This window comes from Brienomyrus brachyistius, chromosome 16 (genome assembly GCF_023856365.1).
Source record: "Brienomyrus brachyistius isolate T26 chromosome 16, BBRACH_0.4, whole genome shotgun sequence".
NCBI classification, from domain to species: domain Eukaryota; kingdom Metazoa; phylum Chordata; class Actinopteri; order Osteoglossiformes; family Mormyridae; genus Brienomyrus; species Brienomyrus brachyistius.
Window position 1 is genome coordinate 8,945,669 of NC_064548.1, and position 144,179 is coordinate 9,089,847.

Consider the following 144,179-nt stretch of genomic DNA (forward strand, 5'->3'; position numbering starts at 1 on the left):
CTGTACAACTTTCTGCAAAGCGGGCATGGTGCTTTCAACATATTTAAGCACTGCGACTGATTACACTAAAGAGCGGCTAAAATACACTTTATATGCAGTTAATAGATTATGATTTAATACATAGAGTGGTGGTTATTTATTTTCATGGAACTGTGTAATTATACCCTACTCATATCAAGGTTTAGTTTTAATGCATTTTTCTCCAAAAATCAAAGGTATATTTGTTTTATAATATTTTTATTACCTCTTACTCTTTCTTTAATATGGGCTCAGACGTGAAGCAGGGCTGGGACTTTCCAGAGAAGCAAATCTCGAGAGAAACCTCACACATTCACAAGATAATTTAACTCCCAATTTAGCAAGAAAAAAATATAGTCACTGACAATACACCCACGCCTATAGTAACCAGATTTAAAGAAATAATGGCAGACAAAAGAGGACTAACAGATGATCTTTCAGGGCAATGCTTCATTGTACATTCAGAAAAAAATAAAGACATTTAAAAGTATATCCTGATTAACAGACTTGTAAAAGGTATTAATACTAATGACTTACATAATGAATAAGTGACTGCTAATAGCATCAAAGTGAATCGGTTAAATAATAAGGATTGTGCTGTTTTAACATATTATGTTATAACATATATGCAAGTTTATTTCAGATTTAGTGATAAAAGAGGGGAGTTATGGTTAAATTCAAACTTCATGTGTCAGCAGCCCTTGACCTGGAAAAAGGTCTATGCATAGAATTACATTTTGAGTGAGATTAGGTTCAATCTTCTACCTACTGTAGGTCACCTGTGCTTTTGGTACTTTCAAACTCCACCATTTTAACACTCTAGCTCAGCACGTCTGCTCTCAGTAATGGCTTCAACTTGGAGGTATTGTGGCGTGACACGGGAAAATCCTATTAGCGGGTTCGGCTGTTGGACCTCTCCGGTGCGTAAGCGGCACCACACCAGCGCGTTCTCTCGCAAGTCAGCGAAACTGTGGCCCCTGACAGTAATCGCTCTAACAAGAGCGGGCTCTGCTTTGGGGCCAGGATCCAGCACTGCGGGAGCCACAAGTCAGGCTGCCATTTACAACACATCCCACCCGTTTTCTCCTATTCCAGATGGGAAGTCAGACTCAATAACCTTAACGGTGACACTTCACTTTGACCAAAGGACAGTCATCTCAGGCAAAGGTTTTACAATAGTCACAATAGTCTTTTGGTTCGGGCTTCTGAGTATCCAAAAAAACCAACCGGTCACGAGAGAAATTGCCAACAGAGGAATGCACTAAGTGTCAGCAATTAACTACAATTACTTTAATTATGTGTTATTTTTTTCATGTATTATAGTCCTATTTCCATTTTCACCTGATAGAGGTCTGTGTGTTGGATTGCATTAAAGCATCATATATTCTTTATCCATAAAGGCTTGTCAGACCAGGTTGAAGACACTGATGTGCAACATATCATAATCAATGGATCACAATCAATAGAAGGTGAGTCCTCATGTTTTAATCAGCCTCCTCTCACACTATCAGTACCCATCACTAAAGAATGTCACTATCAATTATTTCATAGGTACAAATTTTCAGAGAACGAACATTCACTAGGGCGTCATTGTACAGTTAATCTCTTCGTGAATTGCATTAATTTGTACTGGATCGAGATAATCCCAGCTGTCTCTTATAACACCCATAATCTAGTGTAAAGCCCCTGTATAATTACCAGGTCTTGTAATGCTAAGATCTTATTTAATTATATAACCAGATCTTTATTTATTTGGAATTAGAGTGTATTTACAACCTCCATATAAACGACATTGTAAACAGACACGTTTTCTAAATTATAACTTATTCATATATCAATGATATATGAATATTTGTTTTTGTGTATTTACAAGAGAAATGTTTCACATGAACTGAGTAGCCACTTTATTATAGTAAGTACATCTACTTAGTACCAGGTAGGACCCACTTTTGCCATCAGAACAGCTTTAAGGGTTGATGAGTTGTTCATTCAGAGAAGCCTTTCCACACATCGCTGTTGTACTGAGCTCTTACTTTTGCACTGTTAGCTGTTAGCTTTTACAGTAACTTCTGCAAGCTTTAATGAATCTGGTCATTTTCTCCTGACCCCTTTCATTAACAAGGTGTTCTCACCCAAGGAACTAGATTTTTTTTGTTAACTGTGCCATCCCCTGTAAACTCTAGACACTGCATTGTGTGACCATAACAGGAGGCTGGCTGTTTCCGACATGCTGGAACCATCAGGCTTGGCACCAACAATCGCACGGCTTTCGAAATCTGTTAGATCAGGTATCTTCACTATTCTGCTGCTTATCCAAATAGAAACTGACTCTTTTGACCCTGTCTGTCTGCTGTATGTATGTATTCTGTTGCAGCCACGTGATTCACTGTTTGGATGAACAGTCTGCTTGCATTAATACCTAATAAAGTGGCCACTGAGTATAAATATATATATATATATATATATATATATATATATATATATATATATAACAAATATGAGCTAGTAAGCTATAGGGATAGCTACGTTTTATTACGCTATGGCATTTAATATTGGCAATTGAATAGATATTCGATTATGTAACTGTATTCTAGCTACATAGTTGCAATTGTCAATATAAAGCTTCTTAAACAACACAAGACGACTACAAACTTTATGTATCATTTTCCTTAAAAACGGCACTCTGCAGACCGATACTGAATTTAGAGTTCAGTGATCATTGTTGACACACCACAGCGAAATGCGTACCCTGCATTTAAGCCATATGTGAAATAGCAGGGAGCAGCTAATTCAGCACCCGGGGAGCAGTGCTTGGGGGCGGGACCTTGCTCAGGGTACCTCAGTGGTGCCTTGCTGGTCGGGGATTCAAACCTGCAATCTTAAAATTACAAGGGCGTTTCCTTAACCATTAAGACACCACTGCCCACAACTGATAATGACATCTGCCAAAAAATATATAATGATAATTAAATTGTGCTCTGGGTTTTACTGAGGCTCTGTGGGTTGCACTCTATGCCTACAGGTGTGTGTGTGTTTCCATGATCAAGTAAACCATGAAATTTTGACAGCGAATGTACTTTTTTCCTATCTTTGAGTGCTGGTAAGGGTGTTCAGTGTAAATCTGTCCTTTCCTTAGCCCTGTGAGAGGAGTCAGCAGGCAAGCTTTCCGACTGACTGCTCTATCTGGACCTCAGCTTGAGTCGACTGGCATGTAGCTATGTGCACTCAAGCATGGCGTCCAAGCCACACTGTAATGCTAACTAACGGCAATAATGATAAAAAAAAAAAAACTCTGACACACTCATGTCCTGCACAATTCCAAAAGGGGAGAAGCACTGTGCACAAAAATAGTATATAAAAATGAAGAGCAAAGTACGCAGGTTAATGCGTTTCAGGTCAACTTTGAAAAACAGGTCTATGGTGTATTAGACATAGCCTACGTTATTTTCTCATTTGTTCAAAGCACCGACAATGACGAGTCATGAAGACACTGTATGTGTGCTTCAGTAATGTCATCACCAAAGACCAAACTCTGTGTCCTCTATAGAAATGCCCCCCCCCGGCAGAAAACGCAATTAGCTTACGCTCCCTGTGTCCCCGTCTTCTGTAAATTACACATAATAGTCCTGCATACAGTTTCTAATGCAGCCCACCTGTTCTTGACCACTGAGTTTGCCTGACCTGGTACATCAGACTGCCCAGTTATCTGCTTTACACTCATATGCAATACGCACATTTTTTTGCATTATGTGTTTACACTGCACTGTATTTGCGTATCTCGTTGTAATTGTACTCATATTTATTGTTTTATTGACTTACTGTTTAATTGTACTCTGCTTTTAGCATCTTAATTTGATTGAGTGTCTAATTTGCGTTTTCTCTTGGTCAGAAGGTCATAGAGACAATGATTTTAATTGTATAATGGAACTGACTGTCCACTGTGTGTCTGACAATAAACTCTTGACTTAACTTGTGAAATGTATCCCACAGTCCAAAAAAAGTGAAAGATGAAGGGAAATTCATGTAGCGTGAGCTGTGAAGCTGGCAGGCCGTTCACGGAGAGCTCCCTGGTATCGCTGCCATCTCTCACCCCCTTACTGCATCTGGCTGCTTCTGGGCGATTCTCTTGTTTGACCTCAATTTCGAGGTCAGCAGACCCACAAAACAACAACTGACGGTACATCGTATATATTTTTTCATTTTTAAATGAAAACCGTGCTACTGTTTCCAAAATGTTTTGCTTTGCCTCATACAATGCTTTGAATGCTATAACGGATAATTTATGCCATAGTGCTTCTTTTCATTTTTATTTTTTATCAGACCTAATGCATTTATTTACATTAAAAAAGCTAAAATACGAAAATATGTTTGTTACTATAGCAGTGCATTTGATGTTTCGATGTTTTTTTCATAATATTTGCATAATGTAATAGAATAAACGTATGTTAATGAATTGGTTTTTACAGACTTTTTTTATTATTAATAATTACTAATGAGCATAGCTACATTGAATTGACGGTGAAATGTTCTTACTGGGGGGGGTACACCTGTACTATGGTCGCGCATCAATGACTGGGATAATAGTGGGGCACGTCGTTGCGGAAAACTAATGGCCAGATCATCTATTTCATATGCACTAATGTGTAACAATTCTCTATATTTTAGAAAATAAACGTGTTAAAATGTTTCAAGTGACGCGTAAACGGTGATATTATATAACGGTATGCCAAAACAAACGGTGAACTTGATTTTTTATTTTCTTAGTTTTTCTAGTAAGCACTCTAGAAAAACAATATTAAAATGTTCAGTGCATGGGAAATACGGAATTTTATTATCTGAAAGATGAACACACTCGGTAAAAAAAAAAAAAAAACAGTTCAAAAATACTTTGTTGTTCCGTTGAACTAATTTTTGATAGGCCAACCGAACATGAAAAATATTTTTTATACTGTTACTATTAAATACGGAATAAAAAAAATATGAATGCAAAAATGAATTAATTGATGCAGATTTAAAATGAACTGTCTCTATTTCCTGACGCGCACTTTCCCATTTGTTCGTTTTTCTGTGTCATTACATCACAGAGGCCTTCAATCGGAAATCCAATAGGCATCGTTATGCATTATGTGTAGCATATTTAATTTGGTCGTAAAGACACGACTGCTTTTTTAAAAAAAAAAGAAAAAGAAAAAAAAAGAAATAAGTGTTAAAGGAATATTGGGAGAGAAATGAAAGCGGACGGGGAGCTGTCCATTGCCGTGGTCCTGTAACTGCAGCGATGAGTTATACTGCCATTCAACTAGTTATGATTGCAGTTTAAACATGATAATTGGATAGAAAGCATTACATTTTCCAATTAATATACATTACGCAAAAACTGCTGCCGGGGCTGTTATGCGAGAGAGAGAGAGAGAGAGAGAGAGAGAGACAGAGAGAGAGAGAGAGAGAGAGAGAGAGAGAGAGAGAGAGCCGTTCCCGGGGTCCGCAAGCGCGTCGCGGTAGGAGCGTCTTTAAGGGTCTGCGGGGGAGACGCTTTGCTATATTATCACCGGCAACCCTGGCTGCAGGGTTCGGCTGCGGAAGCTTCTCTGGAGCATTACTGGATGCAAGGCGCATTGGAGATATTTGGCCGAGAACTTAGGATACAAGGCGGTGTGGATTCTGGCTGCTGAAGATGGGATCGCAGAATCCGTCTTGGTGCTTCAGCATCACCGTGTTGAGCGTCTTCAGTTCAGCGTTGGCTGCCAGTAGCTGTAAGTTAAATATGTAAAACAAGCCTGTTTAAACTGTCAAAATCATACTGGACCGTCTGCATACACTGAAAGCTTGTGAAAGTACATGTTTACATTTGTTTTATTTGTATTAATTCTGGAGTTTGGGGGATCTCGTTCTGTGTAATAGGCATAGATGGGGTTGGAATTAGCCTGGAACTAGTTGGCGGTGTTTGCTGGTGGGTAACACACACTGTGATCAACACTGCGCTCAGTACAGCTGTTTTCAGGTTGACAACACATTTCCTGCGATCGCATAGAATCTAGCTTGTTTTAGCTGGAGGATTTGCTCTGTATTTCCACGAAAAAGATGTATACTGATCGTGATTGAACCTCTATCCATGTATATATGTTATTTTATCTTACATGCATAGCCTGGATAATTGCATAATTATTGCTTGCACTGATGCTTACCCCTAGGATGAGAGGTAGACTTATCTGAATGCAGTACAGACCTTGCCATGCAGGAGCACGTTTTGACTTCAGTACTCTTGGTTTATGTTCTGACTGAGCGTGTTGCGCAGATATTTAAGCCTCCTTGTAATTCAACAGCGCCTGGCTTTCGCATCTTTTAACGCGCTGAAGTTGGAGAAATCCTGTTTTTTTTTCTGCATGTGCGGATTTTGCAAACTTCTTTCCCCTGGCGCTTCACTAACTTTAACAGAACATGCACGAAATATACATTATTCCTAATGTGCCACGACAACGTATAATAGCGACAAATGGATATTTAAACATATGATGGTCGTCAGGATAGACTGTCTTGTCAAAAATATCTGGTTTTGTGATGCATCCCAAACTTATGTTTCGGAGCCTAATCCTAAAATCCCATACTTTAAATGTATTTGGTGTTTTGATTCTGTTATCACTAGAGGTCGCTGCTTCTTCGTTTTCCCCCCAGTCACAGTAACTGATAACAGTGGAAATTACCAGCGCAAACAAACAAATCCGTAAATTCGAATACGATTTTGCATATCGTGCCTGTTCTTCCTCGCAATTATTCCCTTAATCCCATAGAAGTGTGCACGTGAAATAGTATTCATTTATAAATGTCGTTCTTACAGCCTAATATATTCGCATAGATGAATGCCGACAATATATCGCTGTTGTAAGGTGTTACATTAAAAACAATATAATGGCATATTGTTTTAAAAACATGGACGTTGTCGTTAGAGATATTGCATTTTAAATAGTTTCAGTTGCTGATGTACATTATTATTATTATTATTATTATCATCATCATCATTATTAGTATTATTAGTATTAAGTACAATTCTTTCAAATATGATAATCCCTTTATTATAATGATGATTGTATGATTATGATCATTACTAATGGTTTTTGTTTTCCCTGTATTCGGCGCGTGCCCATGCAGTCCCTGAATTGGCGCGCAGTCAGTACTGAAAACACGGCTGTTCTTCTCCACTGGTTTCCTGAATAGTCAGCATCTGTTCTGTCAGTGTAGTTTCGGGTTATTTGCCTATAAATCTAGTTTATTCTGCATTTGACAGGTGTTCAAGGACTGCCCCATGGGCAGTGATAATATGCACACTACATTTACTTCGGGCCTGGTATCCAGTGATTCACAAGGAATTTGAACATATTTAAGGAATATCTGAGATTCTTTCAAGTACTTCTTACATTTTTTTCTTCCGAACTGTACAGAGTAAATTGTACTGATTAGTTCAGAATTTTTTTTAAGAGTTTCCGCACAAAGTAAAAAGACAAATATGTGACAAGAACTACTGAAGCACTCATTTAACACATCAAAGCAAAGGAAGTCTACGTTACTCTCCCCATTGTGTTTGCTTGGCAGCACTTATCTGAAAACCAGATACGGATTTTTTGCCCAGAATAGTTTACGCTATTTCTGCTTCTCCATTGCGGATCTGAGACGTCTAATATAACAATATTGGTTCCAAATTGTATTATTGTTGCATTGTTTAAATACAAGAAAAAATATTAATTTGTTTGCAGTTTGATGATCTAAATGAACATACTGACTGGACAGTACTAGTGATAATGTGTAACTAACAATTTTTGAAATAAGAAAATAAAATAAAAAATGTTTACCCCGGCAAGATTAAATAATCAGGAGTTTCTTTATTTGTGTATTTACTGTTTATTCATTTGCTTGTTTAGCTACTGAGGTAGTATGTCATTAAGCAGCATTTTATACACTTTAATGGAGGGGAACTTCAATGTACAGTATTTCTGCTTTTTTCATCCTTGCAAAGTATAAAATAGAATAGACTATATATTGTCATTATATAATGTACAATGAAGTCATACGCTGAAGAATGGTGAATTCGTTTGTCTTATTTTGGATGACTCCATGCCAGGACAGTTTTAATACCGCACCGTAAATGCGCTTGTCGAGCAGAGGCCTGGGATGCTGGACGTACTGGATCGTTTAACAGTTTATAATGAACACAGTAAGCAGTGAAATAGCACCACTTATTTATTCGTTGTTGTTTGTGTTGTTGTCTTAAACTAAATGCAGTCAAATTACCAGGGACCAGCAAGTGAAAAATTCTGTTTACTAATATATGCTTGTGATTGATGCGAATATCAGCATCTGTCTGCCCAAGGATGACCGTACTGCAAATGTTTGTTTATTTTACTCTTCACAGATCATATGAGTCAAGGTAATATTTTAGTCTGGCCATTAACTGAAATGTGTTGGCAGTTTACGTTTAGATGTCTCAGTTGTTTAATGTATACAGACAAAAATACTATTAAAAAATAACATGCATTTAAAAAAAAAAAAAGCTCAGTGGAGCAACTTTATCAACAGACAGACTCTGGAAATAAACTCAGACTTATATTTTACATATATATTTTTTATTTGCCTTGCGCTCGTATCTTCAGGGATAAGCTCTGCCCCCCCCCCCCCCCCATCCCTGAATAGGACAAGCAGTTACAGAAAATGGAGGGATTTGTTTTTTATTTGCTCTGTGACATTTGCTAAATATGCGCTGACTGTTTGTAGTTCTACTCAACTGACCGAGTGGGTCATGCAGTATCATGCGGTATCATTAGTTTTCCCAATTCCTTCGGTTGTAGCAAAGCACCCGATTGGCAGTTAAGGCTGCATTCTACAGTCCCGATTTCTAGATTGCACCCAGTAATCAAGGATGACATGCTGGTACTGATGAAGTAGGCAGATTCTTTTGGAGGACAAGCGAGACAAAAGGCAGGACGAGGAATCGGCCGTGGTGGGAACGCGCCGTCTGTGTCAGGTGACAGAGAGAACGCTTCCCTTCTGAGAAGAATATCCATGCACTTGCTCTATCTCTCAGAGAGAGATAACGAAGGGTGTCCTTCTGTCTTTGGTTTCCCAAGCAAGTAACTTTATCTGACTTTGGTGCGGTTTATCAGATTCAGAAAATTTCCCCACAAAGGAATTTTTGACCATTGTTTAGGAAAACAGAGGGTTTGTATGTGGACGCACAACGTCCATTAAGATGCACTATGAAACGTTTCATGCATACTGAGATATCAACCCAAACAGAATCACGATCAGTAACAGAATACGGATGGTATTCATGAACTATATTCCCTGAGAACAGCAGGTGCACAGGGGCGACTGCATATTACGATAAGCAGATTTCCGAGGTAGCTGTACATTGTCCTTAACCAATATATTTGTTTTTAATTTGATAGCACTATCCTGCTATATCGAATAATTTTCCAGTCCAGCCAGCTCAGTCAACTTTCTAACCTAAAACGGAGCACTATAATCCATTTCCTCTATCTCTGCCTGTATTTATAAGGTCAAATTTATAGGTCTCTGAAAGGAAGATACCCCACGGTGGATGAAAGTATAAAGACAGACTTGGGGGAGGGACAGCAGAAACTCTTATTGCAGGACTCCGCTTTCCGAGTGGAGCCTCTGATGTTCCGTTGCACGGCACCCTGGACCTGCAGAGCACGTCCACAAATCCAAGAGAAATCCAATTAATTTAAGGTCAGAGCAGAATCAGATCATTAGAGCAGACAGCACGCTAAGGAATAAATCTATATCACATTATGAGAAATTGCTTATTTAAAGGATAAATAAATAAGTCTAGAAATAAACGCAAAAAAAAAAAAAAAAGCGACTGGCTGAGGCATGTTTGCTGCATATAATTAGAAACGTCGCAATGAAATTTATCAAAGTGCATTTTATGGAACCACAGAAGTCAACAGCTGTTTCACAAAGTTCCCCCTGGGATCAATGAAGTTAATCTCATCTTATCTTATTGATTTTCTACGTTCATCTACATTAACATTTGTTCATTTCACTGAGTGTTACGCAGTGGATACTTTTTTTGAGGTGATAGAGTCGATGTGGAGAAAGATTTATAAATTTAGCAAATGCACCTCGCAGGAATTTAATGAGAGTTAATCCTGGAACCGAACAGTCTACTTCCATTAATCCTGAGTCTCAGTTTTGCTGCATTCGTGTCGGATTTTGCAAGTATGAGGCAAAGGTATATTTACAAAGAGGAAGAGAGAGCAAGGAAAAGGGGGAGAAACAGAGGAGAAGGACACCAAAGATGACAGAATAGCCTCCAGTAAAGTTAAAACATGCTCATGCAAGGTGTCACAGGGTCATGGTCATCTGGGAAAATGTAGCATATGATGTGTGCAAGACAAATGATGCTTTTCAACGAAAACCCTTGATATCATCCTAAAGCCTGATTCATTAAAACAAGTTTGGCACATTCTTTTCCCATTTCATTTCTGATATCTGACCTCTATTCAGTCTGTAACAAGTAGCTGTATGTGTAAAAAATGGATCTTCCCTTTACGACCTCCTCCTTTTTGTGAAGAGCTATGCTTTGAAGATACCTCATTAAAAGTAGAACTGTTTGCTGAATATAATTTATTGAAATGTATTGGATATATTTACAATATCTCTTATTAAACTGTGCAAATAAATGATATTCTGTATATATATATATATATATATATATATATATCCATCCATCCATTTTCCAAACCGCTTATCCTATTGGGTCGTGGGGGGTCCGGAGCCTATCCCGGAAGCAATGGGCACGAGGCAGGGAACAACCCAGGATGGGGGGCCAGCCCATCGCAGGGCACACGCACACACCAGTCACTCTCACATGCACACCTATGGGCAATTCAGTGACGCCAATCAGCCTCAGCATGTTTTTGGACTGTGGGGGGAAACCGGAGTACCCGGAGGAAACCCCACGACGACATGGAAAGAACATGCAAACTCCACACACATGTGACCCAGGCGGAGACTCGAACCCGGGTCCCAGAGGTGTGAGGCAGCAGTGCTAACCACTGCACCACCATGCCGCCCCATATATATATATATATATATATATATATATATATATATATATATATATATATATATATATATATATATATATATATATATATATATATATATATATATATATATATATATATATATATATATATGGAAAAAAGTGAGAACATGAACGACAAAATGGTAAATGAGTCAGATAAATGGTGAGGCAGTTAGATTGCCATGGTGGCTTTGGAAGAGCAATGAGCAGGCAGCCTTATGGGATGGATGCCACAGCAGGTCATCGGTTGGCATCCAGTCTAATCATTCACGCAGTGGCAGCACTCATAACATGGCCCATCTACAACCCATCCCCATCAATCCTTTAAATAGCCAGTGTCTTCCTGTCTCTGCCCATTGGCTGCTGAAGCGTCCAGAAGTGTTTGGACGGTTAAATACCAGGCTTGTCGGAATAAGTAGAGATCGGGATTGATATTATCCCCAGAAATTGATATTTTCCAAAATGAATTATATCATTTAAAAACGAAGCAGCTGAAAATGCATTTCTTCTAAGGTGTGTAACTTCGAGGGTGACCTCCAGCATGGCTTTAAACAGGAGGGCATGTGTCCAAAAAGGTGGACTAAGGCTTAAAGGGAGGCTACCTGTGTCAAAATAGGAGGAGTAATACTTAAAAGAAGGGTACCTGAGTCCAAATAGGAGGAGTAATACTTAAAAGGAGGGTACCTGAGTTCAAATAGGAGGAGTAATACTTCAAAGGAGGGTACCTGTGTCCAAATAGGAGGAGTAATACTTCAAAGGAGGGTACCTGTGTCCAAATAGGAGGAGTAATACTTCAAAGGAGGGTACCTGAGTCCAAATAGGAGGAGTAATACTTCAAAGGAGGGTACCTGTGTCCAAAAAGGTGGACTAAGGCTTAAAAGGAGGGTACCTGAGTCCAAATAGGAGGAGTAATACTTCAAAGGAGGGTACCTGAGTCCAAATAGGAGGAGCAATACTTCAAAGGAGGGTACCTGTGTCCAAATAGGAGGAGTAATACTTCAAAGGAGGGTACCTGAGTCCAAATAGGAGGAGTAATACTTCAAAGGAGGGTACCTGTGTCCAAAAAGGTGGACTAAGGCTTAAAAGGAGGGTACCTGTGTCCAAATAGGAGGAGTAATACTTAAACGGAGGGTACCTGTGTCCAAATAGGAGGAGTAATACTTAAAAGGAGGGTACCTGAGTCCAAATAGGAGGAATAATAATTCAAAGGAGGGTACCTGTGTCCAAAAAGGTGGACTAAGGCTTAAAAGGAGGGTACCTGTGTCCAAATAGGAGGAGTAATACTTAAACGGAGGGTACCTGTGTCCAAATAGGAGGAGTAATACTTAAAAGGAGGGTACCTGAGTCCAAATAGGAGGAATAATAATTCAAAGGAGGGTACCTGTGTCCAAATAGGAGGAGTAAGATTAAAAAAGGAAGCAACCTGTGTCCAGAAAGGAGGACCAAGGTTGAAAAAGGAATGCACCTATCGCTGTGGGAGGGGGGTCTTTAATATATACATTCTATGGATGCTGTCGTGATTATCTCGAGATAACAGCCTAAAGTGTAATTGCAATCACTTCCACTCTTGGCTTCCGTAGTATGTGTGTGCATGGAACACGTTTTTCGTGTGATGGGGGGGTTGAAGAATACTGCTAGTTTTTGATGGGGAGAAGGCTGGGGGGGAGGACAATGGGGCTAAAAGGAGGACACCCAACCGCAGTCTGGACAGACGCTGGAAAACTGGACTCTCCAGACGAGTGGTCACCCTACTGACTTTCCATAGCATGTTCTTCTAAACATTCTGTCAACTATGTCTATTTGTTACTTTAGAACATATATTCATGTGGCTTGGTGGGTTGCTCAGTGCCCTAACACTTCCAATGGTATGACTTTGTGCCATTGTTACCACCAGAAGTTCAAAGAAATGCACTTTAGGTGGATCAGTGTGGAGCACCGTGCTGGATGTACCCGGTACCACATCAACTGGGACTGAGTTCATCTGATTTAGCTGGAATAGCTGGAGAGCAAGATATAGGGCACTTTGTCTGCACCTTTGGGTCCAGGTCCACACCGTAAATGAATAATTTATCAGGTTCCCAACAAGAAACAGAGGCTCTCCAACCAATGATCAGCCACAAACACACTCTCATGCACACACACACACACACACACACACACACACACAAACTGTTACCTGTTGGGTTGTTGTAAAAGATATAATAGAATAGGCCAGGACTGCACAGTAAACATTTTGTATGAACATATTTTATCGCCAGTTTCAAATACCAATTTCCAACAATAGTGATATGTCAAGTCATGTCATCTCATTCCAGATTGGCCTTGGAATTGGAAAAAAAAATGATCCGATAAAAGCTTCCAAGTATCAATATTTGCCAAAATGACCTATGACAATAAACAGGCCATACGTTATATTTACCATCCATAATAGGATTGTTGCTCGGCAGTGAAAGATGCTCACATTGAAGTTTTCCTCAAACAATGCCCCAGTGACCTTGAACATTAGATAGATAGATAGATAGATAGATAGATAGATAGATAGATAGATAGATAGATAGATAGATAGATAGATAGATAGATAGATAGATAGATAGACAAACATCCATTAATTATTCCTAAACAATTCTGAATTATTAGAAGTTAAACAACTTGGCAATATTCAGCAACCTAAACTGTATTTCGCCTTACAGGAATAGGAGCCTCCCTAACCCTAACCCTCTAAATGCAACATGTGGTGTTTCAGTTGCCTTTAACAAATGATAGCTGTCATGTCAATCCTTAAGTTGAATCATGATTTTGACTGTTCTGACTCAGTGGACGTCAAAGCAGATGCATCATGCAGAATGAGTCATGATGCATCTCCCATGGCGTTGGACTGTGAGACATGCCGCTGCAGGTAGGTGGCTGGACCGCTTGGCTCAACCATCTGTGTCTCTTGGGCTGTAGGATAGTAGCCTACCATACTTATGCCAACCATCGTGCTCATCATTGGAAGATGAGCTCTGGCTTTTTTTTTACAGCACACAATGCTGTTTCCCAATCCAGTCCACATTTTTACTGGTTAGGAGCTGGTATGGAGCAAAAATGAGGAATTCCTGACAGGGAGCTCAGAGGGAGCAAAAACATGGACCGACTGTGGGTCCCTTGAGGACTGGATTGGGAAACACTGGCATATTATGTTGATCTCTGTCGCTTTTCATCATGTTCCTGATTCCTCTGGGTTAACTTCTTGATCAAACAAGCGAGCTCAGCTCCACAGTTGTTAGTGAATAGTCAATTCTTAATTTGTTACTTTTTAAAATGTTTTAATTTCTTTTTTTAAATAAATTTTATATTATTGATATCAATTATATTATTATTTTATATTTTTATTGACGTGCAAAGAACTAGACAAAAAAATCTGTGATTACTGAAGGCCCTCTTTTCTTGTTCTAAGGAAGAGTAACATCGCTGAAATATGCCATGAATTTCATATCACTCTTTAGCAGTCGGATAGTTCAGGTCCAGAAAGTAAAAATCCAGACTAAGATTTTCTTTCAACCAGCCAGTTCAGTATAAAGAGTCAGTCACAGAGTAACTCAACTGGTTGGTTGAAACAAAATCTTAGTCTGTATTTTTAGTTTCTGGACCTGAACTATCCACCTCTGCTATTTAGGAAGTGACATTGACTGGGAAAGTAAAAAGGTTAATTTTGTGTTTAAATATAAATGCAAAGAGAGATTTGTAGACCAAATCAAGTCCAACTTGTAGGCTTGGTTGATCATGCCCACTAATAATATTTTTTGAAATGTAAGACATATATATTGTTTGGATATTCTTAATCATTCCATGCTGGCTGACTGCCTGATGCAGGGTAAGCTTCAGGCTCACCTGGACCCTGAATACATGGATGGATTTTTATCTGGAGGATAAAAATAAAATGATTTAGCAAGTATAATATCGAGTCCCATCTTTGCGTGGTATTTGGTCTTTGGACACGCTGCCTCATATCCAATCATCGTGTATGGCTGTCTACGACCAAATCATCCGTGTCAATGTGCAGTTAATGTAAATAATGTTCTAATGTGAAATTATTCAGTTCTGTACTTTGCAGTGGATTCCAGCTGTCAAAACATACAGTCCATTTAGCAGTATTACTTCCTGTCAGAGATAAGGTGCAAATCACTGCCGTTTTTACAACCACTCAAACCATGCATTTGCTTGGAGTCCCCAGTGTTTGGGGGCCCTATTAAAGATAAACAGTCACTACACTTAATATTAAATAAACATGTTCCTTATTTAGGAGATGCTGAAACAGCATGTTCTGCTAACCAGCTAACTAGCTATTTATTTAGTGTTTGAAACATCTGAGTAGGGGGGCCCAGAGTGACATTTGAGTGGGGCCCCAGAGTGACATTTGAGTGGGGCCCCAGAATGACATCTGAGTAGGGGGGCCCAGAGTGACATTTGAGTGGGGCCCCAGAGTGACATTTGAGTGGGGCCCCAGAATGACATCTGAGTAGGGGGGCCCAGAGTGACATTTGAGTGGGGCCCCAGAGTGATATTTGAGTGGGGCCCCAGAATGACATCTGAGTAGGGGGGCCCAGAGTGATATTTGAGTAGGGCCCCAGAATGACATCTGAGTGGGGCCCCAGAATGATATTTGAGTGGGGCCCCAGTATGAAATTTGAGTAGGGAGCCTCAGAGTGACATTTGAATGGGGCCTCAAAGTGACATCTGAGTAGGGGGCCCTAGAGTGACATTTGCGTGAGCCCCCAGAAATAATAAACCCATGACTGTCTAATAGGAGCTACTTCAGCATTTCTGTAGGCTTTACTCTCTTCCACATTGAGCTAAATGCCAATGTTCTTCTACGCAAGAAAAACTGTTAAAGTAGTTCCCATATCGTTTGAATAGTGCACCACTTTCACGTATCGCATGCGACTCATAAAAAGACTGTGCAAGGATTTGGTGGCTGGTGAATGATATGGAATATTTCTGGGTTTGGGGGAGAAGGTCCATGTGCTGTACAGAAAGTCTGGGAAGCTGTAGTGTATTTTAATAAGGCTCTTCTCTTTTGGATCATAGTTCTTCATACATCACATGTTCTGAGTGGCACCTTGACCCTGACTGCTGCCCCAACAAATGTCGGGTTTTTTTTTTTTCTGTCATATATTATCTGCTGTGTTTTTTTGTCCCCTCCATGTTGATTTGATAAAGGAGAGACTCGCGTCCTCTGGGTCTCGAGGTTGTCACAGTGGCCTTCGTTTTTGCAGCTAATCTGCCGCGAACGTGACGGCGATGGGCAAAGCCACACTGATAAGAACACGCATTACCAGTCCGAACTCTGTATTGTTTCCTATATTTGCTTTCAGAGTTAAACGGGGCTTTGTTGTGTCCCCTAATCATAACATCAATACACACTTCCTGGAGATCAATCCTTCCAGGTTGCTAATTGGCTTGCAGAGCTCTGACCGTCGGTTGGGATGAACCGTTTCATGCCAGAGGTGCTTAATCTGTGCAGCATATCAGTTTCTGTCTATTGATTCCTCCAAGGGCAAAAGATGATCCTGAGATGCATGATTCCCCCGTATCGCTCCCATCAATACACCAGCATGGCCAAAGCAGGCGAGGGGCTGTCAGACACTGTGTCCTGTGCTCTCCCAGCAATCTATATGAGTCTGTTTTCCATTGGAGGGTCTGTATCGTTTCAATAGAGGGATGGTGCTGTGTACTTTTTCTCTCAAGAATAATATGATCTGCATGAATAACATGTAAGTAGGCATTGAGAATAGCAGCATTTAATGAATAATAACATACATTTATTTATATAGCAGACGGTCTTATCCAAAGCGATGTACAATTGAGCAAGTCATTCAGTCACTGCGGCAATCGGGGTTCAAGGCCTTGGTCCATTGCCCAAAGGTGACACACTCTGCTGACCTGGGTGCTTCAACCAGCCACCTTCCATCCATGAGCACAGTGTCCCAAGCTGGCTATGTTTAATTTATAGCACTGTGATATTATAAGGGACATACAGATAAGACTGGACTTAAATCCAACCAATCATATGAGTCCCATAGATTAAACCTGAGCCAAATCCGTAGCGATTTTAAGATGAAAATCAGCGCTGGTCTTTGCTAAAAGTCATTTGTGAAAGTGAACGCTTTCATTTTCATCAGAAAGCAAACATATATTCCTGCTGATTGGTTTCCTTGAAACATTGAATAAGAGTGTTAAAATATTAGTGTTCTGCGATCGGTTGGCTCCCCATCCTGGGTTGTTCCCTGTCTTGTGACCATAGCCTCCAGGATAGGCTCCAGAGCCCCCGCAATGTGAGATACAATGTATCGCTAAATTTGACGCTAAAGATCAGATTAAAATGTTCTTTCACATCACTTTGTAAATAAAACAGAACCACAGCTATCCATGCAATGTGAATAACTGATCATTTGTTGCTGAGTGAGATTAGCCATCCGGTTGGATTATGACGTCTTTCATGCCGTGTCAACACAGAAGGAAGAAAGGAGTACCAATTTTATAAGGCAAACCATTCTTTTTTTTATTATTTTCAAACCACACAGCTTGCGGTATATACGATTTTAGAAGTCATTTAAGAGCTTCGGATCCAGCCTGCTTTTTTTCTTAAAAAAAAAAGGTCAGTGTTAGCGAAATGTAATTATGCTTCCTGTGGCAGCCTCTAAATTGACTCACCGTGGCAACCCGTGACCTTGGGCTGGAGGTCAGCGGTTAGAATCAATGGGTGATTTTACAGCCATGTTTCTACTTTAGCGGCAGGTAAATGATCTACTTACCTCATGTAAACACTGACAAATATTTCAACGGAGCAGTTAAAATCAAGGAAATGATTCAAGCTAATAATAAAGCACTACATACACACAGAATGTCATATATATATATATAGTGTGTCCTGGTGCGTCAATGTGAAAGGAAGAGTATGTTGTACAGTACATAGATGAGTAGAGCAAGCTTTCCGAATAACTGCTGTGTTGCGCTTTACCAGCTACATGATTCTCCTTTACTCCAGCATATGGGCGTTAGGGTGGAATGATTTCCAGACGCAAGAATGTTTGTAATCCTCAGCAATGACAATGAAGAGTGCCTACTAAAGCCTCTCCCATTTACTTCAGTTTATACTGGATATTAAGCAGCAAATGAATATTTCCCATTTGCACGAATGCATTTTGTTTTAGAAGCCATTGAATTTTCAAACTCCTATACCTGTCAAGTTAATACGTGATTTTTGAAAATCTATGCAATAAAATAATACATTTACATTTTGTTCCTGGACAAAGGCTTTTTATTGGTTTGTTTGTTGATTCTGTTGGCTAGGCAGTCACAGAGTGATAAAACGACACCATTGAATGTGTGAAACAGTAAACATTGAATGTTTTTTACATTTCTGGGAAGTTTTTTTGTTGTTTTTCTTGTATGAAGGAACATTTGTACGGTTATGCTGCTTAGCCATATGCTGCTGTTTACAGTAATCACTCAATCCACTTGATCTCACCAATCCAAATATCTGCCGTTAAATGAGTAGAGTGGCAGGAAGATTGGCTCAGAAAAAATGTTTGGTATACAGTCCAGCTAGCCTTGTACGATGCAGCACATGCAGTTAAGGAGTCGTCCGAGGTATTGCATTTCTGTATCACATCTACCTGTACAGTACTCATGAGAAAATCCAGCTGTTTCTGGGTCAGAACTGACAGGAGTTCTTTTAGGGCTAAATGCTTAAAAAAAGACAGACCCAGAATAACAGTTATTGCACTATGATGAGTCGGGTCTGTACAGCAGGAACATCAATGGAAACAGGCAATCATTGGGACTTTCAGCTGCTGATCGGACACACAGCACATTCCGGATCAATGTGCACAGGAAGTGTTTGTGAGTGTTGATGGAGTCCGAGGGAACCTGGAGAAGAAGAGTTGAAGGAGAAAACAAAGAAATGAATTACAGAACCAGAACCCAGATTTCATATATAGGAATCAGACCCCAACAAACATAAAAACAGATCTCTGAATGTGGGGATGAGAATGTTAAAAAAAAACAACTTTAAACTTCCGGTTTCAATTAAAATATAAGTAGCACCTACATCATCTCTGGATTAGACAAGGGACACAGGTGCACCGAAGGGGCTGTTAACTCCGGCTCGGTCTGGGGAATGCATCAAAAAAACATCTGCCTGGAAGCCATTAAACCGCAGCTACCGGTTTTTGTCTGTCAAGGCCGCTGTTATTAATATCAATGAGGGAGACAACCCTGGCAGACCCGGGCAATTAGAGTAACAGACTGCCTGAGATGCTGCCGTAGCGGGGGTCTGAGCAGTAAGCTGAGAATCCCAGGGTGCAGAAGGTCACCATCACTCCACAGGCCAACGGTCAGCCTTGTCAATGGACTGATGATGTCTGTTTGTTCCGTCGATATAACAGTTGCGTCCTGTAACACTCAGTTTAACGTTTATTTTCGACCATGTAAATGTGAAACACAATTTAACAGTTAATACTTTAGGATATATATTTATTTTATTTATTTTGTTTGTTTATTTGTTGGTTGCTTTTCTTAAAGTCTAAAACTTGCATTATTAGGTGTTAATTAAAATTTTATGTAATAATTACAAATTTGGTTATAAAGAACAACATGAGAAATAATCACCAGCGCTGTATCAGATAAAGCTTTGGAGCTAGGATACCCCAAAGGCACTTGAAATCTATCAAAATTTCACTAAATGCTTGTGCCACATTGTGGTCTGTTCTGTTCTTTCATTGTACCCTTTCCTAACATGCGTTATCTGGTGCTGCTTACGCATGCAGCTAAGCGGAAGGACGTTATTTACATTTACGACCAAGCTGGCTTTTTCAGAGAACTCTCACAGAGGTAATTTGCTCAGCCAATTTGACAGAATTACTCTGAAGGCCGTATTGATCTGCTTTAATTACCCATGTATTTCACTTATGACCATTATAAAAATTCCTGCCTCTACATCCGCTGCAATACTCTGTATTTCTTTTTAAACATATATTTAAAAACAGAATGGTTTTTAAATTTATTTATATAATGAGAACAAACTGTTAAGGTAATTGAGTTAACGGCAATCATGGTTCGTTAGATTTCAAATGTTTTCTATTTACACCCCTTGTTTAAATGCCAACTATCATTTTCAAGCAGTGTTGAACTAAGCAAGAATTTTCATGTCAGTTTAACAGGTGAAAATGAGGACTATGGGCAGATTCCAGCTATGGAAAACAAAAGCATTTCATTTTGGGTTTATGTATATAACTATATTGGGATTAATGTTGTTTGAATGATGTTTATATTTGTGCTTCACACAAAATCAAATAATAAAATAATACATGCAAAAAATAACAATTTCTATGCCTGTAGGTCTGACAAAAACTCCAAAAACTGTTTTAGATTTGATAGAGTTTCACTTATATTTAACTTTTTGATGATATATTCTAGTATGTGTGTGTGTCCCCGATGTGCAGATGAAGATAATAATAATAATAATAATAATAATAATAATAATGTAAATTAACACTTCGAAGCTTTAGTTCAGTCAATATCAATTAAAAATAAAAATTGCCAAAAAGGCTAATTTGCCTTTGTTAATGTTATTAGTTTGGGGGTGATAACCATTGCGGAAATAACTGTAATGTGAGGAAAAAAATCTAATTTACATATATAATGGCTCATAATTTTAAATTAATTTCTGAACACAGACAAATGACACAACAGCTAATAATCAGTAATGATGTGCCACATTGCATAGTTTGTTTTGAGAAATCACTGGAAAAATTTTTGTCGTGCTTAAACGTTTTACATCAGGACTTAAGAGAAATAGGTGGATGGACTCTGTTGTTAATTATGTTCTTTAGGACACTTTCCGAAAGAACAAAATGTCACTAATGTTAGAGACCTACTGTAACTGAGGGACGTCCGAAGCCTGTGAGCGCTGGGAGTCCCTTATCGAGCATTACCAGCTTTTTAGGATTTCAGGAGAATTTTGCCATTTACTTAATAATTGTCCGGCGGTACATAGAGTCAGGGAGCTTATGTGAGTTACCCCCATGTCACTGGCCCCGGTGGACTCCTGGCATGCTGTACTCCTCCTGCTGTGCAGAGCTTTAGGCAATGACTAGTATAAAAGAACAAGGTTACCACCACACCGGCCCAAAATAACTGGTGAAGTCTCCACCGTCCCCTTCTCTGGGACCTTGAACGAGAGCCACAGCCGGACGGGGGCCCTGCTTCTTAAAAATAGCCCTGATGCTGCTGGCCCCTCCCTCTGAGATAGCAAAACCTCTTGGGCAGGAAGCCTGCTTGTTCGTCTTTACGGGCTGGCGTCCGTCAGCACACCTCGCCTTCCGCACCGGCTGGGCCTGTTTACGCTGTTTTTACCGCTGACTCCATCCCTTCTCCCCTTATGCGGGGCCGCCCCGCCCCAGCCTCGTGCCACAGCAGCTGAAGTCCAAATTCTGTCATTAATCCACTTGACATTTACCTGAAGCAGATGCCATACTCAAAGGAATAGACGACAGACTTTCAGCGCTGCTACGTTGTTGATTCAGATACAGCCAGCTGCACATTCTATTTAAAATTGAATTCAACCGATAGACAATGTTTTAAACACATTTATTAAGTCTGCAAGATGCCTGGGGGGGTCCTTTAAATTGCCCATGAAGTTACGGACTAAATTATGCAAACGGCAGATGTGATAACATTTATTCCTGTCTGACGTGAAGAAAGAGCCTACGCTGTGAAAATGGAACCACAAAAATGACGAACATCCTCCCTCGAAAGGCTAACTGACTGAGGTTGGCTCAGTCATCCCCTTATAAATACTGAATGTGCGAGAGCCATCGCAGTCATCGCATTATCTGCGGTGGCTCAGATGTGTCCTGCATTGCGACGTCAGGGAGCCCGGGCTCTTTCCCCTGGACTCGCAGGTAACGGCAGAGATGCCATTTATGTAATATACCTAAAACTCAATGGGTCATCCATCATTGTGGATATTTCCTTCTTTTTTAGGTCACGGTGCTACATATTTAAGTCTACATGTAATAATAATAATGATGATGATGATGAAGATGATGATGAAGATGATGATGTGGATGACTCCTGAGTAGTGCTGTTGCCTCACACCTCCAGGGTTGGGGGTCGAATTGTACCCCATTTGGTGCATTTGGAATTAGTGTGATTTCCTTATGTGGCGCTTGTGTAACCCTACTACTTTGCTATGAATAATACTCCCCCAAGTCTCCAGAGCTGTGGATAAAAGGAGGCAGGTGACAGCTGATGAGAAGGAACTTCAAACAGCTCTGCTCTGTTTGCTCTTACACCTTTTGTTCAACACCAAAATTACATTCTTTTACATACAGAACACATTACGCGTCATACGAAACGCAAACACAAATGCTTCACATGTGAGCATAGCAAGATATACTCAGTGACAAAAAAAGTTAAGCACCCAGAAGTGATGGTCCGATTTAGATGAAATTTGGTACACGTGCAGGCCAGCGGTGGGTATGTAAATGATTCGATTTGCAAGGAGCTGGCACGTCTAGTCACCAGACGCAGAGGATACCATGTAGATGCATTTTACAGCATTACCTGCACTTGACGGAGTTTGACAGGGGTCGCATTGTCGGTTTGCATGAGGCCAGGTGATCATATCGTGGAACTACCTGGCATGTGGGGCATGCAGATATCAGTCTCCTGATGTTGAAACCAATGGACACGTGAGGGCACCCACACATGTCGTTAAGGTTCCGGACGCCAAAGACAGACCACACCAAGGGAGGATTGTCATATTGTGTGGCAATAATTACAGAACCCAATGACATTTGTGCCTGCCATCTGGACACAGGCATTGGACTCTCTACAACACTCTGTGTTGTCCCGCACCGCGTCTTGACGACTGACATCAACCGGACAACGGGTTCACTGTCCCATGCGTAAGCTACCGTTAACAGCAATGCAGCGACAGCTGCATTTGGAGCGGTGCCGTAACCGGGAGGTATGGACTGATGCCGAGTGATGCCGTACCATGTTCAGTGATGAATCTCGGTTCTGCATTACCACAGATGACCACAATGTGCAAGTATGGCGGCGCCGAGGGGAGAGGACCAATCCTGCTAATGTTGTGGAGAGACACACCGGCGTTACTCCTGGCATTATGGTGTGGGGAGCCATAGGGTATGACATCATAGTGCGGGGAGCCATAGGGTATGACATCATGGTGTGGGGAGCCATAGGGTATGACATCATAGTGTGGGGAGCCATAGGGTATGACATCATAGTCTGGGGAGCCATAGGGTATGACATCACGGTGTGGGGAGCCATAGGGTATGACATCATAGTGTGGGGAGCCATAGGGTATGACATCATAGTGTGGGGAGCCATAGGGTATGACATCATAGTCTGGGGAGCCATAGGGTATGACATCATAGTCTGGGGAGCCATAGGGTATGACATCATGGTGTAGGGAGCCATAGGGTTTGACATCATGGTGTGTAGAGCCATAGGATATGACATCATTGTGTGGGGAGCCATAGGGCATGACTTCAGGTCATCTCTGGTAGTGACAGTCAGTCACATCCTGCGTCCAAATGTGTTACCCCTCCTGAGACAGCACCCTGGTACAGTCTCTCAACAAGACAACCCTCGTCAACACATGGCACGTGTGTCTATGGACTGCCTGTGTGATACTGAGGTCCTCCTATGGCCAGCCCAATCGAACATGTGTGGGATCAACTTGGACATCGCAGACCCAGTGCTACTGTGCTGGATCTCGAGGGCCAGTTACAACAGCTGTGAGCCGAACTTGCTGCAGGAGAGGATACAAGGGCTGTATGACTCCCTTCCGTACCGTATCGTCTGCCTCAGGTGTCTCTCTGCTCCGGGTGTCCCTCTGTTCAGCATATATCTCTGACCCTGGTGTCCCCCGGCCCTAGGTGTCACTCTGCCCCAGGTGTCCCCCTGCCCCAGGTGTCCCTCTGCTCTGGGTGTCTCTCTGCTCAGCATATCCCTCTGACCCTGGTGTCCCCCTGCCCCAGGTGTCCCTCTGCCCCAGGTGTCCCTCTGCTCAGCATATCCCTCTGACCCTGGTGTCCCCCTGCCCCAGGTGTCCCTCTGCCCTAGGTGTCCCTCTGTTCTGCATATCCCTCTGACCCTGGTGTCCCCCTGCTCTGGGTGTCCCTCTGCTCCGGGTGTCCCTCTGCCCCAGGTGTCCCTCTGCTCCGGGTGTCCCTCTGCTCAGCATATGTCTCTGACCTTGGTGTCCCCCTGCCCCAGGTGTCTCCCTGCCCCAGGTGTCCTTCTGTCCCGGGTGTCCCTCTGCCCCGGGTGTCCCTCAGCTGAGCATATGCCTCTGCCCCAGGTGTCCCTCTGCCCTGGGTGTCCCTCTGTCCCGGGTGTCCCTCAGCTGAGCATATGCCTCTGCCCCAGGTGTCCCTCTGCCCCAGGTGTCCCTCTGCCCCAGGTGTCCCTCTGCTCAGGGTATCCATCTGACCCTGGTGTCCCTCTGCCCCAGGTGTCCTTGTGCTCTGGATATCCCCCTGCCTCTGGTGCCCCCCTGCCTTGTAGCCCATGCTGCCTGGAATAGGCTCTAAGCCCCCCTGCCATCCTGAACCAGTTGGAAGATGGATGTGTTTAACACATTACCTGTCATAAATTACAGGGATTGCATTATGGGCGAGTCAATTATTCCCTGATTTCCATTTCACTTTCGCCGGCACCTTCTGATCACATCTCTTGCTCGGAGAGGTTTAAAAGCATATTTTTTTTTGTCCCCTGCTTTTTTGCCATGTTTTCTGAGAGGTTTGTCAGAATAATAAGAGATGAGCGACTACTGTAGATTGTGTTCCAGTGGCAGAATAACATGTGAGATGTTGTTAGGTTGCATCTGTATTAAATTGTTACCCGCATGTACTTTACCCCCGCTCATTTTTATGGGTCTTTCGGGACCTGCGAGGCTTTGTGCATCCATGTAGCCCAAATATTCACAACTGCCTTGAAAGAAAATAGCTCCGGCTTCCCGCTGCAGTGGATGTCATGTCATGGCAGTGGCCCGCGATGAGGCGTGGACAATCGAAGCGGCACAGGCAAAACAGCTATTCCGCCTATTCAGCCCTCATAATGAAATCCTGTCTTCTTTCTCCAAAGGGAGATTTCATTCAGCTTAACTGCATGGCCCTTTGTTCTGTGTTCAGGCAGCCCGTCACGATTTGAACCTGAAAATTGTTTGGGAGAATCTCACTCTCTCTCCATTTCTGTTCTTTCACATTTGTATTTGTTGGCCTGTCCATGTCTCCTGTCTAATTAACTTCCTTTGCATGTCGGAGAAGGCAGCACACTTTAAGTTGACGTTCTAATTTGTAGCGTCCGTGGGATTTTTCTTGAGCGCTTTGAAGCAAGTTATTCACTTTGTCCACCATTTTGCCGCAGCTGAAGGCTGACTTAGCGATTAATGTTGCTTGTGGAACATTCCGCCCTTTGCTTCTGACCAGAAGCCACAATGTGTGTCAGGCTGACGCTCGGACCATCTCCTTCTATCATTCCCTCTCTTCCATACAATCATTCACTTTTACTTCTCTCTCTGCTTAGCTTAAGAAAAATTGAGTCTTGCAGCTGAAAGTAATTGATCTTAAGTCACCCAGGCTTCCCTTGAAAGGTTAATTGGTTGCAGAATCATCTTTGATCCAATAAATTAGAATGTAAGTCGAACTGGCTGCAGATACACATACTGTTAACTTGAAAAAAAAAACAGTATGTATGTATTTATTTATTTTTCACGTCCATGAAAGACTTTATGCAAATGCACTACAGGGTCACTGGGAAGGCATGTGGTCTTCAAAGTGAAAAAATACCGTACGCAAAGAGTGCTGCAGGTATTAGGATTGAGATTTCTCCAAACTGCTTATGGCTTTGCACAGGCCCTGTGATGTTCGTGCTAAATAATAACCCACAGTGGACATAATTCTGACCACAGCATCGAAACACGGGAGTTGCCTTTCAATAAAGAAATAATTATATTAAGAATAATGTCAGGCTAACTGCTTTACTTCTTTGCTTGGTTTACCATCCGTGCCTTATAATACTAGATTGGCAACCTTATTCATTGGCATTCCAACAAAGGCAAGATGCTTTTGAGGTTGATGGTGTCGAGCATCTGCCCCGTTTGTCCACTTTTCAATCACCGACAATCATGCAGACTTTACCGAGGGACCCCCCCCTGCCTATCTCACCTGGTCGACCACCTGGCTCTCGAAAAAGTCTCTGCATGACACGCTGAAATTAATAATAATAATGGCAGGGGTAGTCGAGGTTGTCCATGTACATCAGCGGGGACCAAAGGAAACGATATGGCCCCCATGTGTGAATTTCACAGGCCGTCAGCAAGCGGTAGGCCAGCGGGAGAGGTGGGGTGGTGACTGCTGGAAGGTCATCAGGAGGTAGAGCTACACACTGCTGCTGCGTACAGCTGTGGGTCACAGCTGGCAGGGAGGAGGCTGTCATCATTGAGGTCCACACCGCAGGGGCATCAGGTAACAGGAAAGGCGTGAGCCAATGAGAGAGGAAACTGTCAAAGTCCGCGGATGCTGGACCACTCAGAGCAGGGGGCTTGATACTGTAATGTATCGCGTGTCCCCGCTGTCATTCATGAGGTATGGACAGCATAGTAGTGTGGTAAACCTACAGAACACAGAGTGAAGCTAGTGCCAGTTTCTCTGTTTTTGATTAAATGCACCTCAAGTACGAAGGCTATTCTAACAGGAAACTCCCAAGAGACCTAGGAAGTTGCCTTTTCATGTTTGTGTATGTAGTTCAAACTTAGGAAGAAATATAACCTCGCTCTACATCTAACCCAGCTCTCACCCCAGCGTTTAATCTCAGTCGTGTTATCTGTGGGCCATCCGTTGAATTTACTCTGAATTGCCGTTCACTGAACTTTATCCAGAGAAAGACCAGGCTGCAGCATTAAGGGCTAAGTACTTCATTGTATGTGTTGTACCACTGATACCTGGCTATTCCAACATACTGTAGGTAAAATTTCTTGCATTGCTAATCCATCTCAATTTCGGGACTCTTTCGTGAAAGTTTACTGTGGTGTCAATGATTTATGATGACTGGCCTCCTGAAGATTGCGTTACTTCAGCTAGCTACTTTCAAGTCAACATTGTAACAACTTGCATTTTTGCATTCTAATCTTTACTGAATGACCTTTGTGCTTATTGTGATTATTATTATTATTAGTATTGTTGTTATTATTATTATTATTAGTAGTAATAGTAGTAATAGTAGTAGTAGTAGTGAACGCTTGTCTAGGAGAGATTGTGCTCTAAATAAGAAAACGATGATGATAGTCTGATTCTACTGTAAAGTTTGACACTCTTGTATCAAATTAAAGATTAAAGAAATCACGGCATCCCCTTCGGACTCGGTTACATTAATTCAGTGCTTTGATGTTTGCGGTGACAAATGATATCAAGGAGCACTTAAATAAGTGAGCAAGTTCAGAACAAAGTCACCACTAACATCAAAAACTGTGCCTCCCTGGAAACTTCCCCGACCAATTAGAAGTAAAGAATCACTGTTTGCCAGACTGACAGGAGCAGTTCATAATTCAAGCAGTCGTAACTTATGCATTTACGTCTCCATAAATATGCATATGAGTTGGGAAAATAGGCTTTAAGGGACTTGGGCATTCTCTCTCTCTCCCTATACAATATATATATATATATATATATATATATATATATATATATATATATATATATATATATATATATGGTGCCGTATGGTATAGACTGATGCTGAGTGATGCCGTACCATGTTCAGTCATGGATCTTGGTTCTGCATTGCGACAGATGACCATGTAATACAGACACTCCCCTACTTACGAACTTTCAACTTACAAATTGTCAGACATATGAGCGAATAGGACTGCAAATCCAAATTGTGTTCCTTGGGCTCCCATTTCCTGCCCACAACATCAATTTTTTCTCTGTGCCCCAATTCCACCCAGTACGACTTCTGGCCATTACTCCCGCCGCGCAGCAGCGTAGCGTGCGTACTCCCAGCATCCTAGTTCCTTGTACATGCGTATACCCTTAAAACGATGATTTAAGTTCTCATTCGTAAGAGAATTGTTCCCACAATGTAATATATACCTAATCCACAAACACACTCCCACACATGTATTGTGTTTATTTATTTATTTTAATTTATTTTTGTAATGTTAACTGTGAGTTCCATGCACCTGGTGGCCCATGTAAAGTGGTTAGTTGGAGAGGTAAACTGTGCATTTCATACTATCTCATTTCGGCCAGGATAAAAAATAAACCGCCGACCAATAGTATCATGTACTGTATAGTAAACTACACCTGCCAATCTCCAAACAACAGCTGTGGATTTGCTGTGAATAGTGCGGACTAGTGCACATTTTGATGCATTAAGTCAAGATACATGCATATTTTCCATTAATCACTACATGTGCAGCTTCTGTAATGTACCATATCATAATAAATCTCAGGATGCAGGAGGTGGCTGGAAAACTCTAAATGCAAAAATGCATTAAGTACTTCATCAAGATCCCCAGCGACCCTGTACTAGATGAGCAGCTGGAAGTATCTGGATGGATGATCAAGATCATGAATTAAAATTTTAAATTGATGACAGCCAGTTTCCTCTTATATAATGGTTCAGACAGTTCATAGATGCATATTTTATTCATCATGATGATTTTACCATTAACATTAGTCACCATCTTCATAATGAATATCAAATGTATCCAGTAGTCATTGCTAAAGTATTTACTTTGAGTCCGCTTATATAGTTTACCAATAATACACTGTCAGGTCTATTTTTAGTGAAACTGATGAAGCCAATATTAAATTTCAGAGGAACTTGTGAAGGAAAAAAACAAGACAAAATGAAAACCAAGCAGAGTCCAAATATCTAGATGATGTGATACCATTGCTTCTGTGAGGACATTAAATTATAAATAACCTTTAAGCCTGATTTATTAACGTGCTAGAACGATATTATAAATTATGCAAAAATAATATAATATACCGTACTGTGCCTGAGACCTAGACACGTTATTTGCCTAACTATCTCCTTAAGATCCTTATATCAGTATAATCAGAAAGCCTCTTTACTTTCTGCCCATGCTCAGTCGTTACTGATAGCCTATCTGTAAAAGAATATTCTGTTGCTTTTTAAGCTGCCATTTTTACCTGCACAGGCAATATGCAGCAATATAATGAATGTCCACGAGGTTACATTAATTTTCTAGCGGTAGGCAAGACACTGGAGGTGTCTGCATCCCGCAGTGTGAGTTGTAGGTTAGTGAGTGTGAAATAAAAAAAATTTAAACATGCTACACCCAAGCTACACAACAAGCTACACCCCTGGTGGAGCACTAATGATGAAGAACGTAAGCCATCTCAGTTCAGACCTGATTGCTGTTCATATGACTGTGTAGCATGACCGACAGACAATGGCGTTAACTGTCTTAATAGGTATAGCATAGTGTTTAAAAAAGACTAATTCTGAGCATAGTGGATACTGAAGATTTTCAGGGACAGATTCTCCTTGAAAACAAAGAAAATTTATTACAGGCATGAACTAATTTATGGGTTGTGATGTGTGCATCGCTTGCTGTTGTTCTGTATTTCATCCCGGATCGGCGTGAACGTTCCGTCTCTAACTGCTTCTCCGTTCCTTCCCACAGATAATTGTGACAGCCCTCTTGTGTCCGTGCTGCCCCTGGCGTCTTTCGAGAGTTCATCGCACTCATCAGAAAACCACTCCCCGCGTTTCGCCAAACTCAACAGAAGAGATGGTTAGTATGACCAGCCACTCTCTGGTTTGATCTCTAAAAATGCATGTGGAGGGGGTGTTTTTGTTGTATTTTGATTTCTAAACACTATCTGGGAGTTAATATCTGGGAGTTAATATCTGGGAGTTAATATTTGGGAGTTGTGGACATAGTTTCTAGTAGGCCTGTCTCAGTCTCTGAGTTTTAGTGCAACACTCTGATGTTTCACCTCAGGGCCCTATGCAAAAGATCAGGGGCCCAACACAAAACCTCAGGGGCCCTACGCAAATATGTGGTTTGAGTGGTGTTAAACTGTTGATTATATCTGAGGAAATTGTAGCTGATGTCCTCTATGTTAGCTTAAGGACTCACCCAGGAGCATACATGTGTTTCCACAATAGGTGGGATATTAATATCACCTATACTGGAAACAATTACAGTACAGGCATGCTGGACTGCCTTTTGCGAAAACCACGACAAACCTTCATAAGTGGCATAACAGATATTCCCACACGCTGCAGCACGCAACCTGCTAATATTTGCATTCCTTTGTTTTACATTGTCAAATGAGATGATGAGAAAGAATCTTAATGAAATGTCCCAGGTCAGAGGCTTCACATTCAACTGAGTGGCAGATTACTTCCAATCAATCTACGCGATCCTGCCTGCTGAAAGCAACACAGGTGGAGAGAACAACCTCTCTTTCGAAATGTCTTCGGCATCCTTATACTAACTAAATCAGATTATTCTTATCCGCGACAAACGCCTGCCATTCCGGTGACGGATGAAGCCATCCCAGGCCACAGAGGTGCTTTGTAAATGGCACTCTCTCTGTGGAGGAAGTCCGGACTTGGTATTCAGTCCTTGCCCGTGTCTCGCCGCAGCTTTTCAGCCCCAAGCAGCTGAATAATGAGCCTCTCTGCCTGTGTTGCCCTCTTCCTCCAGCCGGAAGGCTGGCTGGCTCGGGCATTTGTTGTTAAAGCCACTGAAGGTATAGCAGCCCCCTCCAGATAGATTTTCCTCTCCTTTTTCAGATCGAGGGTGTGTCGGTCTTTGGCAGGTGCTACAAAGTTCTGACATGTTTGCTTTCCAACAAAAATTAATGTCTCCCCCCCTCCCAGAGAGCTAAACGCTTTAGGCGAACATGATTTATCCATTGTGGCAGTCTGATGTTTATAAAATACATATAATAAGGTTCAGCTGCCACCTATATGGTAAACCAGATGCAATCATTGACACTTTCAAATCTGCCGTGCACAATTAAACCGGTTTCGCAGGGTGAGTGGTCTACAAATGTGTTTTCATACCTTGCTGGAGAGTAAACTCTTCGCTAATATACTAAAATAATAAAGTAGAACACACCATCTGTTGGCAAACACACGCAGGTGTGAACGTACAGTAAGTATTACTGCCAGAATGATCTAAATTGAATGCGCAGTTGTTTTGTTGGCTTTTGGTCCCATATGAGGAATTTGCATATTTTCCGTCTTTTTTGACGACCAAGTATGAAGTATCAAATGGCAGCATTGTCAACGTGTTAATCCATCTCTGTCTATTGTTTGCATCCTGTTTTTGTATTATTTAGTTTTCAGCAAACTGCATGTTTCTGGTTATTTCCACATATCTAAATGTTTACTGACTGGTCCTAAATTAAAGAGGCAATTTTGTCCTCTGCGCTCCCATGTGACGTACTAGGTGACACTGATTAATACAGAGTACCTGGTTACTAAAGGCCTGTGATGGCCGGAGATGTGACGCAACCTCCCGCTCTACCGCACCTATTTAGCATGATGCAGTGAGGTCGGGCGGGAGGTCACGGAAAGTAGCTTTGCCGCGGGGAGATCGAACTCACAAATATAGCTATTTACACTCACTCAGCTTCCCCGCAGCGAGCAAGCTGGCTTCACAGAGATAAGCGATTACTGAAAACGGCGACAAAGAAAGTCTGTCACTGGCACGTCGAAGCCCCTCTGGATTGGAGACACCGTGTTATCGCTTGCTCTGTTTAGCGTGTACGGGAGACACACAATATAGACGTTTCTGGATTTGGGAAAATTTTCTTTTTAATACTAATTAGACATCAGGCTGATTTTGAATAGCATATCTGACCATGAAAACATGCTTATGGTGTGACTTGTAATGCAATAATACAATATAAAAGTCAGCTTCGTGGGAATCAGAATGAAAATGGAAAAAAAATGACAATGGAGAGAAAGCAAAAAAAAATAAACTGATTCTTTTTCCATTGGTATTTTTAAACCAGGGGTGGGGAACCTGATCCATGGAGAGCCGCTGTGGGTGGTGGGTGCGGGTTCTTGGGATGACCTCTCAATCGGCCAATAGCAGTGGGTCCCCAGAACTGGAGTTGAGAACCGTTGCTTTATTATTGGCTGATTGAGAAGCCATCCTAAAAACCCTCACCCACAGCGGCTCTCCATAGATTAGATTCGCCATCCTTGTTCAAAACTTTTAAAGCACAATATTGTGCCATGGTGCCAGTAATCAATTCATCCATCCATCTTCGACCTGCTTTTCTCGTTCTAATTGACAGTGAGCCTGAATCACATGCCAGGAAGGACAGGACACAAGGCAGGCGATACTTAGCATGTCACTTATTTTAAAAATGAGGCACCAAACACAGATCTCCAGTGTTTTATTGTGCAGTTTGCTTGTCTCTTGTGGATTCCTGCTCTCTGCTCAGCATCTCCCTCTGCAGAGCTGGGTCAGTGTCTCACGCTCATCCCGAGGGGGTGACGGAGGCTCTCTGAGAGGCTCATCTCGCCTTTCTCCTCTTACAGGAGGGGGAGGCTGGGCCCCGCAGCGGACAGACAGGAGCCAGTGGCTGCAGGTGGACCTACGGGACAGGATGGAGGTCACAGGCGTGGCCACACAGGGGTGCTACGGCAGCTCGGACTGGGTCACCAGCTACATGCTGCTGTTCAGCGACATGGGGAAGTCCTGGAAGCAGTACAGGCAGGAGGACGGGGTCGGGGTGGGTACCTCCTGTTCTGCCATAACTCCATCTACCTTTGATTCACCAAGAATTATCATTGATACTTCAGGGTACAGATTTAATTTGTGAAAGGGTTTAAATGATGGAAAATAGAAGCGAATTGATCTGAAAATGAGCATAGCTTGTATCTTTTGCCATCTTAAATTGAGAGTTCATTTCTAAAATCCCCTTTTTGATGCAGAATTCCTTTATAAGACTAGTGACCAAAGCTGAAATTCATTTATTTTCCGCAGTTTGAAGTTGTAGCAGCGGCCAGCAGCAGAATTTCTTAATCAATCTAAAAGAATCTGAGGTTATGTTTGTATAGACAGTTATGTACATGCAGGCACAGCCAATCAGAATACATGCAAGATGCCTGAGGCCTGATTGGAGTGTTGTTACCTAGCGATGTGCAGATGTTCTGTGTGCTGATTGACTCTCCTTCCGGTAACATATGCACTGTGACATCAAAGGCAGGCCAACGCAGTTCTAAGGAGAACTATTTGAGTCACACTATTTGAGCATTGCTTGCAAACATTATATTAAAAAAAATAACTGCGTCATGTACAGCCATGAATGAAAAGATATGATTTTGTGCACGTGAGCATATTCATATTACAGACAGAGCAAAGCACACTCTACAGGTGCATGTACTTAGGCCATATTTTTTGGTGCGGTTCCAATGCAGGGCATCTGTATGAAATGTGAAATATCTGCAGGGTATAGACAAGGGCCCAGAGGAACCTTCGAGATTAATGCTGAACAGCTTAGGGGAGGCTCACGTCCTCTTTGAAATGGAAAATACTGTCACGGTCATCATCCTTGTACTCTCTGTCCTCTCAACCTCTGTTACAATCAGGTAACCTGGATCTCCTTTCCCAACAAAGGTCGCACGTGGACGTCTACAGTGCAGCCAGACCTTCAGCGCGCTGCTCCTATCCGCTCATTGAGATGCGTAGCCACATTGCGTTCAGACGCGCCTGAGCCTCAAGTGTTCTATAATTGGCGTTAGTCAGCGGTGCTAGCAGGTGCGTTTTAGGACAGACGCCCCGCTACGCTTTGTGTAAATGCCTCAATATTCATGACGGTAGCCAAAGAATATTAAACAGGAGCTACAGTGTCTGAATGCCTCCTGTGCCGAATCCCCCTAAGAATCGCATTCATAAAGAATCTCTGTGATAGTCGGTGTGGCTAACGGCACCAACCCCCCCCTCCCCCGAAACTCGCCCACTGTCCGTAAGAGGAGGCAGGAGTGGCGACTGCGTGTGGCATTTCCATCAAAAAGGACGCGCCCCGAGGCATTGTGTTTCTTCTCTTTGGCCACAGTTTATCAACACTGTACGCAGTATCAGGTTTAAACATTTCCCCCAGACAAGTAATCCGCCCATTCAGAATGGAGGATTCCGGCATTTCAGCAGTCAGGGGGTCTTGGAAAAGGCAGCAAACGCTCTGTAGCTGACTCGGGCACATTTTAATCCCTCTCCTGCAGCGAAAACTGCTCTGTCAGTTATTGTAGGATGCTTTGTTAGCATGTGTACATAACTGAATCATGGGAAAAAAAAAACCTTGTTTATTCCTTCAGCTCCTGGCATGTGTGTGAACGTCCCATGTGCCAGCATGAAGCCTTAACTGGTGAGATACAGTACCAGTGAAATTATCACCCGAAATGAAAATGCCCCAGTTTGTAGTTTATAGTTTTGCTTCTTTCACAGGACAGGAGTTAATGACACAAGAATCTCCAAGAAACTGTCGAGCTGCACTCTTAGAGTGTAATTACTGGTGCTGAACATACAAATAGAATGATTAATGGCAGATCCTGTATTCAATTACTTTATTCATTTCTCATCTACACACGCTTACATAAGCCTTTTAGGTAAAACTGCAGGCGTCGGAGGCTCAGAGTTAAAAACATAGATTCAGGCCTCTTATTAATGCTCTTAATAGCTAAGTAAACAAATATTCTCTCCGTATTAAGTTAAACCAGCATTACATATTTTAAGTGCTTTTCACTCCATAATTCAAGTTTGAAATGTAGTGAAAACAAACACTTTCATCCTATGTTCGTTTACTTTGATTGTCGTTAATAAGGTGAAGGTCACAATAACATGTGGCATTATAATTATCGTTCTTGTTGTTGCAGAACTTTTCCAAAGCAGTTTTTCAGTTAGTCAACCATCATTCAATTAATGTTAAGTATGTCACTCAAACCTACGACACCGGTCTGCTTCCCGGGACCAGGAGAGTCCACGTCTCTGCATGTTTGTGCTCCATAGTCTAATGACCTAGCTATGGTTTAGGTGCATTGGTAGCGATTTTAAACTTCACGGATTAATACAGTTGCATCTTATTGCCTTAAACAGTCAGTGTGTTTGTCCATTGTATTTGCCCCCCCCCCCACACACACACAATTTATTTTGCATGCAGAAAAGCAGAGAACGTAAGGATGGTGTTGGTGTTCTTCACAAAATCATCACACATAGACAGACTATTTCCCAAAATGAGTATGGCACAAAAGACACCCAATGTGCTCCAACCAGAAACATGTTTGTCTCCTGAACAGAGGTGCTTTTAGCTTGTTTGGTGCCCTCGCCCCCCCACCAACAAAAATTGGGTGTCCATCTCCCACCCTTTGCCCCACCACCAACATAAAAAGCACCATTTGACAATAACTGTAATTTTTATTAACATATCTTTGAAAAGGGCTGTGCAGAGACTTTTTGAGGGATGGCTAAGTCAAAACTAAAAAGCACAGAAAGGGCACTCAATGCCCCTAACGATGGCACATTTCATATTTCAGGCTATGGGGGCAGGTGTTCAGGGCCCCCCAGCACCCACCCTGCACGAGCCTGTTTTGGAACAATAGATCATAAAAAAAGCTTAAAACTGAATAAATACAAAAAAGTTCATAAATATTAAAAAAGAAGCAACAAAGAAAAATAGAACCAAACTGCAGTATATAAAGAGAAAAGTAATAAAAAAAGAATCGTTACCCGATTGGCTGAAAAACAAACTAGTGTCATGCTGGCCTGTTTCATTACATGCATAATATCATATTCATATGGACATGAAATATCTGCTTTCCTTTATCTTTTGCACGTTTCTCCTCCTCCTCTTTCCCTTCTTTCTAAACTGGGCACCTGATGGCTCAGACCTTTTATTTTCCATTTGTGTTAATTTTGCACTCGAGCTTCATTACGTCAACCGTCCTCCAACACTGTCATCCAAGAGTCAAAACTGAACAAATTCACCTTGGGGGTGTGCAGACTGGCGCTATATTATTCTGAAGGATTTCACATAAACCAGAAAAATGCAACAATATGTCTGTAAAACTGTATATTCACAGTACTACGAATGAATTGTGGTTTATATAGTAGCATTTCAGAGTGTGACTGATTGTGTTAATTGCATTAGTACTGTATAAAGTTAGTGGTGTGTTATTTGATAGATTCCCACTCCCCCCACCTGAGGCTTCCAATGCGTGACCTGACGTCAGCCCAGCCCCACAGCCCTCGCCATCTCATGCTTCTGAGTGGTAGCTGTCTAGCTCACAAACAATCAGCGTGACCCAAGGTGACATGATATCATTGATGTGACATGCAAATTAGCAATAGAAATCCGATCATGCCAATGACTCCATTCTGATTTTTTTTTGTGTCACTGCCCTGTGCCACCCCTGGCAAGATGCCACCCTAGGTGGCTGCCCATGTCACCCAAACCTAAATCCACCAGTTCTTCTGGCGCCATGAACATCGGTGCTATTTATGACGCACAGTTGATTCTCATTTGGAGTAGTAATCAGCAGGATTTATAAGTAGGCCGGCTGAAGTAAGGACAGTGAACAATACTGGGGAGTAGATCATCTGAAGGTAGCCATTCATTACCTTCAGTTCCCAATTCATCATTCTGAATTTGTATTTTATACGCCAAAGGTTTTGTTTTTCACACCGATGCGATGAGCTCATCCCCACACCACTGAGGAACGTAGTGTCCCTGGGTTTCCAAAAATACATTTATAATATATAAATAAAGCATTATAACAGGGTCTCAGCAAGCCTTTAACGTCTGTGGGCATCTGCCAAACTGTTTAGTGTTTTAGCACTATTATTGATTAACCACGATTGGTCCATAATTCCATTCACACAATCCACGGAAGATCTGACCCTCCCACCTCTGCGTTAGCCGCGAGGCTAACTTTGATAGCTTTTATGGCGCATTGTGTGCATAGGTGCATGTTAGCCAGCACTGTCATTTCTCTGTGTCCTGGAGTGTAAATGCCGTGATTGAAACCCGTTCTTCCTCCGGCCAGGAATGCTGCGCTGCGCAGCTGAGCAAGCACTTCTGTTTGTCAGCCTCTGTTTAAGGAGGTTCACCTCAGTGGGTCATGGCTGCTGTGCAATGAACACACTTGTCCTACAACCGGCCCGTGCTCCTCTGTGAACTGACCTGCTCAACATTCATTGGCTGCCTGCCCAGAGATTTACAGGGCCACTGCTTTGACCCTGCCCCTGGTATTGTGAGCGTTCCGAGGTAGAGAGCCGTTGAATTGGGACCTCACAGACCAGGCATTTTTCCCTGTTGGATCCTCATATACTGTGTGCTTATGGGGAAATAGTATTTGATTTATTGGATAAATTCAGAGCAGAGCATGCCTTCCACTGCCCTTAGGAAACTCTTGCCCATGCACATTATCCATAAAAGACTTATGGCAGATGGTGAGGTTGTGTGGCCAGTCGGGGGTGGGGGGGGGGGGGGGGGATGGGATCATGGGAGATCATAGATGACAGAAGTTAAGACCTCCTGAAGAATGAGACACCCCGTCTTCCCTGCCCATTCTCATGGACACACAACCTCGGGATATCTCTGTCCTTGTATACAAGCCACATGGAATTGTAGCACACGTTTACTCTGGGGGATAGAAAAGGTTCAAAACATGCTCTCCGGAGAGAAGAACACTCTCCTTGAGAAGGGCATTATCTTCGCAGTACAGCTGAAAGCATTTCCATGATGAGTTCGGTGTGAGATAGTGGCCTTTCATTTAGCTTAATCCTTCATGATGAGACATCTTATTGGGTTCACCCAGCGTCACTTCTTGTAGTTTGTCTAAAAAGTGGCTTAGCACACAAACTTTTTAAGATCTCCAAGATGCGGTTTTTCAGCAGGATGTTATACTGTAATGAACACTTTGGCCGGAGACGATTTTGTCCTCAGGATTTGCACTTCAAACCTGTCAGTTCACCAACCTGAATGTTCTCCATGATATACTTTCGATAAATATTAAAACAGACATTCTATGACATGACATGGCACACTGCTGATTGGTTCAGGAATATTTGATTGAATAATATTTACTTCTCTAATATTTACTTCTTTTTATATCGATGTTGCTTTTGTTTCCTTTTTTATTGATCAGTTTGTTTGTATTGGAGAGCTAAATAAGCAATCCAAAACCTGCATGCTTTCCTTTGAACATCTTCTCACTTGTTGAGTGTTGTGAGCACTTCAGCACAGCATAATTGCTTCACTGACTGAATACTAGCCAATCGGTTGCCCCTGTTTCAGCATACTTACCATTCCCCGCCAGTGCTAACTGATGCTGTTCCCAGAACCATTCTTTTAAACTAAATAAGTCCTTTCACTGGATTGGTGAGATAGTCATTATGTTTAACATCACTTGATCACATAGAGGAGGAGAACAATGTTATGAATGAATAAAATCAAATTCGATTTGTATTTGTAGTTACATATTTGTAATAGCTAAAATTGCCTTACTTGTGTTTATGTTTGACTGATTTTTATTTAAATTGTTAAAAAATGTAAAGAATGTTTATTCATGTTAATTTAGGCTAATAATAGCAAATAAAATGAAATAGCAAATGCTAAGATGAAATAATGCATATTTGAAAAGTAACTATGCGACTGTAAATCTTTTGGTTGGTATTCATTACAAATACTTTTTGCTGTGACTAGCACAGATTTTGCTAAGTTAAAATGGATAAGCAATGACAGGTGTAGCTCACAGCTTCATTAAAACACTTATGTGTTTTTTATCCTGCAACACAAAGTCGGTATAAACCACATGCTGCCAGGCCCAGGCTGTGGAACCCTGCAGCCTGCAGAATGTGCTCTTCCTACCTGCAGAGAAATTAAGGCAGATTTTCTCTGAATATCTCCCAGCTGGACTAAGACATTCTGCTTGTCTTTTTTTTCCTTTCTTTTTTTCCATTGGATGGACTTAAAAGCAAAGACATAAGCAATATAACACTATGATTTTCAAGGTTGGCATTTCAATGGGGGTTTCAAAAGTGGAGGGAGAGCATGGAAGAGGTGTCTGAAAGGAAAGGGAGGGTTTGGACAAAGGTGTGCAATAAATATGAATGTAGTCAATTCTGATACATTTACAAAGCAAACTGGATTTAAGATATTCTTGCTATAAGTGTATATATATATATATATATACAGTAGCTGCTTTGAAAGCAGCCATATATTTTGATTAACTTGCTGACCTACTTCTTCTTTGCAAAGCTGTGTTCCTATTGGCTGCCATTGGTGCAGAGAGGGCCTTAGCTAATATATTGGTTAGCCCTAGTTGGAATCGCAGAGAAGGAGCATTTCAGAACTGACAGAGACACGTTGATTATGTGCTCAGAGCGAAGGCCGAGCTGATTCTGTGTGAGCCTTACGAGACATAACGGAACACGCCGGACTTTTATCACGCCAGGGGTGGCGTCTGGCATTGTGCTACATTTCAGCATAAAGAGGAGTGCTGTATGTTTTTAGCGTAAAATGGAGAACTGCTGCTGGTTCTCACAATTTCCTGACCTTTTAGTGCATTGATTATTTTTAAAAATGCTGGTATTATTTATAACGTGACAAAATTGCTTCAACCAGCTGACATGCAGAAAAAGAAAAAAAATGAGATGGACATTTTTGTTGTACCTTCTAAACAGTACCTGGAATTCATCTGTTTTCCATAACGTAGAGTTTGGAGGGAAACATTATTCCAGGAAGTGTCAAACAGCGAATACCGATGATGTGTGTGGTACTGGGCTCTGCGAGGAGACCAGAGTACTTACGGTGAATTAGAATTTTGGTTAAAATTATGCTTAGAATTGCAATGCTTTTATTCACCAGTTAAAAGTATAAAGAATTTATTTACTGTATATGTAGGCACACAATTAAACATACAATTAAAACAAATGTAAAATAATTTATAAATAATAATAAAAATACATAAATTATATAATAAAAAATACATAGAGACGGAAATACAAATAAGTATCCGCAAATACTAAACATGTAGATGTATCAGCAAAGGTCATGGTGCCTGAGGTCATATACCTGACAGGGCAGTATTCAGTGGAACAGGCATGAAACATAGACACATGTTTACAGTTTGTGCATTTTTATAATCTCTCATTCAGAAATGCAGCTCTCCCCTTAACTATTATCTGGTCCAGTTATTCCCATAACATTAGAAACAGATGCAGGAAATGTCCCTCCCAAGGTCCACATGAGACACTGACCCACTCTAGCACTCTAGTTCCCCCCCCCAGGCTACAGGATTATTTTAGCGATTTCTATATAATCTTGACAGATATACTTTCCCCTGACAGTGAAATTCCCCATGTGCGTGAACATACTTGGCCAATAAACCTCATTCTGATAATCTGTGAAAAATCACACACACACACACACACACACACACACACACACATATATATATATATATATATATATATATATATATATATATATATGTTCTCTTTTTAATGTTCTTTTTTCATTTACTATATACAGTACACACACACACACACACACACACACACCTTGTCACGCCTCCTCATCACTCTCCTGCTCTCACTCACATCAGGAAGAAGAATCATCTTCTCCTTACCATCGTACAGGCTGTACATCTCCTACCCCTATACAGTATGATTCAGCCCACATTCGGCCGCTACCTCGACTGACAAACCCAGCAAATACTTCTTCCACTCTAATAACCTCTCACTATTACCTTTCCATAGCCACTGAAAACAAGACATCATCTTAACCTTATCCTTTAAGTAAAATATCTTTTTAGCTTCTGACTCACCAAACCCCTAAATGTGATTCGTTTTAAACTGTCCTGTCTATGCCCAGCCCATCAAGTACATCATTCATTAATCGCACAACAGAAGAGACCAACCAGAAATACACCAGTTCCCATTTGTTGCAGTACAGTCACCCTCCCAGGTGGCATATAAGCTACGTTGCCAGGGTCTCTGAAATCCCCCTGGATTTATGCATTGTTCCTGCCTTGAACACAGCATCAGAACCTCTGGGCCTGGCTGGCTTCCACCCTTGTGTCTGCAGTGCTTCTTCAGAATCCGGCATGTACAGTATGGATGTACTGTATTGCTTTTCTTACACTTTTTGCATGGGTCTTTAAAACTGCTAAATTGTGCATCCTATTTTTTGAGTTTATAACTGGAATTATCAACCCTTGTCAGAAATGTCTTTCCTACACAGGGAACTTAAATATGTAGTTTGCTTATATGCAGAGATGTTTGCTTGTACTTCCAGTTTTGCCCCCTTCCTCCGATCTGTTGTAGAGTTTATGCAAAGTGAAGCTCTTTCTCTTTGTAACATGGCTCATAGTTAATTCAGAAAATTATGGTTTCTCCTTAAACATGGGTCGTGTAAATTGTGTAATAACTATCTTTTGCCATTTACTAATTAAGAAAATCAGTTCATTGTGGAAAAATGACAAAACATTGCATAGAAAGGACTCGTGTCTTCACCCTTTAGGTTAAAGTTAACACGGCAAGGATATGGTTAAGGCTACAAGTAGTGAATCCATAAACCAGACATAAGGCTCATCGCATTCTTGCTCTGAGCAGAGTTTGTAAGTGCAGTCCTGTCTGATTGTCATAAATGTGATTGCTGCAATCTTGGCAATCTTCATATATCTTAAAGTGACTCATTGCCCGTGGATTTAAATTTACCTTCATGGTAAAGCAGCTCTGATGGAAATCTGACAGTAAAATTTACTGCAGCTTCAGGGCTATCATTCTAGGGGCCTGTGAATGCACATTTTCAGAAGCAAACGTCAATGTGGCTTCATATTAGATGGTAGACAGTTTCTTCGCAAATGAGGTTCCCTTTTATCATGTTTCTTCAATCAGTCTTCCCCAGAGCCTCTTCCAGTTACAACTAATATGTCTATTTGCATTTTTTTTTACATGAGAATACAGAATTTTGCCCTCTCTAAAGCAGTCGTTAAGACAGTGATCGCAAACTTGTCTTTTGATTTCCTTTCTTGTACAGCTGTTTCCCTACGTCAGCGTGGTTGTTTTTCCGGCTTCTTTGCCATGCTAAACATATTTACTCATCACTGGGGTATACCGCTAAAGAGTCAAACTCTCTCCTGGGAAAGAGCTGAAGCATGATGCACCGCTGAGGATCGAGAGGAAGGGAAACTAAACACTCTTAATGAATGGTACTCTCCAGCTACTCAGCCCAGACAGGAATGGCAGTAACCACGTCAGCGCGGAGCCCGATCTGCATGAATGGTACCTAAGCAGGGTCCAGTGGGAGAGGAGCTGGGCTCAAAGGTCCTGACAGCACACACTTTGGCAAGACAATGGGAGGTGCATTTCAAGGATGTGTTTTGTCATTTTGTCTCCCACCTGGAGAAAGTGAGTCACGGTGGGTGCGAACGTTCCCTTGGTGTGCTGGGAAACCGATCCGCCACCAGAGATGCCAGCTGCCAGTTTAGTGATGCAACTTGATGTGATGCTTGCCTAATGTGACCACTTCTGTCTGGCAGGTATCTCAGAAACTTCAGCTGTTACTATACTATTATTTTTGCATACACCTTATGAATCCGTATGGTTTGTTACTTCTCTGTGGTAATATATCCAGCATTGAACATGTATCAGAAGGAAATGTTTGTATATAAACAGCTTATTTGTGACTTATCTCTGTGCCGCTAGTCCCTGTCTGGATTCTCTCTGCTTAAGTATAGTAGAAATATTTTTTTTTCCTTCTCATGCCTGATACTACCGTACTAGTAAAAGTTGATACTGCTTGTGTAAAAGTGTTGGGGGTTCTGCTTCAGTAGGAATTATGGGAAAGTCTGCTTGGGTAGAAGTTACCAGGGAGTCTGAGTAGAAGTTACCGGAGAGTCTGAGTAGAAGTTACCGGAGAGTAGGGGTGGGTAATCTTCCCAAAAAAAAAAAAAAAAAATTGTAATCTTTATAATACACAATTGAGATCCACAATCTGAACTGCAATCTTTATTCTTAATTTTGAAATGTGCTGTCAAGAATATTCAGACTTGAACAAGCTTAGGAACTTACCTGTGGTATTTATGGTGGTAATGAAATCCTGGGTTAAACTTTATTTTAAATATTATATGAAGTACTGCTGGATGTTTCCTTTTATGGTGGTTGAGTTATTGTATTACTGCTGGAAGTGGCAACTGCACCCCGACAACGTTTACAGATCATTTTGCTTTGTAAAATATCTGACTCTCCATGGTTAATTTGTACCAACTCAGAATGGGATATTAAGCTACATGTTCTGATTTTGGATTCTTTGTGCTCTCTGTTTATTAAAAGTTCTGTATAGCACTTGTTTATGATTTGAGTACCACAGTCACAGTAATGACCGCATAAGTCCCTTCAGTTCAAAGAGAACCAAAGCAATAAGGGATAACAAAATGCCACGTGACTAGATAGCAGCAATTTCAACTGATAGAAATATAAATTAAAATATCAGATATGGGATATTTAGGTAATAGTGTGGATCCAAAAAGTGGAAACAGATGACAGAAGTGAACACTTAAAATGACAAGAAAAGTTAGTGGGATCATTAACACTAATTCTCGTTAAACAATAAAGCAACCCCTGTAGTTTGCTTATATATAGACAATATAGTTTGCCATAAAATGGCAGGATGAACAGGATTGGGCAGTTCCTGAAAATATTATGCGGCGCAGACAAACCTGTTATGGTGGGGCATCACCAAAGAGTGATGATTCGTGTCAAAATCTTTTATTTAACACGATAGAGAAAACAAGTGAGGACCAGAAAATCAACGGGCCACAAGGGGTCAAAAAGAAAAACGTAAAATAAGAATTAACAGCTCTGGCCCCTCTGCACCGTATCCCATGATGCAACTTGACGGCCACCTAAACACCTTCCACAATCAACAAACCAAAAGTATCTAAAACATGATTAACTAAAAGGGTGAAAATGAAGACAAAATGCAAATTATAAAATGCCAATTAATACAGTTGTTTTTAGAAAAATGTAAAGAATTTGTTTATAGAATCAGTTTACACTTTATTAATCATAAAGCATTCTACTTAAAACAGGGGTTTCAATAATATATACCAACACTTGTTACAAAGTAAGGTTTATTACCGTTTAGCCAAACTACTGCTCGTCTCAGCAGCAAATAAAACAAATAACAAATAAAGAAAAACAAAATTGCAAAAATATCTTTTACATATACAGATAGCAAACAAATTGCTAATACATGAAAACATATACCGATGATGCTATCAAAGGGTGAGCAAACGCAGGATTGAGAAGGTAGAAGAGACACCAAAATACTCATTACTTGCTCGACTATCACGTGACTAGTGTAACTTTTCATGGACCTTTCCCAATAACCGTGAAAACACAACACTAACTGCAGTAAACTGACTACAAAGAAAATGAATATTAAAATCAAACAGCTAAGACACGTGGGGACCGAGGAAAGAGCATGACACTAAATTGTGAAGGAACCAACACATAGAAACAACTACAATGACCAACTAAGGAACAAAGCAAAGGCCGACACTTACACGCAGGTGTGGGCTACTCTGCGCTAGGGACAACGAGGAGCAGGTGAGGTCAATTAACAGATACAGAAAATATAGAAACACTAAGGGATATGAAACAAGGAAAACTGAACAAAGAGGGAACAGGGAACAAAAAAAACAAAGAATTAACTGAAATATACAAACTAAGAAAACACAATATAGCAAATGTTAAATAACTAGTTGAGGCTGACGACTGGTCACAAACTGACCACCGGCCGTCCTCAAACACCCAACAAAAGGGGAATCGGGATGCTGGCCAACCACTTAGCCCAATAAGCTACATGGCAGCTCTAGGGTTGAGGCAACACATTAGGGAGACACCAAAGTCAAAGGCACATGGGACATGGCTGCATGTGCACCAATCCTGGCAGGATCAGCTGGTCACACCTTAGTTCCCTGTGAGGTAACTGTATCAGCAGGGCAGATGAGGAAGTATACAACAGATTAGATCACGACACATGTTATTTCTGGGCAGGTTTGGAAGTAGTAATAGGAGCACACAAAAGATCACGCACAATTCGCATGAGAAGTAGAGCCGATCAATCACCATATGAAATCATCTGAAATCATTTGAGTAGAACTTACTGTACAGTCTGTTTGAGTAGAAGTTTTCAGAGAGTCTGTTTGAGTAGTTTTCTTTCATGTCCTCTGGTTCATTTTCACAGCTTTGGATTGGGTTATCCCTGGTGCTGCAAACTGAAATTGCTGCCTATATTGTTTTGGGACTTGGCCCATGAAGTCAAACACACAGAGTAGTCATGGGCATCTAATGGTAGAAACCGATTTAAGTTTATTTAAGTCAGATTGAAAGCCATGCTTCTCCAGGGAAGCTGAAAAATTACAAAATGGCACTTAAAACATTTTTTGGGACTACAGTAAAGCTTTCATGAAAGGGGAAGTGGGAATACAATATTTAATTGTGGCATCAAACAAAGGTCAGACAGAAGACCAGACAAATCGAATATGTCTAGTAATGGAATTTTAAATGATGAAATATTGATGGCTCTGCTCAGGTCTGTCAGGTGATATGATTAAAATGGCTTTGAGTATTTAAATTAATGAGTTACGAATCTAGTATTTAATGCAGCAGTCACTGAACATGTCTGTGGGCCAATATAACGTGGACACACTCATAGGAGTTGAAAAACATTTATTCTAATCCAGACATAAAAGGCATGTCTTAAATTGTTGTATATCAACAGTCATGCCAAAGGGGAACAACTTGCAATGGTTTAGTATTGCCTGTGGAAATCAGACTGCTGCCTCAGAGATTTGCAATGAATGAGAGAATATTAATTTGTGGACTGTGCTTCTGCGTGTTGTCATTGTCGATAGCATCAGAATATTGCCTGAGGGAAGGCCACTTAATCCACGTGACAGAGTTTTAAAGACTTTTAAAGGCAAACGAGATGCAACATATTGACTCCATGAAATCTATTTGCTCTGTCTGCATTTTTGCCTTGATCTCGCTATGTGGAATTAGCGATAACAACACTGATAACTTACTGATTGTAAGATTAAAATATTTGGCTTCATATGCTGAGCCAGGGAATACTCAGGCAAATCTCATACAGAAATTTACAGCATACAGATTGGTTATTGGATGGCTTCAGGGCATGTTTAGCTAGGGGAGAGTCAAGTTGCACAAATCTCTCATCTACAAGAGTACTTCAAATGCATTTGCTTACAGATCTGCAAAAATCATGTATAATTTGCTTATCAGTACAGGCAGTCCTTGACTGACGCAAGTAATCCATTCCACAAACCCTTACGTAAGTTGAATTAGACTTTAGTAGGATTTACCTTCCCATACCGTTCAGGATAGTTTGCAAAAAACAAGGAGTTTTTTTTGTTTGCGCTTCCATACGTGCATGTATTTCATATTTTTTTGCATAAATCCAGATGCAGTTTCGCAGAAGTCGAGCGCCGTCTGAATTTTGGTTGTATGTAAACACTGTAATGTGATGATTAGGTCCTGTGCATAATATGAGTAACTGTTAGGGGCTCGGCACAAAGCTGGCAGTGTTTTTGTGGTCAGTCTGTGTACACATTACCTAATAATGCTTGCTTTGAACATGAGTTTCTAAAGCGGGTAGTGTGTAAGAAGGTGGTCATCGTGACAGCCTAATAAAAGGTGTATTGCATCTTTCTGCCAGCATCTCCTTTCAGGGTCTTATAAATCCCTCCACTCTTTGATTAATGACCCTTCAGGGCATTGGGTACCTTATACACAAGTGATACAGCAAATTTTTATTCAGTCTTTTATATTTATAATTTTCTGTGGCAGATATATCTAGGTTCTTTTCTTCCACTTTTTCTCATTGGCCTGTTTGATATATTGATGAGTTGGGGTCAGGGGGTACAAAGTAGGAGCTCTAACCCTTGACGTATCATCAAATTCGTTGAGGATGGGGTGTTTTTAGAGGTTACTGAGCATTAACAAGTAACAAAAACTGGGGCAAACTCTTATCAGTACACCAGATGTATATATATTTTTTTATCCTTTTTGAGCATATTCGTGTATGATTACCAATAGTTCATCTTTGCCAGCAGTGACATCATTACCAAATGTATCACTCTATCCACAGTATGTACCTTTCAGGCCCTAATCCTTTACACAAAAGAGACAATCATCCATATCACAGTTTCACATTTTTGAAAGGCTGCTCTGAGCATTTTAAAGAATGTGACTTTAGTAAGGAAATTCGAATGGTCTCAGAAAGGCAGAGGTCTACTACTCGATATAACTCAAGAAGAGTAGAGGAAGCACAGTATCCCTATAGTATTCCTATAGTAGATACATGAGAAAACTATAGTATCGTCATGCTCACATAATGACTGTAGTTAGCCGACCAGCCCTGATATTAGCCACACTGTAGTCGCGTCACGCGGACTTAGGCAAATGGAGAGAGACATCAAGTATATGAGCCTGCAGTGGGAGGACTTCCAAAGGACTTTCTGGGGATGTTAGGGCAGATGTGGCCTGGATGTGAGCTGGCTTCAACTGCACTATACAAAACAAGCATTACGGCATTCTGGGAATAAAATGGATTCTAAAATTTCAAATAGATTTGATTCTTATGAATATAATAAGAAAATGCCTTAATTATTCCAAGGGATGATAAAGGATTTGTACTACTTTAAGGGGAAAAGAGGCAAATAAACTAGAGCAAAGAATGGTAAGACATTATTCGTACAGTAATATTTCAGAAAGTGATGCTAGGCTGTGATTATTCTTAGCAAAGCTTAGACACATTAATATTATTTGGAGTTTGCTTTTTGCAAAACTTGCAAAAAAAAAAAAAAAAACATCTGATGGAAATTTTTAAGGATGTCAGCTTTCCCAAAGAGATGGAACAGGTCTAAACAATATTAGTTTGTCTAGTTTTTTTCTGACTATTTGTCTAGCTATTTGTTTGAATTATGCCTCTGGTAGGTTAAATTTGATATGTGGGTAAATATAGTAATGATATAGTATAAAAATATTATACTATTGTATACCTTATGATAAAGGATGTAATGTTTCAAAGATGGAAAGTTAAGAACATGGTCCAGAGACTACAAATCCAGATGAAGATTTTGTTTTAACCAACTAGTTGAGTATCCTGTGACTGTGACTCTTTACACTGAACTGGTTGGTTGAAACTAAATCTTGGTCTGGATTTGTACTCTCTGGACCTGAAATCGCCTCCTCTGTACCATTTATTAATTTGTGAAGATGTTCTGTAGTGTATTATTCATAGCAACATGGTTTTACATTTTACTCATCTATTTCAAAAAACTTACAATAGAGGGAAGGCTTACAATTTATGTGTGTTCCGGAGGAGCCCACAACATTTGCAGTGTTAGCACAATGATCTACTTGTTAAGCTAGAGGGGCTGGGTTTCTGTCAGGACACTAAATGCATCCCACATTTTTTTCCCACCTCTTTTGTGGCAATATATCATAGCGTTCCGATGTGATGTACGATGCCATGCAGAAGTGTTTGATGGCTATAATATTTCATCTTTGGATATCATGATTATTTATGACTGAAGCCACATAAATAAAACTGCCAAAAATAATATGAATGAAACTTAGGAAAAAAATATATGAGTGCCGAGTGGATGTACTGGAAAAGCCCACACTGTGTTATGGTTGCCTTTGGGGTTTGTTAAGATGGCGGACTTGAGTCAGCGGTCCAGCAGTGCCTGAAGATTGGGACATCCAGCTCATTAAAGTCATTAACTACAGTACTGCTTGTATATACTGTATATTACATATTGAGTGTAATATTTATACATAAATGAAATGTTTACTTTCACTGTTAGGAAAACAAAACTTATTTTACCGTAGTTCTTCTTAATAGTGTGTGACTCGTTCTGAAGCTATTAGGAAACTTAGCTAAAGTCCAGGAACTGGAGCTACTAAGTGAGCAAAGCAAGTGGTGGCGTCTATTGGGGATGTAACAGCAATCCAACACAGTTAGTGTACGGATCCGGTTAGTTAAAATAGTTGCATTGCTCCTTTTAGGTTGAGTTGCCATTTACATTAGCTTTGTAGAATTAGTCTAGGGCATCGATAGGATCATTTGCATCACTTATTTCGGCAGATTTACTTCTATTTGTATGTTAATAGGAACCCATTTCCCCATTATTAAATATGGCAAGTGATAAGACCCAGACCATTAAATCAAAGTTCTATTATGAAGATCTCATTGTGAGAAAAGGAAGTATTATTCCATTATTTCTACTCGAGTCATCTAGACTTACTCACCATATTCCAATTTTTTTATATATAGATATATTCATTTCCCATACTTTGTTTCTAGACTTTCCAAGGGAACACCAATGCGGATGGGGTGGTCCACCACAAGTTCTCGCACCCTATCAGGACCCGCTTCCTCCGCTTTGTTCCCTTAGAGTGGAGCCCCAGTGGATGGGTGGGGCTGAGGGTGGAGACCTACGGATGCACATACAGTGAGTAGCTACTTGGTTGCGAAGTTCTACTGCTACCATAAATCCTCATATGACTTAAATATGTACGTATAATCATGCACGTACTTTATTACATGGCCAAGACAGGGCAGCTACATCAAAGTAATACGAATGAAGTAAAAAAATATATATAATGTTGGATAAACTGCTCCAAGCAAATATAATGAGAGCAACCATTATTATTAAAAATGTCAGTTTCAAAGTTGCTGTTTCCTGAGGACAGAATGATTTGCAGCCAAGCGCAATACGATGGTGTGACCTTAATCTGGAGAGTTTAGTGGCTTGTGGATATTATTTCAGGTGAGGAAAGGGCAGTGAGGTCTGCAGAAGGCTGACGTCTTATCAAACTGGATAAGTGCATGTGCTGACCACACAGTATTACCCTAATTAGGTCTGCTGATAGAAGACTTGGCTAGTTAGAGCCTGCTTCTGTCACTTTGACACTAAATAAATAAATGGGATCCGCTCCAACACAACTATCATGTATGGAGCGCTAAACGTATTAGTCTGTGAATTACTGTTCCGTAATGACATTTATAATTATCCCTTAGTGAGCACATCCATTATGCATAATGGTTTCACAGCATGATCCCTGTATTAATGTTGGATGAATGTGTGCTTTGCTAATAAATGCTGCATAGGAACAAGCTGATTTCACTCACCATAAAAATGGGTACTGCAGACCCCAGACGCTGAAACTTTAAACTCAGACTCAGACCTTGAGACCATGTGCATCCCTCTGTATCTCATAGTTATGGATCGTTGGTTTTGATTAAAGGGTTTGCATTCATTGAAACGTTGATTGATTCCTCAAGTTGAATATAATTGCTTAGCGCTAGCTATGGTAGGAACAAATTCCCAATATGGAATATTTTCTTGAGATGGTGTTCCTGAAGCTGTCACGCTTAATTGCTCTGTTGATTCCCGTAAGAACCCAAACCAGACCAGACTGACTATCCCCTGCCTCTCTATTGTCTTGTTAGGCTTATTAGAGGATTCGACCTGGAACTACATCTCTATATTTCCTTGAGCAGGACATGACTGTCTACCTCCGCATGTCTCAAAGCCGACACAGACAGTTGGCGCATTATGAGCCGTCGCCCCACTGGGCTGCTATGTTTTTATGTCTCAAACTTTGCAAAAAAAGATCAAAAGAAAAACTATGGAGAAATACTGTACCACTCATGAACTTCCTACTTTGAAATAACCCAGTTTCTACATATATGTACAAACATATATGACCTAAATAGGGTTTTTACATAAGCTAGCTAACCTGCTGTGATATTTGTCTGTGTAGATGTAGCAAAAATAAAATTTGCAAGATGCCATTGCCTAAAAGGACCGTTGTTTTACACATTTTTCAGTTCTGGTACAAAAGTATTACGAAATGTAATTAAATTTCAGTTTCTTTCCAGGCAAAGCTTCTCAGAACTGAAAGGTCACAGTTATATCATTTGTCTTTCTAGTGATTCCGATTCTGAGCTTCATAAGGACAGTTAAGGAATGATTCTTTAAGGGCTAAAAAGATGCAAGGTCACCTAGACAAACAATGAAGAGGAGAATATGGTACTGCTGTGAGAAAATGCCAGATGCTACCGGAAGCCCCATTCAAAGGTTATGGCCTTAATTTGCAGTCATGTACTTTATGCCTAAGTCTTTCCTACTGGTGCACAGAGTCAGACGTGGCGGACTTCGATGGCAGAAGCTCCCTGCTGTATCGATTCAACCAGAAGTCCATGAGCACGGTGAAGGACGTCATCTCGCTGAGGTTTAAGAGCCAGCAGGGGGAGGGCGTGCTGGTGCATGGAGAGGGCCAGAGAGGCGATTACATCACCCTGGAGCTACACCGGGGCAAGCTAGCCCTGCACCTAAACCTGGGTGAGCCGCAGGGGTCAGAGATCAGAGAGTGTGTAGGTGTGGGCTTTGAGAAAGGCCGAGCTATGGGTGAGGGAAGCGGGCAAGCGAATAGCAGAATGGAACCCTGCTAAGTGTCAGATGAGCAGTGAATGTCGAACATGCACGGGCTTGTATGTCCAATTAGCATTGTGCCCCACGTGCCTCAGAGAGCTGGGTGCAAAGCTAGGAACAAAGCTAGGAACAAAGCTAGGGACAAAGCTAATCTTCAATATGATTTTTATGCTGGTTAGGATGCATTGCATTGGAAGGTTGCTGGTTCAAATCTCGCCGCAGAGAGATTTCACCAACATCCCTTACATATTAATTTTCTGTATTCCCCTAATTTTATTTTTTTTCCTTATTTTTCTATGTGCCACACTCTGAATTGCCTCTCAGTCTGAAATGTGCCATGTAATTAAGTCTGCCTCACCTATATGCCCCCATGTTTAATTGTCACCCCCGCATCCCCGCCCACTTCCCCTCGCCCGCCAGACGACGCCAAGCATCACTCCAGCAGCGGCCACATGTCAGTGATGCTGGGCAGCCTGCTGGACGACCAGCACTGGCACTCGGTGCTTATTGAACGCTTCAACCGCCACGTCAACATCACCGTGGACAAGCACACGCAGCATTTCCGTGCCAAGGGCAATGACGACTCGCTGGAGGTCGACTATGAGGTGCATCTCTCCTCGTCGCCCCCACATTTCTCTTGGGGGGGTGGGGGGGTGGGGGGGTATAAGATTCATTACTTGTTCTTTGTACATCAGTACATAGGAATTAATATTTGTGCCAAACTGTCAGGGATAGGTAACATTTAAAAAGGATTAATCAGTACAAAAGCATAACAACAGTAGATAAAAATAGGAAATATTGCAGAATAAAGTACAATGGGCAATATCAGTCTGTCCAGTTAGGTGGACTGTGTATTTATGAGCAATTATCGCTCTGCATCAAATTTCCGGATTGTGAAGGGGTGGAAACTCTTCTTAAACAGGTTGGTGGCTTCTCAAGCTCGATGACTGGTACTGGCCCTTGTGGAGGGAACAGAGGCTCTCTGCTTGAAGTACCCAAACTCACCATTAACCATGGTGGTAATTGTTGTGTGACTACATGGTTAGGCTGCTGCCCCTGTGGACAGAAAATCACCGGGTCGGACCTCAGGGTCGGCAGGGCGGTTTTGTCATTACGCCCTTAAGCCCCAATTGTGCCAGGGAGCGTCTGAGTCTGCTCTCTCAATTGTACGTCACTTTGGATAAAAATGTCTGCTTCATAAATAATCGTGGAAAGGACACGCCATATGAGAACGGAATTGGGACGTGCCATGGTAACATTGTATGATGATAGCGCTCTGACTATTTAGAGACTGTCGCCAGATGAAAGCGAAGGAGGTGATAGACAGATGGCGGTTATGAGATGCTGGGGGGGGGGGGGGTGAGGATACACACACCTACTTGATAACTTTAATCACAGCTTTATGAACTCCAGCCAAATACACAACCTATCATTTCCGAGAACATTATTTAAACTCAAAGACATTATTTAAAGGGAATTGACATTTTCGTGCATGGGGGACATTGTCAGCTATGCTATCTTTACATGAAATATTAGACTGCTCCTTTTTTTTAATAAAATATTGCTAAATGAAGCAAATAAAATCATATCAAAAAGAAAAAAGTACAAAATTCCTCTCCAAGCAGCTCCAGCTCTGAGACACGTGAGGTGAATAAGTTCTCTCACAATCCAATTACTGCCAAAAAATAATAAAGGTAATGGCATTAAAAATAGATCACTCCGACGTTCAGTGCATTTTCGGGAATTTATTTTCCAGTATCTCCCCTCTTAGCACTAGCTGGAAAATTACTGGGAGACTTGCTGGTAAATTTCCTCTGAGTTGTCATGGCATGTCTGTCGGAACTTTCACGTACAGTGGGACCCCTGTGTCTGTGATTTTGGTTACCTGCGGTTCACCACGGCCTGAAAATTTGGAAAATTGCATAAATAAATGGTTAATAAGTTTTGAACCACTCACCAAATGAGTACAGACTGTAACATGGTGAAATCCGCCAGGCGAATTGCACCCAGTACACCTTGGCCCCAAACCCAGGCTTCTCCACAGAACTCTCATCCAGTCTGTCTTGCATTCTCACTGATCACATTCATTGCCTTGTTATCGCAGTGTATGCTATAAAAATGTATAAAAAGCATAATTTTCATTACTCTGTCATCCATTGATGTGTGACATTTTTCCATTGCTCTGTCGTCTCTTGAGAATTTGACTAAAACGTCAGAATCCCTTCTATTCAAGAGAGAAAGAGTTTAATACTGTGCAGTACTGTAGAATAATGTATAATCTACTTTATTATGACTGTATTTAATGTTCGTAATAACTATGAGAAATTTATCAATAAAACTTTACCATATGCATGTACACAAAAATCACGTTATATATAGCGTCTGCAAATTCGCTATTATCCGTCATTCTGGCTACCCGCGGTCTTGGAAGGTATGAGTCACAGATGCAAGGGGACTACTGTGCTCTACAAACCTGTACATTCCATGATTTCCTGTCATAAATGTTTCAGTCACTGTATATTTCTAGGACTTGTCCATATACGAAACAAAATTAATTTCCATCCTGATTAAATTATTGGAATGATTTTTTTCTGAAATGTCCTTTTTAAAGCAGCACTTTAAAAATTATGGAAAAAGCAATTTTGCACTCATTCTTGACCTGCTCATTAAAGTACGGCTGATTTTCCTTTGACGTATTTTCTCAATGTGGGCCAGACGTTGCCAACATGACACAGCACGTCATTCTGAGAGGGAGGGAGAAATTTCTCCCTGTAGAAATAAAGCTGGATGTTCAAAACTAACATTTACCTCACATGATACTTGTCAGTGAAAATACAAAATCCATGTGATGCAAGGAAGTGAAGTACGTCTTTTAAATCAAAAAGTTTTCAAGGGTAGAGAGGCCCCGCACGACATAAACAAAAATAAAACAGCCAGCTGCGCCAGAGGAATGAACTAAATGAGAGTTTGGTTCTTGTGCTTTAGGGACAAAGAGAACCGAAATGGACAGACTGCGGTTAGGGGTTTGGGGACTGGGATCAGTATTTTAGATCCAGGTTACTTGGAGGAGAACAAACCAGGTTATATTTACATGGGGAACAGGGGCAGATTAACCAACTTTGTCTCATTAAAGACTTTAAGAATCAGAGAAACAAGCAAACAAATTAAAAGTAAGAAAAAAAAACTAGCAACATACTAATCAGTGATATACCTGTATGCATACATTACATTCAGAGCCCATATAGTTAAAACTGCGATCACTTCATGATATTTCAGTACTATTTTTGTTCATAAAACCCATTGTAAAGACTGACCCAGCATACAAACTATTAGTTATTTACCCTTTCTTAAGACAATCCTCTGATTGACCTTATATGGCATAGGGCGTACTTACCAGTTCATATTACTGGGATTGGCAGTTGGGTGAACAGCCAATGAGATCAGTGCTTTATTGTAAAGCTATTACACGTGTCTTTAATAAGTTTAATGGTTCTTAAATGCCGAAGGGTATAAAGGAAGGCCGGCAGTGAGGCATTCATCACCCCTCTGACACCTCTTTCTGACATCTGTTTTCCACCTCTCTGAATCTCCCGTGCTTAAGGCCAAAACATTACATTGATGAATGACCAGCATTAAAGCCCTTTATCACACTAGTAAGTTTTTTTTTTTTTTTTTTTGTGTAAAGAGGGCAATCTTTATCAAGCATACAGTGCAAATGTTATTGTTTTTTTTTTATCCATATCCTGCACGTCAGAGTAATGTAACTTTCTGGAATGTAAATTTAATCCTAAACTTTCAATTTTTTTGCCACTTCACCTTTCACCATCACGGAATTTATTCTCTAGTCTGTTGGGTTGCAAAGACAATAAACTGAAGATTATTGCATCACTAGGGTTTTCTGTGCCTGAAAGATTCACTCTCAGATATGATTTTTTAAAACTGTTTGTATGTCTATCTACCACCCCCCCCCCCCCAACCCCCCCCCACGGCCCACCCGGTTCCATTCCCTTCACAAAGCTCAGCTTTGGGGGAATCCCACTGCCCGGCAAGCCAGGCACCTTCCTAAGGAAGAACTTCCACGGCTGCATGGAGAACCTGTACTACAACGGGGTCAACGTTATCGACCTGGCCAAGCGGCGCAAGCCGCAGATCTACAGTGTGGTAAGTCGAGCATCTTTATCATCAGCTTTCACCAGCTAATTGATGCATTGGACGTACACTGAAGATATTTAAAAGACATTTATATATATGGACTCTAGATTCATCTTACAGAAGATTCCAAGCAGCATACGGACAGCAGAAGAGCTGGACAATAAATAAATGAAGGAATTCCAGGGAGATGGGCAGTAGTATAGTACTTTTGGGTGGTTAACTTGAAGGTCACTAGAAGGTGCTAAAACAGCTATGGGAGTCACACCACGTGGTTAATTCGGAGCAAATACCGGGAATAATGGACGCTCACAATTCCGGCACCAATAGACAGTTGTCGTGGTCACAAATCATCGGTTTTATTTCCCCTGAAACAAAGTGCAAATACCGAATAAACAAAACAAACTCTCCCCCGGTTTACCCCCTCGAGGGCTCCCAAGCAGAAAATAATTAACTTGAATAAAAAAAGAAGATAATGAAACAAGAGAAACAAACACACTCCTCGTCCGTTTCCCTTTTGGTCTGTCCTTTCTGCATTCAGAATGGAACAGCTCGTTCACTCAGCCGCTGAGCTTATTCTTACCCCCAGTTGCTTCACCACTTCGGCGAGTAACAAGGGACCTTTCAGGAGGAACATGGCTCAGTTACCCGAACTCAGCCTGACCGCGTCTGTTATCGCGCATCTGCCGGTTGGCATGGCTACACCGCCGCTTAACCCACGCAGCACCTGCACGGACAGGTGTGTCTCTCGGTAAATGGCCGCCGTGCCAGTGAGCGTGGGACGTGCTGTCGAAGCCAAGAGACTGAAAAATTCAACAAGCTAGCAGCTCCACACATTTGCGAGCTATGTCAAAAGAGTGGTACTGCATTGCTGCACTCCCCTAACTTCTGAGTGTTCCTGCCAATATCCAAGTCCTGGAGGCTAAGTTTTAATGGCCGGAAACCCTGAAATATGCACCCTGGACTTCAGCAGCAGATAAGATTTCAAGCCCAATCAACACTGGGGGCATTTCTTACTTTTTAATTGTAGAGAAGATCTGTCACCACAGTCCCAGCAGGCAATGACTGCCCATTTTCTTGCACAAATACTTAGCATTTCTGTGTGTTTTAAGGGATTTGATCCCAGAAGTCTGTTTCTGCCTAATTAGCTGAAGGCAGTGAAGCATGGATTCTCATGCATTAAAGCCTCCCTGGTCCATGTTAAGGACTGGGCTTGAAACGTGTGATAGACAGTTTGAGGAAGAAAACATCGAGAAACAAGGGAATCATTTCCAGATAAGTGAGAAAGTTCTAGTTTTACGGTAGAGCATAGTGAAAAAGGGAATCCCCATTGCTTTATTGGAAACAAACAGATCAGCTAAGTTTGGCCTAGAGTCTTACAGTTTGACAAAGAATGGCATGGATATCGATACTGCCGACCATATGGTTTTATTAAAGTTACTCAAAATCGATAACTTTTCTCTTTCTGCCACCTTAATCAGGCATCACTTTCCTTTCTGGCACGTTTAATACTTCATATATTGAAACTCACATTAATTATATGAGAGAATAGATGGTCAATATCTGATTTAATCTGATGTGGCATCAGTGCTTATGTGTTTTCAACATCAAGCTTAACCTAAAAATTCTTAGCTGGACGGCGGCAGGCTTGCTGTTGAGACTGATGGTTGGGCAGGCCGAAGCATTGCTTCTTACAATGTGATGTGCTGTCAGGCAAACGTTTGGGTCACTCTGTGTCAAATTATGCCAGGCTTCAAAATATAACGTTATTTTTTCTATTATTTCATTACAAACCCTTTGCAGGCCACATGCTAACCTACCATGGGCAATTTAGAGACAACTGTTAGCCTAATTGATTTTTGACTATGGGAAGAAAGTGGAGTATGCAACATATAAAGAGTAAGGAGAACATGCAAACTTCAAACATACAGCCCAGAGCAGCCAGTCAAACCCCAAACCCTTGGGTGTGACACTTACTGTATGCTAAGTGATGAGTTATATAATTGTTATTTCTGTGTTATTTAAAGCTATATATTTCACACCAAAACGGTTACTTCATGTTAACTTACGTTGTGAGTCAGTAATGCATGTGAATTTCTCCTGCCAATTTTGGATTGGATTATCGCATCACTGAAAAACTGAGTGATGACAGACCAGCCCCGTATGTTTACCTAACTGCCCAATAGCAGATGGTGTGGATGCCTAATGCTGGCTAAAATGATAATTCCTTTATATGTACAGTACGGAATTTAAAGAGTATTCCATATTTTTTCTGTATTTGTACACTGCCACTATATAGCGTAGTCAGAGTTTCCGGGTTCTTTGTGTGTCTGAATTGAGATGGATCCAAGAAATCTTCTTCTGTCAATCTTTCTTATGTTCAATGATAAGCACTGGCATATCTTACTTGCAGGAAAGCTAATTTGGCGTGGACAATTTTTAAAATGAATTTTCATTTTAAAGTTGCCTTTGTTCACTAAGGGCATTTTACTCTGGAAATGATTGAAGTTAATTGTCCTTTTTCTCCCTTTAGCGATGCTGAACATGCATTATCCTAGCGCTGTAGCATATGAAAGGGCTGACAATTACAATTTATTTTTCATTTGCTAAAAAATACATAACTCATCTTTTTCATTACTTATTTTGAAATGTAACTGGTCAAATGTTCAGGAAATGTGCGATCAGCAGACTGCGGCTCGCAAAAAGACATTATTATAAATATTTGCTAACATCATCACCTTGACATTCTTTGTTCTCATTCTCTGCTGACCCCTGCCTGTTATTTCAATATACTTTTCATTCTCAGCTAATGTTCTCGCATTTTCCGCACATTAGGCCTTGTATGAAAGTTTACAGGTAGGTGCAAATTGCTGTGCGTGATCAAAGGCGCGGCACGTACACAGACAAGAAACGGCAGCAGAACCAGACGACTGTAATAGCACATCCTCCTTAAACAGTGATCCAGATTTTGGCATAAATGGATGAAGAATAAGCAGAGTGTAAATAGGCTTTATCTTGTGCTGAAATCTATTAAAAGCAATGTAAGGTGGTTCAGAACTTCATATTGATCCTTTGTGCCATAAAAAAATTATTCTATAGTAACCGCCTATAAGATAGATAGCATGGACACGCCTTTGTTTCAGTACTGATTTTGCTTTGATGAAAACTATATAAATGGTGTTCTGCTGCCTCCTGATGTTGCCAGGGCAATGTGACGTTCTCCTGCTCGGAGACGCAGACGATGGCCATCACCTTCCTGAGTTCCAGTGGCAGTTTCCTATTCCTCCCCATGGAGCCTGCCTTCGAGGGCCTGTCCATCCGCTTCCAGTTCCGCACCTGGAACCGAGACGGGATGCTGCTGTCGACCTTGCTCGCTCGCGGCTCGGAACGAGTGGTCCTGCAGATTAGGAATGGCCATCTCCACCTCTCACACCATCCCTCAGCTATGCAGAAGTCAGAAATCTCCACTGGTGAGGAGTGAAGCTCACTCTAAACATGACACACTGCATCACTGTTTTGTAACCCTTTGAAACATCACACAATACAGTCACATGGGCAACTAGACATGGAAAAGGGCGTTCTTAATTTATCTTTATCATTAAGTATGGAGACTCTCTCAACCCAAACAGTCTCTATCAAACTGAAAGTTCCCAGGTTTACCTTTTAGTGTGTGAATATGAGACCAATTGGTTAGTGAGGTGATTTATTGAGTGGCACATTCAGTCAGGTCATACTGGGTTAAATAACATTAGTAGGTGGCTTGGATGACTGTTGTAATTGTAGTGAAGGTGACAAGTATAAGAATGAAGACATTGATACACGCTTGTGGTTTTCATGATTGTTATTTGTGCATATGAAGCACTCTTTAATGAGGATCTTTATTATATAATAGGATGTGAACATCTGGACTGACTTTAATTAGAATTTTGAACAAGCAGCTATGCACATCAGCAGTATTCATGCATATGTTAAATGATATCAGTAAAACTCATTCACATATAAATATATTAAAATGTCACTTTTCCAACAGATGGGGATCATACAAATCCAGCTGACTTGTGGTCTTTAGTGTTGATTTTGTGTCCAGTTTTAATCCAGATTATATCCCAGTTTACCAATGAATAAGGGTTTTATTGTGCAAAAAGTGTCGCTTGTTCAACTGCATATGGGACAACACCTCTGTAGTTTACTGATTCACATTCGTCGGTGATTTAATTAAATATGAATCTAACTTTTAATGAAAACCTAGAAATCCATGTCTAGTCATATACCTCTGGCAGAGGTGTCCCACAGTCTGATAAATGGCTGTATGATTATGGTTAAGTTATCAGCTTGGTTTCACTTTGTAGGTGATCGTCTGAGTGATGGACTCTGGCACACAGTGACTCTTAGTACCAGAGGGCTGCAGCTACATTTGACCCTGGACAATGACCCGGCATTAACCATGGACCTGGGAGATCATGTTGACTCAGGCAGCAGCTTCTTCTTTGGAGGTAGGATGGTTGTACTTTTCTCCGCAGGTTTTGAAATCACCCTGTTGTGCCAGTGTCAGCTCTTTAACAGCTATATGCTCTGCATTATCAGCCTGACTTCTATGTCACTTTGCACAAAGGTGTCCATCAAATAAATATATGCAAATGTATTTGCCCAGGACAATTATGAGATGCTTAGCTAATGATAAGGCAGAGCAGATTACAAACTAGTTAAGGGCAGTTGGCCCACTCTGTTTACCTGGATACTGCTTTAGCTCCTCTATACTGCCAAAAGACGTACTTCAAAAGCCACTACGCTTTGTGGGAAAAGAAATTATTTGATCTGATGTAAACTGTCCTGTTTTTTGTACTGTATTAGTCATCCTATTTTTTTAACTAATGCTAATATTTACCTCTGACCCTAAGGAAACTTACATCAATATATATATATATATATATATATATATATATATATATATATATATTGCAATAGGCCTTATAATGAAACCCATGAGGCTATGCAGAAAATACAAAATAAATTATACCTTGCGATTGCCGGCTATGGTCTTTTGAGAGAATGCATGAAATTAACTTTTTCAAAGGTGCCTCCACTTCAGTTTTTTCCCTGGTGTTTATGGCATAACACGGCACAGACCATCTTCTTCTCAGGTTCCGTTAACATGAGCCTTTGTTTTATCACTCTCCATGCATGAGCGCCATCGCCGTGATGGACTGTAATTATTATGTGGAACAGATAAGAGACAAACTCCCTAAAAGCTTCAGCGTCTTTGCCTAAATAAGGAGGCCAGCTAGCCCGATTCTGTTCCCTGAAGACAGAGAGCAGGTGTCTCTGGACGTAGACTGCCTTGTTTGGGAGGCGGCCTCTTAATTTGGTTTGTCATGTCGCTCATTGGTAAAGCCCTCCATGGCTCATTTACTATGAGAGGACATTTTCTCCCCGTGCGTCATTGGGTCGACAGCCTACTATTAAAAGGCCATTATCTCGGATCTCAAAGGGTTTTAGACCTTGACAATAACTTCTCTGTGATCTCCACTTATAAATTAAATGGGATGGCTGTTATTAACAAATTTGTGAAAGAGTCTTAGAAAATGTCAGAACTTGGGAATTATTACTGGTGAAGATTATGAGCATGGTGTAATGTAGAGTATATATGCACCACGCCCACACTTATAATAAAGAGGAAATGAGGAGCCTGATACCATTATAATATTTTCCATGTAACTTGTAGAATCGAGCCTGCACATGAGAATTTAGATGACTTAAATTTAGCTACTGTAATATGCTATAGCGCACTCCTTATATGTTGAGAAGCTCTTGAATTGATATCATGCTGTTGAATAAGAACCTTCTGTCTTGCCAGGTTGCCCTTCGGCTCCAAACAGCCTTGGTTGCAGGAATCCCACTCTAGCTTTCCAGGGCTGCATGCGTCTTATCTCCATCAACAACCAGCCGCTGGATTTATTCCGTGTGCAGCGAGGCATGCTGGGTAACTACAGCGAGCTGCAAATTGACGTCTGTGGCATTCAAGATAGGTAAGTACTGTAGTCGGTCCACTTGAACTTGACTGAATTCATGATTAAGCACGAGCAGATGTCAATTACATGTTCTAGTCATCCACAACAGATTGTTCTAGATCATTTTGAGGGCTAATATAGAAGAAAAGAGTCAGGGCAGTTGTTGTGGGTGGTTTTTTTTTGGGCAGTATACTGACTCACACCTTCAGCATTGGGGGGCCTGATTCCAACTCAACTCTGCGTGTGTGGAGTTTGCATGTTCTCCCTGTGGATTGCCTCCCAAAGTCTAAATGTGCATTTAGGCTAATTATGTAATTGGCTATTCTCTCATTCAGTGTGTACCTTATGTTGTCTGGGATAGGCTCCAGGTGATCCTACTCAGAATAAGTGGTTGGAAAATGGATGCACAGATGATTTCTGGAAATGAATATGGCTAAGAGAACTGATAATTGGATTTGGCTTTGATTAGAAGAACATTTTTTTTCCAATATTCCTCAACAGATGTGTCATAGTACTGTAGAAGAAGGTGGACATCATAAAATGTGTTAGTCATATGCAGATCCAAGTATAGTAATTATAGGACTGTGTTTAATCTTTTTTCTTTGTATCTACGTTCTTCTGGATGAAAAAGATCTCTCAGTCAAGGGGGATGCATCTGAAAAAAGAAGGAGCCTAATAGATCCATCTGGCCTCTTTATAGAGAGTAAATCCAGAGTTTGTTCTGGGGTTAATAGGTGAGACTGTGCTGAACAAGGGGTAACAGGAAAACCGCTGCATTCACAGCTTTCTTAGGTATGAGCATCCCGGAGGAATCCTCTTTGAAGCTTAATCTCTTCAACTGTGCTCATTGGGGCCATAAACACAGCTGTCACATTTCATAAAAAAGATCCCAGAATATCCCATTAAATATAAACCAGTTACAGGATTTTTTTCAAAGACATTAAATACATTAAAGGCATGAAAGAATTCAAATGTGACCATATTAAGTAATACTATACATGTGGTTATTGTAATATTTTTTTCTCCTATTAGCCAAATGCGATGCTGTACTGAACGCTTCAGGATAGATCTTCGTTTTAGTGATTGATACTGATTTATCTGCTGTGTTGTGGAAAGTCCAGCACATCCGAGAAGGAAAAACAAGGGCAAGCTGTGCAAACGAAAGCAAGTTTGCAGCTTTTTCGACCTGTCCCTTGTAGAGTCTGCTGGGGAGGAAATAGACCGTGACTCGTGTGCCATTTCATGCTGATCACGCCGTCCAGCACTGCCGTGCCACGGCAGAGCTTGTCCTGAGCGTAATTCTCAAACCTGGCAAGGACAAGGATTAAAATTTCTGCTAAGAGGTTGGAAAGAGGTTCAAAGAGTAGACTGACAGCTTAGCCATCCAGGAGAAGGTTTTTCTGTTTCAACAGGCATGTGATTGGGCAGCTACAGTACTAATACAGCAAGCGAATGTCAGTGTTTCGGTGTTCCTTTTCCTGGTAACCCGGCCATACCTGCAAATCCTCCTCATATATATAGAACTTCACCGCATACAGTCATGCAGTTTGATGGGTTTCTCTGGGGTTTTTCGTTCTTTTTTGCTTGTGCTGTGAGTTTGTTTGCTTATTTATCTATTTATTTTCTGAATGTCGCTGGACTTCCGCAGCCCATAAGTAAAGGCATGAGTCAGCACAAGTGAGCGTTGTCGGATTTGCCGAGGTTCCCTGGGAGAACAGTAATTGCGGTTTAGAGGCAATAGCTGGACTGAAAATCCCGTGCTGTTTTCCTCAGAGGTGTCATTTCGTTGTTGACAAACTTCCTTGAATATCTCCAGGCCTCTCTGTCACAGAGTCTCAGTAGCTGTTCATCACTCAGAACCGGCAACCATCACTTGGCATCTGAAGGGCTTCCGCTATATTCACTGTGACAGTTGCCAGCCTTTTCTACTAGCTTGAAACATTCCCAAAATGTCCTCCAAGGCATGATGCCAGAATGAAATGAGAGTCCATGTGAGATCATCTTGGAAACAAATCAATACAAATATCCCTGCTTTCCTGACTTTACTTCCTAATACAGCTGGAGCCCTAATCCCAACCATTTCACTAAAGAATTTCTTATTTATTTATCTACTTGTTGGTTCGTTTTAATTATTGCAAATATTTTTGATACTGGTGAGTGGTCAGACACATGGTGCTAATTATTGTAGAAATGGGTGTCAAAGGCTTGTGAAGGTCTCAACTATAGGTTTTACTCTATACCAGTGTTTCTCAATCTGGTCCCCAAGGACCCACAGATGGTCCACATTTTTGCTCCCTCCTAGCTCCCTACCGGAGGAAGCAAAAACGTGGACTGTCTGTGAGTCCCCAAGGACCAGATCAGAAAACACTGCTCTATACAAGTACTTTCAGTTTTCAGCATATAGTTTTTATAGTACTGTTTCATAGCTGCTCGTTGCCTTGTAAAAGGTAAATTATGTCGAGTAAGATAGGCTGAGAAATGGCGGTGTCTGCTATCTCGAAAGTGCTGCATGTTCATTAATTATGCAATGCTTTCTTGTAACAAGGACTAAACACTGAGGCATATTACCCTTTCAGTGGTTTCTCCCTTCACACAAGCCATGCAATTTGTTGCATTAACAGTGGTGGCTCTTTCTGTATTTTACACTGAACAAGCCGCATCGTGTCATTAAAAATTAATGAGTGGATAAATAAATTCTGATGTTTCTGTCAGCATAAATGCATGGTGCGTATATCCTTGTTTGTTTTCATGTTTTACAGAGAAACTTGTTTAACGAAGATGAATCAAAACCAATTTTTTTTAGTGGATCGCCATTTGAAAAGCAACACATCAAAGTTATTGTTTTTTTCGTCATTGTTTAATATATGACAGCTTCACATTGAACGGGACATTTGCAAGTAGCAGTTGTCTTCAATAATCCAATAGTTTTAATGTTTTCATTTCTCTCTGGACAGAAATGTTACATCGAGAATAAGCTACTTCTCCCAGGTTTATTAAACATGCCGTTTAAATCTGTTGACTTTGTAAGATAATTGTACTGAATGGCTGTTTACCATCATGCAGGGAATGGTTCTCAGAGACGACAAGAGGCTTTAGAATGTATAAATCACATTTCCCTCAGTTTGCTAACCTTTTTATGTCATGCTCATTAAAAGTTGATGAGCCACTTTATTTCAAAGGCGCGGTTCTGTGGCTTGATAGTGAAATTTAATGGTCCACAGGAGTCATTTTATGTCCATGATTAACAATAGCAAGGCAACAATTAAACCATTGTCTGAAACACTATCTGTACTGTAGCCATTTCTACTGCAATTAATGGAACCGTGCTGGAAGTATCCTATAAAAAGGATCCTCTGTCCTTCGGGATCTTGGGAAATTATATATGCACACTTAAAAAGGCCAGTCATTGTGAAATTTAAGGAGGCTTGAAGAAAGTACATTTATCAAGTGCGAGGTGGAAACTGCTGTAAAATGCCTGCTTGTTATTTTTTCACATGCCAGCGGATTATGTGACTGATCACAGAATTTGAAATCAAATCGGCGTCATCTTCAGAATGTCAGGCCATCGAGATGAAGGCATTAAGGCTGCCTGAACGTCTGCTGATTTGCCCATCAAGGCCACACCTTCACCCTGCAGGCCAGCCAGTGTTTAGCATATGATCAGGGGAGCCGTTCATAGTTACTGCTTAACGGGTCTTCTCATGTTAATCCTTTGCTTTGTTAATGCTGGAAACCGATATAAAACTACTGTACTAAACTGCAGGCCACAGAAATATGTTTTAACAAGTCCTGTACAATCAGGGTCCAGGGAGTGCCCAATTAATAACAGATACATAGTGATATACTGTCGCATGAGTAAATGTCCTGAGACACTGACTAGGACAAGAAGGTACAGAAAATGGATGGATGGGTGAATGAATTAACGAACGAATGAATGAGGTTTTACATAAACACACAGCAATAAAATATGCTGATATTGTAAGTCATGTAGTAAATAATAATTGATTGCTATTATGTTTTTTTGAGGCGGCATGGTGGTGCAGTGGTTAGCACTGTAAGGGGCGGCATGGTGGTGCAGTGGTTAGCACTGTTGCCTCACACCTCTGGGTCCAGGGTTTGAGTCTCCACCATGGCTCCATGTGTGTGGAATTTGTATGTTGTCACTGTGGGGTTTCCCTCCCCCACAGTCCAAATGCACCTTAATGTGAATTAAGCGGTAATTGTCTGTCACATTGTCTGTATGTGTGAATGGTGTGTGTTTATGGGCTGCTGACGGGTAGATTCCTCGTCCTGTGTTGTTCCCTATCTTCTGCCCATCGCCTCTGGGATAGACTCCACACGCCCATCACCCCGAATAGGATAAGTGGCTAGAGAAGATGGATGCACAATTTTTATTTTTATTATTACTATTAGGGATGGTGATGTCATTGTCAACCGCTGGTGATCATAGAGAAAGAATTTACTTTTTAATGGGCCTTCATTCTATTCTTCAGAATTGTTGTCGAAAACCATCTACGTTTTCTAAGTATTGTACCATTTTCCAATAAGAGTTAGCTTCGATTTATCCGACCGTGCATTGCTTGTGTTTCATAAGTGTTCATGGCGCTGGTGCTGTGAGCGTCGGTCCCTTTGTACTCTTACGTTTACCCCAGTGTACATCCGAAGCAAAGCCTGTGATGCTCATTTCATGTGAAAACCACAGTTTAATTTGATGAGACAGTTGATTTAAATTTAATACAGCTGGTTTTGCTGCACTTCTAATGAGACGCACAGTGAATTAAAAGGCAAAGGAAGCCTCTTCCTAGACATGCCGATGTGCACTTTGCCGCTTCCTCGCCTGTTGGGCGCCCACTCATGAAGAGGAAGCATACAGCATTATTCCAACGTAAAGAGAAACGTAAAAAAAAAAAAAGAAGAAAAAAATCCCAAATTGTCATCTTCAACTATATGAGTCATGTGTCATACGCTGAAAAGAAATTTCGATCTTGTTGGACATACTACAAGAAACAGTAATAAAGAGAATATAAATATGTAAGACATTTAAACATGACATATTGACATATGGGTGCAAGTCAGAACACAAAAAAATGCAATTAAAAATGCATTTGTGCAATTTGGCAATAGAATTGAATATACAGGAATGTCAATAAGTAGATTCTGCTTACGGTGTTATGCATCAGAATATTCCCACTGTACTTCTGATTGGCCACTGCAACACAGCAAACCATAATCTTGGTTAATCAAGTATCAGCTTGATCAGTAACACAGCAACAGAGACTGGTAGTGGGACTGCTGCATGAACGACAGTGAAATATCGTTCCTGCCAAATTGGACGTAATCACTGTGTGCCGATTGTCTGATGTAGCGATTCACAGCAGCATGTCAGTTCTGCACTATCGACTGCATGCGAACAAGTGCCGACCTTTGTGCGTGCGTCCATCAGCTTGGCACCAGCTTCAGGAACCTGGGTATTTGGTTATCCACAAACAGCTGCTTTTAGACCTGGGTGTCTTTCATAAACGGCAGTACAGTGCATAGCGTGTAACCAGTGCCAGGGAAATGTCACTCACTTTCAGCGTAAAAGTGATGAAAATACTGCGACGATCATCATTCTGACAAGCATAATCTCCAACTTCACGGCAGTAAAACATTTTTATTATCTGAAGGTTTAAAGTGGTCCATTTAGGAGCTTTATTGGGTGTCTTGCTCCCTGTCAACCCTGGCTGCTATTGTTGAGTTTTTTTTATTATTATTCTTACTTTGGAATGTTCTAGGGAGCTACATCACAGTAGAGTTCCTCATTCAGATCTCCCAGCGAGGGTGTGTGGAGCAGGTCTACTGAATATGAGGGACTCTCTCTGGTGTCACACACTTCAAACATGACGTTGGGGACTTTCAGACGCACTTGCCCTCCTTCCCAGAATCCCCAGGGCTCTCGCAAAAGCTATAATTCTCCTTTTGCATCACAATCAGCGAATAAGTAGAGAGTTCACTTACCCTCCTCAACCGCCATTGTCTCATAAACATTTTCAGATGAAAACAGTTATTTGCATAATCTAGTCTTTGCAATAAAATCACAGTAAGAAAGCTTACAAATAAACATATATCTGTAATAATTTATTCATTCGTTTGTTTTTTGACGTCAGGCAGGTGATTGTGCTTTAAATATATTGACTTTTTTGTTCATGTGCTGTTATAATGATTATTTCTTCAAGACTTAATTGAACAAGACATTTAAATGATTAAACTGAATTATACAAATGTCACAATAATTACATTTACATACATTATTAGGTTGTGAATTGCCAATGACCGTGCCTTGGGTATGAGGGAACGCTTCATTTTTCAGATGCCTGCCCAGCTTCTGTGAGCACGGAGGCCGGTGCTCACAGTCCTGGAGCACCTTCCACTGCGACTGCTCTGGGACAGGATACACTGGAGCCACCTGCCACAACTGTGAGTCACTGTCAGCATTTCCGTACCCAGAACCCCAATAGCCTACAGCTGACTAGGCGCTCATGCTTCTGAACTAATTTGGACTGGACACCAATCTCTTACCATGCCTCGAAACTTCCTACAAGTTTACTAAACCTCAGATGATATTTTGCACATTTAAATTTATATTCTGCCTGCTGATATTTTGTTTACACAGGATCTTGTTTTTTTTTTCCTGGGGCTGTAACAACACATAATGTATTAAAGCCGCATTGTGTATTAACTTGACAGAATGTAACAATTGAATGGTGATAGTAACAATGATAATGATGATAATAATAATAAGAATATGGTAATGTTGCAATATAAAATTATAATGCAGTGTATAAATTTGTTACATTTTGTCAACTAATTACATAATGAGGTATTACTACATGATGTGGTGTTACTACATGATGTGGTGTTACTACATAATGTGGTGTTACTACATAATGAGGTATTACTACATGATGTGGTGTTACATGGTGTCACATTATGTGCTGAAAATTTGTGTCATTTATTGCATGATGCGGTATTATTACAAAATGTATTGTTACAGGGCCCCCCCCCCCCATCCATGATGATATTTCAAAAACTAAATAAATAGCTACCGAGTATAATCAGAAGATCATAGCCAGCGAGCTCGTTAGCAAAGTGTCTGCTAAATAAGGAACGTCTTTATTTAATGCTTAATGAAGTGGCTCGATTCATGTGATGGTAAAAAATGTTTCTGCTTGATCATACGGTATCACCATAAGCATGAGATGGTTTGGATTTATGGGGGAGGTAGAGTACCTAATGAGTGCCATAAGATCTAAACATGGTTAAGAAATAAATATCAAGAGGGTAACTAGAACCCTTTATCCCTTATCCACCCCACGTGTCCAGCGATCTATGAACCATCATGTGAAGCCTACATGCATGCAGGGAGTACCTCAGGCTACTTCTCCATCGACCCAGATGGGAGTGGCCCCCTGCTGTCCACCCTAGTGTACTGCAATATGACAGGTGAGTCTATCCTTCGGCTGCCAGAACTCTTAGCCCTACAGTGTATAAATGTACGGAACAGTCTGTCGGTTTATCTGTCTATCTGTGTTTGAGTAATCTAATAATTATTACCACAGTGGCTAATTCAGGTCTCCCAGCACTAAAAACATTCATCCTACTTTGTCTGTGAACTCTTGGTTGTATAGTGAAGAATCACGAAAATGATGCTTTATTTGCTATTTGTACCAATCTGAGCACAGATGCATTTGAACACATTCGTGTAGTATGTCATGCTGTCCATTAAGACATACGCACAGGCGTACAGCTGAGGGTGAAGCTTGCGGTCCGAGCAAAGGGTTAACCATTTATCTAGTGAAGCATTTTCAGAGCGTTTTCCACAGTTTTATCGTTTTGGTTAGTTTAATGTATAAGATGTTGTGGAAGTCAGTGTGTCAGTGAATGAAGTTGAATAGAAGCAGAACTGGGATTGTACAAGCATACAGAAAAACCCATTAATTATTTTTTTTTCCATCATGATAATGACATTAAAACCCACTCTTCAAGGCCATGCCTTGGTATGAGGTATCAATAGGGATGCATTCCTCTCAACCCCAGTAAGATCAAAAAGTCCTTCTCGGCCAAATATATAGTAAAGGATATTAGTTAATCGTACACTCCTTTTTAGAAGGTTATTTCAAAGAGAGTGAGAAGAGACCCTGTGTTACAAAGAAACTTAGCTGAATCACAGATGATCACACATCTTACATTTGAGCTGGTTCTTTAAGGAATTTAAAGAGGCTTCTGGAGAATTTGGAACTTAACTTGATAAAGAGGGCCATTAAAAGTATAATATATTATAATTTATTTTCTTCAGAGCTGGGGAGAACTTATTTAACAACATACAATTGCATTTATGCCTTGTTTTAGAGGACAAAGTCTGGACAGTTGTCACCCACAACAACACAGAACTAATAAAAGTACAAGGGTCCACACTGCAAAAGCCCCATGTCATGCGATTCAACTACAGTGCCTCAAGTGAACAGCTGCGATCCCTGGTAACTATGTCTGAGCAATGTCAACAGGAAGTGGTCTACCGCTGCAAGAAGTCCCGCCTCTTCAACACATGGGGTGAGGCACAGCATCTCAAATTTATTCTTATATTTGTGCTTTCTTCAAATGATGCTCCATAGTAATAATTATAACTAAAATAAACATTATAATTAAACAACTAAAGTATAATTAGCCTTGATGTGACTGTTGATGTGCTTCTTACTTCATAATCAAAACAAAAAAAAAAAGTTTCACAAGGTCAAAAAAGCTGCAAAATGCTATTACAAGAAGTTAAGGTTTTAATGCTAAGGACAGAAATTTCATCAGCATGCGAGGTTTAAGCTGAAATTGTGACATGCAAATTGTGGGGCCAGGGTTGCAAAAACATTTCTCCTGCAGAGCCATTGTGATCCCCGAATCGGATCATAATGTGTGACTGATTGGTGCCGTAGGACCTTGCGGAGGAACATGCAGAAAGCAGTTGAGGATAATTGGCCTGGTTGGGAGTGTATTAATGTATTGCCATCAGATGCCATCGGATGCCAGGGGCTTCGATTATTTTAATATGCTGCTTGGGCACAAGTGACCTCCTTGAATAAATGATTACTGCTCTATAGGGGGGGGATATTTATTTGTCTCAGTCCATGATTCTCAGCTTTCCTGCAGCATGTGCAAAGATCACATCTCACGTGACATATTTGGCTTTCAAACGCTGAGGCAGAAAGCAGTGTGCCGAGAAATAAGGGCAAGTGTCGTCAAAACGCAGCTTATAATTTAATATAATTGCACGCAGTAGGTCTGTGATGTTAGAGTTCTCATAAAAGCCTTTTTTTATTCATTTGTTTAAACAACAGTACTAATAGAAATGAATTCAGCATGCAGCAAGCACTCGAGTTCGTCTTGAGTGTTCTCATAACATTGAGAGCAGGAAGGTTATGCCGGGTGCATTAGGCAAAATCACTCTCATTTCATTCCATAACTAGAATTGCAGTGGATTTTTATGTGGCAGCTGGAGGTTGCTCCTCTTTGGTGTGTGTGTGTGTGTGTGTGTGTGTCTTTTAGTAATGTGTTTTTGTTCCCTTTCTAACTACATACAGTGGAAACCACTTATAGTGATCACATCTCTGGCTGAAATTGATCACTGTAAGCAGATGATCGTTATAACCGATTTTTTTTCTTCTTAAATTACCATCTAACTGATAAGTGTATATACTAGCATGAATATAAGGTAGTGAAATGGACAGCGTCACTGATTGCTTAATTTTGATTACAGTACAACCATTTCATACGCTTTTCAGATTACAGTACTATAAAATTAAATAACTAAACTGTGTATAATTCAAATACACTATAACATCGTACATAAATTATAGCTTGTTGTAGTTTCGCTGTTGCATCTAGTTGACTCATTTTTGGCAGTTTACCATAAGCTTTGACGAGTTTATATTTGTCATTGACAGAAAATGACTCTTTTTCTGATCATGTTTTCTCCTAGCCAGAAGCAGACGTTACTGCAAGGCAAAGTAGGATGATCAAAGTAAAGTCAAAAAGAAAACAAAAAAACACATAATTTTAATTTTTCCATATGTTGTCACGTTTAAAAAAAAAAAACCCAAAATGAACACTATAAGTGGACTACTTGATTACTATAAGCAAATTATTTAAACAGTTTATGTACAGGTATGCTTCTGTCCCAAGCTTTTTGATCCATACTGTACAATATAAGCAATTGATAACTATAACTGTGATCACTATAAGTGGTTTCCACTGTATATTCAATCTGCTATTATTATTAGTTTTGTTGTTATTGCAATAATGAAAATAGCATTAGTTTACTTCATTAATATTTTATGCTTCAAGATATTGTGTACTGTGTACTTTTTAATTTGTTCGCACCATGTTTACAGTACCTGTTTGCACTTGTTCTGTCTTTCAACTTCATCTGTTTTGCACTACATGTAAGTTTGTCTGTGCTCTGCATACAGTACCTTGCTGCTGTTTGCAGAAGAATTTCCTGCTGAAATTCTGTCTCATCTTCTCAGTAAAACACACTGATAAAAACGAATGGCAAAGTAATAATTTTGCGCGATTTCATTTTCTGCTCCCTGTATAGATGTATCAGTAACAGGAGGTGCGGTAGCGTATGACCATCACTTTCGGAAGGTTCGGGTCGCCATCGCTCAGATTCCTCATGCTGCTTTGCAGATGGCGCCCCCATGTCCTGGTGGGCGGACAGAAGTGGGGAGAGGCGCACCTACTGGGGGGGCTTCCTGCCCGGGGTGCAGCAGTGCTCCTGCAGTTTGGAGGAGAACTGTATCGACATGAACTACTTCTGCAACTGCGACGCTGACAGGGATTCATGGTAATGGAGCTGAAAGCCAAAGCGGTTCAATATTAGGCTATTTACCTGCCTAAATTTACTGCCTTTAACCTGTGCCATTCTCTACAAGATAAACTTAATGTTTATCACTGTGTTATTTTACAAAATTGCTCAATTACGTTTCTGTTACAAATAAGTTTGAAAATAACTCTTGCCCTTTACTTGAATGCCATCTGCGCGGTTCTTATTAAGCAGGAAATGATTGCCATGTTATATGTTTACAAGCTTGCATTTCTGTTTGTTAATGTAGTGGTGCATAATTCTACAGAGAGTTCAGCTTCCTGTGGCTTTATTAACAGATATCCACATGTTCAGTACCGACTGCAGGGGATAGCTGCAGGCTTGTCTGCGGGGAATTTGTAATGATTTTAGCCATAATAAGCACAGAAGCGTTCCTAGAGGGAAACAGATTTACAGCGCAAACATCTAGCGAAACCCGAGCCCAGCTTATGTGAAGCGGATACAGAAATCGGACATGCTTAAATCTCTGAAGACAGAAACAAATTTGAAAAGTAAATGCAATGCCTAACTTAAATGATTATGGACCTGAACGGAAAAAAAATATGTAAAATTAGAAGTGCTGATAGATACCAAACAAATTAGTGGTGCAATGGAAAAGCGGATTTTTCAAAGGAAAGTTATTCCTAAACGTAATCAGTGGATATTTCAAGTTAGAACAAGCAATGTTACCAAGCTAATAGCGTTATTTAAGTTATTTTCAGTGCTTTGAAGCACCAGTTACATTCCATACAGCTACATTTTCGGCCGATGTGTGACATAGTGGGTTCGGACTCTGTGCCTGCGAATGTCAGTTCAAATCCCCTGGTTGGCAGAGTAATCATATCTCTGATGGGCCCCTGAGCGAGGCCCCTAACCCCAATTGCCCCAGGGACAGGCTGACCCTGCCTTCTCAACTGTTTGTCGCTTTGAATAAAGGCATCTGCTAAATAGATAAATGTAAATGTTGTACATAACCTTGCTAACAAAATTAATGTATTATAATTTATTGCTGAGAATTCCCCATGTGCGTTTCTGTACCTCTGGCCCTGGTATGCGGTTAAAAATGCACATTTACCTGCGAGTGTTTTATGTCGTGTCATTGGATCAGGTTGCCTGTTTCCTTATTCCTGTTCTCAGAAACCATCTGTAACCTCTATGTCATTTTAAAGGGCAAATGACACAGGGCTTCTCTCCTACAAGGACCATTTGCCAGTGAGTGAAATTACGATTGGAGACACAAATAGGACAGGATCAGAAGCTCTCTACAGAATTGGAGCTCTGCATTGTTATGGGGACAGTAAGTGTCTTGCTGCCTGCAAATGATCAGTCTAATAGATTCAGGATTTTGTAGGGGATGAGGATAAAAGTTAAGGAGAAAACATTTACGAGAAGTTTATAAATTTGGGAAGGAATATAATATAGTTGGTCATATGCATTGGGCATTGATCACATATATATAACAATAAATACTTATTTAACTATAAGAAATGTTGGTAACATCCGATGGGGCTCAAGTAACTTAGTAATTCAGTTACTCCTGAAGTACTTGTCATGAACAAATGTAGTAACTGCATGAAATACATGAATAATTATGACTTATTAATGATGAACCAACATGGAAATAGTATGCAACTAACACTTAGTTACTGGTGAATTAATGCATTAAGTAAGAGTATACTACTACATTGTCCCCCCTTGAGTACCATCACCAAAATGTTTTTTTTTTTTTAGTACAGTGACACAGTGCATTTCTAACCCATGGCGATATTATTTTTATTTTCTCTGTCTTCTTCCTGCAGGGTTTTTCTGGAACGCGGCATCATTTTATCAGGAGTCGTCATACCTTCACTTCCCCACTCTCCAAGCAGAGCTCAGCACTGACATCTCCTTCTACTTCAAGACCACCGCACCCTTTGGAGTTTTCCTCGAGAACTTGGGAGTGAGAGACTTCCTCCGGGTGGAGCTCAGCTGTAAGTCCCTCACTTGCTTTGAGGAAAAATCGACTATTCTGTTGCTTAGAGACAGACATCTTAAAACGACTTCTGTATCTGTCGGGCGCCAGCTGTATCATCTGAATACCTTTTGCATATTTAAGTGGCTTGAGTGCCATTCCATGGTTGCTCCTCTAAGGCACATGGCAGGACTGATCTAAGATACGTGGAAGGATTGATCTTTCAGCCTTTACATACAAAAGAGCCAAGTATTCGGCAAACAGCAGCAAAGGAAAAACAATTCATTCCAAAAAACATGGCATCTTGAAGTGTCACGGAAAACATTCTACTGATTGGACAAAACGAATCAGGCATTTTATGTAAAATAAAAAAGTCCTTTCTTTACACTCTACCTGGCTTTTCAAATGTTTAACAGATTTGGATCTAAATTTAAACACAGCTTTCAAATTTATGCTTTATTCACTTGGCTGATAGTCTTATTCAGTGTGATGTACAGCCACTTTGGTGAAAACTGCAGGAAGTGTCCTATATATAGGAAGCACTTCTGAATGCCCTTAAAGTACTGGGAATAAAAGCTCATTCTTGTATATATGAAACTTAGAATTTACATCAAAGAAATTAAAGCCACAATTCAGAAAGTGATCTTTTACTTCTTCTCCAATCCGGACGGGATTACATTCATCATGAGGGAGGTCTGGGTATATCTGCTTAAACTGCTGCCCCCATGACCGGACCCCAGATAAGGGAAGATGATGGATGAATGGATGAATGGATGGATGGATGTAATAATTATTTTTTTATTTTTATTTTAAAGAAAAACATAATTAGTCATTTTGAACAATATGTCCTTCTGCCACGTAAACTGCTGAACGATAAGCATGAAGTTTTTCTTTTTTTTGTTTTTACATTTTCTTCACATTCAGGAGTATTTTTATGTCGTCCACTGTGTGGTCTTTTCTGGATGACCTGTTCTCAGCCTTTTCTTGACCCCAGTAGTTTCCATTAGTCTTAATGAGTTTCTTTTGGTGATGATTGCCTGTCCTCTCATCCTCCACATAGCCATTCAAATGGAAGGCTTTAAAAACTGTTTTAAAATGCCTCCACTTTTGCTAAAGGTCCGTGGCTCTTTCCTGCTGCACTCAATGAATGCAGCAGACAGCTGGACAGTTAGAAACACCTGTAATGTTGATGTTCTCCATACTTATGCTTATCTAAAAAGCGCCCATTTGCACTACTGTGTAATGGTAAAATGCATATCCATTAACTTACCAGTAGGAAAAGGGAATATCCTTTTCCCTTATATGTATCTTCTGCACTGAAATCTATATTTTTTGAACATCTAGTTACAGTATAATGCATTAGCTAGTGTTCCTGGCCAAATGGAGGGCTGTACATGTAATATATAATTCTGTGTCCTGTTCTCTCGTTGTAAACTATGGCAGTGAATTTTTGTTGCTAAGATGAAAACGATCCTTTTCACATTTTAATGTGAAGCTATTACATAAAAATGTGAAATTTAAATCGTTATACCGAGATGCGTTAGTCGTAAATACGAGATAAGTATCTCGTTATAACGAGAAAAGATTCTAGTTTTACGATGAAAGCGTGTCACGGTTATCCTTCATTTTTCCTGCATTTTTGGCTCACTCTGGATTAACTGGCTTGACTGGCTTTTAACCCACCAAGACCCGAAACACCAATTTTCTACTACTGAGACTTTTACGAAGTTGCCGCGTACCTGAAGTCTCCCTCGAGTAGCATATGCACACTTATAACTGTACCATTTACTGAGCTCAGCAGCAGCAGAATTTCATGGTGCCTCATCCCCAGCAGGAAGTAAAACTTTAAATCAAATCATGCAAATGAGTCATTATCAAGTTTGGCTCGTCTCTTTCACTTTGACCTTTTTCTACTTAAAACAACATAACATATCCATTACATTAAAATGAGACACTTTTCTCCTCTCAAGTGGATTTAGCCGTGGACACTTTTGACTTTTACTGTATCTTGCAGCAAATATTTATACTTTCTACTGTACTACATTTCTACTTAACGCTGCGTTACATTTTACAGTCGTATTGCGGTTTTTTTTTTTCTTTGGATGAGGACAGGAAAAAGTACTGATGGGACCGATAATACCGAGATTTTGGAGCTTTTCTTTTCAAAGTAAAGCCCAGCGACTCGAAGCAGGGAATAGGCGTCAGCGGTTTTGAATCCTTACAACCCTTATAAACATTTATATAAGCAAGATGAAACCTTTGGGCATGTTTTTCTTCCCTCTCATCGAGTTGGAGAGATTGATTGCTATTCATGACACCATTTGATTCATTGACTAAATGGCAAGAGGTGATCCTTGAATGTAATGTGATCAGGCTAACTTATTGGTTAATTGTGAATAGCACGTTGATGATGACGTGACAAAATGTGTTATCCCGATATCACACTATATCACATTTTCTGTAAATTCAATGAATAGTTTGTTTAAAATTACCACATGAAAAGACATATTTATTACTATTTTGGTTTGTTCAATGAATGAAAGATGCGTCCTCATTTTTCATTAATTATCCCACAGCCCTACACACATATATCAGTGTTATGACTATTGCTGAACTGTGTGTCTGACAGCATGTGCTTATCAGCATTTATCATTGTAGCTGATTGATTATGTAAACCGAATTTCGGACACAGTGGAATATGATTTTTCCGAAAGTTTTATTAAAACTAGCATTTCATGTTTTAAATGTATAGATTAGAAAACAAAATGCCATCATTCCTGAACTTTTGTATTTAACAAAATGTATGTATAGTTGACACACCTAATGCTGTTTTGTTGCATCAGGGACTAGTACTATTACTGTAACACTTTAAATTTATTTACATGTAAGTACTTAATTTTACTCAAGTAGAAAAGCCAAAGGGGTAGCTCAGCTTTACTAGAGTACATTCTCAGCTTGTTTATTTCTACTTTTGCTTAAGTAAATTGTTTGAGTACTTCCTACAACACCATTTTTATCAAAATCATTTACATTCACAAAAAAAATTGTATTGTAACACAAAACATTTCTTGTTGGAGCAAGGTTATTTTGTGTTTCATTACAGTATAATGTGAAAAAAAAATCTAATTACAAGGAGAAAGGTTTCTCGGTGTAATGAGAAACTGGGCAAATTTTAGTTTTGTCATGGTGGAAACGATATCCTGCCCTAGTAAACTTGACACTAATTGCATTCTGTAAAATAATTTTGTAAATTCATTCACCAGAGAATATGTAAGTATGGCACATGTATCTCACATTTATTTCTATTAACATATATTTTATTTAGCAGATGCTTTTGCCCAAAGCAACATGCACGTGAGACGAATCACACATTATACTGTAAACGTACAGCTGTCATGGAGTTGCTGGGTAACAGCCCTACTGTACCTGGCAAACAGTATTGGAGCAACATCTTCCAAACGAAGCAAGAACCTAATAATACAGCTGAAATCAGCAGAATGTGCAGCACTGAGAGCACTCAAGGAACATGGAGTGGTGTCAGGCTAGTGGAGGTGCTCCTGGAGCAGATGTGTTGTGAGGCATTTATTCTGCTGCTTCATGTTCTCTCTTGAATTTGAGTTCTCAGTACTCGAGTTCCGTCAGTAAACGTGGTTGTTCTCTGTGGCTTCTCCTCCTCAGCACCGTCCACCGTGACATTCGTTTTCGACGTGGGGAACGGCCCCGTGGTCCTGCTGGCCAAGTCACCCGTCCCCCTGAATGATAAACAGTGGCACTATGTGAGAGCGGAGCGCAACGTCAAGGAAGCCTCACTGCAGGTGGACCAGCTGCCGCTGCGATACACTGAAGCGCCCTCCGATGGCCATTTCCGGCTGCAGCTCAACAGTCAGCTGTTCATAGGTAGGAACAGGCATAAGTCTGGCATAATGGTTGCCCGTACCACATCACCCCTGTCACATCACCCCTGCCACATCACCCCTGTCACATCACCTCATTTTCTTTTGTAACCAACAATTCTTCAGACGGCATTACAGCAGGGGAGGAAAAAGCTCACACACAGTCAAAAGGAACATTTTTTTAATCAAATAATGTGTTTTCATAGTTCCTCGGTGCGTATCACTGTTGCTTCACACCTCCAGGGTTCGAATCCCACCTCTGCTGTGCATGTGTGGAGTGTATGTGTTCTCCCTGTGTCGTCTTGATTTCTCCGCCAAGCTCTGCTTTTTTCCGTGCAGTGAGGCTAATTGGCCTGGCACATGTGACTCTGTGTGTCCGTGTGACCTGCAGTGGACTGTCTTCCAGTGCAGGGTATAGTCCTGCCTTGTGCCCTATGCCGCCTGGGATGGACTCCAGGCCCCCCCAATGTGACCCTGATCAGGATAAATGGATGGATGGATGTCCTGTTGTCTGCTCCTCTGTGATTTTTTCCGGCGGTCCGCCCCGGGTATTGATGCCCTGTCCCTGCCGCAGGCGGCACAGCATCCCGGCAGAGAGGCTTTCTGGGATGCATCCGCGCGCTCACCGCCAACGGCATCACTCTGGACCTGGAGGAGCGTGCCAAGATGACGCCTGGCGTGAGCGCCGGCTGTCCGGGCCACTGCAGTGGCCACGGCAACCTGTGTCACAACCGCGGGCGGTGCGTGGAGAGGAACGGCGGCTATTTCTGCGACTGCACATATTCGGCTTACGGCGGACCAAGTTGTAAGAACGGTACGGCGCCGGATTCGCACCCTGCTCTGCTGCGCAGTTTCTCAGTTTTTTTTTTAATTTAGCTAGCTATATTATTCATGAGGGGCGGCATGGTGGTGCAGTGGTTAGCACTGTCGCCTCACACCTCTGGGACCCGGGTTCGAGTCTCCACCTGGGTCACATGTGTGCGGAGTTTGCATGTTCTCCCCGTGTCGTCGTGGGGTTTCCTCCGGGTACTCCGGTTTCCCCCCACAGTCCAAAAACATGCTGAGGCTAATTGGAGTTGCTGACTTGCCCGTAGGTGTGCATGTGTGAGTGAATGGTGTGTGAGTGTGCCCTGCGATGGGCTGGCCCCCCATCCTGGGTTGTTCCCTGCCTCGTGCCCATTGATTCCGGGATAGGCTCCGGACCCCCCGCGACCCAATAGGATAAGCGGTTTGGAAAATGGATGGATGGATATTATTCATGACAGACATCGACAGTTACTGACCAGTGTGGGCATTCATTCTAAAGACACACTAAAGCACTCAACTAAACTTTATCCACCTAACCTAATTAATTAAACCGTTCCAGCCATTATGGAAGTCGTTAGGGGTGTAAAGAGAATCGGCTTGCACCCGAGCCCATTATACTTTGATTGAGGACCCCTGCTTTAAATTAAGGACACAGTTTCTATTCTCTATAGGCTAACAAAAATACAATTTAAGGGTTTATTTTATCTTGTTTTAAGATGGACTTTTCTTAATGGATGTGTCCTTTCTTTGTAATTCTGTGTTCCAGAATGTCAACACATTAGTGAGTGACAGCATAGTGCTTGATTGATTAGTGATATTTATTTTTTATTTATCTGTATATATAATTAAACCACTACTAAGTAGCTCCAATTTTACATTATACATCAGATGATGCTTTTTTTTTTACCCTTATAAAGACTCATGTGGGTGTCGGCATCTTTCAAAAGTTATAATGTGTTTTGGAGGTTCACACTTTTATATTTTCTTCAGAATGCAGTTGAGATTTTCTTTGCCCATGTATAGTTTCATAATACCACGGTACAAAAAAAATACCCATAGCATGTCAAAATCCATCATAAACCTAGTTTATAATTTGCCTATAGCCATTTTTATCTTTCGCTATTGTGTGTAGAAACACTTCGCAGATCTCTAACACTGAGAGCAGCATTTGGGTTCAGTTTCATGAGATAAAACTGGAAGAGGACTACAGACTGCACCTAAAGGTCTCTCCTGTCTTTGATAAGCCAATATCTATATTTAAGCAAAGTTTAAGGCCTTGTCTTCTTGTGCAAGAGGAAATCACTTCAGTCAATCTAGTTTTGCCTCTAGCTGACCAAACACAAACATGGCTCTGTGCCACCAATCCTTTTAATAAGAAAATTCACCACTGTCTTACACTCGACAATCTCTTCAGACCCCATTGTGAGAGACGGACAGCTTCAGACTTATTCTTTGTACTGTTATTAGATGGCGCACTGGCTACACTCTTTGGAAAGAATAAAACGAGGCGTTTCGAACTTCGCCGCATGCTATAGGTGAACTTAGCAAAATGAAGACGACTCAGTGAAATCCTGAAAAAAATGCATTTTGACTTTGTGCAAAAGGATGTATTTGCATGGAGATAGGAGGGCTCGTTCACAAATCCAACATTTGAAAATCCTTTCCTAAAATATCTTGGAAGATGCCACGCAATGTCACTCATTTTTCTCTCCCTGTCTTCCCGACTCTGCGCAGAGGTGTCCATGTCTTTCGAGAGCGGTTCCTCTGTGACCTACAACTTCCGAGAGCCCTTCTCTAGCATGATCAACAGAAGCATCCAGACTTCTGCCATCTATGCCCAGAACAGGATCTCCCGGGAGAATATGGCCCTCAGCTTCCGTACCACGCAGACGCCGGCTATGCTGCTCACTGCCAGCACCGTCTACCAGCAGTACATGGCTATCATACTGGCCCGCAATGGTACTGGAGCGTCTTTCCTCAGAAGAACCATTGTTTTATCTTGACTGTGTTTCTGTCTGCTGTATATATGAGTCACAGATAACGAATGACAGATTCCCTGTGTGTGTGTGTGTGTGTGTGTGTGTGTGTGTGTGTGTGTGAGCATATTGGCCAAAAAACCTAATTCTCATAAAAATTGATTTTTATTTCTATTCAATGACCCTCATACTAACAAGGCAGCACAAATTTATGCACTTAACAGGTAAAATATTAATCTCAGGTTTTGTTCTTCTGAAAACAACAGAAGTGAATTCTGAGCCTTCAAACTATAAAAAGGTTAAGTATCAATTTTTCGATCAAGTTTTGAATTAATCTGATCATAGAGTGTTCCAGAAGTTTCCGGGGTCCTTTTGTGACATATGGCTCTTAGCTTAGGCTTCACCCTTTAAAATTACCCTAGTAAAACTGTCTGATGTGGCAGTTATTAACATTTGGTTATCGTCAAGTGCCTGTAATTACATATTGCAAGTCTTTTGCCGGGGTGCTTAACGGTTGGACTAGGTGAGCAGAGAGAAGATAAGGAAATGAAAGTACAAGAGAGGATGGGAAATGAATTAAGTTGTGACTGAATTTGCATGCAAGTTCCTTTTTTGCAATGCATCATGGTCCTCAGTTATTCAGGGTCCTGGCATCGCTGGACCACTGAATGGATTATACGGCTGATAAGATGATTTCTGCACAGCCAGCAAAGCAGGAACATAGAAGCGGCCATTTGCTCAGAAGATTAGAGCAAAATTCTCCTGCTATTAAAATAACAAAGGGTTTCAGGCGTTTGAGTGACAGTGATATCATATTGCAGCGTACATTTATCATTTATGTTAAGTATTTCTGTTAAATTATACATTTCTTTGGCAGTATATCAGCATAGAGCCTGACTGTAAAATGCTGTCAAGGTTTGACAGGGCGTGTATAATCGGACTACTTACTAGTGAATACAGCTGTCACTGCACTGCTGCTAATGGTAATCATCATTATAGTAATTTCTGGTGTTATGCATCTGCAGCAATGAGGACTGGGCGTTGCTTAGTGCATCATTTAAACATTGGTTTAATGCCCTCCTGTTCGTTTAGGGAGCCTGCAGATCTGGTACAGGTTCAATAGGGAAAGGAAGCCAGACGTGTTCACGCCCACAACGACCAGCCTGGCCAATGGGCAGCTCCACTGGGTGCGAGTGCATCGTGATGGGCGGGACGTCTACATTCAGGTGAGTTTCCTGTGTGGTTTCAATAAACCACAATTAGGCTTTTAGGCAGAGTAAGGTAACTGTCATTTATCACAGAAAATCAAGGTAAACTCAGTAGAAGATACTGCCTTTCATATGGTGACTGAATGCTTATATCTGCAGAAAGGCATATGTTTTTGATGTTACTGTTGTTTTTTGACTCCCGAAATATCTCATGTAATGTGTCTTGTAATAATGACCCAATAGCGATTAATTTTCAATAAAAATGACACCTGTCCAACACACGCTATCAGAATCAGGCTGAAACTAGCAAAAATTCGGGATCAGATACCGCAGGGGACTGGGGGGAGAAGAAACTGATTCGATTTTCAGATAGATTGAATCTGAAAAAGAGCAAAAATTCTTGTTGCGTTAGCACGGCATACCGTTAACAGAAGTGAGGGTCGCATGTGCGTCAGAGCTGTCATGTCGGCTGAGTGTAAATGCAGTAGCTCCTTAACATTAGTGCATTTGACATGTGTGGATTTCATTATTCGCGAACTGTTCGCAAACAATTAAAGCGGAATGTTTTTGGAGCTTGCTGAAATATCGCAAGGCAAAAACAATACAGAAAATTATTTAAATCATATAAAACAGAAATATTATCAGTGCATATTTGTTACTGTAAGTGCATGACATATTTTTAATTTGAATCTCGTGTTTCTCAAAGTAACTTTTAAACCTGTCATTGCTGATAATGTAGAATTTTTAGTAACGAGTCCAAAACTTAGTGCTCCCAGTGTGTACAATAATAACTTTACGTGCAGGTCAGCATAGGAAATGAGAAAGTAATTTGACAGGCAATGCAGTGCTGTTTCTTTTACTTGTTTTACTTGTTATTATTCAGGCTAACAGACTGTTATAAGTTGAGTTTGGGGGTGCCTCTTATTTGCGAATTCTTTCTAAAGTTCGGTTAATTACTACTTTAAGTTTTATCTGTTTTATCTGTACTGTAGACCAGTGTTTCCCAACCTTTTTTGAATTGTGTACCCCCTGAGAGATTTTCTCATACCACAAGTACCCCCTTTGTCAAATGTGTTGATGATTCAATAAAAGTAGAACGTACAACTGATTATCAAATTTAAAACATTTTATTAAATCTCCATAACTTGAACATTTAATTCATTAAGCAACACATCCCAGATAGATTTTCTTTCTATACCAGGGCACAGCTAATGGAATGGCTGATAATATTTACCCATCATCAGGGAAATTAAATATAAATTTTTTTTCCACGTACCCCCTGTAATGTGCTCGCGTACCACTAGGGGTACGCGTACCCCCGGTTGGGAATCACTGCTGTAGACGTCTGTGTACTTTTTCACTAGAAATGGTTAGGTGGGGTATGCTGTGATATTTTAACGACTGATTTCTTTATTAAATTTAATTTTGCAACAGACTACATGGTTTGCACTTTTAGAAATATTTCTGATCATTTTTGTGAAAGTTGTTACTAAATAAAACAAAGAAGCATGTTGTGTAAACCATGTTCCTTGTGGAGTTTTTCATGTAGCAAAGTGGGATAGCTTTTGTTTGAGCAACATGACCGTTGTATTTTCCTGTTCTTAGTATATACAAACAATGCAGCTACAATACTAAATGCAGATACTTTGCCAGCTTATCTGACATTTATTGATACGAATAAATAAATGCTTATTCGTTAATAAAGAGGAAAAAATATCATATCGGTATCGGCAGATACTCAACATTTTTATGTTGGTATTGGGATCGGACAAGAAAAAATTATATCGTTCCATCTCTAACTTTCAAGAAATCTTTTTGGATTGACAGCTATCTTTAAATTTAGTCTTAAACTGGCTTTCTGCCGATGGAGAGGATAAGCAGCAGACATGGTACAGTGATATACTTCCTGGCAGTTTATCATTCCTTAAAAACTGCCCTTGAGGTTATTTTTTTTTCAAGACCTATACACATATCTCTATGGGCAGTTGAAAACGAAGTTGGATTATGGAATTTCTTTTACAGTCCTGTTTATTTATTCCCTTTATTTCCCTTGCCAGATTGATAATGATATAAACCAAAAATACAGCCTGACATCCGAGGGAGACTTGAACGCAATTAGATTTCTGACTTTGGGCAAAGTCACAGGTAAGTGGACTTGTGAAAGGAAAGCAATCTGGATGGAGTGAAATGAAAAAGTGTGATATCTGTCTACATTAATAAAGTCTTATACGCTAATCCCGATTGGGATTCCCTAATAAATAAATCACACAGTTATACCAGGACCCAATTAAAAAAACAAAACCTTTGTCCACAAAACAAATCTGCATATAAATTAAGCTACATTAGACATTGCAGAGACGGGGCATTGATGCCCCTTTAAAATGCATAGGTCAATAACGTTAATATAGGTTATATGGAAATACAAACATGTCAAGTCTGCCAATTTGATGGAAATGATAAAAATTAGTGACTAATGGAAGCACTATGTATTCATCGAATCATTTTTCCTGTGCTCATTCACTAATTCCGTGAACATTTTGTAAGAATAAAGGACCAGTTGAGCAAAGGGTAGATTAATTCATTGAGCGAGAACCTCACGTAGACCTAATTTCATGGAAACCTTTATCTTTAATCATGTCACTAAACATAAATGGAAGCTGCTGCCTATTCTCAACGTCTAAAACTGGATAGAGCTTTTAGTATTATTGATAACGTAAGTGAAAGCAAAATCTACATTCTAAAAACCTTCTAACAGCAACTTTGGGAAAATTAAGGAGAGCAGATTGGAAGAACAAAAGGTGAACGATTCAATTTTAACACAACATTTGAAGCAGTGCACGTAACTCATTTTTCTTGCAGAAAACATTCCCTGTGATGTTTAAGATTGAATCCTAGTTGAACAAATAAATTATTTCAAACGAATAAATTATTTCAGCAATATCAACTTAGAGAGTAACATTTGAATAATAATGAAATGCTTCCGTAATCATTGTTTCATTTCCCTAAGATGCATATCCAACGCAAGATTTCAGAGACCCTGAAGCCTATTGCAGAACACAGGCTGCAAGACAGGGAACCCCTGGACAAAATGCCAGCTCCTGACTGGACAGACACACACACATACATGTATCTAAATGGGGACCTACCATTTATGTCTATGAGAAAATCCTAATCCCAGTCACAACACTCTTAACCCCCACCCAGCCCTATCCATAACCATAAGTAACCAAACAAAATAGAAGACTTTTGGCATTTTTACTTTTTTGATTGCTGGCACAGATTTTTATAAAACTGTGGTTATCCAAACGTCCCCAAAAATGTCCCCAAAAGTAAGGAAGTTTCAGGTTTTACCACACTATGGGGACATGTTGGTCCCCAAATGTGATCTACTGTATGCAAACCCCCACCCGCACACACACACACACACACACACACACACACATACACATACACAGAAAGAGAGAGATTACGTATCTTTGTAGAGACTTTCCATTTATTTCTGTGCTGTTAACCCTAATCCCAGCTATGACCTTATGCATAAACATAAGCAACTAAACAAAACACAAGACTATTTTAGTTTTTTTTTTCATTGCATTCAATGACTTTTATAAAACTTAGTTTTATATATCCCCATAACAATATAAGATTAGATTAGCAGGTTTTTATCACATTCTGCAGACATTTGGTCCCCACAAAACACCAAAGTGGTACCTTGGAACACAAACTTAATTTGTTACCAAAGGCTGGTCGAGCTGCAATTTGGTCGAAGTCAAATTTCCCTATAAGAAATAATGTAAATGAATTGACGCCAAAATGACTATTTGATGTCTATTTAAACGTATCTATCTGCAATCAGTTAATATTAACAATCAAAATAAAACGAATACACATGAAAAAGTACATTAACCAAAGCAATAAACTTGAAACAGATGACAATTCCATACTCCGAAAGGAGAGCAGACACACATGCACCACCTTCAAGTCTCACTATAATTTCATTTTTAAGTTCTACAGTTACTCTCATTACTTTCCTGTCACTGCTCACTTTCGTATGGGCCATGATTACTGTATCACTAAATACACTGTAGATTAAGCACACAAAAATTCACACTGAACACAGGAACACAGCTTTCGCACGTCAAACTCATTTTTTTAGGTACCGGGAGACAGAGAGTAATTAATAGGCATCAGCATCCCAGTACGTCCATGTGACTTCATCTCAGCCCGTCAGACGTGTCCGAAACTGTACAAATTTCAGCTGGTTTATTTTGTTTTGTCACGTTCCGAGTTTTTGGTCGTATTGTCGTTACATTTTTCTCGACTAACCCGTACAAGGACCGAATCGGTTGAATGCATCTCGACCCATGCAAGTTTTAGCAGGAATGGTGGAGGTACGAGATTTCAGTCGAGGTACAAGTTGAAAAAAATTCAACAGACCCATTTGATGTCCAAGTTGGTCGAGTTAAGAGGGGTTTGAGCTCCAAGGTTCTACTGTATATACAGTATATGACCACACACAGTCAATAATTCCCCTAATCACATACTTTTGGACAACACCGGAGCAAATTAATTGATATAAATTTAAGTAATGCTTGGCTATATATTTGTTTTCTTATCTGAAAGATTGAGTGCATGAAGGGTAATTTCCCTTTTTCACAATGATCAAATTCACTAATGATAAAAATGTACTACTTAGAAATGCTTAAATGTAATCACAATCATGCCATCTTCTGCAAACAACCCAGCCGTACGTGCCGCATAATTACACTTAAACTGGATGAATTCTCTGCATTTTCTGCTACGATAATTGCATTTGCATGTATTTAAAATGCAAATTAAGACTGGGATGAGATATCAACACCATCTATTTTCATTCTTTTTTTAAAATTAAAATCGCAAAAGCTTTTGAATGAGGCCTCAATAGAAATGGATCAATAGGACTTAACAGACATTGACTCCATTGAAATATTTTTTTATCCCTCCAGGCAATTCATTCTAAGTATATATTGCATTAAAATAACTATTCAGATACGGTTCATATACTGTTTCTTCATTCTCGGTTAAATTTGCATATTTGTAATGAACTTGCTGACCAATGGTGACTAATGTTTTTGCAGGAAGTCTGGGATTGGACGAAGACGTCATGCAGGCTGGATATAGAGGCTTCATTGGTTGCCTGTCTTCAGTCCAGTTCAACAATGTGGTCCCGCTGAAGGCGGCGCTGTTGAATCAAGGCAGCTCATTGGTCAGCATCCGAGGGCGCCTCTTCGAGTCGAACTGCGGGGCCTCAGCTGACATGACGACGTCTCACTCCCTGGCTGGTGCGTTTGCTTTAACAGTCCTCTGATTCTGACTCTAATCCTGTCAAAATTGCTAGTAAACATTCATTTGTCAAAATCCTGCTAGCGGTACAATGTGATTAAGGATCAATAAAATATCAGCCTAAAAATGTTCGTATCACAAGCATTCTGCTATAATTGAATGATGTCATGTAATCCAGTAAATGATTGAGCCATTTCAGAATTGCAGCTTTCTAAGGGTATTTGAGACACTTTAAGTGCTTTGCAACAAGCACAAACGTTGTGTAACAAAAACACCGGCCCTTTAATAATAATTCAGTTAAACAGGTTTGTCATTCCTATCATACTAGCTTCACAACATCATCATAAAACCTAATGCCAAAATATCATTTCATGACAGCTGTTGTACCACCATTACATGCATGTTATTTATGGACAGGCAAGCTGCTAACGTCTAGATAGTAAACTAATTAGCCCGGATGCTGGGTAACTAATCACTGTAGCTGAGGTTGCTTATCAAGTGATGGGATTGGATCAAGATTTACAATTACATAGTAAATAAATAATACATTTTATTGATTGATAAAAAATAGTGGTAACACTTTACTTAAAGACGTCATTTATATTGCATTATAGATGCCTTCATAATGCATTATAATGGCCAATATAAGAAATAATAAAGCATTGCAGCATATTCTGTTGACAGTTATAAGGATATTATGGGTTTTATTATCATACTTAATGAACTCAAGTGAAGCTCTCATCTGTAATGCACTGTAGATACCTTCATAGTGCATTATAATGGTCAGAATAAGAATTAATGACTTCTACTGACAGTCATAAGGCATTATAGTGTTGATTATACAAGCTCCTAAGTTCCAATGAAATTCTCATCCATAATGCATTATAATTAAGGATGCTTTGTACTGCATTATGAAGGTATCTATAGTACCTTATAAATGAAAGCTTCATTAAGCATTCATAATGCATAATAAACATAGGTATAAAGTATTATGCCTTTTTAGAAATATTTATTGTCATGTTAATATAATAAAATTGTAATGTGTTTACAGATTCTTATAGACATGTCATGCATAGAAGGTTTTACCAATAGTTTTCAAAGTACTTTGTATTTATATTGAGATATTTCCAGCTAAAACATAATGCTCCTGTTATTTTAAGGTTTTCTCAAAGTTAGCAGAGAAATGTTCTTACAATGTTAATGGAACGTTATTTCTACATTATGCATTGCATTGTTAGTACAGTAACATTATTACCCGACCATGCTTTTACCGTGATGTTGAAAAAATATGATTTTATAATAAACAAAAATATTATTCTATATGCGTACACTGCAAACATGTCGTTCACCTGGAACCCGCATCAGATGAAAGTACTCCCTTCTGCCCTACCACACCCTTTATTTAGCGCTACATTATTATTCTTAGTTGCAGTAGTAAGTGTAGTAGTGGAATAACCTTCTGGGAGCATCCGGAATACTGGACGCTTTTAACGTTTACATACCTCAATCATATAGTTAGATAAACGTTTCTAGACGTTATAGAATAATAAGAAGCAAAAAACTAATAGCTAGAGCAAAAAACTGTTGGCTGGGTTAGTAGATCATGGTGGTGGGGGTTTCATTTATCTCCACTGCTAAGTGGAAGGTCAAGGGCTCAGTCTCTGTGCTTTATCCATTCATACCTCTCTTCCCTCTCCCCACAGATCATTCAGAGAAAGCTGAGAGAGGCAAGGAGTTGCCAAAAAACTCGCAGAGTGATTCGGCCGTAATCGGAGGTGAGCGTCGCCATCTTGTGTCATCATATTGTTCGGTTGCTGAAGGCACTCGGCGTGAAATGAGGTGCCGCTATCTCCATCGCCTCAGACATGCGCCGGCCGCCGGTTGAATGCCACGCAGTGAAGTTATGCCGTTAGACGCACTTTCAAATCCATTAGTTGAAGCTCGGGTAACTTTGACTATGAAGGAGCAGCGATACCGGTGGTGGCTTAATGGTTAGGGAAGCGACTTGTAATCGAAAGATTGCTGGTTCGAATCCCCGACCAGCAAGGCAGCACGGAGGTACCCTGAGCAAGGTACTTCCCCCAAGCACTGCTCCCCGGGCGCTGAATTAGCTGCCCCCTGCTATGTTACATTGTCACATATGGGTTAAATGCAGAGGACACATTTCGTTGTTGTGCACTGTGTGCTGTGGTATGTCAACAATGACAATTATTCACTAAATACTTACCTAGAATATTGTGTGCAGGTTTGGTCACCTTCCCTAAAGAAGGACATTGCTGTCTTAGAAAGGGTGCAACGTAGGGCTGCGAGAATGATTCCTGGTCTTAGAGGAATGTCTTATGAGGAGAGGTTAGCTGAGCTGAATCTGTTTAGCCTCGAGCAAAGGAAAATAAGGGGGGACATGATCCAGGTGTATAAGATTCTAACAGGTCTGGATGCTGTTCAGCCGAATGGCTACTTCAATATTAGTTTAAATACTAGAACTCGTGGCCATAAGTGGAAATTAGCGGGAGAACATTTTAAAATGAATTTGAGGAAGTACTTCTATACACAGAGTGTAGTTGGAGTATGGAATAGTCTTCCTGTTAGTGTAGTGCAAGTTAAAACCCTGGGTTCCTTTAAATCAGAGCTAGATAAGATTTTAACAACTCTGAGCTATTAGTTAAGTTCCCCACACGAGCTTGATGGGCCGAATGGCCTCCTCTCGTTTGTAAATTTCTTATGTTCTTATGCGATTGTTTGGGGCCCCTGGGATTCGGGGGGCCCTTGTTGGTCACAGTCATTCCACAAACTATTCAATAATAAGCATGTTATGCTAACTAGCTAGCCACGATCTTGTCACTCTGATCACTGCCCATTTATTTAGTTTATCGAACGTCTGAAGGTGAGTAGGGGGTGTACCAAAGTTACTTTTTAAGTGGAGCCCCGGAAAAAAAGTAACCTGGCCCCCGTGTGTGTTGACAGATTCGGAGAGAGTTTATGGCACTGGCTTAAGACATGTAAGGTTATGTGCATGGCAAGATTATAAAGACACCCATAATCACGGAAACTGAAAGTGAAATTGTTTATTCAGAAAGCATTGGGTACGAAATCTGCGTTCACAGGCGTGATTGCAGCTGTGATCTTCATCACTATCTGCGTGGGAGCAGTTGTGACGCGCTTCCTGTACCAGCATCGGCAAGCACAACAGCTGGCTGCAGTCAAGGAGAAGGAGCACCGGCGTGCCCTTGAGTCAGCTTACCGCGCAGAACTGGACCTTCAGAACTCTGTCCGCAGCACCAGAAAGGAATACTTCATCTGAAACGCTGCTGCCGCCAAGTACTGCCCCGAGCCTTTCCTGATGTCACCCCGCCTGTCTCCCGTTTTGTCGACCTGCTGACCCGGAACGAGGTGCATGGCCCCTGGAGAAGAAGTGACTGTGGCGTTCCGTACGTTTTTCTGGCTTCTCAGTGTAAGCACTCTCTCCCTGGGAATTCTGGGAAGAGTAAGCACCCCTCTGACTGTTGTAAACGTGTAGGTAGCCTGGTAGGACAAGAGGAGTAGCTGCTTAGATGTATAGGTTGTTGACAAAAGAGGGAGTGGAAAAGATTGGGCGTGGGCCCGGGGCTAATTAACTATGTTTTTAAATAGGTCTCAAATGGCGTACGTGTTTATCATCTTGTGATTCAAGTGAGTTGAGAGCCTCAAAAGTTCAAAAGGCCAAGTTAAACATGCAAGTCCACTGTTGCACTGTCCTTCCTGTCCAGTACTCCCAGAAGAAGCCCACAGGACAGGAAAGAAACTGTAATCTAAAACCTGAAACTGATCTGTGGCTCAGTAAATCATGTGGTCCACAAGGTGCATGGGAGAATTAGTTCCTGTGAGGTATAGCTGCTGCCAGGTCGGTCCCCGTTGGTTGTTTGTCCGCCAAACGGGCACTATGAACACCTACACGTGCACGTTAGCAGATGTGCATTTGCCCACACGTAGGAGTGGCAAAACAGCTTTGATAGTGTGGGTTCTTCAATAGTGTGAGGTTTCAATAATAGCGTTGAGTTTTGTATTTCTTCAGGTGTGTCGCTGCCTTACTAGTCATCATGTTTGCGCAGGTCACGCATATTACGACAATGTCAATCCTCGCATTATTTTTGCCACCAGTCACCTGCAACCATAAACTCACGATACGGAATCCAGGGTCTTGATGCTAGCCCCTTTGCACACCGTGTATCAGTCAGGACCACAGGCCACGTAATTGACCAGTCTTGCATGAAATACTCACGAGTACCGCAATCACCAAAACTCTTAAAGCATACTTTTGTGTTCTTTTGTGTTCTCGAACCCTCGCATATACACTGACAGTCACAACGATCTACTATGTAGTATAAGGAAAGCTATATTAATAAACCCCAGTTAAGTTGCTTCAGGAGAAACAACACATTCTCGTGCATACTGCTGAATTTCTTGCAGTTGCAAAGCCTGATACTCAGATACCCATGAAACTGCAGTATCTAGCAGCGCTTCGTCTCAGTGCAGGCCAGTGCTTAATGTGTGCCGGATCCTGCCAGAACGTGTTCCGGAAGCTCTGTGTTTCTGACTGTCGGCATTATCATTACTATTTGTGCAGGTCTGACACTTTTCTGGTAAATAAAATAAAGATTATGTATTTATTTTATGTATTTTAATTTTACAGACCAATTTGTCTGCAATATCATGTGCTTTATGAGTTTAGATTTCTTCTAAAAATACATAGCATGTTTTCAGCACCACGGTTGGGGCCTGCGCCCGCTTCGTGGCCAAAAGTATTACAGTATGAAATCTTCAGAGAGACTCTTCAGAGAAGGTGCACTACAATTTACATTATTTTTTGCCTGCCAATGACTTCCCGAGTTCCCTCTGCACTCATCTCCTGAATATTTATTAACATTCCCATTATTTAGCAATTTCCTGTTGCCTAAATACTACCAAAATTCCGTATATGTCATTCCCGTACCTTGATCGACGAGTCACTTATTCCTCCCCCTTGTTTACACCAAATTTATATTCAGTGTACTTAACAAAAACAATTTTAAGGTTTCATGCAACATAACTGAAATATCTAAGAAATTGAGATAATATGTAATGACATCCTTATGCATGGAGTAAATAATGCAAAACTCTAGGACAGTTACATCAGGATAGAAATGACTATAATGTCAGTAAAAGGACAATGAGAAGTCTCTCTCTCAGACATCACAAGCGAGAAGGATACATCAAACAAGCACTTTTCAACTCTCTAAATATCCTTACAAAAGCAAATAGATTAAGAACGTTTCTTCAGATGTTTCAAAGGGAGTCCTTGCTTATTTTGAATTCTAAATTCTCTGTTGAAGCTTTCACTAAACTTCAAGGCAGGAATCTGTCAAGAGGCATACCCTTGGTCATCATGCACCTATCTATATATATATATATATATATATATTCAAAATACTATTTTTGATAAAATGTGTTCTTCATCTCACTGACCGGATGATCCTTTGCACTTTTGAAATGAACCATTAAAATGACTAATTGCTAGTAATCATTCGAATCATATTTCTTAGGTTCACTCACTGTAATGAACACACAGGATGCACAACCAGATGCTCATTTTATTTTACTAAGTTTGCTTGCATTATATCGGTAACTGTATGGCTAACATTGCATTAACTACCGTGTTGTTTTATATATCGTAATGAATACAAAACTACTGCAAAAGTGATTTTACTAGTTTACGCATTTCCGGTCCTTAAGGCAGGGTTTCAGTCCTGAAGTATTTGAAAGGTAAAATAATCTTTAAAACATATATGTGGTATGTAAAATCTCGTTGAGGTAGGACTTTATTATAGAATCTGCTCTTAATGAGGTGACATTCTCTTAGAATAATCCAATGACCAGAGTGCACATAAAACTGAAATAATAGATGTAATAAATAATTTATTTTTACGGGGCATTTCTGCAAGTATCATATATCTTTCTTTGCTTGTTTATAAATGTTTGTTCATTTTTGTTAGTTCATTAATTAAGGTCTGTTCTTGTTCCTTAAGTACTATGTTAAGTGGTTTATATAAATCAGATGGTATAATAGTGAATATTGTACTGCTTTGAAGAATGTGTCTAGTCATCATCCCTGATATGTCTGATCTTCATATTGCAGGACACGGCTTATAATCCTGTTCAAAAAAAAAAAAAAAAAAAAACAGACGTTGATAATTTTTGTCTTTTTCTGATATTTAAAAACAAATTTAAGAACCATTGGTAAACAGGTAGTACAATGAAACAGTGAGACGTAGGGGGATGGTGGCTAGTTCTGCATACTGTCCTTATTAACGGACCACTAGGTACAGAATGTTTTCTGTGGTTCCCTAGATTTCATGAAAGTAAAGAACAAGATCAGAGTTTATCCTTTACTTCAAAGGCGCACGAAGCCGACAAGCTATTCTCATTCACATACTCAAAGTTTTTTTTTTCTAAAAGATTTTTTTTAGAGAATTTTGAAAGACAAAAACAGAAATATCGTGTTGCTCTGTCTCCAGGGGCTCGCTGCGGATCGGGTCTAAAGCCAGCGATCGGCTTCAAAGCCCTGCTCCTTCTCCGGCGACACAGCGGTGGCCTCCGCGCTAACGCTGAGGCTCAGGCCGCTCACACGTTTGCGGACGAGCCACCAGAGCTGCTGAACTTTCAGGCCACTAGACCCGCAGAATCACAAGGGCCAGGCCCTGAAAATACCTGCATTCTCCACCCTCTGTCACTGATAGGTGGCTTCTTTCTCATTGAGCGCGCGCACACACACACATACACACACACTCACACAAAGACTCACACATAAACATGAGGACAGCTACAGTAGCGACCTATTGCCTGAATACCTGCTTTTGAAGTGCATTATGTTCTTTAAATCTTGTTTGTTTGACCTCTGGAATTATCCTGTTTATTACTTTCAATATTTCTTTATATTGATATGAATACTTTTGAGTTTGTTTTATATGGCTATAATTGTACAGGTATATTGTAAATAGATGTATATTTAATAAAGAAAGAAGCCATTTTTACAGCTTTATGTGCAGAGCTTCTGTGTAGAAAGTGTCTTTTTAATCATTAACATATGCCCACTCGTCATGTTTGTGTTTGTGCCTCTGTGTGTGTGTGTATGTGTGTGTGTGTGTGTGTGTGTGTGTGTATATATGTATGTACTATGGTAGCACTTTTGTGACAGACATTTACAGTAAGGTGCGCTTTCCTAGTGCTTTTTTCAGAATCTATTTCTATATATCTCGCATGACCCTATATCTAAGTTCACATTAAAAAAAAAAAATTCATTTTGAACCAGGTTTTGCTCCGGGTTTGTAATATTGCTAGATTTGGATTTTATTAATATTCATATTCAATTGGCGATAATATCACATGGCATCCTGTGTACCTCAGCCATGTGCCCTGTGTAGCCTAGGATAGTCTCCAGGAGAGATGGATGATAATCATTTTATAGCATATTCTTTGTGTCTGAGGGAATTCTTGGTTTTTACCTCTTTCTTCGGTGACAAATAATTTTTCAAATTAATGATTTTATTGTTGTTGTGCGTCAATCTGTTTTTTTTCCAGTGGGGGTGTTTATCACAGGCATCGAGACATTAAGATACTACGTGGCAGATGTGTACCACAGCTCAGTGTTGTGATCTGATTCAAGAGAAACTAATTTCTTAAAGCGAAATGACATTTTATTGCACGAAGGACATGGAATATCTCAAGACTGCCTCAAGTACTCTACAAGAGATCATTTATGTTACCTACAGATGCATTATAGAGGCAGAGGATTGATGCATACAAGTAATTACTTTTATATTGACATATCTGTAATATGTTTTTGGATTTCTAGAGGATTATATTCAACTACAATGGGTTGGCACCCTGTCCTGCGTTATTCACTGCCTTATGCCCGTAGCTTCTGGGATAGGTTCTGGACCCCCGCAACCCTGCATAGGACAACTGGGTTTGGAAAATGGATGGACAGATAGTGGATTATATTGCATTACCAAAGTTTCAAGCCTATTCAAAGAAAAAACCATTAAACCAAGAATGGGGAATTTCACAGCCTTTTCTCTGTAGAATGGCATAGGTATGCCAGCAGACGGGAGGCATCTGATTGGCTGGCTTCTGCTCCACCCCCTGCACATATATGGCTGGCTTCTGCTCCACCCCCTGCACCTAGCCACGCCCCATGATGTACTCCCATTGGACTATGTGTTCTTCCAGACAAAAAGGAGACACTTTAAGGAGGAACTATATTTGAAACTCCGGGATAATATCTAGAGAGCATACCTGGCCTCTGCGATACAAACTGTTTAAGTTCTGATTGTGCCAGGCATTTCTTTTGAAGACAAAGCTAAAACTTCCAAAATATTCCAATATTTGTAATGCCAACAATGCATTAAACCTAAAGGAAACAGGTGAAATAGGTTTATTGGATAATAATTTTGCCAGGATTAAAATACTTTAAATATTTCCTAGACATCTCCTTTATACTGTATATTTCCCCTAGTTCTGAGGTAATTCATAGTAAAAGCTACCATAAGTCACTGTCACGCATTTCTACAAATGCATTTTTAAAAGAGCGCCTTACTAGTACTGTGATTCTGGGAAAATGTCATTATTTTTCATTACTCAAGAAGAATGAATTCAAGGTAAATTATTGGCCAATAAATAGTCTGTGCTGATTCACTCCACAGGTCCGATGTTAACATGCATGGCTTTGATTGGATGAGCTCCATCCGATGTCGCCCCCTGCTAACCCGCCCAGGCCAGACTCCCATGGCATTGTTTTTCCCTCATGCGCACACCCAAAATTTATTTGTATTGTTCTTTTTTTTTATTTGTCATGTTTTCCTGCTTTCGGGCTGATCCCATCTTTGCCCCTTCCTGCAATTCTCACAGGAATGTAAATATTGCAAGAAATTTTATTTCATTACATCACATTGCTTCTGGAAATATGATTACAAATGAGTTGTACCATGGGTCTCTTTGCAAACACAGAAATGCATTGCTTGTCTGCTTGTCGGCATTAACAAGATGACTACCTGTCTGCCTGGGCTGTCCTACCATCTGCCTGAATTTACCTCGCACTCAATTACATGAATTTTTGCTGCCCACTGCTAACGGAGGATGGGTGTCCCCCTTCAGTCTGGCATCTACCAAGCTTTTGTCTGTTCTCTGACTCTCATTTACAGTCTAGGGACCTCATTCCCGAAACTCTCTAAAGTGCTTTTCGGCAATGTTCCTTCTTAAAAGCACAAGCAGTTCTCAACTTATGTAAAACTGACTTAAGTAAATCCGAACTTATGCAAAAGAGCAAATGATTATATTGATTGATTATACATATTTATTCAAACAAAGTGCACATCTGTCATATGGAAATGGTATGTAGGTGAGGTGGAAGGCTGTCGCGTGACACAGGGTGTGACTTAGGTCCATATTTCATCTCTCTTGACAGAATATATAAACTGCTGCATTCCTTTCTTGCTCTCCCTAGTAAACCCAAGCAGACTCTGATACAATCTGCTACTGTGTGTCTTGTTTCCCTGATACATATTCAGGTTTAATTTTGCTTCTCCTTCTTGCCAAAACACCTCTTTCGTTTTTTCCCATCTGTGTTGTGTTGATCCCTTTACTGTCCAATCTGTGTAAAACCGAAAACGGGAATCCCTGTGCCGAAACAGCCTGTCATTAAATACTCCCGCCTCACACCGCGTGACTCTATTTGGCATCCCTGTCATACACATACTCATGTATGAGAGTCATGTATATTTTATGTAAAAACAGAGAGATACTTCATGTTGTGCATATTGTTTAGATTTTATTTTGCTCTTTTATCCTAGGTCTACTTCTCTTTGCAGAGCAGGGGAAAATACTACATAACCAGTATGGTAATTAGATGCATTATACATGGCTAGAACCACCAAGTTCTTTTTTATTAAGATCACTATTAAGTATGATAAATCAGATATTATTTAACCATCCATCTGTCGTTGAATCTTCCAACAGGGATACAGGCAGTGGCATACACTATACACTATGGAGAATTTAGAGACACCATCTTATCTAGCTTCCTACCTTTGGACTATGTTGCTGAATTAATTAACGCGTTAACTTTCAGTTTTATAGTTAGATTTCACAGAAAGAAAATTACACTGAAACCAGCTGCTTTACAATATTTTTATATGGGCAAGCATGCCCAGTGGCTTTTGGTTGCCCATTATCCCCGATATTTATGTTTTTTATTTATTTGGAGTAATAAACTGTGAGTGATATTTGAAAAACTGCAATATTCTGGCATAGTTATATAACCAGATTTTCCAGACAATGGGAGTAGAGACGAGCAGAATTTCTACAAGATGGTGCAAAGATCTATTTTTTAAGGCATTTTGTGAAGATTTGGCAAAGAAGCCAAAAAAAAAGAAATGTGAGAAATCAAAGCTGTAAGTTTCTTCTTTGTGCTACAGTCATCATGTTTCATCTAGCAGAAATACAACAGAGAAGCCCCTGATCTCACTGTGCTTCTGCCTTTCCTCGTAGTTCATGACCCCCCTGGTATGGCAGCTGTCCTTCAATGCCATGGCCTGGAGGAACAACAGCTCTGGGGGGCTGTCACATCTTATCAGAGTCCTAGGCACTTTCGCTGATAGCTACGTGCATACGTTGAGAAGTCCTATCCTCAAACAAACCCACAAATGAGAATGGTTACTTCCTGTCTGTCTGTCTCTCAGTCTATTTGTCTGTCTGGAAAGGAAAGGGAGTTGAAGTTAGTCCCGAAGTATGACAATACCCCAAAGACTTTATCTGTGCCAGTGTGTAAGCCCCCCCCCCCTCCCCCAAAAAAAAGCCACTGAGAGCGAACACACCTTGAAATATTTACCACAGATATTTATACAGTGGGAAGCACAGATCAGCAACATGACCTAATGTTCTATTACAGTGGACAATTCTCTCAGAACAACATGTCCTTGTATATAAAATAGTATCGCAACTCGAGCTATAAAAACACCAGTATTGTCCTGGTTCTAATCCCAGCTGTCCTTGGGGCAGTCTTTACAGTTTCTTTCTTTCCCTCTTCTCTGGTTTTCTCCTTATCACGTGGTCCTTCGGTCAGTCCTGACTCACTGTCTTTCTATTTTTCTACTTTCCACATTACAGTTTTAATTATCTACAATTTCACAACAGGATGCCAGTGTTTGTTCTTTTTATCTATATACAATTCCCTAGTTTACACAGCATGCTAATGTAATTTTGTAAGCCAGAGTCTTTGCAGTAGATGCACTTTACACGCAATCATACTTAAACAAAATACTATTCATCAAAACAATGCTCTCCAAACTTGCAATATCAGAGCATTTTATATGAGAAAGCGCAACAAAAGCTTTCATTTTCGATATCTAGTCAGTTTACTAGCAACAATAGAGCAGATGTAGACTTTTCACTGCAGACTTTTGCTGAAGATACTTTCAGATTTGAAATCCTCCATTGAAACTGATCAAAGCAACTTCAGTGTAATGGAATTACATGCTCTAGGCTTGGAGATATCACCACACTCACAGTTCATTTGTCTTGGGGTCAATGATGTCGCTTTCTGACTATACATTCGGGAGATTTTTACTAAGAAGCAATCAAAAGTTTAAATCTCACTCCTGTTTGGTACTTATTTGGTAAATTAGCATTCAACAAATATTCTGCATGAAACACTGAATTAAGTCAAACCAAACACTATTATATCTTAAGTCAAAATAAGTTGCATATATTACATGAATCAATTAGCTTATTCATGATCATTATTCTGTGGCTATGAGAAAAAGGAAAATCTTGACAAGTAATTATAAGGCCAACACAAAGAAACGATTTTCAGAGTGATTGATGTTCTGAAAACAAAAGCATGCTGATGAGATGTCATTGGGTAACTGCTTGATAACATCCCCCTAAAAAAGGACACAGTATATTCTGTGGAATACGCCGGGGCATACAGAATTCGGTAAACTGGCAAATGAAATTCAAAATGGCAAAATGTAAAAAGATTCACTCCTGAATCAGAAAGGGGCTTTTTAAGGCCTGCATCGACTACACGTAGCGAGAACAGAATCTGATGAAACATAGCGGAAACATCTATTATACTCGACCTTTAATCATATAGTCAAATAAGTCCATTTGTCACAGTAATCAAGAAAGACAACCCATAGTTATTTAATTCTCATTTAGAATTTTTTATGATCTTTTCCATTTTACTTATTCTAGATTATTTTACGACATAAAAGTATTCTTTACAGAAAGATATTGTTGCCACCACTGCGAATTTTGCTATGGGATAAAGGGCTAAAGCCCCCCTAAAGTAGGGTTAACGACAGTGTTGGGGGATGGATAATATACTGTATAGATGATTGACTGTCAATTTACCACAAATGGATAAGAAAACGCCTAAGTCATCAGGTATCCAGTATAGAATAAAAGAGGAAATGCAAAAATAATAAAGGACTGCAGGTATTTCATGTCTTCATGGGTATAATATTATGCATGTAAGGCAATAGGCTACTACAGTCAGTCCTGTTACAATGCAAGCAATGCGTTTCAGAAAAACCTCATGTTCAATTAAACTGTACAAATGCACATACCCAATGGAAAAAGTAGGGCTAGTACTGTAGAAAGCAACTCCAAAACTTAGTAACTTTTGCCAAACGAAATGGATAAGGAAATAATGCGGAATATAGCCCCCCCCCCCCAAGAATAAGGAAAGGGATACTAGTGGCCAATAATGTAATTATTCACATTTTAAATAAGGAAAAATACCAAAGCATTAATAAATGATGTCATAAACATCTCCTGTGGGTCTTATAAGCATCATGAGAATTGCCCATAAACGCTTCCAATGAATGTGCCGGACCTGCTACCTTGTACAGTAGATTGCTGAGCGTCAGGAGTAGTGAGCCACAGCCTGCCGCGGCCGGGCATGCACACCGTACAAAGACAACGGATTATAGCACGCGGGGGGGACACCGCGTGGAACTCCCCTCAGCTACGCACACGAACAAAAATCAATCTCTGTTCACAAGCATTTATTTGCATATTCATCCTGTCGAGCATGTGAGAACTAGATAAAATAAAGTACATAAATCATAAGATGAATCAGTAAAAATTCAGGCATTTTCCTAGAAAATAACCAAAGACAAACATACAGTAAATTCAGCACGCACACCATTAACTTGCAGATTGCAAAATGCACAGAAACACTCGTACCTCATTAGACATGTTAACTCAAAGGGGAGTTAAGGAAGGGAAACTGTATGTTTGCAGCTGATCAGATAAGTCCCATGTCCACGAACATTTCTACGGTAATGTAACTTTCTTCAAGTACTGAGCTTAACCAAGAAAGACGCAAAGTGTAACTAACAATACGGGCCTGACCCAAACCTAACACAAGATTACTTACGATATGGAAATATTAAGTCCTTACAAACATATGCTCTAAATTATAATTATGTTAATTAAATAAATAAGTTCTTTATTTAAATAAAATAATGCTAGGATTTGAGTAATGTTTAAATTATTCTTATATTTAAGTTAATTAAATAAACTTAAAACAGCATAATTGACCCTAGTGGCAGTTACACTCCCACCAAATCACTGAATGGTGAACCTACTGAATGCAGGATTCAAAAATAAGAAACATTTATTAGACCAGGCATTAGGAAAGGCAGAGAGCAAGGCTGCTTATTCAGCTTCAAGGCTGTGGACCAGCAGGCTCATTGAGTAACTGGGCTGCCAAAGGTCTGCTGTTTATTATTGCCATGACTTCATAAAGGTAAGTCTGCAAAGAAGAACAGTCCAGTCTTCGAGATGATTGATCCAGAATTGATGTCAAGACACTTCTTACTGTCCTGATTAGCCTTTCTCAGGCACCACCCATATGGCTTGCGGGTGGAGTGTTCATAACAAATTCACAGCCTAGTTTCTTCAGGCATTCTTGATCCATCTTCTTTACGGCTTTCAAGAACTTGCATCTAGCACCGACAAAGTTAGAGCCCTGGTCTTATCGAAGCTGTCGAACGTTTCCACGTAGGGCAATGAAGGCACGAAGAGCATTGATAAAAGCATCAGTTGTCATGTCGTCAAGTAGTTCTATGTGCACAGCACAGGAACATTAACAGGTAAATAGCAGACCATAGGGCTTCTTCAACTCCTTTCTACCCTCTTTGATGTAGAATGGGACAGAACAGTCCATCCCACAATAAGTAAAAGGAGGAGTTGCATTCGGCATTCATGGGGTAAATCTGCCATTTTCTGCTCCTTATTGCACCGTCTAAGCCTTCTACGATTAGCACACTTGTACTGTAGATACAGAAAGACATAGCTTGACTGTATCCAAGCATTCAAATACCGTTTGATCTCAATGCATTCATTGTCATGAAACGCCTTTGGTGAAGCACTTGCTGATGATAATGTTCAATCAGTAATTTTGATATGTGACTGGTTTTAGGCAAGATTACTGGATGCTTGATGTGTGGGTGTAACGCAGCACACTCCAGCCATCCTCCCACTCTGAGGATGCCTTGCTTGTCCAGAATAGGATCCAATCTGTACAACCTATTGGCCTTATCTTTGGTAATTGCCTCCCTCCTGCATTGAAGACCTTGAATTTCTTCAGAGAAGCTTGCACTTTGGGCAGTGCTTATGATGGTAAGCTCTGGCTCCTTTCTCTCTTCAAGACTTGTAGCCTAATTGTTTTGTGATGTAATGCCTTTGAGGTCTTTTACACGGGGTATACGCCAGGTAATAGTTTTGACTAATCTTATCCAGCTGGAGAATTTCTGGAAGTGATCAAGCAGTGAAATTTCTGTTGTCAAAGTCCTATGTACAAAGGTCTTCAGAACTTCTGGGACTTCTTCTGCAACATCTCCCACCTTTGTTTCTTCACTGGGAAGCTCATCCCACCAGAGAAAGTTGCCGGAGAAGACCAATGAGCTCTTTAGCCTTAAGGCCCCTTGAATCATGATCAACAGGATTGTCTTCAGAAGGTACGTTTTTCCACTGAACTTTCCGTAGTACACTATAAGCATCCATCCATCCATTTTCCAAACCGCTTATCCTACTGGCCTATCTTGGAAGCAATGGGCACAAGGCAGGGAACAACCCAGGATGCACACCTATGGGCAATTTAGCAACTCCAATTAGCCTCAGCATATTTTTGGACTGTGGGGGAAACCAGAGTACCCAGAGGAAACCCCACGATGACATGAGGAGAACATGCAAACCCCACACAAATATGGGTGAAACCATCTGGCGTCATTGCTGACAAATGCAAGGACAACCTTTGCGTCTGTCCAAAAGAATTCCTGGGCACCTATTTCCAGCTCTTTTCTGAGCAGGTGACTTATGCATAGGCTTGCAGTCATGGAACAAATCTAACACCTCTTCATCTGATCCTATATCTTGTTCATAGATTTGCAGTTGTGCCTTCACAGCATTCATCTCCTTTACTGTCTCCAAGTGCTCAATCTGCCGACGCTTCTCTGCTAATGCATTTTGTCTCGCAGCATTTTCAGTTTCTTGTACCGCTAGTCTCTGTTCTCTCTTTCAACGGGCTGCAAGCTCTTGTTTATCACATTCTATTTCTTCTAAGACCTTCGAAGTGGCTTGTGTCACAGCTAGATGTGCAGCGGCTTCTTGCTTCTTTGCAGAGAACAGACTTGAACGTTTTGATCTTGTGCTTGAAGTGCTTGGACCTTTACAGCTTAAACTGGATGACTGGGATGCTATAGATGAGAACACTGCGCCAGTCTAAGTCCAGTAAGCCCATTTTTTTATGAGAATCTCGTTATTTGACGTTCTCTTTAAGATGATCCCATACATGGTCTTGAGACAGCATCATAAACGTCTACTCGGCGACGGGTTTCTCCATCAGGTGGAATGCAACAGCATAAGTCTTCATAAGCTTGCTTTACCTCTGTTGAAGCACAGTGGATCTTAGTCATGAGCTCTTGCATGCCTTCATTGGAGGGAGCTCCACCAAGTGCGTGATGACCTCCTTAGCAAGAGCCTTTCATTTCTCATAAGTACTCATGAAGCGACGCTGAAGCCCTTTGCCATCATGCTGTTCTTGACCCTTTTAGTTTTCTTTCTGTTTGTTTCTATTTGTCTTTGTTACTCATTTTTTATATTTATTTTGTATAGATAATTAGTTAGATAATAGTTTTTAATTTATCATTATTTATCTATAATGTTCCAAAAATGGGGACATTTTGTTATTTTTCTTTGTAATAATAATTCTTATTATTAGAAGAAAAAATTCTCATCATGTTTTCATGCAAAAGTGTTATGTATCTCATTTTAACGAGGAGCGTTTCTCGTTTTAATGTGTGAAATGTTTCATTTGTTATCCTCCACAATTCAGGGCAGAATTTCTCATCCCAAGCATAAAATAAAACTTGATTGAATCATGTAAATGAGCCATTATCAGTTTGGCTCTCCTCTTTTGTCTTCACTCTAATTTCGATATAAAAGATGTGTGCGAATTCCTACAAACACACAACATGAATCCTTCAGGGAGTATACAATGCTGTCAATTAAGTGGGATTAGCATAAACATTTACTGATTATAATGAACTCATCAGTGACATTTGTGAAGATGACACAGATCGTAATTTGCAATTTTTCTGGCTTGTGAGTTAATAACAATAAATATATTCACCAGAATCACCAGTGACAACCCCAGAGGGAGAAATTAGGAGATCTGATGAAGGACTGGCCATTTTTCTAATTTCACAATGGTCCAGTGTCACTATGGTTAACCAATGCTACTGGTATTACAGAAAATACTTATTGGTAAATCTGTGTTAATGGTTTTTTTGGCACCTTGATCACAACAAGGTACCCAAAAAGACATCAGAAGTAAATACTTCACAATTTAGCTATAATCAGAGTTGGAAAGTTCAGGTTCAGAAACACAAAACCTGACAAAGATTTTGTTTCGACCAACCAGTAGAATTTTCCGCCTCTGACTATAATTACACGCCCCCATTGAGCCCCTCCCATTGCCACGCCCATAGTCCGCTGCCTCATTGGGTATTTCTCCCCTGAGATGTATGAAACACATATGCATTAAGAGAAAAGTAATATTTACAATGTTTGAATTTAACAGATACCAAAAATTTATAACCTGCAATGGGGTTGATGTAATGTTCTCCAACCCATTAGGCCCTGCATCAGCAATCCATCCATCCAGTTTCTGCATGAGAGCTATTGCGAGTTTCTCCTTAAGTGTAAGTGTTTAGTTCCGATGCCCTTGCTCAAACCCCGTCTCATGGCTTGTGATTTGGATTTAGGATATTCCGGGTTCTGGTATCATCCCTTTCCTGTCATTACAGTGTTCGGATTTTAGGTTGCAATTTTTGCTTTGTGAAAATAAGCATATAAGATCCTGCACATGGAGCTCAACCACATTCCTTACACTTTCCATGTTGCCATAAAGTGATGACCAGTAACACCCTCATCCTGGGTATGCGTCTAAATTAATTTATAATATATTTTTGCATGTACAGAAGGCAAACACATCACATCACTATTGATTTACTTTATGCGGAGGCCACAGTGGTGCAGTGGTTGCCTCACACCTCTGGGTCCTGGGTTCGAGTTTCCACCAGGGTTCCGTATGTGTGGGGTTGGCATGTTCTCTCCCTGTGTCATCGTGGGGTTTCCACCGGTTACTCCAGTTTCCCCCTGAGGTCATAAAACTGAGGCTGATCGGAGTTACCAAATTGCCCGTAGGTGTACGTGTGTGTGTGTGTGTGAATGTTGTATGAGTGTGCCATGTGATGGGTTGATGCCCCATTCTGCATTGTTCCCTTGCACCCATAGCCTCCAGGATAGACTCCGGACCCCTCGCAACCCTGAACAGCATAAGCAGTTTCAGAAAATGGATGGATTTATTTCATGAATGATATTCATATGTTGAGTAAACTCATATTTTTTGTAAGGCCATCTGCCTCATAAGTTTAGCACATCCGGCATATACAAATTAAATCATCTTTATGTACGACGGCTTGAAAATCATACTTCAGACAAGGGAGGAAAAGAAGAGAAGGTGACGGAGCCCCATAGAAGAGCAAAAGCTGCCACAGGCATTCAGGAGCACGCTGCAGCGGAGCGATCTCCAAAACGGGTGCTGCCAAGTTTACCGGAACTGTTCTTTTTCTGTAAATCTTTTCAGTGTTTTCCTCACCTTCTGAATGCCGCTCGCACTACGCGGAGAAGGAGCACACCGGTGACAGCTTCTGAAACTTCTGCAAACAAGGATGCAGTACTGTTCTCCAAGCAGCAGCAAAGCTATGCTTTTTTTTCCCTGACATTTGTCTCGCTGCTTTCTTTCAGACTCCAACTATTCCTGCCCATCGCCGTCTCTTTCCTGAGCCTCGACAACTTTCTCGCCTTCTGCTCACTCAGCCTTTTCTGTCGTGTCATATTTTTTTCTTCGTCAAAGTGCCTTTTCTTCTGGATGGAGAGCATCAGAACTGTAATTTACTCTGACATCATCACTGGAAAACACCTGCGTTAAAACTTGCCTCAAATAGATGTAATGTGACGCTCAGATCATCAATTCAGCAGTAGCTGGATCTTACAATGAAAGCCAACTCTGTTTCCAGGAGAAGTATTTTAATGAGTGATACTGTGATTATATTTCTTGGAGTGGTGGTATAACCATACTATTACAATTTTGTGTACAGTGACAAATGCTATAACTCTATTTCTAACCCATGAAGCAACCCTAACCAAAATCCTACCACTAAAACTTAAAACAAACCTAACCCTAACCTCCTAGCTTGAACCCTAACAGCGACCCCAAGCCCAATGTAATTCTAACCCTAAGGCTAATCCTAAAATGAACCTAAAATTAATCTTAGTCACACTAAATTGATCTGAGCTATCACAGTGTATTTCTGAAACACTAAATTAATCTTAGTCACACACATACAGTAGGCACACACACACACACAAACACACACACACATATATACAAGTGATTCAAAATGAAATTTGATCTGTGGCTTTCTATGCCAAAACATACATCAGCAGTATTATTTATGGTGTAAACACTGCAAAAAAAGCCCATACAATGTGGATGCAGATTGAAGTAACACTTCCTTCACTTCCTCAAGATGAAGGAGAATGTAGGTGAGTGCTTGATGAAGTCAGAAATGGTATATATGAGTACAAGAAACAGAACATCAGGTTTTAATTAGTAGTTTGCTCGGAAATAAGCCAGGAGAACAGGTACTGTTCTATCAATCAGCCTCATATGATACTTGAGTCAGTAACCACCTGAGTCACCCTACTGGCATTCTGCTGGGAGCTCTGGGAGGATCCTCCACGCATTTGAAGAACCTGAAGTACAACCTTAATGAGAAAAAGGATCACAATTCAAACGTTTGTGGTTAGAGGTTAGTTTGCGTGTAATATAACATGATTTTCTATTTGGGTGAGAAGTAGCGTTAAACTTGGGGTTCCAATTAGAGTTACAGATAGGGTGCGGGTACAGTAGTGATTTGGGTGAGAATTAGGGATTGGGATGATATAAGGGTTAGTGTTAAGATTAAGATTAGGGTTAGGTTCATTTTAGGATTAGCCTTAGGGTTAGAATTACATTGGGCTTGGGGTCGCTGTTAGGGTTCAAGCTAGGAGGTTAGGGTTAGGTTTGTTTTAAGTTTTAGTGGTAGGATTTTGGTTAGGGTTGCTTCATGGGTTAGAAATAGAGTTATAGCATTTGTCACTGTACACAAAATTGTAATAGCCCTTATATCATCCCAATCCCTAATTCTCACCCAAATCACTACTGTACCCGCACCCTATCTGTAACTCTAATTGGAACCCCAAGTTTAACGCTACTTCTCACCCAAATAGAAAATCATGTTATATTACACGCAAACTAACCTCTAACCACAAACGTTTGAATTGTGATCCTTTTTCTCATTAAGGTTGTACTTCAGGTTCTTCAAATGCGTGGAGGATCCTCCCAGAGCTCCCAGCAGAATGCCAGTAGGGTGACTCAGGTGGTTACTGACTCAAGTATCATATGAGGCTGATTGATAGAACAGTACCTGTTCTCCTGGCTTATTTCCGAGCAAACTACTAATTAAAACCTGATGTTCTGTTTCTTGTACTCATATATACCATTTCTGACTTCATCAAGCACTCACCTACATTCTCCTTCATCTTGAGGAAGTGAAGGAAGTGTTACTTCAATCTGCATCCACATTGTATGGGCTTTTTTTGCAGTGTTTACACCATAAATAATACTGCTGATGTATGTTTTGGCATAGAAAGCCACAGATCAAATTTCATTTTGAATCACTTGTATATATGTGTGTGTGTGTTTGTGTGTGTGTGTGTGCCTACTGTATGTGTGTGACTAAGATTAATTTAGTGTTTCAGAAATACACTGTGATAGCTCAGATCAATTTAGTGTGACTAAGATTAATTTTTGGTAAGGTTAACCTGCCTTCATGTTGAGGAATACTATGTCTGACATGCAGCTCGGGTAGCAGTAAGTGATAGTTTCACTCCAAGACAAATACCCTGATTGCTGCCCTAACCCTGTGGCTGCTGCATGTTCCTCCTCCAATTGTATTGTTTCATTCTACAGCTTAAAGGTTAGTAGGTTTGATGAACTGGTGCATACAACTGCCTCCTGGGAAAATAATCACTGTATCGCCGCATTAAATGATCTATTCCAAGCAAGGTAGCAATAAAATATATAAGCATGTATAGTAACACACATGCACAAAACTTTATGACATTCATAGATGCAATATAGAGGAGATATAAGTTAGGTAAAGAAAACATATTAATGAAATGTTCAACATCAAAAGAGAGAATGGAATAAAACATGTCTGACAATTAAAAAATTATTTCTATACATTTTTAACAGACTAACATTATTATTCTAATGATAGGTGAGTCATCAGGAAACACTGCAAGATAAATGACATAAAATGTCCCACGTGTCAGATAAATTCACAGGTACTGCCATTCCCTCTCATATTAAGGGCTTTTGTGTACTGCTTTAGTAATAATATTCCTGACTGTGGTTCTGTCATGTCATCCTGACCAGACCTGAAACAATGACCTTCTCAGACAAAGAAGTTCTAAGCACATCAAATATTCAATGTATTTTCTCCCAAAAGACCCACCTTGCTCCTGGATTTATCGTATTGTCATCAAAAGCATGGTCAGGAGAAGAATTAGCACAATAGCTCATTCATAAGCAAGCCATTTTTAATAACTGTATTGTAAGGTAAAGCGCTGACAGGGACCATTATGTCTAAGATGATGCATAGCATTTCAGTTTAGCTTCAAATTCATTAGCAAGCAGATGTTATTGTGTGATGATGACAAGTTTGTCAGGAGCTATCAAACACTGCATCCTTTAGAAGGTACAAAAATCCCAATTTAATCAATGGAATTTCTTTGCCGGTACATACTAGCAAACAAAATGTTATTACATAGCACAAATCCTACAAATGACAAACTGCAAGCATAGCAGAAAAATGGTATAGATTCATCAATCCCAAGAAAGCTAAATCTGTTGATTACCTTAAAATCATTAGTAAATTAGTCCACTGCTACCTTAGGCAAGTGTTTCTCAACCTGGTCTTTGAGGACCCCTGGGCTGTCTACGTTTTTGCTCCCTCCCGGCTCCCTGCTAGACAGTCCACATTTTTGCTCCCTCCCAGCTCCCTGCTAGACAGCACATTTTTGCTCCCTCCCAGCTCCCTGCTAGACAGTCCACATTTTTGCTCCCTCCCAGCTCCCTGCTAGACAGTCCACATTTTTGCTCCCTCCCAGCTCCCTGCTAGACAGACCACATTTTTGCTCCTAGCTCCCTAGCATGATCTGGGACAAAACAAAACTATGTCTCAGGGTCCCCAAGGATCAGGGTGAGAAACACTGCCTGTGACCATTTACAAATACAGTGTGATAGCTCAGATCAGTTTATGATTTCTGTGAATGCATTTATCCTCTGGATATGAGCAATGGGCTCCACTGCACCTTCACAGATTTCATATCTATACATACAATGTATAGGTTAAATAAGATTACATTACTTTCTTACTGTGGCAAAATTGTGTTGCTAGTCTGTAATGAAATGGCAGTAGTGTTTAATGAAAATAAAGTGTCATTCTAATCCTTATCATTGTGTTTAAGTTGGCAGAAGAAAGGAAGATATTGAAAAAAATGTATGGAGCTTCCCAATTTTAAAAATCTGTTAACATGTTATCTAAACAAGTCTCTGAAATGAATATATTAGGTTGCATACTGTGGCAATTTGGTGATCTTATCAAGAGGATAATATGAGGTACAATGCTGTCCATCATTGAAAAGGGATAATGCAGGGTTATAGGTTTTCCTTTGGTATGATTATTTTCCATTGTTGTTTTACATGCATAAAGGGAATGAAAAAATATATATATATATATGCCAAAAACTATCCACTATTAAGGATATAAAAAACAGATTTTTTTGTGGGAATAAGATAATGTGAGAACTAGAAAAAGGTACATAATTCAAAAATACTTATATTTTTTGCATGTATAAAGGGTATAATTAGTGTTATTATTTTAACAGATTGGAGTACTGTAATTACACCATTTTTGGTTGAAAGTGTGAAAGGAAAATTAACAACATCTCTGCATACAAGTAAATTTTTCTCATCTTTTGTTTCTCAGTCACACTAACCAGTGGAGTTAGCAAGTAATTATGATAACAGATAGAGTTGGATTAGTGTTTGGTTATGTCTCAGAAAGATTTAGTTGTAGTTTTGTTCGCTATAACGAACATGCAGGCTCTGCCTACAAGGCCCGTGGCGTGCCGGTGATATCCAGCTGTAGTTTTGTTCGTTATAACGAATATACAGGCTCCGCCTACAAGGCGCGAGGCGTGCCGGTGATATCCAGCTGTAGTTTTGTTCGCTATAACGAACATGCAGGCTCTGCCTACAAGGCACGAGGCGTGCCGGTGATATCCAGCTGTAGTTTTGTTCGCTATAACGAACATGCAGGCTCTGCCTACAAGGCACGAGGCATGCCGGTGATATCCAGCTGTAGTTTTGTTTGCTACAGTATAACGGACATGCAGGCTCCGCCTACAAGGCATGAGGAGTGCCGGTGATATCCAGTGCAGATACATAGTCGGGATTATTAATAGTCACGCATCTGGGGCCTCATGTATAAACGGTGCGTACGTACGAAAATGTTGCGTACGTCCGGTTCCACGCTCACGTCGAGATGTATAAAAACAAAACTTGCCGTACCGCTACGCATATTCTCACGGCAGCTCCCCACATAGCTTACGCACGTTTCTGCTCGGTTTTGTACACGGACGGCTCTCAGTGGTAAATCATTGCTACTGTGGTTTCCCTTTTTAAAACTCACAATCATGACGCTGACTTTATCCAATACACCGACATTAATTGTATGCTGTTTACAAATGTACGGAACCTGATTTTTATTCAATTTGTAACAATAAAACGGTGCAGAAAATGACCGAACTATTACAACTGGCAGCTCTTGCGTTATTGGAAGATGTAGCTTATGGAAGAATTGGAAGAGAGCGCGTATTCAGGGATCATAGTCAGGTGATTTAATCAACACCAAGTCGCGCCATGCCTGCTATATGCGATGGCATAATCCGCTTGTCACCAAGAAATATAAAATTTTCTTACACTGTGGTCGAACAGGCAAACATTAAAGTGTAATTTGCAGCAATGTCCGGTTTTCCCAATGTAATCGGAGCCATCGACTGCACTCACATTGCTATAAAAGAACCTTCAGAGAACGAACACCGCATTTATTTTTTAACTAATTCTTTTGATGTGTTGTTAATATCACGTATCGTATCATTTACATGTTTTAATTCATTGGCAACATCTCTTACAGCGTGTGCTATTGCATTTTGTGAATGCAGCACAGCTTCAGTCAGTACACGGCCGGACGGTCGCCCCCCGGTTTCCGAGGCACGGGAATGTGTGCAGCCAGCGGTGCTGTTAAGACTCTTACGGTGAGCGGCCACTCGTTTTGTCACGTCGACTTTAATGTCCGACCACTTCTTTTTAATTTCGGCCACCGTGCTAATAGATAAAAACACTTTTAACTGACTCCACCACGTTCTGCCGCTCCGTCAACTTTAGTGCTGATGCCACTAATTAAACCACCAAATAATATCACTTTTCTTTTCTCGATTTCTGTTAACATGACCTCCACTTCAAACTCACTAAAATACTTATTTTTCCCACGTGGTTTATCCATTGTTGTTTAAGAAAACAGAACAAAGCGGGTATTTATACAGATTTACATATGCAAATATGCATAATCATGGGCGGGTCGAGGGGGTGGCTGTAGGCTCGTTCACGTACGTAAAATTTCGCGCTCATTGGCATTAATAAAGGGAATGTGCGTCGATCTGTGCTTACGCAAAGTTTTATGCATCTGGATTTTTTCTTGCTTACGCACATTACTAGTTTTGTCCGTACGCCATGTTTTAGTGTGAATTCTACGCACGTCGTTATACATGAGGCCCCTGGTCAGGTAAAGTTGGATTACTACATGTACAATATAATAATCTATACCACAAGTGTGTCTGCTGGGGTGTGGCATGAGTAAATGCTGTCCTGTAGTTGTGTTCTGGTCATACAGCAACTCTGGATATAACGGACTTTGGATATAACGGACTGTTTTGCCAATCACTTGAAGTCTGTTATAATGAGATTTTACTGTATTTAAAAATTATTGAATTCCTTTCCATGTCAGGCTGCAATTTAAGAATTTATTACTTTTAATTTTTATTTACATCTATTTACTTAATATTGTTTTTCAGGGAGTTATGTTTGTGTACTGCATGATTTTTAAACTTATTTGCACAGTGTTTACTTGTATTCACTACAATGATCAGTCATCAACACTTACATCACTGACAGCTGAAGTAAATAACATCGATTATCTCATTATCATGGCACCTGTCAAGGGTGACATTATATATTATGCAAGTGAACCATCAGTTCTTGAAGTTGATGCATTGGAAGCATGAAAAATTGGTATCTGCCAGACTTTGAAAAGGGTCAAATTGTGGTGACCAGAAGACTGGGTCAGAGCATTTCTAAGTATAGTGTTCCTGGTATGGAGTGGTCAGTACCATCCATCGAAGGCTAACTGGTGAACCAGTGATGAGGTCATTGGTGCCCAAGGTTCATTGAAGCACATGGGGAGTGAAGGCTAACCCCTATGGTCCAGTCCCACAGGAGAGCTACTGTGGCACAGATTGCTGAAAAAGTTAATGCTGGCTATAACAGAAATGTGTCAGAACACACAGTAAATCGCAGCTTGCTGCGTATGGGGCTGTATTGTGCCTACAACAGGCATGTGAACATCAAAACTGGACCATTCGCAATGAAAGAAGATGCTCTGGTCAAGGTTTCTTTTAGGTCACGGTGCATCATTTAATTGGGAAAGAAATGACACCTGGATGCACTATGAGAAGACGTCATGCTGGCGGAGAAAGTTTGATGCTTTCGGCAATGTTCTGCTGGGAAACCTTGGGCCATGCCATTCATGTGGATGTTACTTTGACACGTACCTCCTTTCATGACAACGGTATTCCCGGATGGCAGTGGCCTCTTTCAGCAGTATAATGCATCCTGCCACACTGCAAAAATTGTTCAAGAATGGTTTGAGGAACAAGAAAAAGATTCCAAGGTATTGAAATGGCATCCAAATTCCCCAGGTCACAATCTGACCATCTGTGGGACGTGCTGGACAAACAAGTCCGATCCATGGGGCCCCTACCTTGCAACTCACAGGACTGCAGCTAATGTGTTGGTGCCAGTTTCAGAAGTCTTGTGAAGTCTTGTGAAGTCTGGTTTTGCACTATATGTTTGATTTTTTTGTTTGAGGGTTACGCATTTTGCTGCTGTATGCAAAAGATCCGAGTCTCGCTTTCGCAGTGCGATCAGCTTCTGCCTTGGCAAGTCACATGCCGGACCTGCCCCTTTCTCCTCAGCTGATCTGGGAAAGGAAGTGGTTCAGTTACTGTGTCTCTGACAGTGCCTGTAATGGCCACTTCTTCTTCAGTAGTGTATTAAAAAATTACCTCACCCTGTATAAAAATACCCTTTTTAATGTTCAAAACCAGTTTTACTGATCATAATTGCATCACAGTAAGTTAAATGTGTTTTACTTCATTTATTTATTAAGGACATTAACGGCTAATTAAGCATATTTTGTCAGGACATGGATAAATGGACATAAACCTATGCCTGATTAACCCAATTATTATTTCTTTGATTGACATATTTAGTTTTAGATACAACATTGTGGCGATAGAATTCAATCTGTACTGGTGGGGATGTGGAGGAACAGGAAAGGAATTCTTGTCTAGTCATAATATCTATATAAACTATATTTTCAAAGAGTATCAGTCTAACACATATAATTTATGCTTTTGGTAGATGGTTAATGAGAATGAGTAAGATCTAAGAAATAAATAATGAAATTAAAAGAAACAAATGGATGAGTACAATGTAAGAAGAAGCAATTAAAAGACGTTTCACATTTCATGTTTATTCATCGTATTTGAGATTTCAATTAACACAAAATCCATTTTAGATTTAATTTAGATCAACTAAGTGTCTCATTATGCTGAACTGATGTTCTCTCTGAAACACCGAATTACCTCAAATGCTTTTTTTTTTTTTTTGATTTTCATCAAACAATCAATTACCAAGTATTGCATTTTGTCCAGTTAAACCTCTAGCAATTCTGGTGGAGAAAAAAAAATAAATTAAAACAAAATAATAATAACAGTAATTATTACACTCTGATATTTATAGAGCTTCTGTAGCTTTACCCATATATGTGGGAATGTGACCAACATGCATCCAGACGTCTTACTCTACTAGGCCTCCTTAACCTTATTCTTGTCAATGCATGTTTCTAAGTCTTGTGTTTTGGGTTTTCCTGCTCAGGATTGGCAACTGTGGCCTGTGTCACAAAGCTGTATTCTTGGGTTTGCAAGATAACTTGTTGGATTTAACAACATCTTGGCTAAATTTAAGTGAACTGCGGTATCATAGATCTGACAAGTTTCACACACACACACACACACCAACAAATCTCAGTCCATGATACAGGCCCTGTCCCTCTCGGTCACTTTTTGATTGTGAATCGGTTTTTGATCTCTCTTCTGCAGTTTAGATGTGTTTGGGCAGCTCTCTGATTTTGATGGTTTTAGCCATGATTAGTTAGCTCTCTGACCTCAGCTGATCTTGTCTAATTCCACGATCTCAGAGGATAGCCATCATTACTCAGGGCTTGAGTCCGGCTTAGGCGCCTTAACTATGCACCTTATACCCCCCCCCCCCCAGCGCTGTCAGTGGTGCTGGTCATTAGGCAGCCATCTAGCATGTCGTCTTTCTTTGAAGGGGGCCTTACCTAGGGCATCACATGGGCTTCAACCAGTATTGCTGTGGGGGTGTCGTAAAAGTGTGTGTGTGTGTGTGTGGGGGGGGGGGGGGGTTAGGAAAATTCCAAGGACCCCTGAGCTCCCCTTTCATCCAGGGCTGTAGCTAATTCTGCCCCCCCAGGCAAAATGTCACCTTGGTCCTCGCAAATTGGTCATCCTTTATTTGTCATATTCAGGGGCCCCTTCAAAGCACTGCCCCCCCCGAATCTGCCAGGGTATCCATGCCGCTGTCATACCCCTGCTGTCAGCGCTGGCTACCTGTAGGCTCTCATGCCAAACAGGAGGGCTCTGACATATTTCGTTGTTTTAAATAAAAACGGCAATAATCACATTTCCGAAACATTCCAACCATGTTTACAGTCATAATACGTATTTGTAGATGCTGCTCTGCTGGCAATTGTCAGCAGAATGATTGCACAACCTAGCCTTGCCTTAGGAAAACAGAGGGCATGAAATGGGGACACTCTAGTGAAGGGAAAGTTGCTTTTTCTGCGCTGTGCTGCTATAATTCTTTATCTGCTATGCACTCTCATTCTGACAGCTCCTACTCATCTTTTCCACTCAGATGCCTATATAGTTTCCAGACTCCAAACCCTTTACTTAGAGAATTGACAGACCTTTTCCCCATCCCGGAGCTATTTGTCGTTTTCGGGGACTCGCGTGACAGGTATGCGTTTTCCGACCTGTCAAAACCGCCAGTTTGGCACCAGCATGGTTTTCGCACCTGCGGACTGATAGCCGACTCAATCCGAATGAAAATCCCTGCATGAACCGCAGTGGCCTTGAAGTGCAAAGCGGAGTAGCGCTTTAGAGGATATGTAACGGGACAGGGGACAATTAATAATTCAAAAACAAAACTCGACATAAAACAAGAAAATGTTATCAGAAACAGGAATGTTCCGACGGATGAAGCAAATGTCAATCACTGTCCTGTGAAATTAAAGGGAGATAGGATGCAGCTGTGGAGAAGAATGCACATTTAAAATGTACTACAGATGTTCCTGTCAAAGTAGTTATAAGAGAAATGTACTGAACAGGAAGGCCTAGCAAATTGTTATGGAACCCCATCGACTTTTGAAAGTATTGATGAATTCAGATATAAGTAGAATCTAAGGATGCACCACTCTTGCATGGATAACCAGCGGGGGTCTGTTGTTACAGTAGTTGCCTTGGCTCTGTGTGCATGATACAAAAGAATTTCCATTTGTCTTATGCATGTATTTTTTTGTTGGTTTCACGATAATCCTATTGATGATTCCTCTTCTATTTCTGGCAGTGATTTGTGTGTGGGCGTGAGTGTAACTCTCCACGGAATACTTATGTCATGTAGTGGATGGTCAGAAAAAAATCAGTCCTTCGATGCATAACAATAATGCTTATTTTCATCCATCCATTTTCCAAACCGCTTATCCTACTGGGTCGCGGGGGGTCTGGAGCCTATCCTGGAAGCAATGGGCATGAGGCAGGGAACAACCCAGGATGGGGGGCCAGCCCATCGCAGGGCACACTCATACACCATTCACTCACACATGCACACCTACGGGCAATTTAGCAACTCCAATTAGCCTCAGCATGTTTTTGGACTGTGGGGGGAAACCGGAGTACCTGGAGGAAACCCCACGACGACATGGGGAGAACATGCAAACTCCACACACATATAACCCAGGTGGAGACTTGAACCCGGGTCCCAGAGGTGTGAGGCAACAGTGCTAACCACTGCACCACCATGCCGCCCCGCTTATTTTCATAAAAACGAAATATTGCTGATGTTAAAACTGTTTATTTTAATTAAATGTTTTATTGGAGGTGTGTGAGTGTGCCCTGAGATGAGTTTGCATCCCATTCTGAGTTGTTCCCTGCCTTGTGCCCTCCGGAATAGGCTCTGGCCCCCCAAACAGGATAAGCAGTTTCAGAGAATGGATGGATGCATGGATGGATGGATGGATGGATGGATGAATGCATGGATGTTTTATTGCAATAGTACTTCTAACAGAATATGTCAAAATTAGCTTCTTTTCAAGATACTAAGAAGAAACTGACTTGAATTTGTTAGAAAGCAAAGTGAATAATAATGAGAAAAACCAGGTGTGATTGTTGTATAGGAGAAATGTCTGTCTCCTTATCTTAGTTTGTCTACTTCCTGCTGATAGAATCAATGGCCTTCCAGCAGTTTTAATGCCAGATAACCTAGAACATTCCTCTCTTCTCACACTCAGCACAGCAACAGCCTGGTACTGTTGCACTGTTGCCTTCTTTGATTTGAGGTTATGATTATACTTTTAAAACATTCAAGAAATTCTAGTTATTCATACACCATATCTCAGATATAACATTATGGATTCCTAATAAATTCTGTACTTTGTGTCTATTATTAAACAAAAAATTGTAGCAATGACAGACAAGCTTTTTATCAAACTATTTGAATATCCCGGTCATTTGTTATTTGTTCGAATAGCCTAGACTTTCATAGTTTGTTTGAATGGCCCAGTTCTTCATGGTTTGTACAAATAGCCCAGGCCTTCGTGGTTTGTTCTAATAGCCCAGGCCTTCGTGGTTTGTTCGAATAGCCCAGGCCTTCGTGGTTTGCTCGAATAGCCCAGGCCTTCGTGGTTTGCTCGAATAGCCCAGGCCTTCGTGGTTTGCTCGAATAGCCCAGGCCTTCGTGGTTTGTTCGAATAGCCCAGGCATTCGTGGTTTGTTCGAATAGCCCAGGCCTTCGTGGTTTGTTCGAATAGCCCAGGCCTTCGTGGTTTGTTCGAATAGCCCAGGCCTTCGTGGTTTGTTCGAATAGCCCTGGCCTTCGTGGTTTGCTCGAATAGCCCAGTCTTTTGTGGTTTGTTCGAATAGCCCAGGCCTTCGTGGTTTGTTCGAATAGCCCAGGCCTTCGTGGTTTGTTCGAATAGCCCAGGCATTCGTGGTTTGTTCGAATAGCCCAGGCCTTCGTGGTTTGTTCGAATAGCCCAGGCCTTCGTGGTTTGCTCGAGTAGCCCAGTCTTTTGTGGTTTGTTCGAATAGCCCAAGCTTTCGTGATTTGTTCGAATAGCCCAGGCATTCGTGGTTTGTTCGAATAGCCCAGGCCTTCGTGGTTTGTTCGAATAGCCCAGGCCTCTCTTTAGGTTGTCATTCTAATATTAGTTTGCATTTTTATTTTCCTTTACATGACTCGGCACATTACTGAACCGAAGGACTATTTGGTAACACTTACAAATAATGCAGTAATACACTTTTACTTAATGTATTAATTAAACTGAAACATGGCATCATTTCTGATCCCATGTTCAGTCATCAATAATTAGTCCTAACAGATCATGTAGTTCATGCAGTTACTATATTTTATTGCATTTGTTCATGATTGCTAAGTTACTTTTGCCCCCTCAAGTACAGTGTTACCACTATCCTAAGAAGCAAAACTCTGAAAGGCCAAACATTACCTTTCAAGGGTCCAATATTGGAACAAATTGGTGCTTCTTCCACTGTAATATTTTTGATGTTGAAGCAGGGCCTTGGGAAAAGCCTGCCCTTTACAGACCAAGCCTGTCCTCCTTATCCTTGAGTATGGTTATTAGCTTTGGGCAAAGACTGAAGAGGCAGGATTTATTGTACAAATGCAAAAAAAAAAATCTTTTCGGTGAGGTCCTGTCGTCACAAGGCATGTAACGATGAATTGCAAACAGTTACATAATTTAAAAAAACAATGTAAGTGTATGATGATTTAAACCGGCTGATGTGGAAAATTAATCGTTACTTTAGGAGGTCTTCACAGTACTTTGTCAGAAAGACTGGTGTAATATTACCTTTGATATTACAACGTCAGTTCGACGTCAATGCGACTGCGTACTGACATCAATGTCGTACGTATTAGTTTTTGGTTTTTACCAAACGGGAGATGGCGAGCGAATTTGAATTGAGGATAACCCCCCCCATCTTAAATCGGCAGTGTGGCAGCATCGGTCTTTGTCAGTCACGTGTGTGCAATGTTTGCCCCCATTCGCCATTTTGACTATATCGCGGGTGTTAACACATTTGGTTAACACTTAATATTTCATATTCAATGTTTTTTTCTCCACAAAAATGTAACATTTTATGAAACTTTCAGTAATAAGTTTTCAGTAAAAATTTTCATTACCAATACACACCAGTCATTTAGGTGTTTAAGGAAGGAGAGTCATGAACACCACAAATGTGATTGGACATTACTTTAAATATGACCAATAAAGTTAAGTATAAGTGGCACACAGAATACAGGCTCGGTATACAACGAGTTGATACAGATCCTTCCAGACATCATGTGAAACGTTAGAAACCGTTCTTGCAAATGTTTCTAAAGTTAAACCATAGCTATGCATTGGTTTGACAGGGCACAGCACACAGTGACAGCCTTATGCAGCATTGCGGCTTAAAACCCATGCAGGCGAATATGCACATACATGCATTGATAAACATGTCATTACAGCTTTGCTGTTTACTTTTGTCTTTAAAAAGCATTCACTCTGCAACGCTAGTTTAACACAAACAGATTAATTCATTTCTGCTACCCTCTGTAGTGAGGCTAGCTTGCTAGCGTAGGTTAACCAATGTGAAAATACCAACTTTAGAAAACAAAAAACGCATATTCAGTAATACTCCTTAAACAAAAAAAAACATATTAGTTGCCTTTATGAAAATGCCGAGAGAAAACACGCATAAAGAGAGATACCGTCATAATCGTGTTGAAAGTGATATCCATCTGTCTCACCGCAGCGACCCAGGGCACCGGACACCTCTTCGTTAACTCCTCTACCTGCTGTACGTATCCTCTTTTCCAAGTGGCAAACCGAATAATCTCATATTGTGGTCCACCTTTCTGCTATTTCTACCGTGTGACTTAGTATGACAGCCTTTCATACACCATCTTACCAAAGATAATGCCGGACGCAAATGCTCGCTCTTGAGTTGTGTACAACCAAAATGGCGATTAGATCCACAATACACTGCCGCTATAGCGAGTGTGACGTCAGCTGACAAAGACCGATTTTAGCTTTCCGGTAATCACAAACAAAAACGGCAAGAAAAGCACAGACAAGACACAAACTGCCTGCAAATATTGTAAAAGACTGATAACATACACAAATAGCACAACGAACATGATTCAGCATGTCCACCGGCACCACAGAGAGCTCAATTCACCACTGCCAGAGCAAAGATTATTAAAAGGGCAAAAAGCTGCTAGCCTTAGTTTATTTGGTAACGCTTTATATTAAGTGCACATTCATAATGCATTCATATAACATTCATAAGAAGTAAGTACACCTTAACATCCTAACATCCCTTAAAATAATTTGTTATTAATGCATTAATAACAAACATTACATGATTGTACAGTTATAATGTTTGTTGTTATTATTATATAATGTTTCTTATTAATGTATATTACAGCTGTTAAGGGATGTTAGGATGTAAAGGTATACATGCATAATGTTTATGAATGATTTCTGAATACTTAATACATTATTATGGTGTACTTAACGTTTTATGAGTGCAGTATAAAAGCACTATGAAGGTTCAGTTAATGTAAAACGGATAAATAAATAATGTAAGGATAAATAAAGGTAATATTAATAAATTTGTCTGCAGCTCATTCTGTTAAAAAATCTTGAGAAATCGTATTGTGAACTCAGAATCGTGAATCGTATCAAATCGTTAGTTGAGTGTATCGTTACATCCCTAGTGGTCACCCTTGTGGATACAGCGGAAATTATAATAAGGAACCATTCAGGGTGGTTCAGGCATCTGATAAGAATCCCATCACACTATCCCGAAGTTATTGGGCAACGATTGCATTTTTGTAAAGGGAGTCCAAGGGCCTGTATCGTGAATTTGGATTTTTGGGTTATCAAGATGACTTCTCATATTTAAGGTAGTATGGGCTAAATGTAAGTGAATGAAGATAAAGTCCATTTGAAATGGGATACCTTAAATCGTAATAATTAGTTTACAACTAATTATCTAACTGACTGTTTCCCTATCCGCGTTTTTGCTCCCTGAAAATGAAGCAAAAATTTTTACAGGGAGCAAAAACGCGGACTGTCTGTGGCTCCCTGAGGATTGGATTGGAAAACACTGATCTAACTAATCAACAAATCTTGCTTTGTGATACCTGCTCCAGGTCTACAGTTATCGACCTGCTCGCACCGCCATCCTGAGGGGTCTAAGCAGGAGAGTCAGGCTTTCAATTTTCCACTGGAACACGGACGATGTTGAATGTTTGGAGACTCTGGGCTGCTAACCAAGTTTAATGTGCGTAAAATATGGGAAGTCCAAAAACATCAGTAACATCATTAATGTTATGAACAACACTAGCTAGTAGCTTTTTTTTCTCAGTCTAACAAATGTATCACACTCTACAGCTCGAAGCATAAAATAATGGTTGGTGGTTGACCACTGAGCTGTAGGACAAGGCTAGTATTAGGCTATGCCCAGCATCGGGCCAAGACAAATTCCTCATAACTGCGAACTGACACGGCTAATAAACCTCATACAGCTACTTTGTATGTCATCAAAGCTAAACATCAAATCCTCTTTTACATCATTATCTTCATTCATCACCTTTTCCCCCAGAAGCACTACAACCCGAGGGTTTGCTTGATTAGTAGCGTGGCACCATGCCACAGTTAAATAATGATTTTGAGGTCTTAATACTGGCAAAAGGAGATCTGGTAGAAAGACTCGCAGCATTTTTCAGTTTCTCAAAAAAACTAGACACACATACAGACACACACACACAAACTCACAATCTCCATTTGACTTTCTCAGAATCAGCACTTTAGATAATAACTTCTTGATGGCATCATCAAGGGAACTGCGCTGCCTTATTTCAATATCAGGACGACTCGGCACTAATGTCCAAACCATATTTTTGCAAACATAAAGTTAAATGAGCCCATTCCCAGATAAACACTCCAAATTAAGAGAAAGTGTTTCTTTTCTTGAAATTATATTACATAAAACATCAGGCACAAAAGTGTCTATATAGTATGAATTAAGGTGTTTACTGTTTACTGGCTAAAACAAGTTGCAATGTGGATCATTCAAAAAAAGAGGATGAAGCAATAATCTTTATGAAATTAAGACGTATTTGGCATCTGTACAGGTACATTGCAATGTTTTTCTCCCCTTATATCCCATCATGCTCTCCTTTAACAAACATGTATGCGGAGGTCAGGATGAAGCTTGGGGTCTGAGCGCAGGGTCAGCTGTCCATCCCGCGACCCTGCAGTCTTGCTCAATGGCCCGGTGGATATGTGACTATTCTGAGATCCTACCCGCTGAGCCACACTCCACCGTGAGGTTGAAGCTTAATGCAGCTTCACATGAGGAGAGCGCCTTCATTCCCGCCCCCAGGGCTCAGTGCGACCAACATGACACACTGTCAGCTGCACTTCTGTTTGTGCTGCTCCACTAGCTTCTGTGCACCTGATCCCAAGGGATCAAACATGTACCCTTGAGGGGAGGCAGACCACGCCCCCGCCCCCCCCCCCCCCCCACCGCAGGCCCCATCTGCATCCTCCAAACCAAGACACCCATGCAGGGAGCTTGCCGAGCCCAAACTTGCCACTCCATATCCCTGTCATCCTCTGGGTGTTCAAGGTGTGAAATGATGTGTGCAGGAACACTGGAGTCTGATTTCGTTCTCAGGAAAAACTGCACCTGCGCCCCCCCCCCCCCACCCCCAAGGAAAGACTGGGAGAGAGGGGTCTGCCTGGTTCCCAGCCCTTGTCTGGGCAGAGAGGACAAAGGGAGTAACGCGTCAGTTCAGAGCATTCTGGAAGTAACGGAGCAACTCGCGGCTCTAATCTCACCTATTTAACGATCTCGTCTTATCGCGAGCACAGATAAACAATGGTGCCGTGAAACCCAGAGAAGCCTTTCAATTACAGGGAGAAATGGGCATCATGGGCACGGTTTGCAGGCAGCGATGCATCATCCTGAACGGAGCCCAAAACACGGGAATTTCCCAAGCAGCACATTACCGTTATCTGCTGGGGAAATAATTATACAGGCTGTCAACTGAAAAAAGGTTTACCAAGCCGAGTGCAGGAAACTAGTCGGATTCCGTTCAATTATACATTGATTGTGGGAAGCACCACACATTATTTTAAAGCTAGCTATTAAAATTATGTGATTTAAAAATGATATTTTTATCATTTGAGGACTTAGCAGTAAATTGCCATCGGTTGAAGTGAATATAAACATCGATTGATTAAAATGCAGAAGAATTAAACCAGAAAATTGCAGTTTGTTACACATTTCTCACAAATTAGCTCAATTGTTTAAACTTATAGTACATTTACCGGTGGTGACATTTATTATTAATTCATTGGTTACTAACGCTGATCAGGAAAAGGAGTTGGAAAACTGATGCCAAGTAGCTACTCTTGTCCTGTGCAAATCTCTTTTACAAAATGGTAATCAGTTCAAAAAAATTAAGCCACAGTACAATAAATTCATACTTTTCACTGCAGATTCCTCTAACTGTTTTGCATTTACCAGTTTAGCAGAAGCTTCTGTCCAAAGACATGTAGAGATGCGCATCAGAGCCAAGTGTCAGAAATTGTCCCTGGAGCGACTGGGGTGAAGAGCCTCACATTCTGCTGACCCAGAGATTTAAACTGGGGATGTTCTGATCACAGGCACAGCATCCTAACCTCCAGGGCCAAACACTGCAAATGGTCCTAGGCTCAGCAGTCATATTACTGCTTCTACTGGGTCTGCCCGTACTGAACTAGTATTTCTATCTGAATCCTAGTTCCAGTATCACGACTGCTAAAATGAGAACAGTGACTTAAATGTCGTCCAAAAGTTGCACATTTTCTAGATACTGTCTCTGGTTGCTTGGCAACCTTGCTGGATTTCACCAAAGGCAGGGGAAGTGTAGAGATGCAGATTACCGAAGTGGCAGTAGACACCTCTAAAAGAGCGCTTTGCGGAATCCGTGAAAACCTGCCAATGTCACGGCACGACGAGGCTGCTCCGTCATGAATCCTCGCCAGCTCTGTCTTACTTTCCGCATATCCTTTCCAAGAGTACTACTTTCTTCTGTTCGTGACTTTCTTCCATTTTGTACGTTGAAATGGATGACAAATTATCATCAGCGTTTCAGGCAACAACAAGAGATTTGTAGACACTCACTGCAGTGATTTAGGTAAGGTAACACTCTAGTCGGCTGTAAAGTTACTCAAATCCTCCCATATATATTCTTTGGAGTAGTTCTCCAATAAACAATGCTGCAATTTATTTTATATGGCCCAGGGGCATCTATAATACATTGCAGCACTGTTCACTGTGTTCACTTAGTAGCTCAAGGGAAAGTCATTCTGTTGCTCAAAGGGTGTGAATTTTAAAGGCTGCTCAGACTGAAGACTTTCTTTTCTATTCAATAAGCAGAGATTGGCAGTATTTCAATTAGATGTATTTAAAATATGTATTTGATTACATTTGAGTATTTTGTCATTTGTATTTGACTGAGTGGAAAAAAATCAGATGTAACTTTTATTATTTATTATTTTATTATTTATTTTCTGTTACTTTAAGAACAGCCATCACCTGGCTTACAGATTTTTAAGCATCCTATCACCGTCATTGGCTAGATGCAAGTAAATCATGTGACTCTGGGCTGGCCGCTCTTATACATTCTAAATTCTAAGTGGGCGCTGACTTGCAGTCCAATTTCACTTTGCCTTGGATGGGGTCACTGGCGGTGATGCTCAGCTAGTGCACCAAATCAGCTGGGATGGGTACTTACGTGACCCATCCTGTTGGGCCCAGCTTGCTTGTTGTTAACTTTGTTTTCCCATGATCAGTAACCCCAGGAAAAAAGCTGCTTTGGGGCTCGGTGCAAACTGCCTTAAGGAGAAGCATGTGGTAAAATATACTATCAGATATTGCTCACTGAATGTCATTATAGGACAGAAAAATAGAGCGATTAGCAAACAGCGGAGCTATGCTCAGGAACTTATGAATTAACTTCCTAGCCTGTTAGTGTCATTCTAGTAAATTCCAGCAGGTATGATCAGGCAGTGGCATGTGGTGTGGTTTTTCATATATGGACGACTTCATTAGCGATGAATCAAGGTAGCAAATAGGACAAAATTAACTTCTATCATTTAAATGTAGGTGTTTAAAAGGAAGAACTGACTGGAAGAACACTGAACCCCCCCCAACCCTAACCCACTACTGCAGGTGCAGCCTGTTTAGCTCTCATTACATCACTAATGTTACAAAAGTCATTCCTCATTTCACAATTAACACTGTAACACATGTAAGTCACAAAATTATTAATCTATATGAAGTTCAGGGTAGCTTTATGTTTTCTAGATATTACACATTACTAGGGATGTGACCATGTACATATTTGTCATGTACCATTAGCATTACACATGTATTTTTGTATTTTCAAATTACAAATTATTTGCATTTTAACTAATAACAATTTCTCACACCTGTATTTTGTATTTTATTTTGTTACACTTGATAAGCAGGTATTTGTAATTTGTAGCAAGATCATTTTTGATGTATTTGTGCCCATCTCTGTCAGTAAGTGTGTGTATCTTACTCAGTGATGGACAATCACCCTAACTCCCCCCCCCCCCCCCATTCCATTTACCTACAGCCCCCTGCTGTATTAACCACAAAAATCTATTATCTATTTAATAAGATTCACTATATTTATCCCACCCTTTTTACGCTGGTGTATTTATTGTTAACATGCACATTGTACTTTGCATATAAATATAAATCCTCGTATCCAGCCTCCCTGTTTCACAATGTCCCGTGTCTTGCAGCTTAAATACTGTGGAAATCCCCCTCCCCCATCACTTGCTGTTTGTATGTTGCACTGTGGTCCTGGGGGAACGTTATTTCATGTCGCTCTATACGTGTGTATGGATGGTATGACAATAAAGTCCACTTGACTTGACTTGACTTGAGGGGCCGCATGACAATTTCAGTTGTATATATATATAGCAGGACCCATATGCTTGTACTGTGAGAGTCAGATTTAACGGTTTTGCAGATACGAATTTGTCATTGGTTACGATGAGCTGGGTAAATGGCATCTGATGTGTGAGCTCAGCTTCCCAGCAGCCAGCAGAGACGTGTTGTGTTTGCTGGTCATGTGCTTCATGGGACAGGGGATATGATTCATAATTACTGCAAAGCGGATTTTTAATTCCTGAGAAATGCCAGTGGAGAGAGATGCTGGTAGGAAAGGTCAGTACCTTAGGCTACTGTAAATGAGTGGAATTTTTATAATCATTGTGTTACTATATCGCTATCCTTCTTTTGCTCGTTTATAATTTCTAATGCAGGCTGAATTGTATTCCTTCTAAATTACAAATAACTAAATGGAAAGCAGACAATTTCTCAACCCCATAAAGAAGGGCCTTTTTTCTGTTCACGTACTCAGTCTATCAAGTGCAGTCCTACACACCGGGAAGTATGACATCATTATGCGTAAATCTATCCTTCCTGCCGTTTGCTGCTGGTGATTTTTCTTTTGGAGCACGAAGGGCTAAGAAGGGCTAAGAATCAGATTCTCAGCAGCTAACAATCTATTAGAAAGTCTGTTTGAATGTATGGTTTATGAGTCCACTGTTGCCAATTTGCCTGCCTTCGATTGCCTTCCCCTCTTTCATTTTATTATGAAATGCTCCACAGAACCATCAGTGAGGAAAAAGAGCTTTTAACTGTGGATAATAGAGGCACACATTAAATACCTCTGGGGCTAAGGCCATGTAATGGGACTCCGTCCAGTGGATGAGATGTACGCTTTCTGCAGGCTTTGTGATGCTGGTCCAAGGTTCCTATTTCATTCATTTGTCATTCATTTAGATGGCTGTGCAGATGCTGCTGCTCCCGTTTCTCATATAGCCTTTATCATCATCATCATCCTCATCATCGTCATTGTTGTTGTAGTTGTTCTTTGTTATTCTTCTTGGCATATGGATGTCATAGACACATCAGAGCTTTCTGCTAACCAAGATATTCAACAAGAAAATGGATGGATGGATGGAAGGATGGATGGATGGATGGATGGAAAACAAAGATCAAGTCTGGTTTAAACGATCCTTTTTTAAGATACTGTCTATTTGTAGCATATACAGCTGAAAGTCTTGCACATCATTCAGCGTTTCTTATAGTGTGAAGTGTCTAGTCTTATAAGGAACCTGTTGATTTAACAGCAGGGTTGTTAGGCTCTGGCTGCGGTTTCATTTATGGTTCCCACTTTGCAATCCTGGGATGTTCTTGTCATAACAAATCCTATCACCAAGAATATATTACCTTTATATATCCTGAATAGAAAGAAGGAAAAAAAACAAACATTTTTTTTCTCTAAGTATAATATACTTTTCCATTACTGTATGTAACATAATTTTATGGCCAGCCTTTACAGATGTATAGATCTTTTACATATCATATTAAAGGACTCACAGAATAAACATGTCTGTCAAGACCTTTTCAATTGCTTCCCCAAAGGGATCCCTGTTGATGTTCCCCCCATTGGAGACCTCATTCTTAGCATTCTCCGGTTCCTTTCAGACAGCTTTCAGCTTTCATTTGAGTGCATTATAGGATTCATGTCAAGCAGTAAAAGCTGATGGATTTTAGACCCGAATGCCCTGCTCTCTAGCATTCCCTTTGTGGTGTCCGACACCCTCCAGTGTGTGACTGATCTTGGCAAGTGACAGGCTGTAGGCTACGCCTAAAATACTGGTTTCTTGTCCAGAGTTCATGGGTAATAAAAAAATCTGCTTCTGGGTAAGGACACATTCAATTCCTCCATGAATGCCAGGTTTTTTTTTGGCTTGAAGAACAGGGTCATCCAGCATGCAGCGGCCCTGGAGTGGTTGGGGTTAAGGGCCTTGCTCAAGGGTCCAGTGGTAATATGGCTACTCTGCCAGCCGTGGGATTTGAACCCATGACCATCTGGACACGGCCGCAGATCTCTACCCCAGTGAATGGCAGGCTGCCACATTTACCTTTTTTGGCATTTTGCTTCTATTGGCTTTGAAAGCAACTTAAAGCAGCAAATCAAGAAATGCCTGAATAAAATTTTGTTGTATCTGCGTAGCCAGTGCCAGCAACATTGTTTGGATGATGTTGTGTGGCTCTTGCTCCTCTATTGTTTAGTCTTGTACCAGTGAATTCAGTGGAAGCTCAGCCTAACTGCACTTATGCCTATTTGACTCTTCGACAGCCGTATGTTTGTAATGTGCTTTTTGCTTCACATGTACTCAATTCAAATTCAAAAAACTTAATTTGTCCCCGAGGAGCAATTTAAAAGGCATAGAGGAGCAGCGCACACACATAACAGTTGTAACATTTGACACAACAGATGACACACAATAGACACACAATGAGCTATGAACAATAATAAATGACTTTAAATACAGAATAAATTACTTTAAATAAAAGAAATACATCATATTTAAATGCATGACTTTGGACAAAAGCATCTGCTAAAGAAAATAAAAACAAATAAATATCACAGTGTCATCCAAACCATCACTGAGGCCGCTTAGTATATATTTTTCAGCATTACAAAACCTTTTAGTTATCTGACTACAATAGGCCATTGGAACTTCCCTCACAAAAAACTGATACAACTCACACTTGCATAAACTTATACAATATTCATATTTCAAAAGTAAGAGATTTGTTTTCCCTTTTTTTTTTTATTGTCCATAACTGTTTTACTTCTGTATGCATTCAATTCATTCTCTGAATCCTTTGTCCATCTCAGAAGTCAAAAAGGTGAAGTGGAAGGATCTGTAAAATATGCATTGATAAGAGAGAGGGCAGAAAGAGAGAGGTTTGACTTCTCTGGGATGGGAAATCTGAAGCTTGCTCTTGAGGAGTTTAGGTGTGGAGGGGCGAGAGTGTTTATTGATCTTTAGCGTTTGTCCACAGGAGACTGGTCACCAATTAAGGAACTTCAAGGGACGTTTGCTTTATATTAGTTTCTAGTGGAACTCGTGGAACTTGATATATTGTAGCCTGGTACTTCACCTGTAAAATCAAATAGAAGCACCTGAAACTAGATACAGGGTATCGCCCCCAAAACTTTAGGACTTTAATAAGAGACCAGGACCTTAACCCTAACTTCATTAACAGAAGGCAGGTGAAGCGACTGATCGTTCCCAATCCACTAGCGAACTAAAAAGAGTGATAGGAAACATATTAGAAATCAGCACTACTGAAGGGTATTTGGTGATTCTTGATAATTGAAGTATTCATGCTCCTACCATGAATTTGGCCACCATACCTGTACTTATAAAATACATCCCAGTAAACCAGTTACCCTCAACCAGATACTGGGTTTGAGCTTCCCAGTGACAGGGCCACAGATACGTCTCTGTAGGTGTGGTAGCCGTGCATTTTGTAATGGTCAGGCTGATTTCCCAAAAGAAAATCATCGTTTGGCCATGGTGGGGGTCAGAATAGACTTAAACAAAACACGCCTTACTTTCCCCATTGGATAAGTGAGTATGTAGCAGGATGGACTCGTCTGATTGACTGCTCTAGGGACATAATGATAATGAAACCATCTCTCTCTTGCCAGCTATTTTGACAGGTGGTGAGATAGAGGTGCAGGAGACAACAGCAAATGGCTATGCGGTTTATCTCCACGCTCCCAGGTTGTGCCTGATCGCGTGTAATGCGCAGTAATATTTTTCACTGTGGGCAGCTCTTTTGTATGTGAAAGTATCTTAGCTGCCAAAATGGATACTCATTCGTTTCTGTGGCTAATACAATTCAAGCAATTTCTATGGAGGATCCTACTCTGCCAACTGGAAATCTTAATCCCACCAAAAAGGAAATTTCTTCTCACTGACTTCCCTGACTACAGTGCCAGTGATGGGTATAGAAACAGCATGCTATTCGTTCTAGACAACAGCTATCTGCATTGAGTAGCATTTTTATGTATCTAAATCTTTATTTTAAGAAATAAATATGAAAAAATAAATCTGAACATTTCTGTATTGTTGTTGCTGAACTAACGGCTGATGTAACTGCTGTCGTACCTGACAGATTATTATTATTATTTTTTTTTAATGGTGCAGTTTGCAGTTTTTCAGTGCAGTGGATGCCAGAAATCCATCACTCATCTGCTGAATGTGTTTGGTTGCGGGGGGGGGGGGGGGGGTTTACATCGTTACCACACCAACATCTCCTGGCTTCCTGACTCGTATAGCCTTAAGACAAACTGCTTTGAACTTTAATTGTTTTAGCTGGCAAATCTCCCCGGCTCTGGGTCAACCGAGCAGGAAAGGAGCAAAACAAGAGGGCAATACAATTGTACAACGCCCTGATACTAAGGAATACAATAAGATATTGCTTTTAAAAAGCAATTTGTACCACTTACCTTTTTCCTGTAAAACGAGAAATACTAACGTTTTCTCTTTATTGGAATTTCTTCAAAATCAATAAAATAAATGAAAAGAATTTAAAAAAAAAAGACACTAAACACTTTGCTGAATCCAGTGTTTTGGAACTTGATTCAAATCAGCTATGTCACTGCAGCACAAAGCGGGTGGAATTAAAGCAAATGCTCAGTGAACATGATGAATTAGCCTTATCAGGGAGGGGTCACAGTGAATGGCTTCACCTTACATCAACTTCCAGCTTGCAAATGACATGGACTGTTGCCGCGCGGATATTAGACCAGCCGAGCTGAGGCACTTCGCTGCGATCATTTAGCGCCAAAGCGCATTAGGACAAAAAGATTAAATGAGAATGAAATAAATCTATACCGGCCAAAGGAGAAAATGCAGCATATAGACGTATTTTCGAGTGTGTTTCCCGCGGGAAGAAGGGCTACCTGCTGTTTGCAATTACTGTAATTTCTCAGACTGAAAAAAACTCCACAAAAAAAAAATGACAAAGATAAACTACCTCCGAAGTCCAATAGGACAGATATGGGTTCATTCTTTTTTATCATTTTCATATCTCACAGGCTACGTTCCTGCCTCCATTCCTGGGTAGAAATCAAATTAGCATATTCAGAACTCTATAAACCAGAATAGGGAGCTATAGTTAGTTTTAACTGCAATTACATAGATTTTTTTTTACATAATTCACTGACTCAAATGTATGCGTAGAGGATAAAATGGCGATGGAGATTTGATAATAAGGCAAATATCCTCAATTCACTCCTGGTGACAAAAAAAATAATTTAACTTTTTTCCGTTACAAGGTTATATGCGTTTTTCTCCAGTCAATACAAACACATTACATGGAAAACAGGATAAATATCTGTATTGTGTTTATGGTGGGACTGTATAATAAAAGAACTGATAATATCCTTGGGGTGTTTTTCTTTATTTTGTTTGCAGTGGTCAAGGTGGCATTGAGACTGGCTTCCGAGGTCTGAGGGAGACAAAGGAAACCAAAAGGAAAAATAATAAAAAAGAGAGAAATACACCAGCAGTGGTAATGAAAAGTCAGCTGCTTTTGCAGTGCAGGGGAAGCAGTCTGCGAGGGAACTGCGTTTTAGCTGGAATTATGCCTGTAAATGAGATAAAGGGGATTACGAATTTTGACAAATGAATTAATGACAGTAATAAAGGAGAAACATATTTATGTCCATATTTGACTAGACACATTTTCACAAGGAATTAAAACTAAGAGGTAATGCTTCATCTTTAAGCATAAAAGCCCTCATTTTTAATTTACGTATATTTGCACGGGAGAATAAACACTAGGGTTATTTTTATATATATTTGAGTTACTGTAGAACATTTCTACTTTTTACATATTTTATGTGACAATTCATTTTTGTTTAATTGTTTTTTGGCAAATATATTGCAAAACATTTGTTTTTGTTGTGTCTTTTGTAACATTGTTGACAACACTGGCAAACACCTCCTACCTAAATGCATTAAATATACAGAAACTACAATCTCACCCAAATAAGAAGGACAGATACTGTAGATAAACGGATGTAGAAATGCAAATGTTATACACTGGAAAATCAGTCGTCGCGCTGTATCTTTCTGAAGGAAGTCTGGTGCCCATATTGATTACTTGTCTCTTTAACGTTTCGTGGCACACATTGCGATGGTCATGCATCTTGACACAAGCCATGTCGGGTTTAAATCCATGGGTGAGGCAGAGGGACGAGAAAGGAGGATTATCGGCGGGGGTGCAGGCTGGTCTGCGGAGCTGCTGTGCCCAGACACAGCCGAAGGCAGGCCTGCCTAAGACAGGCTTGCCGATGAAATGTATCATAGCAGCCAGAGCCCAAAGCGATTCCCATCCTCTCCCTAGAGAACAGGCTGTGAAGTTCAGGCACCTCGGCCTAATTCTGTTACTGCCGCTGGGCTGTTTTAATTCCATGTTTGCCTCTGGATTAGCGTTTTTTATTTTTTTTTACTTTTTGCATTCCATAAAAATCAATTCATAACTTTTTTTCATATGAAAAAAATTATTTGCCCTAGTACAAAAATGATATAATATATATATATGCTTGAATGTGTTAGTTTTCACATAACCCATCTTGCTCTCTTTTTTAAGGCGTACATACATGCATCAGAATATTATGTCAGAGAAATATGGACATGAGAAGAAAGCTTTGGGCCTGAGGACAGGCTCAGCTGTACATCCAGGATCCACAGAGAGGCGGGGTTCAAGGGCACAACAGAGATGTGGCTACTCTGTCAAGTGCAGGATTTGAACTGACGACCTTCTGATCACAGGGCCCCAACCTACTGCGATGAACCGTTAACCCAGGCATGACGTCTGCTTGCTCGTAGTTGTGACATCGTACGCTCTGTGACTCCACAGCAGCTGGCATTGAGTTTTACTGGCAATCACTAAGCAGCAAAGATCATTCCTCGACACCACACAGGCACAGACAGTGACACACAAGACAGTTACGCGCAGACATTTATACAAGTCGGAGAAACACTGATTGATGTTGGAGGGGGGAACCAAATATTGGAGAACGCACAATATCAAGCAACAAGAGGCAGGTCAGAAAGGGGGGAGCAGGTCCACAACGTTCTCCATGGCAGTGGTTGGAAGTGCGATGCCAGGCCAGGAACCTTAGAACTCTCTGCCAGCTCAATAAGATGTCAGCATCCCCTCTCAAGTCAGCATGGTGCCATCAAGGACGCTCAGGATCCTTACAGATTTTCAAACTGACACTTAAACATGCACAAAGACCCACAGAGCAGGCTGCTTCTTCTCTTCTCAGGGAGCCATCACTCCCTCACTCCCAGTGCCTTTCAAATCGGTCCTTTTGTGTCATCAGTCATCCCTACACCCATCCATTCGCCTGCCATAACCGCTTATCCAGAAGATGGTCCCAGCCAGCAGTGAGTCCAGAGCCCGTCCAAGGAAGCACAGGACACACGAATGGGGATGGCGGCCCATCGCAGGCAGCACATGCACAACTCACCTCAGCGCCGAATGTGGGAGGAAACCAGCAGACAGAGAAAATGTTCCAAGTATATTTCTACTCAGTTCTGAAGAATCTCCGTGGCCTTAAAAACATGCATAAAAAATAAGCTGATTGATACTTCTGGCAGTACGGTTCAGTAAAATATAGATTTCTATATTAATAAATGTATTCATTTATTTATACCTAAAATTGAGCAAGAAATCTTATCTGTGATTGGGCATCCCTTCCAATGGACAGTCCTCTATAGTAAGGTCCCGGTGCTGCCTGAAGCTATTGACTTTGGTCATTGGTGGAGCCTCAGGCTATAGGCCTGACAAGACATAGTGGCTGAAGATAGAGAGGGAACTGTGGGTAAACAGTAAGGCGAAGATGCTGAAGTGCTGTGTGAAAGAGCAGTGAGACAGGTAATGAGCTCAAGAAAGGTCGCTAGCAGAAAGGAAACTAGGGGCTGGCATTGGAGTCAGGGATAGACAATGATAAATAACATATCAGGCAGGCTGGAGGGATACACCAAGCAAGGAAATAACCAGGAATCGAAGGCAGAAATAGGCAAGGAGTGGGGATGTAGAGTTGGGGGAACTGGAGGACATTCAATCAAAACAGAGCATGCTCAGTAGCACCCTGTTCACTGTATAAGAAGACTGACACTTCTGGCTCCATTTAAGGAATATAGAGCACACCCATCAACCTTGTAGGATTAAGCAGAGTGTGAGGAGTTTTAGCACAAGCTTAGCGATTAGCCTCTGACAATGTGATGGAGAAATCATGCACGCACAGCCATTTAACGATGGGAAATATAATGGGTTGCTGGAGCTTTAACATAACATGCAGGCTTGGGGTTAAAGTCGCCATGTTGGGATTAATGTTTTGCCTATAGAAATGGATGGACGGTCCCCACAAAGATATGAATGCAAACATGTATGTGTATATGTGTGTATTCACTAATAAATCGAGAGGCATCAACATCTTTTTCCGCAGCAACCTGTAAGAACCAGTGCAATGACAAATTAATTTTGATGGTAATGGGTAACGCAAGTCAGATTCATACTTAACAGACATAGGCCAAAACAAGCCTGATTATTTACATATTATCCAAACAGCTGACCCTAATTATCCTTTATTTAAGCTGCATGTTTTAATTACCCTGCATGGCAAATGAAATTGTGATGAACATTAAAATTGTATTTTACAAAAATGCATTCCTGCAGGCTACTGCCCAGTATTTCAGCACACATATCTGCTACCATTACCTTGGATGTATTTTCAGCATTTTTCATTTTTATTTTCTAAGCAGAATATTTAAAAAGGAGGTATTCTAATGTGAGAAAAAGATTTTGGAAATGATGACTGTGCAAATTGACTGCCATATTAGTTACATTCTTGCAAACTAAGTCACAGCAAAAATGGTTTGAAGAGTTCAGTAGAACTTTCGAAATCTAATCATTGTCTGCTATTTTTAAACCAATTTTTATGAGCAAGAACACTGAGGACAACCACCCATATTTTAATGGTTAGGAAGGACACATCCATGTGCGCATAATTTCGACAGTGATGGGTAACATAACAGCCGACCCTAATTATCCTTTATTTAAGTTGCATGTTTTAATTACCCTGCATGGCAAGTGAAATTGTGATGATAGATTCAGGGTGTCACACTACATTTGTCGACAAAAATGTTGTACAAAATATTCAATTAATGTTAAGTTTGACTGTTTCTGATAATCACTTGTTGACTGAACTGGAGAAAACCGTATATTCACCGGGGATTTGTTCCAAGACCCCCAGCAGATGCCTGCAACCTGTATGCACAAATAAATGTATAAGCAGGTAGCATATACTGTACAGCATGGGTACACAGGACCAGAGGTGGAGTTTTCAGGTCCAAGACCAAGATTTTGACCAACCAGTTGAGTATAAAGAGTCACAGTCACAGAGTACTCAACTGGTTGGTTGAAACAAAATCTTGGTCTGGATTTGTACTCTCTGAACCTGAAATCCACACCTCTGCACTGGACGAAGGGACAATTCTCATCCAGGGCAGGACTGTATGAGATTTCATCATGCTACACAGACCAGTGCACATTTTAAAACTTACTGCAGGTAATTTAAACTGCCGATAAGGAGGGACCACTGCATATCGTGCATTATTGTTCTTATTATCTGTTGTAAGGTTCAGCAGAATGTGTAATTTTTATTTACGTTGTCTTACCAACATGCACACTCTGCCAAGCAAGCGGGCATGGGCATTGTGTGCAGTTCATTTCCACATGTTGACAGATTGTTGTTTTATCCTTGAAATTTCAACAGAATTAACATAGAAATTGCAGGCTGTCATTTTAAATGACGTGTTAAATTACTATAATTTGACTGTTTTTTTTGCCTTGATATTTCTATATCTGCACAATTTCATTGTTGTTGTTGTGGACTTTGCACAAGTCTTTCACTTACCTGTACTCTATGAAGTATCAAGTGATGTGACTAGTGAAGTAATTTGATTTTATAATAATTTTAAGTAAAGTAATTGAGATGTAATCACCAAAGCTTTTCTGAATAAAAACACAATCTGAGAAAGCATTGATGTTTTCTAAATCGGCCTTTTGGTTATTTCGTTAGGGTAAGATGAAAATACCTTCATAATCAATAAGCAATTGACATGTTTACCTCTGTGGATTAAATTTTACATCTCTAGCATCAAACGGATGTTTATCATGCTTGCTCTTAATGCACAGTATATGGATTTACAAGAAGATCTGTCAATGGAGAGACCCGGGAGACAGTGTCTGATAGTATCTGCCTCTTTGTGTCCCTCTATTTTTTCCAAGATACATACATGGAAAATAAACATTTGCTTTATACAGGAGAATTCCCTGAGCAACTGGCAGCAATTGCAGTATATACCTATTTATATTTGGAATATATACAATATAGAAAAAAATACTGAGAGACTATTATGTCTACAGGAACTTTTATAACATCCCATTTTATATCCATAGGCATCAGTATGGTGTTGGTCCCCCCTTTGCAGCTGTAACAGCTGTCAGTCTCCTGGGAAGACTTTCCACAAGAGTTTGAAGCCGTGAAGTTTTGCCCATTCATTCAAAAGAGCATTTGTTTGGTCAGGTACTGGTGTTGAATGTAAAGGTCTGGCTCACAGTCTCCATTCTAGTTCATCTCAAAGGTATTGGGGTTAAGATCAGGGCTATGTGCTGGCCGGTCAAGTTCTTCCAGACTAAACTCACGCAACCAACTATTTATGGATCTTGCTTTGTGCACTGGGACACAGTCATGCTGGAACAGGAAAGGACCTTCCTTCCCCAAACTGTTCCCACAAAGTTGGAAGCAGAGAATTGTCCAGAATGTCTTGGAATACTGAAGCATTAAGAGTTCCCTTCACTGGAACTAAAGGCCTACAACCCCATACCCTTACCCTCCTCCACCAAACTTTACAGTTGGCCCAATGCACTCAGGCAGGTAACATTCTTCTGGTATCCGCCAAACCCAGACTCGTCCATAAGACTACCAGACAGAGAAGTGTGACTCATCACACCACAGAACACATTTCCACTGCTCCAGAGTCCAGTGGCGGCGTGCTTTACACCACTGCATCTGACAGAGCACTGGTGACTTTTCACACTATGCACCTCGGCACTTCGTGACCCTGAACTGCTACAGTACTTTGCATGGTCTGACACTGCACGGCTGAATTTTTATTGTTTCTAAACCTGTTCACTTAATACTTAAATAATAACACTTACAATCAACCGTAGAATATCTAGCAGGGAAGAAATTTCATGAACTGGCTTATTGCAAAGGTGGCACCCTATGACAGTACCACACTTGCATTCACTGAGCTCTTCAGAATGACCCATTCTTTCAAGTGTTTGTAAACCTGATTGCATGGTAAGATACTTGATTTTGTACACTATATTGACAAAAGTACTGGGACACCCATCCAAATCATTGGGTTCAGGTGTTCCAATCACTTCCATAGCCACAAGTGTATAAAATCAAGCACCTAGGCATGCAGACTGCTTCTACAAACATTTTGAAAGAATGGGTCACTCACAAGAGCTCAGTGAATTCAACCGTGATAGGATCCCACTTGTGCAATAAGTCCATTCATGAAATTTCCTCACTACTAAATATTCCACGGTCAACTGTTAGTGGTATTATAACAAAGTGGAAGCAATTGGGAACAACAGAAACTCCGCCAGGAAGTGATAGGCCACGTAAAATAACAGAGCAGGAACAACACATGCTGAGGCACACAGTGTGCAGAAGTCGCCAACTGTCTGAGTCAATAGCTACAGACCTCCAAACTTCATGTGGCCTTCAGATTAGCTCACAGTACGTAGAGAATTTCATTGAATGGGTTTCCATGGCCGAACAACTGCATCCAACCCTTACATCACCAAGTGCAATGCAAAGTGTCGGATGCAGTGGTGTAAAGCACGCCGCCACTGGACTCTAGGGCAGTGAAGTTCTCTGGAGTGAAAAATCGCACTTCTCTGTCTGGCAATCCGATGGATGAGTCTGGGTTTGGCAATTGCCAGGAGAACAGTACTTGCCTGACTGCATTGTGCAAAGTGTAAAGTTTGCTGGAGGGGGAGTTATGCTGTGGGGTTGTTTTCCAGGGCTTGGGCTTGGCCCCTTAGTTCCAGGGAAAGAAACTCTTAATGCTGCAGCATTTTAAGCCATTTTGGACATTTTCATGCTCCCAACTTTGTGTGAACAGTTTGGGGATGGACCCTTCCTGTTCCAACATGACTACACACCAGTGCACAAAGCAAGGTCCATAAGGACATGGATGAGCAAGTCTGTTGTAGAGGAACTTGAGACCTGCACAGAGCCCTGACCTCAACCCGATAGAGCACCTTTGGGATGAATTAGAGTGGAGACTGCGAGCCAGGCCTTCTCGTCCAAGATCAGTGCCTGACCTCACAAATGCTCTCTTGGAAGAATGGTCAAAAATTCCCATAAACACACTCCTAAACCTTGTAGACAGCCTTCCCAGAAGAGTTTAAGCTGTTATAGCTTAACACACACAGTACTGTGCAAAGTCTTAGGCAGGCAAAAAAAATTATGTTTAGATTATCTATCCGTGTGTTGGTGAAAAAACTATGATATTATGCCTGTCAAAGTGTGTCAGCTTAGCCGTTTCAGAACCTCTGCTAAAATCATCCTAGTGTTTGCAGTGACCGTCCAGTGCAGCCATGTATTGTTTGACTTGGCCACTAGCACACTTCATACAGCTGGTCAATCTGTCACTGACTTTTTAAACCAATATTTTTAATTATTTAATTGAGCTGATGGTGAAATTTTACAAAATCATGGAACGGCTGAGGTGCCCCTGAGGAGAAGTTTTGGAACTTTAGAAGCGGTGTTCATCTAGCCATACAACTAGATATCAGTAACTTTTTAGAAAACAGAAGAAATTATTACTAGTTTTTATTTTGTTACTCTTAATTTGCACACGTTCTAATGTTAAATTGTGTTTTTTGTTCTAAGCCAAAGTACACTTGCTACCCAGATAAACAGATTTAAACATTTCTTTGGACTGCCAAAGACTTGCACAGTACTATATATTTTATATATATATATATATATATATATATATATATACAGTATATATAATATATGTGTATTTATTTATTTATTTATTACAAATAGTCTGTGTATGTATAATTTATAAAGTTTCTCTAATATTGTTTGTCTACAGACAGGACTACTGTATGGTGTTCTTCAGGATTTCCATTTACAAAAAAATTACCAATATGCCACTTGAGAAATGCAAACTGCTGGAAACTGCTTCAGAAAGCAATTCCGCCATTTGAGTAAATGACCTTTTCTGGAGATATTAAGAGGCACAACTCACAGTGTAACTGTGTGAAATACCTTGTTAGTCCCGGCGGGTTGTGAATGGGTGAGAGTTATATTAAAGGGCTGCCAGCCATGTGAATCGCTGTAAGCAGTCAAATCTTTAAAAAAAACAAGCCTGGCAGTATAATACTGTATATTAAGCTCATACCTTAGTAGGATGTATGAGAATAAAATGTCAGTAAGGTGTGATTTTTAAGCCTTGATAATACATTAGGCCATGGATTTACCCTGAAAATAACTGCCATTGAATTTACTGCTAAGTGAATAAAGACTCAGCTAGTAAATACAGATGCATTGAAATCCACAGCAACATTCCACTGGCTCCCAGTCTTTGCCCCAGACTTGCTGTTTTTTTCTGTTATATCGTGCAAAATTATGATGGATGTGTAGAGAGGTGGAAGAATGCTGTAAAGTACACTGTCGCATGCTTATGATGAGGAGATATGGAATCATACATGAAAACGTGGTTTAGAAACAGGGACTCACTGCCGCATGGTTTTGCAGCAGGTCAGCGTGGTTAAAGCCAAGATTCTGGAAAACGTGACTTAAAGACGTCTGAAGTCAGAATCGGGCATTTTAATGTGAGAAAAGAATTGAGAATGATGACTGTGCGAAGTATAAATAAACTTAATGCACTCTCGTTGAGTCCTTTCATGTAAACCTTTTGAAATCGAAAGGATTAATCACAGAGATTTGCATCTCATATTTTAAAATGCAAACTGCAGGCTTTGAAATTCATATTGCGTAATAAAGTCTAAGTTTAAAAATTGCATAGCAGAATTTGAAAAGCAACAAAAATAAGAATTCAGCATTCTTAAAAGCAAATTTAGGGAATCTCACTGCTGAATGTTATTATGCTAAAAACCGAAGTTTCATATCGGCCAGCTGTCAAACCTTATCTGGTGTAGTTATACACACAGTATCTGGCTTATTGTGAGGATTACGAAACATGCTGACAGATGATTTGATTTATATAGGTGAATATTCTGTGCTGAGAGTAAACAGCAGGTTTTTTTTGCTGCTTTTCCTCTCAGAAGGGGTTAATAAGACAATACACCTGTCCAATAACTAACGGCTGGAGTTGCAGGTTGAGGATTATGGCTTGACATTTAGCTTTCTTCTTCCTAACTACAGACTGGTCACATTTTTGGTCCCAAGCGACAGAAGAGGATGAAGGATAAGTTTAGCGTCTACGTTGTGAACATCACACATCCTGCGAAACATTAAGTAAACAGATGCATGTAAATCTCACTTGACCCAACTGCATGCTTTTGGATCGTGGCTGGAATCTCAAGCAGCCAGAGGAAACTGTCACAGAAAACAGGAAGATGCAAATTCCATATACATAGCAGGTGGCAGTAAATGAACAATTGCAATCAGCAAGATGAGTTGGTGGAGAGCGCATGTCGAAACTGAATCATCAACCCCCCCCCAAAAAAAAAAAAAGGTTCAATCAATTCAGGATTGGTTTAGCTGTGGAAAGCACCTGAAAGTGTTAGACACCAGGTTAACCAGTGTTAAACTGCCAGCTTCACTCACAGCCATAACTAGGGCTGGAAGGATGGCGAAAGAGAGTATTTTTAATGGGCATTAGCAGGAGGACGACATGTTTCCCCCATGATTCATGAGTACTTGATTTTATCTTCACACAAAATGGAGATTATCACAGTCTGTCGATGGCTTGTACAGAGAGAATCGCCCTTAACTGCAGAGTAACGGCACTGCTCACTGATAAGCTGTGCTTATTGTGCGAGTAGATAGACATTAGCAAAATCAGAGATTTTCAGGGCAGGACGAAAGCAAAGAGCCTGGGAGGAAAGAACAATTGGTCGCTCATGCTGTGTAGGAATAAAAAAATCCCGAAAGAGTACCTTTAAAGGAACAGATTGTGAAAAAAAATTGCTAATGTAGGAGTGTCCCTTTGGGTTTTATTGTGTTTTTATATGATGATGATTCTGTTTTATTAAGATATTTAACTGACAAGCTTTTGGCTTGCTAGACTAATAGATTACAAAAGTTGTCGTGTCCTTGTAGATACGTTTACTGCAGATTCATCATAAAGGCAGGCACAAGGTTTTCTTGAAATGGCATGGGGTTAATGCATTCACTGAGCGCAGATGACGAGAGATCACAGCAAGCAAACTGCTTCTTCGGTGGTCTCACTTTATATCGGAAAACTCCAAAGAGCACTGCTCTGTTACACAAGTACGATTCATGACTGTATCTTGTTCACCCAGGATCTTACACTGCCGAGGCATACTTTGCTATACTGCTTCACGTTATCCCTTAGCTGGTACTTGACTCATAAACAGGTGGGTTTCTCATTTTTCGGCCCCATATTGTGGGTGAGATATTAATACTGATTTCCATGGTTGTTGTACCCCTTGGGGACAATCGATAGAAAGCTTGTCTCTGTCGGTTCAGCGGCTGCTCTGTTTGGTCAGCTCTCCACACACCACATCTCCACATCTCCAATTTAAACCAGCAGATAAAAGTATAAAAAAGTGACTTACCTATGTTTCATTGTAGTCATTTCTGCTTAATTCCATTCCTGGATCCATATCATTTGTGTGCGTGGAGATTGCATGTTCCATTGATCAAAAACATGCAGGTTACGCGAATTGGAGTGTCTAAATTGACCTTATATGTGACTGAGTGTGCACCCTGCAATAGCTGGTTGGTTCCTGCCTCATTCCTATTGCAATGTATATATTATATTATCCATCCATCCATCCATTTTCCAAACCGCTTTTCCTACTGGTTCGCGGGGGATCCGGAGCCTATCCCGGAAGCAATGGGCACCAGGCAGGGAACAACCCAGGATGGGGGGCCAGCCCATCACAGGGCACACTCACACACCATTCACTCACACATGCACACTTACGGGCAATTTAGCAACTCCAATTAGCTTCAGCATGTTTTTGGACTGTGGGGGGAATCCGGAGTACCCGGAGGAAACCCCACGACGACATGGGAAGAACATGCAAACTCCGTACACATGTGACCTAGGCGGAGACTCGAACCCGGGTCCTAGAGGTGTGAGGCAACAGTGCTAACCACTGCACCACCATGCCGCCCCTATCTTATATTATATTATATTATATTATATTATATTATATTATATATAAACAAGTAATGAATTATTGTCATGTCCTGTTCGTCCGCTCCTCCTGTGTGCCACACCCCCTCGTTAACCTCGTGTGGAATCCCCCTTGTTATCAGCTGTTTCCTGTCATTTCCTTATAGTTCTGTGTATTTAAGTCCGCGTTGAAGTCTGTTTCCCCAATCCGATCATTGACGTTTTAACCTTGCCTTGTCGTTTCTCCCGATTAATCCCCGTATTTCCTAAATGTCTGCCTTCCTGATCCTCTGCAATTCTCCCTGCTCTCCCGATAGTTTTAACAATTGTCATATGACTTGGTAGATTTGATTATTGATATCTTCGGTAATGACAACCCTAGTTATTTGTCAGAAATGTACAGACAGATAGTATCCTTTGAAGTAGGACACCAATGCAGATAATTAGGTGTATTTAAGCAAATTTAAGAGCATCCATACAAACCTGTAATCAATGAGCTCTGTCATGCTGCAATATGCTTAAATGAAGAAACATTTCTTTCAGATAATGAAACAATGTATGAAGAAAGATGTTTAAGGTGCACTATATTACGTCAGAGTCGAAGCTATGCAATAATAAATAACCTCATAATAATCTCAGAAGGTAAGGGTACACATAGAGCCATACAGTCTCTTGAATGCTAGCAGGTCAAAAGTTCAGAGCTGAAATGCTGTCAGAAGAAAATAGTTTTGATTCTCTTCTTCACAAGAATCAGGGATTCTGCTGTCCTTGAGCTCAGGGGAAGCTCAGGCAGGATTTGATATCTGACCTTCTGCACCTAGAGCCTCTCAAGAAACCTGATGTAGCCAAACGCCTGTGACCTTGAAGGGGTGCAGAGTTTATAGCTTGGATTTGGTGATTCTGAGCCCTTGGTAACCTTGTGTATCAGCACCACGTTTTTGTATCTTTTTAGTTGATGTGAAATTCAACTTGTAAGCAGCAGGAGAAGGAGGGACTTTTGGGAAGGGGGAACACAACTTGTGTGGCTGAATTGCAGATGAAGCGGTGTGATTTGGTGCAGCTGGCAGGAGGTCCGGGCAGGATGAGCTGCCATAGCTTTAAGGGGAGATATGATTTTCGGCTGGATCTCATGCCGCTAACAGCTTTGTTGAGGCATGAGTGACCCCAAGACAAGTAAGATTCGAGCAAGGGTGATGGAATCCCATCTAACTACGTGGGCTGCCACAGAGATAGCAAGAAGACCTGCTTTTGGAGAAAAACATGTGAATGGTGATTTAAACAATCAAAAAGACGAGCAAATAACCTA

General features: G+C 40.5%; 1 protein-coding gene across 1 annotated transcript; it reads left to right on the forward strand.

Moving 5' to 3' along the window:
- The first annotated feature begins 5,554 nt into the window (after positions 1-5,554).
- On the forward strand, positions 5,555-94,959 carry LOC125709591 (contactin-associated protein-like 5). The gene is made up of 24 exons (XM_048978189.1): positions 5,555-5,771; positions 29,859-29,969; positions 32,744-32,937; positions 49,603-49,750; positions 51,443-51,646; positions 52,157-52,341; positions 55,754-55,897; positions 59,091-59,355; positions 60,235-60,378; positions 61,740-61,911; positions 68,243-68,349; positions 69,256-69,375; positions 70,282-70,482; positions 72,610-72,766; positions 73,954-74,081; positions 74,584-74,754; positions 78,414-78,632; positions 79,203-79,442; positions 81,170-81,394; positions 82,504-82,637; positions 84,677-84,764; positions 87,737-87,940; positions 89,645-89,716; positions 91,046-94,959. Exons 1-24 carry the CDS (start codon positions 5,693-5,695, stop codon positions 91,240-91,242), a joined length of 3,909 nt encoding a protein of 1,302 aa, XP_048834146.1. The 5' UTR covers positions 5,555-5,692; the 3' UTR covers positions 91,243-94,959.
- The last annotated feature ends 49,220 nt before the right edge of the window (positions 94,960-144,179 follow it).

Coding starts and splice junctions, on each gene's coding strand:
- LOC125709591 (XM_048978189.1), top strand. CDS start 5,693: ATGGGATCGCAGAATCCGTCTTGGTGCTTCAGCATCACCGTGTTGAGC. Junction 68,350..69,255: donor TGGAGCCACCTGCCACAACT/GTGAGTCACTGT, acceptor CCACGTGTCCAG/CGATCTATGAACCATCATGT. Junction 87,941..89,644: donor GACGTCTCACTCCCTGGCTG/GTGCGTTTGCTT, acceptor CTCTCCCCACAG/ATCATTCAGAGAAAGCTGAG.